Source organism: Eulemur rufifrons, chromosome 20 (assembly GCF_041146395.1).
Source record: "Eulemur rufifrons isolate Redbay chromosome 20, OSU_ERuf_1, whole genome shotgun sequence".
NCBI lineage: Eukaryota > Metazoa > Chordata > Mammalia > Primates > Lemuridae > Eulemur > Eulemur rufifrons.
In genome coordinates, this window is record NC_091002.1 from 42008382 (window position 1) to 42149721 (window position 141340).

Here is a 141340-nt window from a genome sequence, read left to right on the forward strand (position 1 = left end):
CACGTAAACTACCAGTGCAGAGCCTGGCACCCAGTGACTCGTGGTAGGTCTTCTCCCTAGCGGGGGAGGCTGGGTCCACACTTTTGGGCCATTCAGGGGAGGAAGGGCCCTGGCTGGGGAGGGCCAAGAGTCCAGCTGGGGTTGCTGAGAGCCAGGAGCATGGCTGACCCACAGCTCCGTGTGAACACGCCCCGGTGCGTCTGCATATTTTGTTTTCTGTTGACTGATTGAATGAATGAATGAATGAAGCAGAGTAAATTCCGGGTTGCTGGAGTGGGCTGGAGGTTGGGGCTTCCCCTCCCTGCCCTGGGCCATCCAGAGTAAAAAGGCCACGACACTGACCCCAGACCCCTCATTCTTGCAGTGATTTATTGCGCAGCTCCAGGTCCCCCAGATGAGAACTCTGTCCAATCCCTACATCCCATCTCCCCCAGGCACCCCTCCTCCCCACTCAGCAGTCCTGGGTTTTCAACTCTGAGTTCTGGAGCCAGATTTTTGTGAAGGTGGCTCTGTTTCTCCTCATGGTCCTTCCAGGCGGGAATGGGAACAAAAATAATACAAGATGACACAGGACCAAACATATCATTTAAACAATAAATGTAATAAATGTAAATGAGTTAAATAGGTCTATTAAAAAACAAAGACTCGTATTGGATCAAAAATCAAAATTCATTCATTTATTGATTGGGCAAATATTTATTAAGTACATAACCCATTCTAAGTTCTGTTTTAGATTCCAGTGAATAAAAAATAAAAATAAAACAGAGGGCTGGGCACGGCGGCTGGTGGTGAGGCCCCGACTTACCTCTCTGAGTCTTGGTTTCCTCACTTGTGACATGGGGCTATGCTGACAGCTTCCTACGATGACTGCCGAAAGGGTTACCCGGAACAACGTGGGTCAAAGGGCTCAGCCCAGCGCCTGGCGTGGAGCAGGCACTCAGTAAGGGACGGATTTTGTTATTGTTGTTGTTAACGTACCTCAGTTTCCTTCCATTGTCAATGAAGCTGATTGTCATTTCCTTCCGGGCACCTCGGGATCCCCGGCCTCAGAACCCGGAGCTGGGGGATCTGTCCAGCCCACCCGCTCACTCCTTCCCCACCCGCCGGGGACTCTCGGGGGTCCACAGCGGCCTGACCTGCCAGCGGGAGGTGGGGAGAGCAGACAGCAGCTTTTTCATCCCTGCACTGCGGCCACCTCCACGTTGTCCCCACCACACAGACAACGGAACTGGGATGTCCTTGCGCATTCAATTCCACAGACACCTACTGGGCGCCGGGCGTGCCGGGCCCTGGGAGGAGCCAAGGGCCAGACGGACCGGGCCCCCCACCCGCAGGACTCACAGCCTCCCGGGAGAGACAAGGAGAAGGAGGTCAGCCCTGGAGGACTTCCACGAAGTGCCGTGCCCAGCCCCTACAAGGCTCCTGGAGAATTTTCCAGTGTCCTGGCCTGGCAGGCAGCACCGCTCCCTTCTTACAAAGGAGAAAGCTGAGGCCAGACAGGGGCGTTCCCGGGCGGGAGTCACAGCTTCTGAGGGGTGGTGACAGTCTTCCTGCCTTGGCACCCACCGGTGCCCCTCCGGGAATACTCTTCCTCCCGGAGCGTCGCCGTGGCACTGGGGCGTCACTTCCTCAGGGCCCTTCTGGGCCGGGAGGGCGAGGCCAGCCCCGCTGCTCCTGCTCGGAACGAGCGTTTGCTCTTTCATAACGCGCTGCCTTCTCGCTGGAAACTCCGCGCCCCGCAGACTCTGAGCTTCGTGAGGGATGCGGGCTCTGCCATCGTGCCTGGCACGTCCTACCTGCCCAGTCAAGCCGTGAATGAGCCGCTGCAGGGGCCCCTCCTCGGGGAGACACCCCCACCTCTGCTCCAGGCGTGGACACACCGAGGCCTCCCCCTGCGTCGTCTCCGGCTGCAATTCTGCACGTGGTGCGTGGGGCCATTTCGTTGTCGAGCTCCCTCTCTAGAACGTCGGCTCCCTGGGGACAGGGAGTTTGTCTGTTTTGTTCATTGCTGTGTCCCCAGTGCCTAGCACAGTGCCTGGCACATCATAGGTGTTTGATAACCATCCCTGGAAGGCGGGAAGGAAGGAAGGAAAGGGAAGGAGAGAGGGAGGGAGGGGTTGCAATTCATTTGTCCAGTTTTTCGTTTGTTCCTTCCACCAATACTGAGCACCAACTGCGCGCTGGGTCTGGGGAGAGGATGGTGACAAACAGACACGATCCTGCCCGCAGGGCGCTGACTTTCTGGGCAGTGAAAAAACACTTGTAATGTCTGGTGGTGCAAAGCGCTGTGAAGCAAGGTGAGGCGGGCAAGGGGCTGGAGAGAGGGTGTCCGGGCATCTCGGCCAGGCTGCCGGCAGGAGGGGCCGGCTGGCAGAGGCAGGGCCAGGCCCCGGGCTCCCCCGCCCCAGCTGGCAGATGTGCGGGGCTGTCGCAACTGCGGGCGGCCTGGGTTGCCAAACGCCACCACAGCTGCGTCAGTGAGAGCCAGGAGGGCCCCAAGGCCAAGGGGGACTGGGAGGGGCCCCACACCCAGACTGGCCTCCGCCCTGACGCAGGCAGAGCTGGTCAAAGGCCTGCCCTGTGCCCAGTTTGCCACTCTACGTGATGGGCCCCATGGCTACTTGCTGTTAGGGACCATTTTTGACTTGCAGAAAGAAATGCTGCCTGTCAGGCTCCCTCTTAGAAAGAAGTGGCAGTGACCATGGAGACCACCGAGCATCCTCTGGATCGCAGCCCTTCCCCCACCTCCCCCTCATCCTGAATTTGGCATCCATGACCCTGTGTGTGATTTCATAGTGTTACCTTCCCGGGTCTACGTTTGTGTGTCCCTGGGCAAGTCACTTACCCGTTCTGAGCCTGTTTCCTCATCTGTAAAATGGGGACAATCAGAGTCCTCACGTCGGAGGATTGTGTTGAGAATTAAATAAGAGCCTCTGTGTGAAGCACTTAGATGAGGGCCTGGCACACAGTAAGCACTACATGAATGTTCGCCATTGCCATGATTATTATTGAACACCCAGAACAGGAAGCAGACAGACACCACTTGTGTCAAGAATACCACCCTGGGCCGGGCGCGGTGGCTCACGCCTGTAATCCTAGCACTCTGGGAGGCCGAGGTGGGCGGATCGTTTGAGCTCAGGAGTTCGAGACCAGCCTGAGCAAGAGCGAGACCCCATCTCTACTAAAAATAGAAAGAAATTATATGGACAGCTAAAAATATATATAGAAAAAATTAGCCGGGCATGGTGGTGCATGCCTGTAGTCCCAGCTACTCGGGAGGCTGAGACAGGAGGATCGCTCAAGCTCAGGAGTTTGAGGTTGCTGTGAGCTAGGCTGATGCCACGGCACTCACCCTAGCCTGGGCAACAGAGTGAGACTCTGTCTCAAAAAAAAAAAAAAAAAAAAGAAAAAAGAAAAAAAAAAAGAATACCACCCTGGCCGGGCGCGGTGGCTCATGCCTGTAACCCTAGCACTCTGGGAGGCCAAGGCGGGAAGATCACTTGAGCTCAGGAGTTCGAGACCAGCCTGAGCAAGAGTGAGACCCGTCTCTACTAAAAATAGAAGGAAATTATATGGACAACTAAAATATATATATACAAAAAAAATTAGCCGGGCATGGTGGCGCATGCCTGTAGTCCCAGCTACTCGGGAGGCTGAGGCAGAAGGACCGCTTGAGCCCAGGAGTTTGAGGTTGCTGTGAGCTAGGCTGACACCACGGCATTCTAGCCTGGGCAACAAAGTGAGACTCTGTCTCAAAAAAAAACCCGTGAAATGCACGTTTGCAGGAACAAATGCACAAGCGCCTGTGTGTATGAATGGATGAGTGAGTGTGGGGGCAACCCAGCCTGACTCCTCCGAGGGCTCTGTCAGCACAACGGCTGCCCCGGGGGCAGGGGGTCCAGGCCTGGCCCTGGGGGACAGGAAGAAACCAAGAAGGGCTGTGCAGGCCGCGTGCATCAGATGCTTTCTCCTCCCGGCAGCCTGCGAGACCCCTCACACAGACGGGAAACTGAGCCCCTTTCGTTAGCTCCACTGACCCAGCCTTGGAGTCTCCAGGACTGGGGACAGGGGTGACAGCAGAGAACAAGGCAGGCACCGACCTGGAAGTTTGGATTTTTGGAGCAGATCCGGGAGGCAACCCGACAAGAAGTTATCAGCCGGCACCTCCGCAGCTGCGGGCCTGCATCCACGCACAGGCTTGTTTCGGGGTGGTACTCTTTTTTTCTTTTGAGACAGAGTCTCGCTCTGTTGCCCAGGTTAGAGTGCCGAGGCGTCAGCCTCACTCACAGCAACCTCAAACTCCTGGGCTCAAACGATCCTCCTGCCTCAGCCTCCCAAGTAGCTGGGACCACAGGTGTGCACCACCACACCTGCCTAATTTTTAAATTTTTCTGTAGTGACAAGGTCTTGCTTTGTTGCCCAGGTTGATCTTGTTTATTTTTATTTTATTTATTTTTTTTGAGACAGAGTCTGGCTCTTTTTGCCCTGGCTAGAGTGCCATGGCATCAGCCTAGCTCACAGCAACCTCAAACTCCTGGGCTCAAGTGATCCTCCTGCCTCAGCCTCCCGAGTAGCTGGGACTACAGCCATGCACCACCATGCCTGGCTAACTTTTTTCTATATATATACTTTTAGTTGTCCAGATAATTTCTTTCTATTTTTAGTAAAGACAGGGCCTCGCTCTTGCTCAGGCTGGTCTCGAACTCCTGACCTTGAGCGATCCACCCGCCTCGGCCTCCCAGAGTGCTAGGATTACAGGTGTGAGCCACCATGCCCGGCCGCCAGGTTGATCTTGAACTCCTGGCCTCAAGTAATCCTCCCACCTCAGCTCCCAAAGTGCAGGGATTATAGACAGGTGTGAGCCATGGTGCCTGGCCCCATTTAGGCTTTCTGAGGTTTGCTCTGGCTGCAGCGGGAGCAGGGACTGGAGGGGCAAGGCTGGGAGTGGGAAGATCAGAGGGGACACTGGAGTCCTGTCCACCCACCAGATGGAGGGAGCTGCAAACCCTGACGTGCTGGGCCAGGCCTGAGTTCCCTGGCAACAGGCCCAGGATGTGGTAGCTGAGGCTTCCTCCCTCCTCGTGGGGGCCTGGGTCAGGCGTCAGCAGCACCTCCCCGAGGACAGCAGTTGGGCAAAAGTCCGCGGCCCAAGGGCTGCTCAGTCCTGTGACCAGCCAGGACCCTTCTGGGAACGGAGCCCCACCCCCACCCCCACGATGACGTCCCACCCTGGTGTTCTCGCACAGTTCCCACCAGCCCAAGATGGAAACAACCCACCATGCATCACCCGAGGCCTCGTCAGACCCACCAGGATCTGTCCAGGCAGCAGAATATTCTGGAGTCTCAGGAGAGGCAAAATGTTGCTGAGTTTCAGAACACAGAGCAGGAGCCGGTCAGCCTGGGCCTGAATCTCAGTTCAGCCAGTCGCTGCTGTGTGGCACTGGGCAGGTGCCTTGTGTCTCTGTGCTTCCATTTCCTCAGCTACAGAATGGGGATGATGACAATAATAGAACCCTCTGACAGGATCACGTCACCCTGTGATTAATGAGTGACTCTGTGTAGAGCATGCAGAGCTGTGTCCCACGCAGAGTAAGCCCAATAGAAATCTTTGCTGTTGCTATATTATTATTGCTGACATCGTCGTTATTGGCGGCAGCAGTAGGAGTCATAGAGGACGTGTGGATCCCCCACGGGAGAGAAGAGGAAGGAGCAGAAGGTAAAGTGAGCCGCTGCTTGTAGAAAAAGGTTGAAAGAATAACGACATAGATTCGTGCGCAGATGCTCACTCCATCTCCCGAGACCCAAGAAGCTGGCGACAGTGGCTCTGCCAGGTGGAGGGAGTGGGAGACGGTTGGGGGGGGCGGGAGGAGGAGGGACACGACTTTTCACTCCCTAACCATCATCTCCTTCTCTGCTGTTTGAGTTGCTCTTTTTTCTACGCACTTAGATGCATATTCAAAACCAAACCCTCCAGAAAGAGATTCTGCAAGAGGTTTCCTTCCTTAGGGGAGGCCCTGGATGGGCCCCACCCCTCCCCGCCCCCGCGGCCTGGCCTGTGTGTGGCCCAGTCTCGCTGATGCTGCTGGTGTTCTGCGCTCCCGGCCTTGGAGCAGGTCCGAGCTGGAGTGCCCTGCAAGAAAGGGGGCTCCTTGGAGACCCCCAGAGCGGCCTTGGCTCCAGGCTGCAAGGGGTGTGGGGGCGGGGGGGGGGTCCCGGCCGACTGATGAGAACTCCAAATGCTCCCCAGCCCCAGCCGCTAATCGCTTCCAGATTGGCCGGGTCAGGGCCAGGGCCGCCGCCGCCTGGCTCCATAAACAGCCCGTCGCTCCAGATGGCGGCTGGCTCCAGCCTGGCGAGCAGGTTCACGAGGGACTGGGGGGTGGCAGCAGGTGGAGGACCCCCACCCCGCCCGCCGGCCTCGGCTGCCTAACTCCACATTGCCCTGAGTTAGGAACGCTGGGCCAGAAGGGGTGGGAGAGGTTGAACCCATTGCTCAGAGAGGGGAAACTGAGGCCCAGAAGGGGGAAGGGGTGGGTCAGGGTGGGTGGTGGACAGATGTGAGGAGGGGCTCTTCCAGGGTCGACGCGGAGATTGCTTCATCTCTGTGAATCCAGCACACAGCGCAGACACCATGAAGACCCGAGGAAGGAAGGGAAGGAGGAATCATTGCCTGCTGGGTTCAAACTCTGACTCTAGCTTTCACCCCCTGAGTGAATAAACTCTGCTCACTGGGCCTCAGTTTCCTCATCTATAAAATGGGGATGGCTAGAAGAGTCAATGATGTGGCTCCGGAGAACCGCTTGCCCGGTGCCAGCTACCACCAGCGCAGGCGCTCAGCACACCCTCTGTCTCCCTATTCCTCAATCTCCTCCCATTCCTGCTCCTCCTCCCAGCTGGGAGCATAATCGCTTCCTCCAGGAAGCAGCCCCGATTTCTACTCAGACCTCTCCCTTCGTGCCAGGCACTGCGCTCTGTCCATGGCCTCTCTCGCAGAGTCTCCCCAACACCTGATACAACTGATACCTGACTCTGTTGTCCCCTCCACAAGGGCGCACATGGAGGGTCAGGGAGGTAACTGTACCCAGGGCTATCAGTCCCCCGCCCCCTGCCGATAAGGAAACCAGAGGGCCAAGGAAGCGGCAGGATGTGTTGAGGGTCCCACCGCCAGGAAAAGACAGAGCCGGTGCGCCCCTGGAGCTGCCTCCCACGGTCACACAGCACCTGGCCTGGAGACGGAGACCTGGCCACTTCTCCTGCCCCGGCCCACCGGCCCCAGAGCCCACGTCCTGGCACCGGAGGAAGGACCCCCCCCCCCATGTCAACAGGAGGCAGAGTAGCCTCAGCGAGGCTTTGCTGAGCGAGGTACTGAGCGGTCACGGTGTGGAGCACTAAGGCCTTGGTGTCTTCCAAGCAATTTACTTATATTAATAGTAACTTCTTTAATATTCTCCTAACCATCTGGGAGTGGGGCCATTACTATTCGAATTTTACAGAGAAGGAAACTGAGGCTCAGAGAGGTCTCACAGCTGGAGCTGGGATTGGAACCCAGGGCTCTAGCTCCAGAGCACACTCTCTTCCCCCGTGTCCCCGCTCCCCGGGCAGCAGTGAGCCTGACAAGTGGCGGGGGCCTGCTCGGCACGTAGTAGGTGCTTTCCCAAGCCCCTCTTCTTCCTCGCCCAGCCTTGAGGTCAGCAGGCGTTCTGCCCTGTGCCAGGGAGGAATGTTCGTGGCGGTCCCGGCCTGGGTCCGAGAAGAAAGGCAGCCTTGTGGGCGAAAGGTGAGCGGCTGGGTGGGCGCAGGCGTGTTTACCCAGGGCCGGCGTGTGGCTCAGGGTGGCGCCGCTGTCAGCCGCGCCGGCTGCCCCGGGCCTGTGCTGGCCTCCAGATGTGAGCTGGCTCCAGCCGGCCGGGCCCCGGCCCCATGCACAGAGGGGCTTTATCAAAAGCGGCTGTGAGGAGGCCCGGGAGGCCGCCTGGCTCCAGCCTGCTGGCTCCGAGCCCCGGGCCCGCAGAAGCCAGGCTGGCTGCGCTTGGGCTTTTGTGCTCGGGTCTTCATCTGCCCCACGGCCCTGTTCTTCGGGTCTCCGGGGGCCCAGGCGAGGGGCAGCCCCCTTGCTAGGAACCTGAGGCTGCAGGAGCAGTCTGGAGGTTGACAGTGCAAGAAATCTCCTTTCCAAATTTATTTTTCTACATCCCTGTGGGGAGAGGTAGCCCACACAGCAAGAAAGTGCAAAACTCAACAAAATTCAGGGTGCTCGGTGAGTAGGCAAAGTGACAACACCTGTGGGAGGACAAACCAGGATTCAGAATGCCAGTCCCTTCTGTGGGGAGGAAAGGAACTGGAGAGGGTTCACAGGGGCTCTGTTCTCTCCATAGAATTTAAAAAACTTTTTTTTTTTGTGGTAGAGACACTGTATCACTATGTTGCCCAGGCTGGTCTCGAACTCCTGGCCTCAAGCGATCCTCCTACCTTGGCCTCCCAAAATGCTAGGATTACAGGCATGAGCTACTGCACCTGGCCTCCAGGTATTTTTCTTTCTTAGGCTGAAGATTGGGAGATGCTATTCTTTATATTGTCTTCATTGGTCTGAACTATTTTGTAGTAATAACTGGGGAAAAAAAGCAAAAAAATGACGAGTCCCTCCTGCTCCAGACTCCAGCCGTACTCCTGTTAACAGTGGCTTCTAATACTTTCCAGAGCTTGTCTGAGAGCCTGAGCACACAGTAGGCACTTGTAAGTGGGTTGAATTGTGTTTCCCTAAAATTTATGTCCACGTAAAACCTCAGAATGTGACTGCATTTGGAAATAGGGTCTTTGCAGAGTAATTAAAGATCTTGAGATGAGACCATCCTGGAGGAAGGGTGGGCCCGGAGGCCAATGACTGGTGCCCTTATAAGAAGAGGAGAGAGGCCAGGTGCTGGTGGCTCCCAGCACTTTGGGAGGCTGAGGTGGGAGGATTGCTTGAGGCCAGGAGTTTGAGACCAGCCTGGGCAACATAGCAAGAACCCATCTCTACAAAATTTTTTTTTTTTTTTAATTAGCTGGGCATGGTGGCATGTGCCTGTAGTCCCAGCTACTCAAGAGGCTGAGGCAGGAGCATCGCTTGAGCTGAGGAGTTCAAGGCTGCGGTGAGCTACAATCGTGCCACTGCACTCCAGCCTGGGTGACAGAGTGATACTCTGTCTCTAAACAAAGAAAAAAGAAGAAGAGGAGAGGACACAGAGACACACAGGGAGGAGGCCACAGGAAGACAGGCAGAGATCGGAGAGACACAGCTATGGGTCAAGGAATGCCCAGGAACGCTGGGAGGCACCAGGACCTGGAAGAGGCCAAGCAGGACCCTTCCCAGCGCCATCAGCGGGAGCGCAGCCTCCAGAACTGGGGAAGGATGCATTTCTCTCTTCACAAGCCACCGGGTTTGTGGCAGCCCCAGAAACCCACACCGCTCTTGTGTGAATGAATACGCCAATGAACCAGTGAGCAAAGGAGTGAGCCGCGAGCCTCCGCGGGCGGTGCAGGGCCGCCGTGTGTGGTCAGGCGTTTGCCCTCATCCAGAGGGCCATGGGAGCCCTGGCAGGGCCTAGGCTGGGCCCTGGCCGGGTTGCATTTGGGCTCTTGCTCAGGCCGTGGTGGGGGAGCCAGATGTGGCCTAGCTGGTGACGGGGGTGGGTGTGAGACGCTGATGAGGGCCCCGCCTTTTGAGGTGACCAGGAAATCAGGTTCTACAGAGCTCCCCCAACCCCAGAAGCCCACGCCCACACTCAGCTTGGGCACCCCGGGGCTGAGATTTCGGGGGATCTCTCCCAATGCCTTTCTGGTAAGTTACAGCCAGTGCTCATCTCCGAATCCTGGACGCGCCTCAGTCCACCCAAGGGACTCTCATCACCTTCAGTTACAGCCCAGAGCCCAGGCAGTGGGAAGGAAGTTCTCCACCTATCTGCCCTTAGTCTCTCTTGCTGTGGCTCTGGAAGTTGGGAGGCAGCAGGGTGCAGGGAAAAGAGCCTGAATCCCGGCTCTGTGTTGAATGACTTGGGGTTTAGCAACTGTTCCTTGCTGAGCCTCAGTTTCCCCATCTGTAATTGGGGGAAAGTCACCTGGCTTTGCAGAAGCCATGTGGAGACTGGAGGTCGACACAGGCTGGCAGAGCACCTGGCACCTAGGGGGGCTTGCTAAGGGAAGTGGGCCTGGCGTCCCCTCTCCAGGACACGGCCTGGAACCCCAAGGGAGGGACTGGGCTTTCCCAGCTCAGACCCTTCCCAAGCCCTGAGCCCTGCCCCACGGCCCATCCGGTGGCCTCGAAGGCCCCCCAGCCCCCGAGCAGCTCGACCCTCAAAGGAACCAAGGCTTGGATTTCATGCCATAAAATGACTGGAACCACAGCAGGGCTTAGGACACGGGGGTTCTGAAGTCAGCTCGGGGCAGGAGGGGGCGTGAAATTCGGGGCCGTCTTGGCCCCTCTCTGGGGAGCCCGCCATAAACGGGGGCTCTCGGCAGGGTGTCCAGGCCCTGGGCAGGAGGGTAGTGACTGGGACAGGGGGCACCTGTCACTTTTGCAGCAATCTGAATGCCAAAAAGGACTTTAGGAAAAAAATGTCCGAGTTTGAGAGAAGACAAGTGGGAAAAACATGCTGAAACCCCCTTTACCTGGTGTTAGAGGCCGTGAGGCACCCAGCGGTGGGAGTGTGGGGACTCGGGCCCTGAAGCCAGGTTGCCACCCCTGCTTTGCCACTTCCTGTGTGACATTGGGCAAGTTGCCTAACCTCTCTGTGCCTCCGTTTCCTTGTCTGTCAAGCGGGGATAACAGTCATTCCCTCAAAGGGCTGTGGTGAGGTGACCAGAGTGACTTCACCTGACGTGCTGGCCCGTCCCTGGGCATTGCCGTGCTCAGTCCGACACTGTCACTACTGTTCTTCCTGTCCACACGAAACTCAGCTTCTCCTGCGGTGAGGGCCTGGTCTGAGCACACCCTTGCAGGCCCGTCTCACTGAATCTCCCCACAGCGCCCCCCAGGCTGCAGTCATGAAAGCCATGATCAGAGACGTCAGGACACTTGCCCAGGGCACACAGCCGGTGAGAGCAGGGCAGTCCCCGCTCCACTTCCCTGCCGGACACACGAACAGGCCAGGGGAAGGGAAGCCCCCCCCCCCCCACTCGCACAGGGAGAGCCGGGTTCCCAACCTCGGCCCCTGCTGGACCCACCAACTCCGCGGGGGCGCTGTCCCGCACACTGCAGGGTGTTCCGCAGCACCCTTGGCTCCTGCCACCAGATGCCAGCAGCAGCTCCACAGTGAGACAGCCAGAAATGTCACCAAGTAACCTGCGGAGGGGGCAGGAGTATTGGGGTTGAAATGCTGGAGTGTTTTCTGCTGGGGCTTTTCCCTGACTACACACACACACACACACACACACACTCTCTCTCTCTCTCTCTCTCTTCAAAAGTAGACACGCATTTCATTTGTGTTTTGCATTTTCCCATAAAATATACAGCCGGATGACATCACACATGCATTTAACTTAGGCATGTTCATCTTCTTGGGTTGGGTGTTCAGAAGAGAGAGGAAGATCATGAGTGAGTAACAGGGTGATTCCAGTACCCATGACTTAAGCCGGGAGCTGTCTGAACCTCTGGGACCCAGGTGTGGCTCCACATCTGGGGTTGCAGGTGTCACCCCAGGGGTGGGGTCAGGCATCCCCTGCCTGGACCACCTGGGACCCCAGGGCCTCCAGAGAGCAGGAGGAGGAGCCCAGAGGTTCCGGGTGAGGAGGAACGAGGGGAGAAGGAGAGGAAGGTGGGAAGAGGCCCTGCACCCACCTCGGTCCCCTAGGCCACCAGAGCCCCTGCTGTAGGAGACCCTGAGCTGCACGCTGAGCGAGGCGCGAGGGCCACCTGGCCAGGGCCAGAGCCGACAGCTCCCTCATGGGCACAGAGAAGCCACCTGGAGGGGCCTTTATCATCCCCCTTTCACAGAGGACATGCAGGCCCCAGAGGTGCTTGCCCAAAGTTCACAGCAGCAAGTCAGGGGCTGGGGTCTGAACCGGGCTGCCTGTCCCAGAGTCCCCGTTTTACCCACTCAGTATCTTGTTCAGCTTATAGACACACACACACACACACACACACACACACGCACACGCACAACTACACATGCACGCGCAGCGGCAGCTGCTCCCCTAGACGCAAGGACCCCCACACCTGTCTCCGGGACCCTCCAGGGCCAGGACTGCAGCAGCTGTGTCTGGCTGGCTGCCCCTCTGGGAGCAGATAATCCCGAGTCCCTCAGCCCCACAATGCCCCACGGATCACTCGCCAGCTGTGTGTCTTTGGGCAAATGGCGTCCTCTCTGGACCTCAGGGGCACCCAGCATCACCTGGCCTGTTCCACCGCTTCGTCAGGGCCTTTGGGAAGGTGGGGTCAGTGCAGGGACCAGCAGACCTCCTCTGGCAAGTCCTTTAGGCCTCAGTTTCCTCTTTTGGACAGGGTGCATGCGCTGTGGAGAGAGTCGGTGAATTATCTCGTATTGTGCTCAGCACAGAGAGGACGCCGGCTGGGTCGCAGCTGGCGTTCTCAGCTGGCCTCACACCACCTGCCCCGGGCCAGAGCTCTAGATGCAGACGGTACTGTGTGCTGGACCCTGGCAGTCCTGGGCTCAGGTCCCAGCTCTGGCAGGTCACCCTGAGCTGGTGATGGAAACTCTCGGAGCCTCACTGTCCTTATCTGTGAAATGGGGGCACTGACACCACCATAGGATGGTTGGGAGAAAAGTGAGACGGTGGGTGTGAAGCACATCAGGCACCTCATTAGGGTGAGTAACTTGTAACTTGACCTCAGTTGACCTCACCAGGCTGGAAGTAGCTGATTAGTCATCGTGGTGCATAGGGGCGGGCAATTGAGGCCACTGGTTCGATGTCACGATGATCAGAGTTGAATGTTTGTGGTTCCAAGCTGTGTGATCTTGGGCAAGTCACTCAGCCTCTCTGGGCCTCGGTTTCATCCTGCTGGCATCAGAAGACTCTAGGGCCGTGCAGCAGAGGGCTGAGTGGGGCCTGGGGTCCGGTCCTTGCTGTGCTCTCTGCCACTGCCCACAGGGGAGGTGGGAGAGTGATGGCTCCCAGGTCCTCGCCCAGGTGGGCCATGCTAGCGGGAGGGGAGAGCTTTTCCTAATTTGAATGCAGGCCTCCCTTTCGCTTTCTTTCTTTCTTTTTTTTTTTTGAGACAAGGTCTCTCACTCTGTTGCCCAGGCTGCAGTGCAGTGGCGTCATCACAGCTCACTGCAGCCTCCAAGTCCTGGGGTCAAGCGATCCTCCTGCCTCAGCCTCCCAAGTAGCTGGGGCTAACAGGCTCGCCCCACCACACCCGGATAATTTTTCTATTTTTGTGGAGACAGGGTCTTGCTCTTGCTCAGGCTGGTCTCGAACTCCTGAGCTCAAGCGATCCTCCCACTTCCCTCCCTTTCTCTTTCCACCCGTACCCTCCTACAAGGGCTCAGACTCCAGGGCTACTCTGGTGCCTGTTGCCAGGTCACTCCGGACTGGCCGGCCTCTTTGGTCCCTCCATCTGGGGCTCTTACATGCATCACAGTTTAACACACTCCCACCCAGCACCAGATGGCCCCCCCAAAAGTGGCTCTACCTGAGCTCCACCTGGCTCAGGCCAGACCAGGGGGTCCCCTAACTCCTCCCCCCTTCACCCCACACATCCACCCCACTAGTGAGTTCTTGTAGGTTCAACTGACTGCATGTCATTGCATCTCAGAGGTCATGAGAAAAACGTGCATCCCAGAATCAAGGAAATATGGTCTCCATCTGACCACTTCTTCCCATCTCTCTTGGGAACACCTGGGCCAGCCCCATCCTCTGCCCCCTGGTCTACCGCAGTCACCTCCCTGGTCCCCTGCTTCCACCCTCACCCCATGGTCTGTTCTCTGCATGAAGCTAGAGGGACTCTGTGAAAACCTGAGTCACATCTGTCCTGCAAGGTCCCCCCCCCCACCCTGGTCCAAATCCTCTTCCCCCTCCTGCTCTGCTCCAGCCCCACTGGCCTCCTGGCTGTTTCTCGAACAAATCAGGCATGCTCCTGCCTTGGGGCCTTTGCATTGGCCTTTCCTCTGTCTGAGACATTCTTCCCCCAGGTGTCTGCACGACTTGCTCCCTTGCCTCCTCCAGGGCTTTGTTCAAATGCCCCCTTCTCAAGCATCAGGGCTCCCTGACCCCGCTCCATTTTCAGGGGCACCCCTGCCCCACCCCCCACACCCCTTCCTGTTTTATTTTCCTTTATAGTATTTATCACCATCCTGGAATTTAGTTTTTCATTTGTTTATTATCTCTCCCTACCCCTCCTCCCCTGCCCACACCACCCCAGAATGCCCACTTCACAATGGCAGGTTTCTGCCTGTTTCGTTCCTGGCTGTGTCCCCTGGGCCTAGAACAGTACCTGGCACACAGTAGCTGCTCATTAAATCTTTGTGGACCGTGAGACTCTGAAGGTGTGGATGCCGACATGTTCCCGGGTTAAATGGGAAGCTCTATGATTTGGAATCACCTTGTAAACTGTAGAGTGCAGTGCCCTTTGGATCCCACAGCTGGGTCAGCATGTTCTGAGCAGGAGTTTGTGGGAAAGGGGCAGCTGAGGGTCCTGCTGTTTACAGTCAGATTCCCAGAGCAGGGTGTCAATCAGTGGGACAGGGCAGGAGGGGGCAGCCAGGGGGCTTCCGGGTCTGGCTTTAGGCCTCTGACCACAGTGTCAAGTTTGTGAAGCAAAGGGCCAGGGGAGGGGGAGGGCAGCAAAGTCAGCATGGCCGGAAGTGGCTGGCCCAGTCTTCTGGCCTGAGTTATCTGGGAAGAAAAATAATTACATTCCGAGGAAACCTTGGCTTAGATGCCAGCGCCGCTAGGGGATGAGAGGGGCAGGACCTGTCTAGGGAGATGGTGGCCCCATCTGAGGCTCAGAGAAGTCAGGGTGACCCAGGAGAACCTGGGACTTGGACTGGGCCAGGGGAGGTGTCCCTTATGTTGCAAATGGCTGGGGCACGGCTGCCAGGCCTCAGCTCCTGCTTGGTGGGGAGGGAAGACCCCTTTCTGGGCAGTGTGCAGCTCAGGGGACCCTGGAGCTGGCTGAGCCACTGCCTTGGGCTAGGCAGTGTCCTGTCCCTTCATCCTGGCCCTGGTGGGGACAACTGAGCCAAGAGAGGGGGATGCCAGTGCCACAGGCTCATCCGTGTGTCCATTTCTCCATCCATTCACAGAGTGCCTATTGCTCAGCATGTGCTGTGGACCTGTAATGTGACAATGTGACACGCATTTGGCCACCCAGGGCATTTGCTCCTGCTGGGCCCTTCACCTGGAACTGTCTACCCGCCAAGCTCTGGGCCCCAGGGCTCCTCCTCACACTTGGGGGTCACCCCCTCAGAGAGGCTCCCTCCCCAGAGCTGCCCTCCGCCCTCCGTCCCTTTGCCTGGGCACGTGCTGAGTGCCTTGACCAGGACGTTGTGCATCCACTTCCGTACAGTCTCCCCCATTCCAACATCAGCTCCAGGAAGGCAGGGGTTTATCTTTTGTTCACTGCGATGTCCCTAGCATGGGACTTGGCACACAGTAAGCACTCAATAAATGCTTGATGAACGAATCAATGGAGGAAAGAAAGCTCCACGGGGGCAGCTCACTGGACCTCCACCCCAGACGGAGAAGGTGATCTGGAAACTGAAGCCGGATCAGGGCCTGGGTGGGCAGGTGAAGAGACCAGGGAGACGGTGCTGTTTCAAAACACCTTCCTCGAAGAGGATTAAAAGGTAGTTTAGTTCAGAGGTGGCAACTCGTGATTACAAATAAAAAAGCCTTTCATGCGTTGCCACCATAAAAACGGAGACGTTGCACCAAGTCCTGATGTCCCGCTTCTCTCTAGAAAAACTGGAAGATGTGGCCAGCTGCGCCGGCGTTCCAGGGGCAAATGCAACCTCGGAGGTGTTTGAGTCTGCGACCCCGGCAACCGGCCGCCGCGCGCCCCGGCCGCGGGATCTTGGGCACCGCCTTTCCGAGCCTCGCTGGTCCTCGGTAGAAAACGGGCGGGGAGCGCAGGGATGGGGGGAGTTTGCGCACTGCCCTCTCGGGGGTCTCCAGCGGTCTCCCCCACTGCCCCAAGCACGCGCCCGGATGTCTGGGGGTCCCCGCCCCGCCCCGCGGCCGTCCCTCCTCCAGCCCGGCCCTGGGCGCTGGCTGGACGCTGACGCGTGGCGGGGCCGGGCCGGCGCGTGGTCCCGCAGCGCGCGCGCGCCCTCTGCCGGCCCAGCACAGGCGCGCAGGCCCGGGCGCCGGGAGACGGGGAGTTTCCTCTCCTCTTCCGGGAACTGCCGGGGGAACGATGGCTAAGTAACAGTTACCGAGGGGTCGCTCCGTGCCCAGGGCTGTGAGGAGCCCGCTCCACGTAAAACCGCACGTAATACTTAGAATAACCCCGTGAAGTGGATACCAAAAGGCACAGAGAGGTTAATGAACCTGCCCAGGGGTACACAGCTGTCAGGCAGAAGAGGCTGATTACGGGGCCTGAACTAGAGATGATGGGACAGACCATCTCACCTCCACTCACTCACCTGAGTGCTTGTCTTTCCGTCTACTCACCCATTCACAAGTATTTATTGAGCACCTACTGTATGCCACTGTGTGAGGCAGCAGAACACACCCATGAACACAACTCGTCCTGTCCCTGCCCTCTTGAAGCTGACATTTTAGTGGAGTAGGAAGGGCGTAGATAATAAATATCAATATATTAATATCATTCCCAGTTGTGACAAACACCAGATGACGAGCCTGTGTATGTTCCCCAGTGTCACCCAGCCCAACGTGATTTTTTTGCCACGTCTGAGTCCCACCTGTGCTATTATTTACTCCGCATTTGCTTCTAGACAAATGGTTTTTAATTTAAATGTATTTTTTAAAAATATAAAGGCTGGGCACGGTGGGTCACACCTGTAATCCCAGCACTTTAGGAGGCTGAGGTGGGAGGATCACTTGACGCCAGGAGTTCAAGACCAGCCTGGGCAATATATTGAGACCTCGTCTCTACAATCAATCAATCAATCAATCAGATAAAATATATACAGGAATTTCACATCGCCGCACCGAGCAGTATCGATTGCCATCTATTAGCATCTTGGGCCGAGGAGGGTGGTGGTAGTGGTGGCTTCACCCTTACGTTACTCAACGTCCTTGGCAAGCCACCTCAGTCCCCCGGAACAGACAGTGGTGCTGGAATCTGCCCCTGGAAGCCCGAGGTGGAGCCAGCCCCAAGGCCAGGCCCAGGGGATGGAGGTGCCCTTAGCTTCTGGAGGTGGGTGGCCTGCAGGCCTCCCTGCCACTGTGGCCTGTGCCTTTGCTGGTGACCCTCAACAACCCGAGGTGCAGGCCTTCCTGGCCAATCTGAAAGCAGTGGCTTCCATCTAACCCCACCCCATGGACGGTACTAGAATGGGGACTGTCTGGCCCCACTCTGTTCTAAGGGGCTTGCCCAGGCCTGACCCTCAGCATTCCTGCTGGGGAAGGAAGGCCTGACTTCCAGCCTGTCCATATGCTTGTCCCTTCACCCAGCCACCCGGCTTCCCTTCCACCCACCCATCATTTAGTGAGTACATGGCAGAGGCAGCAGGAGGGCCCACAAGACCATTGGGACCCTTCCCTTGTCACTGCCTGACAAGCCCAAGTGACCCGCCCAGAAGGTAAGGCCAGGCCCAGCCTTGGGATTAATTCATCCATTCAACTAACACCTCCTGACTTTGTGCTGGGCACTGTTAGCACTGGGCACCGCCATGAATAAGCCAGACCAGGCACCCGCTGGCACCAGGCCCGAGTGGAAGAAGGAATAATGAAACTAATCAATCAGGTAGCAGATATTAATACTTGCCACGAATAAAACATGACCAAGTGATGTGGACAGAGAAGGACTGGGGATGGCTACTTTAGATGGGGCTTGGAGGAGACACATGAGCAAAAATTGGGGCCCGGGGAGCCTGCCGTGCAGAGATAGAGGGCACAGGAAGAGCATTCTGGGTAGAGGGAACAGCAAGTGCAAAGGCTGAGATGAGGGAGAGGCTGTGAGCTGAGCAGGGTCCCAGCTGTGTGCGGAATGGCCTGTGAGGGACCAGGGCGAAGCTGAGAGCCCAGAGCAATGACAGTGACTTGGGCTAGGAAGGAAGCGTTGGGCTGAGGACCAGATATTGAAAGCAAGAGGTTTCCACAGCATGAACTTAGAGCACCAGCTTGTTGGCATGAGATCTGCGCTTCTCAAAGCACCGGCCCGGGGCAGGAGGTGAGGAAGACTCACCCCAGTCACCCAAGCCACGGGTGGTGTGGGGGGTCAGGTTACCCTGCCGGCCACATCGCTCTTACTCATCTGCACACAGCAGACGACCCTGCGCAGGCCTCCCAAGGACGTCTTGGAGGTAGATCTGTTATCATCCCCGTAGCTCAGAGCTATGTACATGTAAACGTGACTCAGTTCAACACCTCTTCATCCGGGGACTCGGAGGGGGTAGAGGTTACTTTCCAGCCTCTTGAGGGAGGGTCTGAAAATGTCCCCGATTGGTCACAAGGGCAGAGTGTCCGATCTAACTGCACATGTGCACATACCCACCTGTGCCCACAGGGCCCACAGGGCCACTAGGTGGCTGGCGAAGGTGGCCACCGGTTGGCCGGCCCCACCAAGCCACACCGGAGCCACTTGTTTATGCTTCCAATGACAGTTTCAGACAGCGAGAACCCATTTATACTTATAAGGCACTCGTACAGATCAGTCGGGTGCATACCTACATGATGAGTGCGATGCGCACTGTCTGGGGAATGGACACGCTTGAAGCTCTGACTCGGGGGGATGGGGGGCACATGGGAAATATATATAACCTGAACTTTTGTACCCCCATAATAAGCTGAAATAAATAAAAAAATATATAATAAAAACTATTGAATTGTAAACTAAAAAAAAAAAAAAATACATATCGGTGAGAAAAAGTAACCAAGATGAGCAAAGGACTCAGTTGGCTTTTCACCGTGAGGAAGGACACACAGCCTCGTCCATGTGAAACAGTCACAGCCAAGTTCAGCTCAAAGATGGGCAGGCACGCAGCATGCTCAAGAGGGAGGACGGCAAACCCATGGGCCTGCGTCGCTGCTGGGAGGGGGAGTTGTGATTTGAGAATGCCCATGTGCTTGCATGGAGAAATTGCCGTCTAGGATTTTATTCCACAGACGGATGCGCACACATGTGCCCCAAGGCTGGCAAACAGCAGTGCGACGTTGGAGACCACCTGAGGCCCAGCAGTAAAGGCCTGGCCACCAAGTGGTGGCATGTCATGTCCTGGGTGCTCCGCAGCCGTTCAGCTGCAGGGCAGATCTCTAGGTGCTGCTCTGCACCCGGGAAAACATCCAGCGGGGGAGGAGAGTGGAGGCCTCACTCCCACCCATGTAAAAAGGGGAAAAACTGTACAGGAGGGAGGGGGTGGGTGGGGGACGCCGGCCTGCGAGTGGGCTCAGTCTTGGAGGGGCTTCACCCTGCACTCCACCCTGTCTGCTGTTTGAAGTACTTTCTAGGTTCATGTAGTCTATTTAATAACAACTAAAAATGGGGTCTCCAGCCCAGATTTGTCCTGGTAGTGTAAGGGGCATATTCACTTTCCTGCCTTCACCCCCAACTCCCTGTCACACTGACAAATATACCCTGGCTTCCACCAACTCTAAAACTGACACTCTTGGCCAGGCATGGTGGCTCACGCCTATAATCTCAGCACTCTGGGAGGCCGAGGTGGGTGGATCATTTGGGCTCAGGAGTTCGAGACCAGCCTGAGCAAGAGCGAGACCCCCGTCTCTACTAAAAAAAATAGAAAGAAATTAGCTGGACAACTAAAAAATATACAGAAAAAATTAGCCTGGCATGGTGGCGCATGCCTGTAGTCCCAGCTACTCGGGAGGCTGAGGCAGGAGGATTGCATAAGCGAGTATGAGGTTGTTGAGCTAGGCTGACACCACGGCACTCTAGTCTGGGCGACAGAGCGAGACTCTGTCTTAAAAAACATAAAAAAATAAAAATAAATAAATAAAATGGACATTCTCACATTGTAACATCTCTGGTATTGGGACATTTCTTACAATTAATAGTATCTTACACTTGTAACCGGAAGCGTTTTTTCTTCATGGTATAGAAACTACCGGTGGGTGTGTCCCCCATGGGTCTCACAGTCAGGTTCTAAGGGCCCAAACACGCCCCTGGGCAGAGCTGCCAGGACCACAGGCCTCCTGGAGGTCAAGGGGACGCTACATTGACAATCTTGGGAGGGCCAGGGCAGGGGGTGACAGAGGGCCACATGCAGCTGTCTCAACTGTGGCCTGGAAGCTGGGTGCGGCCCAGGGATGAGTTTACTTTTTTCCACATGGGGTGTGAAAATTTTGTTAATTGACACATAAATGTTGGGAGATTTCACAAAAAATCTGCATTTACAGCTTCTCATGGAAAATCAGAACGATCAGGCATTCACTAAGCCCACGTGCCTAGTACTGAGTGACACCTTCACACTTACCTGTCCCCACCCACCTGCATGGCATCAGACACACACTGGAACCCCGAAGATGTGGCCTTCTCAACCATGGTGACAGGACCAGCAGCAGCAATGAGACGCTGTAGCACCGACATCTGCCGAGGTCCCCTCAGCCTGACAGCTGACTGCACACGGGTGGCCTTGCGCAGGCCTCACAAGAAAGTCTTCGGGGCAGATCTGTTATCATCCCATAGCTCAGAGCTGGGTACGGCTAGCCCACGCCAGCAGCTTCTTTCTTGCAAGCTGGAAAGAACAAAGATGTTTCGCAAACTGTCCCTCCTTGAGTTTCTTCCCCTGCTGAGTAAGCAAACCCCTAACGCTGCATCCTGAACTTCCTTCCTGGGCTTCCATGATGAGGGAGTGACGTGAAGCAGGGACGGGCCAAGAGAAGGAAGGTGACTGTGCCCATTCGCCCCCAAGGGGCTCCTGAGGGAAAGGGCAAGAGGCCAAGCAGGGATCCGTTGGCAGGATGGCAAGAGAACACAGAATCTGCAGGGGCTGGTCCATTTATGTGACACCGTCTACACTGCTGTACAACATCACAACTAAAGGCGACAGAGCAGCCAATGGGGCCCTACCCAAAGGGCCTAAGAACTTTCTTAGTCAGAGATGCAGCTCAAGGGACTGGCCTCACCCCAAGACCAGGGAGCTGGTCAGAGGTCACGGGGAAGCAGACCCATGGCCGGCTGGCTTGCTGCTGGTCAACCAGAGGGGGTGCCTTCTATACCCACCAACTCCCCCAATTTTGTCGGGTCACTATGGAGACCTCCCTATACCTCAAAGTTCCACACAGTGAAAATTAACAGTTGGACAGACCCCCTCTCTGGGGCAGAAAACCTGGCAGGGGCTGGGGATTGGAGGAGTGTGAACCAGGGAAATCACCTGGCAGAAGTGGCGCCCTTTGAACCTGATGAGCACTTCTCGCGTGCCCTAAGTTTAGGGTTAAACTTCATCCATAAAATTTTGACAGCAACAATGAAGGGCAAATTACACAACTGTGGGACACAATGGCCACAAGATCACAGATTCAAACAGCTGTCAAAGAGGGCTCTATTTAAGTTTCAGAGGCCCTCAGCCCAGTTCCACCTAGCCCACTAATAAGGTTCAAAGCGCACACTCTAGGATTTGAGATAGGACTGTTTCCCTCACTGGGGGTCACTCGGTACAGAAGAGATGCTGCTTTTAGATTTGGCCCTGAATTTGCTTTGGGGTTTTCTAGCAACATTTTGAAATCATTTTAGAACCTCTCATTCTCCTCCTCCCTGCTGGGGAGGGTTGACTGAGTGAAGAACACACCAAGTGTCTGCCCAATCCACTTTGAGAACTGAAAGCAGCAATTCACTCCAGAGGACTGTAAAGACCATTTGGCAGAGACTCAGGCATGGCTTTCTGGAGGGTGACCTATTGGGAAGAACCTGGCCCTTTCCTTGCAGCCAGTTCCTCTGACCCCTGAGCTGGCCCCAACAGCCAGAAGGGAATGGCCTGTTCCTGCCGCGAGATACCAAGGTAGTGCCTGTGGGCGGGTGGGACCACAGCAGCAAGTTCAAACCTGGGTAAAAACAACTAGGCACGTCCCTACTCCTTACACAGTAGATGGTAGACAAATTGTCAATCATCAGATCAAAACTTTTGTTTCAAACACCAAAAATACATGTGAAAATCTTAAGTTGTTTTTTTCTCCCAATAGACTACTAAGTTCAGCCAATAAACGGCTTTTAGTGGAGACTTAATAGCAAAGGAAGAACCTTTGTTAAATTAAAATCTTTTAAGGACAGGAGTCGGCAAACTATGGTCCATGTGCCAAATCTAGCCCACCGCCTGACCTTGTGTGGTCTCCCAAATGAAGAATGATTTTTATTGATGAATATCTACAACTGATTGGATAGGGAACACTAACTTTTAGTCCCAATTAAGCAAAATGTTATCCCCTAAGTGAACTCCATTCTTCACATTAGGCCAGTAACATTACAAAAATATTGTACTGTATTTTGAATTTCACCAATAAAAAAATTTGGGGAAATTTGTTTTCTCTTATTATCTAAGTACTTACATAATACCCTTGATTTTGCCTCTTGGCCTGCACAGCCTAAATATTTACAAATTTAGGCCCTTTGTAGGAAAAGTTTGCCAATCCCTGCTTTAAGATGTCTATTAAATCCTAGACATCTAAAAACATCAAATTCTGTCCCTAAATTAATATGCCAAGAGGAAGAAGAGCACAGCCTGTTAAATATTAATGCACACTTTTTTTTATTATATTAAAATCAGGCAATGGTCTGACAATAAAAAGGCTGCTTATGGAATACTGTTATGTTAAACTTTGCTTACAGGATGTTAAATCCTTAGAACTAACGTTTTCCCCAGAAGAAGATGAATGGAAATCGCTTTTCAGACTTTTGACAGTTGCTGCTCAAACGGTGGCTTTACACAAATACTAAATTAAAAAAAAAAAAAAAAAAAACTTTAGTACACAATGAATTGCTTTTATTTCGGTATGCATCCACATTTCAGCGTTTAGTGGTCCTGAACAGAAAGTGGAAAAACGCAGCAATTTGCCAGGAAGTCAAGCCTGCCAATTTCGGGGATCTGCTGTGCACACCCAGTTCTTTCTGGATCCCTGCTGAGGACCGTGAGGAGCAGCAGCACCAAAACCAAAGTATGCACTGAATTCAAGGTTCTTTTTGTTCCAGTTGTCAGACTCCAAACTAGACCCCAATGGATTGCAAGGATGACCAAATGGGAGCCCTGTTCAAAACTTCTTCAATGTTTAAAAGCAAAAGCAATTACAGGAAAATAAAACAATTCAGAGGGATCGTGTGTGCTTAGGAGTGTCTTCATGTGGGCTTTCTCCAAGTTTAACCACCAAGGACTCTGAGAGCTGGCAGGTCTGAGTAACCCTGGTGACTGTTCTTTTCACCTTATCAAAACCTGAGCTAAAAAACGCATCGGCTGATGATGACAGCAGAGGGTGGCAGGGCTGAGGACCCCATATTCATTTCCCAGGCTGGTGGAGTGAATAAATGCGGTTCCAGAACTAAACGAGGGAGGTCAGAGACTCTGTCCAACCTTACCTGATGGCTTCTGGCCAAAGCAAGGAGTGTCATGGAAAGTGTTGGGTGATGACAGTGCAAAGAGGGACTTGAGGAGGAGGGAGGAGAAAGCAGCACCCCTCGATAAAGGTGGGGGAGAGAAGATATGGGGAAAGCCCTGAATTCCTCACCGAAGGCCAATCTCAGAGGGGAGCAGAGGGGTTACAATCTATGCTTTGGCCAAGGGCGGGAGTGGAGGGGAGTGGAGGAGAGTGGGAGGGGGCGGGGGACAATGGCTTGGAAGGGGGCATCATTTAAGACTTAAAGAAAGAAACCAGGGGTGCAGGCAAAGCACCCCACACACCCAGCAGTAGTCCCACAGGCTGCGACCTGAAACCTTCACATCTCATCTACTCTAACAAGCCCCCAAGCTGGAGGGCTGTTGCAGGGAGGGACGGAGGCAGGAAGGGAAGGGAGAGAAGGCAGAGACCCCAGGCCATGTAATCAGCAGCAAGGTGATTGTGTGATGTGTCTTTTCACAGTTGAGTTAGATGTGCCCCACCAGTTATGATGGGAACCAATTTAAATATACTTTCTTGATCCCAGAAGTTCAACTACGTGGACAGTGGTTACACTTGACAGGATGATTTGTTATAGCACAACTTATATATTTCAAATGGACAAAAAATTAGTATCATTTACAGTATCTTAAGATAAATTGCCTTTGAATGGGAGCTTCCTTTCCAGTACTTTGAGGTCTACAAGACGTATCTAGAAAATTTACTACTGTGGAAAATGAAGACTGCTTAAATCGAATGGGGGGAAGGGGAAGGGCCTGTGGTTTTTCTTTTTGATTAATTGCTGTAACACTGTCCTTCAGGTGGCTGAGGGAGTTTCATATTTTCTTTAGACATCATTAGGCGCCGAAGCTCTTGCAGGACAACTTTGATGCTATATGAATTCTGCCATTTTGCTAGCACTGATATGGCTCTTGGATCCACCTAAAAAAGGCAAACAAAAATAAATTACTCTCAGGCTCCCAAACAGAATAGCTGTATGCTGGGGATAAGCTACAGTACAAACTTGAGTCAAGGGCATCTTTCCAGTTGAACATGCTGTCCACAGAATGATACTTGACATGCAGAATACCTATGTGATTCCCTCCCTCCAGTCAGTTTTTCCCTTTTTGTGCCCCATCAATTCCACTATTTGGCAGAAGGCAATAATGACACTGACAGCTGGCAGGACTTGACCCAGCCCAACTCAGCTCTACAACAATGACCTGCTGAGGGGGCCCAGGGCTGTCCTTGCTCGACTCTACCCTCAGGTGGTGGGTAACAAAGCCGTGCAGGTCAGGAAAGAGAGCAAAGGCAGAGGGCAGCCTGGGCCCGTGCTCTAGTGACATCGGCCTACACAGAGACAAAACTTAGGTTAATGCAACGTTTCCAAAGTCAATTCCCCAAAGCATGGGTTGGATTCTGGGTTCAGGACTTTAGGTAGAACTCAGATACAACACTAAACACTGCACACACAGTGACAAAGCTCATCTCTTTTCAATTTTCTTTCAAGTCTTCTGAAGATTTCAAAGACAAAGGCTTGGCATGATTTTAATATGACTAACACCTTTAGCACTTGGTGATCTCCCCTGTGAACAAGACAGCAGGCCTCAAAGGCTCAAAGCCTTTGGCAGATAACATGGAGTAAGAATTTGTTAGCCCTGTTCTGTTCTGGTAATATTTATTGTTGCCAGTACTGCTTTCTTATGACGAGTGGGACTGGTTTCCATTTATGGTAGTGAAAATCATAGTAAAAACAAATTTAAAAAGCAAAGCCACTCAAGGAAAAGAATATTATGTACCAGTGGTTCACAATTAAGGCCCACGAGGTAAAGGTGTTGCCCTGGGCAAGATCTTGTGCCTCAGTTTCCTCATCTCTACCTCAAAAGGGTATCATGAGGACTGAACGAGCTCGTATCTCAAAGTGACCAGCACAGAGCTGGCTCAGGGAAGTGCTGTGTGAGCGATAGTCAGACACAACTGTGAAACAGGTCCCCCCCAAATCTGCACTCACATGCACCGTGATATATTTTATCATCAAATAACCAAGGAACATACGGAACTGGGCCCAGTCCCAATGTCCCTGATGTTAAGTACAAAGCAATTCTCAACCCCCAGAACAGTGGGGGCAGAAAGAACAACTTACCACTCCATTAGAACTATTAACTCCATTCATATTAATTTTTGTTACAAATCTTACAAAGGGGGGTGCTTCTGGGTATTTAGGTCCACATTCTATTTTAAGGCTGTATATTCGGTTTTCATAAATCGTCTGGAAAAAAAAGGGTACAAAGATGTCAGGCAATTACAAACAAAGAATTTGAAAAGGCAGAACTTGTGAAACCCCATTTATTCCTGACTGTAGAACTGGTGCATCTGCTTGTAGCACAGAGTCTATTTGTCATGTGGTAAGTCAGTAGTAACTAGTTTCCACACTAGTTTATATGAATTCTGGGCCTTGAGAAATTAAAAAAAGAGAACATTTAAGCTAGCATCACTGAAGTTCTTAGTATTATTAAGTCCAATCAGAGGGACCAGTTTTTATGCTAATTTCCCTACTGTGCAGCCCTGTCCTGCTCTCTGGGAAATGGTGCGCAAGAGGCATTCTTTATTCTAGGAAACCACACTGAAAGTTCACTCACACCAGCTCATCAGCCAATGTATTAAATACCACTGTGTGCAAAGCACTCAACAGGCAACTGCTTCGGAGAGCTCCAAAATTAAGACCAGGAGGGGCCAGGGTATATAGACCCAGAGCTGCTGCCCCTTCTCCTCTGCTCTGGGCTGGGCACTGGGTCAGGGATCCCAGCCTGTGCTCTGCCCTCCCTGCAGGCTTTTGCTTTGTTTTGTTTTGTAGTCACGATAACCAGAGAGATTACTGGCATTTAGTGGGTGGGGACCCCAGGCCTGCATAGGAAACAAGAGTCCTCCTTAAAAGGCCAACTATGCCTTTGTTGAGAATCATTGAAAAAGTCCAATCCCCCAGGCCTATAACCTTTAACATCCACCTGATGAGCAGCAAGACACACTGCTGTGGCCGGGCTGGTCCTTCTGCGTGGAGCGCCCCACGCCCTGAACTACCTCACACCCCGAAGACCTAGTTCAACACCACCTGCTCCCTAACTTTCTGTCCTACATGAAGCCACGCTGTTATCGTGTATGTCTGAAGACCACACCGAAAGGTGACAGCTCTCCATCAGGGTAGCCCCCTTGAGGGCAAGGGCCACCCCTCCTGTGGGCTCCGCTCTCAGGCATCAGTGCCCCTTCCTCAGGAACTGTTCCGGTGTAAATAGCGACACCTATCAGTCGTTGAGGGGGGAATATATCATAGAAGATGTGATTTAAACCTTGAAAAAGTGCATCTAAACAATCCCTGAGAAAAAGCTGCAACATATTTGAGATTCAGAAAGCATTTATAACAAACCCACAGAAACTCTCTCGTCCACAGGGATCCCAAACTACAACCACACCAAACTCAGACCTGGATCTCCACCCACACTCAACCTGCTCCTCTCCTCTCTTCCCTAGTAAGTGGCACTGGCTACTCAGTTAAAGCAAAATCCTAGCAGCTGGCCTCAGTCCCACTCCCCTTACCTCGCACCTTCCAGCTGTCAGAAGGTCCCATTGCTTCCACCTCCAAGAGACCCACGTCCACCCATGTCCCTCCACCACTACCACCTCCTCTGAACTCCAAGTCTCTGCTTTCTCTCTCGCTCCCCAACTGACCTCCTAAAACCAGAGGAAGCTGCCTTTGCTGGCTTAACCCTCCAATGGCTTCCTAGTGACGTGAGGAGGAAGCCCAAGTTCCCCACTGACCTGTGCAGTCCTGACCTCCTCTCCTTTTACTCTTCTCCCTCTGTGCCCGGCCCCTCTGGCCTGCTCACTCCTCTTCAAACATGTCTTGGGGTCCTGCACCAGCTGCTCCCCTCTCACAAGTCCTCCTAACCCCCCACCTGAAGACTGGCACTCAGCCACACATCAGCCTCCCTCACTACATGCAGGGCAGGGGCCTCGACAGGACCCTCAGCAGAACTGGCCCTCAAATGTCTGTTGAATGCATGAATATTGCTCTTCACACTTTTACAAAATGAATACCTCCTTGCAATTAATGTGTTTCCTCAAAGAAAGAAAATTGCCTCAGTAAACAGAACAAGTAGGAAGCAAACAAGGGCATGACTTACATACAGATTTACGGAAAATATTATAAAAGGTCTATCCTCAGCACCTAGCACAGTCTCCATCAACAACTACATACTCAGTGTCTGTTGACTGACTAGATCCCAAATCCATCTCTAAGTGTGCCCAGCATTCGTGCGCCCATGGTTTTACCGCACAACTCAAAGACAGAAGATCTTATAAAAAAAAGTCTTTTTGGGGGCATGGGCTCATATTACTAAAATCATAGTCTTAAAAATCTTTGGTAACATAATTTTGGAGGCTTCGATGCACCAATTCAGTCATCTGGCAGCAAGTTTTGTGGCTTATCAGTGCTCATAAGATTTCACTAATCATTCTACTGATAATAGCATCAAAATGGCTAAGAAGGTGGGCAGGTTAGTAATGGGATTCTGATTATCAGATAGAGTAAATCTTAACATTATTACTGATATTATGAAGTCAAATTTAAAAACAACCATGCTATGACTAATTTCTTTTTCTTTCTTTTTTTTTTTGAGACAGAGTCTCACTCTGTTGCCCGGGCTAGAGTGCCGTGGCGTCAGCCTAGCTCACAGCAACCTCAAACTCCTGGGCTCAAGCGATCCTCCTGCCTCAGCCTCCTGAGTAGCTGGGACTACAGGCATGCGCCACCATGCCTGGCTAATTATTTCTATATATATTTTTTAGTTGCCCATATAATTTCTTTCTATTTTTAGTAGAGATGAGGTCTCGTTCTTGCTCAGGCTGGTCTCAAACTCCTGACCTAAAGCGATCCTCCTGCCTCGTCCTCCCAGAGTGCTAGGATTACAGGCATGAGCCACCTCACCTGGCCAAACTGTTGAACTTCTCACCACTGATATTCAACTGGAAATTTTACTGGAACACAGTTTAAAAAAAAAAAAAAAAAGCCCCAAGTCAAGTGATCACAGAGACACACCTAAAGGGTCATTTAAAAGTCCCAAGCTAGACTTTAATAGAAAACAGGGTTTCTGGTTTCCTTCTTTTATTTTGTTCATTGATACTCCAGGGACCTGCTATAAAAACGGTTCATCAAAATGTGCCTGAAGGAGAATTGCTGGAACATTCTGTCTCTGTGAGGAATACTACTCTTTAAGATTCATTATTTGATCATGAAACAAACATTTTCCACTTTGTTGATACATTCTTACGGTTTAAGCTTCAGGCGGCAACTTGGCAATGCCTGTAACAGACGTGCTCAGACCAGTGAGGCCATTTCTAGGAATTACAGATGGACTCATGCTTGTGCACAGCAGTGGAAGCCCTGCCTGCAACAGCAAAATAAATACTGCATATTCATATAACTGGATACTACACAGCCTTTTCAAAGGCACACTCTCCCCCCACAGAAACACTGCCAAGACACAGCACTTGGTAAACACAGCAGGATGCAGATTATGTACCACCGATAAAAGCAGACATATACCTTCTTCCTACACTGGGTATATTTGTGTGCACACAGGCTATTTCATCCATTGGGCAATACAGGCCCAGAGCAAACTTTTCCTGGGCCTTAAAATATATGTATGTGTGTATATATAAGCCCAGTCTGTTCATAATAAAGACACCAAATTCCAATAGAGAGACATTCTACAAAATACTTGATCAGTACTCCTCAAAATGGTCACAGGCACCAAAACCAAGAAAAACCTGAGAAATTGTCATAGCCACAAGAAGCTCAAGATATGACTACTAAATGTAATGTGGTATCTTGGATGGGATTCTGGAACAAAAAACAGACATAAGGTGAAAAGCAAGAACACTTGAATAAAGTATGGACTTTAGTTAATAATAACGTTATCAATCAATATTGGTCCATTGGTTATGACAAATGTACCATACCAATATAAGATGCTAACAATAGGGGAGACAAGGGTGGGGAGGGTATATGGGAACTTTCTGTACTACCTTTGAAACTTTTCTGTAAATCTCAAAGTATCATAAAATAAGATTTATTTTAAAAATATATAGGACGAGAAAAGGAATAAGGTATTACCTATAAAAATATGCAAAGAAAATTACAAGATCTAAATATATAAAAAGGCAACATTAGGTCAACTAGTCAACTGCTACTCAGTCCAAATCTTAGTTACATATAAAATACATTTAATGCACAATGTGGGCACATGCTACGTTAGAATGCTGATCACAGTTACTCTGGGGAGAAGAATGGAGAAATGGAAGTTAGAGATAATTCAGGAAAAAAGACACCACACACACCATGAATTATAACATAGAATTTAATATGGGGAATGGTTAAACAGGTGTCAGCGGACTAAAAGAGCAAAAGGCAACCTAGGCTAACACAGAGGTAAAAGCTACAGGAAGCAGGATGGAAACCTTTAAGGCCGAGGGAATGAAGGGAATGGCTGGACTTTATCAGACTAAGGAAGAGGTCCCAAGAGTTGACTTAGACCTTTGAGGAGACGGTGCTGCCTGGTTGCTGCTAGTACCTCCTGGGGGTGGTGGTGTGATGAGGCCGGTTCTGTGAATGCCCCAAAAAAGCTAGAGGCTGGAACCCACTGCTGATGCCAGGACAAAGGGCTGTTACCAGAGTGGCGCGGACAGAACAACAGGCAAACAAGATGGAGGAAATCCCTTCTCTTCCCCCTGCCTTTCAGGAGCTCTCTTGTGTCCCTGACTGGTGGAACCTTAACAGGAAGCCAGCTGAGCAAGGAAAAACATAGTGTGCAGAGTCCCAGCCCCAGTTTCCAAAGCAGAGCAAGAAAGGTGGGTTTGGAGCGTGCTAACCAGCACCTGCACACACCCCTCTGCAGTGGCAAGACACAATTATCGCTTGTACAGACTCTCCCTCTTCCTACCACTCACAGTATCCATCTAAGTGAGCACGAGATCCATCTCTAGGCAATGTTAATTACTCATTTCTCTGATTAAGTCCTAGTGCCACCCAAATATTCTACAACCTAAGGACTGAATTGTCAAATTAACCACAAGCTCCTAACATAAAATAAAAAGGAGGCAGCACATGCTCCTTCCTATGTGCTTGCTATTCGTGTCAATGTCACCCTAGCATTTGCTCACCCCAGCATGAGCGTCTCACCTTGGCAGCTGGTTCTGGGCTCCAGCACTCCCAGCACCCCCCACCCCCACCAGCCTCACCCCTAGGTAGGTGCGGGGACCACCAGCAGCAGAGGGCACCTCTCCTCCAAGCGCTGGTGTTCCGACGGCCCTGCTTCCTCCCTAGCTCCCCAGCCCCAGGGGCAGTTACTGTGTTCTGCAACATTATCTCTGTGTTTCCAGAATGTGCCATTTTCGCCTTTTCAGTCCAACACCTACTTGATCAACTTCCTATACTAAATTGTCTCTGTTGCCTAGTATTGGATATATTAATAAACCAAAGGAAATAAAATCAGTATCTTGAAGAGCTATCTGCACTTCCATGCTCACCGCAGCATTATTCACAATAGTTAAGATACGGAAACAACCTGTCTGTCAACAGATGGATGGATAAAGAAAATATGGTATATACACACACACAATAGAATACGACTCAGCCATAAATCAGAAAGAAATCTTGCCATTCATGACAACATGGGTGAACCTGGAGGACATTACACTAAGTGAAATAAGCCAGACACAGAAAGAACAGACTGTATGATCTCATTTAGATGTGGAATCTAAAAGTCAAACTCATAGAAGCAGAGAGAAGAATGTGGTTGCCAGGGGCTGAGCTGTGGGCGAAATGGGGAGATGCTGGTCAAAGGACACAAACTTTCCGTTATAAGTTCTGGGAATCTAATGTACAGCATGGTGACTACAGTTAATAATCCTGGATTGTTTACTTGAAACTTACTAAAAGAGTAGATCTTAAATGTCTTCACCAGATAGACAGACACACATGAGCGGCGATGAATGTGTTGATTAATTTGATTGTGGTAATTATTACACAGTGTGTACATATATCAAATCACATCACATTGTAGACTTTGATTTTTGTCAATTATACTAAATAAACCGGGGGGAAAACAGAAACACCTGGTAGGATTTCTCTTTTCCTGACTGACACAGAGTAAGAGGAACTAAATTAACTTCTTATTCTACATAATCTCTAATGTTTAAAAAAAAAATCTTTTTTTTTTTTTGAGACAGAGTCTCACTCTGTTGTCCCACCTAGAGTGCAGTGCAGTCATCATAGCTCACTGTAACCTCACACTCCTGGGCTCAAGCGATCCTTCTGCCTCAGCCTCCCAAGTAGCTGGGACTACAGGCATGTGCTACCACGCCCAGCTCATTTTTCTGTACAGACAGGTCTTGCTCTTGCTCAGGCTGCTCTTGAACTCCTGAGCTCAAGTGATCCTCCTGCCTCGGCCTCCCAGAGTGCTAGGATTACAGGCGTGAGCCACCACACCTGGCCTATTGTTGAAAAACTTTAAGAGAATACCTATTTATCAGTCATATAACTGAAAGCTTTTTAAAAAGGGGTCAACAGGTACTGATACAGAAAGATGTCCACCATCTGTTAAGTGAAAGAAATGAAGTTGCAAAACGTTATGCATAGTAAGATCCCATTTTTCTTAAGAAAAACATGTATTTATGTTTACGTTCCCACAGCAAATGCAGGTAGAAACATATTACACAGCAACTTAACAGTTTTCATTCTATGGGAAGCATAATGAATTGGAGAGAGGATTACTTTCCTTTTACTTCTTCATTCACTCCTGTGATTATGTTTTGTCCTTTTTAAGCATGGGTACAGAGCTTTTGGGTATGTGTATAAACACACACCGAGGCTATAACCCACACATAAAAACATTAACTTAGAGAAACCCAGAGGCATAACACTGCATCTCAACCAAGGCAATTTTTGCCCTCCCATACTGGGGAGAGGGAGGATTAAACATTGTCTGAAGACATTCATGGTCATGACTGGGGCAGGGGTGCTACTGGAATCCAGTGTATAGAGGCCAGGGATGCGGCTGAACACCCTATAATGTACAGGACAGCCCCCTCACAACAAAGAAAAGATCCAGCCCAACTGGGGTCAATCATGCTGAGAAACTCTGCTTTATAACCTGACTACTGAGCACTTCTGTGGTTAAAATAGAAATACTCCATGTAGGCTGGGTGTGGTGGCTCATGCCTGTAACCCTAGCACTCTGAGAGGCCGAGGCAGGAGGATTGCTTGAGGTCAGGAGTTTGAGACCAGCCTGAGCAAGAACGAGACCCTGTCTCTACTAAAAATAGAAAAAATTAGCTGGGTGTGGTAGTGTGTGCCTGTAGTTCCAGCTACTTGGGAGGCTGAAGCAGTAGATTCCTTGAGCCCAGGAGTTTGAGGTTGCTGTGAGCTAGGCTGACACCACAGCACTCTAGTCCAGGTGTCAGGGTGAGACTCTGTCTCAAAAAAAAAACAAAACACAACAGAAATACTCCATGTGTGATGCTATGGACAGTCAGGCATTTGCCAGAAATAATTGCACAAGGAGTACTTGGGTAGGAAGCTTTGCTTTTAGGTTTGGAGGACTTCTTTTTTTTTTTTTTTTTTTTATTAAAAAAAGGTGGGGAGTATTGAAATAGCTAACACACACAGGATTAAAACACACTCAAAGAGTACAAATGGATGTAGGGTAAAAACTAAGTTTCTTTTCTACCCTGGCCCCAGCCAACCAGTTCTCTTCTGAAGAAGGCAACCACTGTCACCAGCTTCTTTTATGATCTTCCAAAGGTATTCAAAGCACACAAAAGCACAAGTGTATGTATGACCTCTTCCTCTCCCCCATTTCCCCACCCCAAATGGCAGCGTACTCTGTGTATTGCTTTGTAACTTACTTCTTCACTTAAGTGTCATGGAGATCATTCCATTTTAGCACATGTAAATTTCTCTCATTTTTTTCAACAGCTAAACAGTACATAATAAAGTCTATTGAAAGACACTGAGGTTGTTTCCAATATTTTGCTAATACCAACAACACCGCATGAAATAATTCTGTACACTGCCTTTGGCCAATATATTCAAGAAAAACTGGATAGTAAATTCCTAGCAGAACTGCTGGATCAGACGGTATGTATCTTTAAAATTTTGATGCAAGATTTTCTTTTGAGTAAAACATAACAAAAATATAATAGGGAAATGAGTTACTCAAGCGCTCTATTTAGATGCTTTAATAATTTTTTTTTTTTTTGAGACAGAGTCTCACTCTGTTGCCCAGGCTAGAGTGAGTGCCGTGGCGTCAGCCTAGCTCACAGCAACCTCAAACTCCTGGGCTCAAGCAATCCTCCTGCCTCAGCCTCCCGAGTAGCTGGGACTACAGGCATGCACCACCATGCCCGGCTAATTTTTTCTATATATATATTTTAGCTGTCCATATAATTTCTTTTATATTTTTAGTAGAGATGGGGTCTCGCTCTTGCTCAGGCTGGTCTCGAACTCCTGAGCTCAAACGATCCGCCCACCTCGGCCTCCCAGAGTGCTAGGATTACAGGCGTGAGCCACCGCGCCCGGCCTAGATGCTTTAATAATTATGTGGATATTACAGTTGCACAGCATATATCTTATATGCTAATCATAAAATAGATTGGTCACAGGAAGCACCTAGAAGCAGATAGTTCCTTTTACGACTTTGTTTTTAACCTTGGAGAACGAGGATAATCAAAACTAGAGGGGTAAACAGATATAGCAAGTGTTGGTGAGGATATGGAGAAACTGGAACCCTCATGCATTGCTAGTGGAATGTAAAATGCTACATACAGCCACTTTGAAAAACAGTTTGGCAGTCAGTCAAAATGTTAAAACACAGAGGTACCATATGATCCAGCAATTCCACTCCTAGAATATACATCCACACAAAAACCTCTACACAAATGTTCCTAGCAGTATTATTCATAGTAGCCAAAAGGTAGAAACAACCCAAATGTCCATCAACTAATGAATGTATAAACACAATATGGTTTATCCACACAATGAATATTTTTCAGCCACAAAGTACTGACACATGCTATAACATGGATGAACCTTGAAAAAATTATGCTATGTAAAGGAAGCCAGTCACAAAAGACGACATATTGTATAATTCCACTTATATGCAATGCCCAGAAGGGGCAAATTCACTGAGCTAGATAGAAAGTAGATTAGTCATTGTCACGGATGGGAAATGGGGGTGGGGGTGGTAGGCAGGATAGGAAGGGACTCCAATGGGTAAGAGGTTTCTTTTGGGGGTGATAAAAATGTTCTGAAATTAGTGATGGTTGTACATTTCTGAATATGACAAAAACCACTGAACTGTACACTTTAAAAGGATAAATTCTGGCCAGGCACGGTGGCTCACACCTGTTATCCTAGCACTCTGGGAGGCCGAGGCGGGCGGATTGTTTGAGCTCAGGAGTTTGAGACCAGCCTGAGCAAGAGCGAGATCCTGTCTCTACTAAAAATAGAAAGAAATTAGCTGGACAGCTAAAAATATATATAGAAAAAAATTAGCTGGGCATGGTGGCGCATGCCTGTAGTTCCAGCTACTTGAGAGGCTGTGGCAGAAGGATTGCTTAAGGCAGGAGTTTGAGGTTGCTGTGAGCTTGACGCCACGGCACTCTAGCCCGGGCAACAGAGCAAGACTGTGTCTCAAAAAAAAAAAAAAAGAAAGAAAGAAAGAAAGAAAGTTAAAAATAAAGTAAAATAAAAAATTAAAGGGTGAATTCTATCTCAATAAAGTTGTTACTAAAAAACAGAATGTATGGAAAGCACCCAGCATACTATAGCTACTCATTAAAAATTAGTACCATTTGTAAAGAGATAAACTGAAATTCAGGGTAGCCCAAGCTGTTTTAGGTGAAATAGAACATTTTCAACAGAACTTACTGATGCAATGTTTTATGTTTTTTCTTTAAGTGCACAATTCAGTGGCATTTAGTGTGTTCACAATGCTGTACATTGGTTCAATTCTTAATATGTCAGCTACCGTAAATCAGTTGATTAACAAATCTACAGAATAACCATCCCATTCTAAGTCATTTCCAGATACTCTGGTGAATAAGGAGGAGGGAAGAATAGTTCACATCCTCAAGAAACCTAAACGATTCTTAGGAAGAAAAGAAATGCAGGAAGAAGACATGAGCATATAATGGACTTTCAGAGAGAGCAAAGAAATTTATTTTCATGGAGAAATAGGATTTCTAGACTGAGTTTTCCCAAGTATTTAACAGATACAGAAAATTCTGGTTTTCGTAGGAAAAAACGGATAAATGAACAAAAACAGATTGAATGGATACATTTTTAAAAACCCTACAAAACTATATGGCTACAAAATGACTCAAGAAGCAACATTAAATGGCAAAGCAAGTCATTCACCATGAGTGCTGATGAACATCTAAGATGAACATTATGGTGTCCCAATACTTAATGAACACATTGCTCTTCCCTGTTCCAGCCGGGCCACACCCTACATGTCTTTCTTTTCCCACAGCGCTAGTGCAGAGCCTTGCACGCAGCCAAAAGAATGAATGAATGTCGTCATCTTTAAGCACAGGCAGACACAGGACAGGTCCTGCTACACTCAGGCAGAATCTCCTACTGCTTGTCTAAGTGTGTCACATTATGGGAATCTATTTCTTGACTCTTACATCAAGTTACTACTTAATGCTCTGGATAATTCTATAATGGTAACAAATGAAACTCAAAATGTAAACGAGAAGGAGATAATGTGGTATAGAGGTTAAGAGCACAGGCTCTGTGGTCAGATTGACCTGGTTTGGGAGTTATCAGCTATGTGACTTTGGACAAAGGACTTCACTCTTGTGAGTCTGTTTCCTCATCTGTAAAATGAACTGCAATTAAACAATAGGAGCACCTGAAGATAGGGAATCGTGAAAATTAAATGACATTTCTTGAGGGTTTACTCCATACCCTCAAAAAAAGGTTAGCTGACATTAGCAAGACTGGGAACTCTCACCAAATCATGAAACTCCAGGTGAGGTCACTTCTCCCACTCCTATTGTCTTGGTCTTCGCAAAGGCCTCTGGGCCTAACAGTAGCTGGAACAGAGCTGACAGGCTGGCAATAAACTATGCTGAGTGGCCCAATGAATTAGGATACAGGTACTGGGCAGACCTGGGAAGCAGTGAATAAAAACCACGACTGCGAAGACTTTCCAAAGTTCTTTGGGAGACTGGCTTCAGGAATGCTAGCTATACCTGGAGCTTGGTTATTTGATAAACCCAGAGTTTGGTGTAAACCACACCTGAGGGTGTAATGACCTCAAACCTCATTGTCTACATTGTCGTGTAAATTCACACTAGAGTCTAAACAGGTTTTTGCTTACCATTTAGAGGGATTAAACAGCATCAGAGGAGGTTCAAATATATAAACTGAAACTGGTCAAAAAAGAATAGCCACATTTCAGAAAATATACCATTCGTGAGCTTTTTTCCGTGATAAGGCTAATATTTTTTTAAAAGGAGGCACAGTGAATTTAAGACATTGACATTTATAGTCGTAGCTCGACGCTTACTCTTGGAGGCCCAATTATCATCCCTGTCCATCTTGTAAGTGTCATGTCTTCGTCATCTTCTAGACCCCAGCTAACTGTGCCATCTCCTACTCCTTTCTGGCCTTCTTCGAGTTCTTCCAACAGTCGGAAATTGCGAGGGACTTTTACTCCTAAAATAAATGGAAAGAAATTCAAGATACTAGCAACTCCAGGGGAACTTGTAAGCCTAGAGCTAGCTGCTCATTATCACTCCCTGGGAATAAAGATGCTAACATGCAAAAAAAAAAAAAAAAAAAAAATCACTGCAAATTGTCACACCTCAGACTTGCCACTTACAAAGCTATCGGCATGCCAACACAACCAGAGGGAAAGGGGACACGGTTCTGTGAAGGTGAAATGACCAGGGCTAGATAACCAAACTCAAAGACACCAACCCCCACCCCTTTGACAAACCTCATAAAGAGTTTATATGTCTAAATGTTGATGAGTTTGGGTCAACTTGTGAGAAGAAAACTATCAAGTGCTAACAAAAGTATCTTGGAAGAGAAGAGGCTAAGAGTATGTTCATTTGTTGGACTGACTCTCAAACATTAGGAGGAATAGTTACCATGGATATGTCACATAAAAATGGTGTTCTCTTAACCTAAGGGTCAACTGAAGGTGCCAAGGCTACAATCTTTAATTATTTTTCAATTATTTAAGCTATAGTTTCTCTCTTAACTTGTGAAAAAGCTAGAAGAGGGTAGCTGGTTTGCTGATGTGTTCTCAAAAAACCCAAAGCCTGGCAAGTAGCTCATGAAAGCGACACACAAACACATCTCAAACAGTCTAGGTAATGGGGCCAGACAAGGGATGGGGCTGTGGGAGGGAAGGGGGACTGACTACTCCTGAGCTTGGGCACAGAGCATCTCTCCTAGGGTTGCTCTCCCAACCAGCCCTGACTGCTTCTCCTTCCTCCCTGACTTCCCCTGGCATTTACATTATTTTCTCTGGAAAGAACTCAGGATCCAGAGTTTTCAAGTTTTCTTTGTCTTGAATGCTGGGCCCCCCAACTGGCGAGACTCTGAGAGGCAAGTAGGACTTACCATGTAACTGAAGAGAAGCCCACTGGACGGACCTAAGACTGTGGGAAGTGTTCCCAGTATGTGTCAGCATTTCCCAAAGCACAGGACATATGCCATTATTAATCCAATCAGACAATTGTTCTGATTGAGTTAACTGAATTGAGTGAATGTTATGTCAGGCACTTTTTTTTTTTTTTTTGAGACAGAGTCTCACTCTGTTGCCTGGGCTAGAGCGCCATGGCATCAGCCTCGTTCACAGCAACCTCAAACTCCTGGGCTCAAGCAATTCTCCTGCCTCAGCCTCCCGAGTAGCTGGGACTACAGGCATGCGCTACCATGCCCGGCTAATTTTTTCTCTATATATTTTTAGTTGTCCAGATAATTTCTTTCTATTTTTAGTAGAGACGGGGGTCTCGCTCTTGCTCAGGCTGGTCTCGAACTGCTGAGCTCAAACAATCCACCCGCCTCGGCCTCCCAGAGTGCTAGGATTACAGGTGTGAGCTACCGCGCCCAGCCATATGTCAGGCACTTTTTGAGGCACTGTGGAAAAAGCAGTAAACAAAACAAAAATGCCTGCCCTTGTGGAGCTCACATTCCCGTGAGAGACATATAATCGACAAAATAAATATGTAAATTATATGACAGACTATGGTGTTCTGGAGCAGGGAGTAATAGGGAAGGGGCTACGATTTTAAATAGAGTGACCAAGTAAGTGTTACTGTGATCAGGTGTCATGACTAGAGACCTGAAGGTAAGGAAGCTTGACTTATGGATAGCTGAAGGGAGTCTTTGAGGCAGAGGGAACAGCAAGTGCAAAGGCCCGACGTTAGAGCCTTGCTTAGAGGGAGAAACAACAGCAAGATGCCAAGTTAGCTGAAATCAAATGAAGATTAGAGAGTAGTAGGAGATTAAGGATGCCAACAGTTACTGAATGACAGGCTCTGACTTGTGGTTTTGTTTTTTTTAGTTTTTTTGAGACAGTGTCTCACTCTGTTACCCAGGCTAGAGTGCAATGGCTTCATCATAGCTCACTGCAACCTCAAACTCCTCGGCTCAAGCGATCCTCCTGCCTCAGCCACCTGAGCAGCAGGGGCTACAGGCACTCCACCACACCCGGCTAATTTTTCTATTTTTTTGTAAAGATGGGGTCTCATTCTTGCTCAGACTGGCTGACTTGTTTTTAACAGGATCCCTTTGACTGTTGCGTGAGGGACAGCGTGAAGGAAGCAAGGGCAGAGTGGCTAAGAGGCTACTGCAATAATCCTGGCGAAAGAGAATGCTGGCTTGGACCAGGGTGAGAGCAGCAAAGGTGGTGAGAGGTGGCACAATTTTAGGTATTTGAGAGGTATGAGCTGTCAAGATTTGCTGTCAGGTTGACTGGGGAGATGTGAGAGAAAGGAGTCAACTACAACTCCCAGGGTTTTGGTCTGAGTAACTGGAAGGATAGAATTGTTAGTGGTACATTAGATGGCTTTAAGAAGGTATGTGGTTAACACTTCATTTTACTGTCACATATTTATTTTTAAGAATGACCTATTTAGGGCAAGTAATATCACACTAACTTCCCATTTGCAATGATGGCAAAAGTTTCCTTTTAAAATATTGTAAGCTAAAGAGTCAGCTGATTGAAGAAAAATGTTAAATAGTAGTACATGTGGTACTTGAAATAGCAAAAACCTGAAAGCATATGTGAATTGCTCTTTTGGAAAACACTGGCGTTTTTCATTCACAGAACAGCCAACTGTATTATTCAGCTATAGTGGATTATCTCCTCTAGAAAACAAAACTGAAAGATGTTTGTGATATTATAGGCATGATACTTTTGTTCAGAAAGAATTAAATATTAGGTTATTAAGTATGAAATGTCTGATTTCCTTAAGTACTAAGTTTGACAGTTGACATCTCTGACATTTCACTCTGACACTTATTTTATTTTTATTGTGAAGGTATATCCTCATACTTTCAAACGCATAGTTTGGCTTCTGATTATCTTTCAAAATTTTTTTTAGAGCAAATTTTGTGAAACCATGGATAAGTCAAAAATTTATGTTATTTTTGAACACAAGTTCCATCGTGGAACCAATGCTGTGCAGATAGCTCCAATCATCGACGAAGTGTTTGGGAAGGATGTGGCTAATGAACGCATAGTACATCCATGGTTTGAGAAGTTCCAGTGATTTTAATCTTGAAAATAAGCCATGTGGGCGACCAGAGACCAACATGGATAATGGTGAGCTGAAAGCTGTAGTGGAAGCGAATCCATCTCAACCTAGTGAATTAGCAGCAAGGTTTGATGTTACTGTTTCAACAATATTGGACTATTTGAGACAAATTGGCAAGGTAAAGAAGCTGGATAGATGGGTTCCATGTGAATTAAAGAAGAGTTAGAAGAAAAATCCTCTCAAAGTTTGCCTTTCTTTGCTGTAATGACATAAAGGCAAATCATCTCTACAGTGAACCATTTTTATACCGTATTGTTACGTGTGATGAAAAATGGATCATTTTTGACAACTGCAACTGTTCGGCACAAGGGCTGGATAAAGATGAAGTGCCAAGACACAGGCCAAAACTGAATACTCATCAAAAAAAGCTAACGGTGTCTGTTTGGTGGGCCAGCGCTGGTATTATCCACTGCAGCTTCATGAAACCTGGTCAATCCTTTACAGCGATGTCTACTGCAACCAATTAGACGAAATGATGAGGATGCTTGTGATTAGACAGCTGAGACTGATCAATAGAGACAGGCCAATCCTCTTGCAAGACAACGCTTGACCACATGTTGCCCAAACAATGCTGCTCAAACTGCAGAGGCTGGACTTGGAAACTCTGTCATCCACCGTATTCAGCAGACCTTGCAAGAACTGACTAGTACTTCTTCCAGGCCTTGGACCACTTCTTGCAAGGGGAAGTATTCAATTCTCAACAAGCTGTGGAAAATGCCTTTCGAGATTTCATCACCACTTGCCTTCCAGGCTTCTTTGCTGCTGGCATAAACAAGCTATCGGTAAGATGGCAAAACTGTGTTGATAGTTTAGGCACATACTTTGATTAATTGTACTGCTTCTTGTTTGAGATATAATAAACTACACCTTTGATTGAAAATCGGACACCTCATATTGAATACCCTAATATAAACCTTTAATAATTCAAACTAATTTGGCTAGGGAAAAGAAGTCACTGTGGATTACTATTGGTTAACTATAATGTAGGCTTATAAAGCCTACATTAATAAAAATGAAGGCCAAAAGAGCACAGAATCATAATGATAGAAAGGTTGATGAATATCCAAGGTACTTGGATTTAGGTTCCAAATACTAACCTAAAATAACTTGAACTAACTTCCTTATTTCTTTGGTTCAATTGTATATGTGGGCTTTGCATGCTTTGTTTTTAAGAAACTGAATATCTAGGCCAGGCGTGGTGGCTCACGCCTGTAATCCTAGCACTCTGGGAGGCCGAGGTGGGAGGATGGCTTGAGGTCAGGAGTTTGAGACCAGCCTGAGCAAGACCTTGTCTCTACTAAAAATAGAAAAATTAGCCAGGAGCAGTGGACACACCTATAGTTCCAGCTATTCCTAGCTACTCAGGAGGCTAAGACAGGAGGATCACTTGAGCCCTGGAGTTTTAGGTTGCGGTGAACTATGATGATGCCACTGTACTCTAGCCTGGGCAACAGAGTGAGACTCTGTCTCAAAAAACAAAAAAACTTGAATTTACTACCTGTTTTGAAACTAACAGCAATGAGCAATGATATTAGAACATTGAATCTGATTGTTAAATGAAAAAGTAATATTTCAACCACAAGGAAGTTCTTTGCTTAAGTTTACAAGAGGAACAGTCCTGCTAGAAATAGTCTAGCCTGACATTTAAATACCTAACGCAAGAAAGTAACACATTTTTTTTTTATCTTGCTAAAAAGAACAATGTAAAATAAAGGTCACATGTGCAATTTCCATTCAGTAATGAAGGGCTTAGCTATGGAAATTGTTATATTTTGCCACTGTTCATTTGACAGTCTGAACACATTTTAGTAACATTAAAAACACAGACCATTTAAAATTAGTCACTCAGGGAATGCCATTAAGTGAGATTCCCACTCATAGAATCTTTGACCCCTATTGAGATGAGGTGCCATATAACTGAACCTCTGAAGAAGGTGAGAGAGCATGGCTTATGGACATCTAGGGGAAGAGTCTTCTAAATAGAGGAAATGGGAAACACAAAGGCCCTGAGGTAGGACCTTGCCTAGAGGGTGGCTGAAGCAGTTCCTAAATTGTTTTGTTCTACAAATAGCATGGGATCATAGTAAAAGAGACTAGAAAATATAGAAAGGGGGAAAATTACCCATAATTCTTATACCCAGAGATAACAGCTGTTAACATCTTGGTCTACAGCCTTACCAACTTTAGTAAGCTTCTTAAGATGTCTCACTTAGCATCTGTATGAGTTTGCTAGGGCTGCCATAACACAATACCACAGACTGGGTAGCCTAAACAACAGAAATTTATTTCTCACAGCTCTGGGACTACAAGTCCAAGATCAAGGTGTCAGCAGGTTTAGTTTCTTCTGAGGCATCTCCCCTTCGCTTGCAGATGGCCACCTTCTCGCTGGGTCCTCATACTGCCTCATACTGCCATACTGCCTCATACTGCCTTTTTTCTGTATATATACATCTCTGGTGTCTTTTTATGTGTGCCCAGATTTCCCTCCCATCTTTTTTTTTTTTTAAAGCAGGGTCTCACTCTGTTGCCCAGGCTAGAGTGCAGTGGCATTGACCATAGCTCACAGCAACCTCAAACTGTGATTTGCTCAAAGCAAATTGCTCAAGCAATCCTCCTGCCTCAGCCTCCAGAGTAGCTGGGACTATAGGTATATCCCACCACACTCAGGTAATTTTTCTATTTTTGTGGTTGGTGGGGGTGTGTCTCACTATGTTGCCCAGGCTGGTCCCCAACACCCAGCCTCAAGTGATCCTCCCACCTCAGCCTCTCAAAGTGCTGGGATTACCTGCGTGAACCACCCTGCCTGGCCCAGACTTCCCCTTCTTTAAGGAAACCAGTCAGATTGGATTAGGACCCACCCTAACAGCTTCATTTTAACTTGACAACCCCTGTAAAGGCCCTGACTATACACTACTCTACATACTTGCCAGGGAATAAAAACATAGAAAAAATAATAAAGGCCCTATATAGTCACATTCTGAGATACTGGGAATTAGGGCTTCAATATATGAATTTGGGGGGAAAACAATTTAGCCCATAACACCATCTATTAAACCAGAAACAGTTTAATAAATGAAAAACTTTGGATTGGTCAATATCTATTATGCAGTCTAGAAATATTCCCAGTAGAAGTTGGAATATATATAAATATCATAACTATACCATATACTAAATAATTACAATAAGCATTTATTCCATTTGAACAGTAGTTTTCAGACTTTTTTGGTCTCAAAATCCTTTTATATTCTTAAAAATGACCGAAGACCTCAAAGAGCCTTTGTTTATGTGAGTTATAGCTATTAATATTTGCTAAATTAGAAATTTAAACTGAGAAATTAAAAAATATATTTAACATTTAAAACTAACCACAACAAACCATTATGTGTTGAGATAAATAATACATAATATAGCTTAAGAAACAAAGTACAAAATAAAATTAGTGAGAAGATGACATGAGTTTGCAAATTTCTTTAATGACTGGCTTAAAACAATAGGGAGCATGAAGAACTGAGGTGAGCTGGAGGACATATGTCTGTCCAATCTAAAGGGGACGGTCACTTCTTTCCTCTGGTCAAATGTCTGTGGGCCACGTTCTGCACATGGACCACCGCTCTGCAACATCTAAAGTCACCTAATCGCTCCCCAAATCCCTTTGAGCTCTAACATCCTAGGTTTAGCTCAGAAAGTATTTTAAACCCTTTGTCAGAAGGGAAAGCAAAGATTGGTAAATGGTGTACTAATCTGGCATAGGGCAGTTAAGTACTGCTAACATTTATTTAGCTAAATCTTGAAGAATTTAAGTCCATAATCTAGAAAGTTCCTAAAGTACACTGTTAACTTTTAATTCATTTTTTCTAACCCATAAATTTTAATTTGCACTCTAAAACTGATTAAAAACAAAGCTTGGAGAATAGTAACAGCTAGTAGAAATCAGGAATTACAAAAATTTACAAATTATAGAGTGGTTCATTTAATCTTTCCTGATATTTAAATGTAAGTGGCTAACTGCCACCTGGTTAGCTGGTCTACTGAACTCTACTGTGCTAAGAACATAATGTTCTTGATAAGGGACCATCCCGGGGCTCACCATGTTCACTGTGTGTAAAACTGGATTCACTACACATTTGTAAGCAAAAAAATCTACACATTTCAGGGCTGCAATGAAAAAAAGTTTGCTAGGCTTTTTACCTGCTTGTCAGAATTCCCCTATACATGACTATTAGAAACATTTATGCACATACACCTTCTTTCAGTGTGATAATTAGCCAATACTTATCCAGCACTTTGCAAGACAATATAGCCGGGGTGGGGGTGGGGGTGGGGGATAGGAATGAAACAAAACCAGAGGCTTTCCCATTAGAGTCTAAAGTCTCAGCATGGAAACAGGAGATATCCATAAACAATCAATGGAAAAAAACATTATCAAAACGTATGAGAGGAATAGAACCTACCAGAGCACGGTGTTTAACCCCAGTTGAAATATGAGGACAGCTAAAGAGGTTGGGGCCCTGTTACTAAGACGACTGCACTTTACCTTAAGGGTGACCAGAGGGAGCTGCAAAAGGTTCTTGAGTGGACAAGAGATAAGGCAAACACAAGTCTCCTGGGTAATGTTTAGGATGGACTGGAAGGGCTAGAGGCCAATTTAGGGATGCCCTACCACTAATCTCAGGATATAAAGCTACAAGCATTTGCTTAGAGCAAATACCATGACAGAACATTTGTTACCAAACTTCTTACAGGCATGGATAACAAAAGCAGAAGGAATTAATAGGGTGGCAAGTATTCATTTGCATGACTAAGGTAGTAGTTCCTGGTTTTGCAAAGTGACCAAAAAACAACAAAGAACTGGCCTGTACACAGCAGGCTTCAGATAACTATTTGTTGAAAAATAAAAAATTTGAGCAAAAAAAAAGATAAAAAGGTCTGCAAACTCCACTTTATATATTAAAAAACAGAAACCCCACAAAGTCAACTCATTCTTCCCTGTATGTGTATACTCACATCAATGATCTCTGGATGCCACACAGAGTCACAATGTAAGGAGGCCTGGGTCTACCACTATTTTTAAAAGGCAGGTCAGAGTAAGGGCTATGTTATCTCCCACAATCAGAATCAGAATGTACTTTAGAGTAAATTCTATAATCTTTCAGCAGAAGATTAAGAGCACAGACTTGGGATCACATTCTGGCTCTGCAACTTTCCAGCAATCTAGCTGGATGCCTGAGCAAGTGACCTTGCGCCCCAGTGAAGCAGGGACCACATTGCCTGCAAGGGGGAATAAATGAGGTAAGATGGGAAAGCACTTTGTATAATACCTGGCGCATACTAAGCTTGCCACTGAACCCCTGCATCAGCACACTGCATTATCCATCATAAAATAAAAAACAAACCCCCCTCACTTGACCCACTATCTCCTTTTAGCTACCATCTCATATCTTTGTTCCTTATTAGCAAAAAAACCTCAAAAGGGCCGTCTAGACTCCTTGTCTGTGATTCTTCATCTCACCTACACCTATTCCAACTGGGCTTTTTCACCTAACACTCACGTCAGGGGTACCCAGCAGGACCATCTAAATCCCAAAGCCAAATCCCTCCGTCAATTCTCAGCCCCTCCCCAGTTACTGGAGCTCTGGGCAGCACTCGATTCCTCTCTTTTTTAACTGTCTTCCCTCAGCCTCATGCTCTCTTTCCCTCCCGCTGCCAGGCCTCAGGGCACAGGAGCTCTTCCGTTTGCCCCTACCTCCTGAGTGACTTTACCCAGAGCAAGGCTCCAAGTAAGCTGATGACTCTCCAATTTATATTTCCAATTAACTGCGTCCTAGACATCTCCATGTGGATGCCTGATAGGCCTCTCACACTTCAAATTCTTCCGAAACGGAACTCCCTTGCACGCCTCTAAAAACAAAAACTAGCCATTCCTCAAGCTCAGGATATGGAATAAATATTGCTCTGGCCAAAAATCTTAGAGACATGACAAGAAATCTTTCCTTTATACTCCACATCCAACCCATTTCCAAATCTATCCCAAATCTAGTCCTTTTTTTAGCCATCTCCACCATGACTGCTGGCATCCACACCACCTCAGCTTCCTAACTGGTTTCTTCATCTACCTGGCTCTACCTACAGTCTATTCTCCACCCCGGCCTACCGCTGCAACTGGAACACACCCTGCCTCCTCGCCTCACCTACAGAGCCCTGCATGCTTTGCCAACATCATTTCCTGCCACTCTTCCCCTTGCTACCTCTCCCTCTTTCAGCCACAACAGTCCTTCCTGAAGTTTCTGAAGAGGCATCCCTATTTCCTGCCTCTAGCACTTGCTACTCTCTCAGCTTGGAATCCCATGTCCCAGTGCTGTGAATGGCTGACTGGTTCTCTTGTTTCTCAACCTAAGGTCTAACTTCCCATTCCCTTACCTTGCTTTATTTTTCTTCATAGCACTTGTTGTCACTTGACATTTTAAATATATTCATTTCCACTTCATTGGGTGTTTATTGTCTGTCTCTCCCATCTGAATGTAAGTTCTACGAGAGTAAAACTTTGTCTGTTTTATTCACTGTTGAATCTCGAACACCTCAGAGTGTTTTATCCTCCAGAGTAAGCCCTCAAATGCTTGTTGAAAGAATGAATGGACGGCTGGGTGTTAGCTAGGGATAGTATTTCAGAATGAATACACCTCAGTGTCACAAAATTCTAACTCTGGTTTATTTCTGAAAATACAAGAGAAAAACATTCATAGCACCATTAAAAGGGAGTTTAATATTATAAGGACTATCAAAGAGGAGGCTTAGTATAAATTTTAAAGCCCAGGGAAAGTTATATTAAATCTTGAATATAATGATCTTAAAAACTGTAAATCTTCTTCAGAAACCAGTCTGCAGAGGCCCTCTCAGAGCCCTCTGCCAAGTACACCTTCACCCCCAAGGCCTGTGCTGTATTCTCCCTTTTTCTTTACATTTTTTTTCTTCTTTATTGTCTGACTCATTCTCTGAGCTTCTCAAGTTAGAGGTGTGACTCATTCAATCCTGCCTCCCAGAATTTGGTATTCTGTCTGGCATATAATGGTACTCAAATGTTTCCTGGTTGAAGAAACGACATTATCTCTTCCTTTCCTATTGTAAATTCTAATATGGCCCACTGGGACCAAAATACTGGACATTGATACCATACAATTGAGATACCCAAGGTTTTTTATTTTGAGATAAGTACATTTTTATAACTAGTTTTATTTTATTTTATTTTATTTTTGTTGTTTTTTTTTTTACTTACCTCAAGGAGCAGCAGTTCAGTATAGTTTTATTTTTTAATGATTGAGAATTTTAGGTAAACTTATACTTTTAAATGAGGGAAAACTGGTTTCTCACTCAAACCACTCAAGTAGAAGAATTCTTCTCTATAAAATGAACTTTGTTTCTTAAAATATAGATGAAAGCATGTTATTAATATTCCAAACCATTTAGAAACTGCATACAAAGTTAACACATCAACATTTTCTACAAAGTAACAGAGCATTTAATTCCAATGGCCTAACCACACTTGGAAGCTCTAGACCTTCAAGGGCTACTCCAGGGACATAAATCTAAATACTAGTGGAACTCAGAGATCCTGCAGACTTATGGATGTATCAGTCACAAGCAAGGACCTCATCCTATCTCAAATGGAGAGCATAAGTTCAAAATCATGATACATTAACAATTTAGTGACTGTATTAAACAATTAAATCCACATGTGCCAAAGAACAGAAACAAGTCAGAAAACCCAAGAATACTCTAACATGTTTTATTCCTATGGCACTTTAATCAATTGAATCAACAAATTTTAAGATTTCCAATATTTCTTTGAGAAGCTGACTACCTAAAAGCAGCTGGAGAAACAGTATCTAGTTGACAATAGAGAGGATACAAAATAGACTCTTATAATCTTCCTAAACCAAGAGAACTACAGGTTCTACAATAGCTACAAAGTGTACTGTGAAAATCTAAAGCTAATAGTAAGTATAATTGAATAGACTGTAACTATTAAAAAGTTAACTATGAAAATGTTAAGACAACTTCACCAAGGTGCTAAAATATCACAGTAATCCAAGACTTTTTGAAAGAAAATATTTGTTCCTATTCAGAATTCTTCTTTCCAGAAGGATTTTTCCTGGATCTGTGTCAGTATCAAAAGCCAGCCAGTTATTCTCTTGGCTAAATATAAACTGAAAGTCAGCAGCTGCAGGATATTACAAAGAAAATATGACAACCAGGTTGAAAAAGCATGAATATTTGATAGAGTTTTATACCACGTCACAGTAAAACATTTAATGCAATAATTTGAAACACAGCAACATGTTAAGATATTTGTGGCACAAAAAGGATTTTTGAAGTCCTTTAAAACATCTTTTGGGAAAATCATGGCCACAAAGCAGCAGCTTTCAAAGCATGTCAATCTTGGAAAACCCTGCCCTAGGTCGTGATTTTAAATGGTAGAGCCTCACAGGTTTTGCCTGAAAAGAAAGCTGCTAGTTAAAATTGGTTTGGTTGCCCATTCAGGAAGACAGTGAACTAAGCTAGGAATCTTTTTTTAAATTTTTCACTTTTTTTCTTTCTTTTTATTTTTAATTTTTCCCCTAACCCCCTGAGCTAGGAATCTGATGCTGCTCCAACTTCAGAAAATGAGGAGGCCTGGAAGGTGATACGCTGGGATTCCATGTACCTGAAAGATCGATATAAAGTCAAAGGCTGGCAACTTTTATTCCTGAGCAACCAGCAAGTGTAGTCTGGCCTAGTTAGCCTGCCCAGATACGCATGCAGACTTTTTCTCTCCTCTAGAGCAATAGTTCACCAAGTGTAGTCCCCAAATCTACAGTCTGGATCTCATCTGGGAACTAGCTAGAAATGTAAATTCTCAGAACTCCTGAATCTGAAGCTCCAAGGGTGAGCCCAGCAATCTGGCAAGCCCTCCTCGTGATTCTGATGCTCACTAGTTTGTGACCCATTGCTCTAGAAGAAACAGTGGCAACCTGTCATTCTTTACAGTCCAGACAATGTGACAACAAACAGCTGGTAACAAAATAAAAGACCCTGTGTTCCTGCTGTGACGGTCAGTGACCAAGGCCAGACAGAGATCAGATTTTCTCTGACAGAAGTGGAGATGAAGAGTAGGATTGGGAAATGAGTCAGGACAGCTGGAGAAGGGGAGGACACAGTTGATTCTATGACAAAGTGCTTCCACAAATGCCAACTAATCAGGATTTTTCCTTTTTGAAAGGCTGAACAAAAACTTTTGTTTCTGTTCTATCTGATAATTTTTTTCTCCATATATGTCAAATTTGTACATTTGGCTACATCAAAAGTGAGACCTTAGATTAATTCATTGAGACATTCAATAATTTTTTTTAATTAATTTTTTCAGAGATGGGTCTCACTATGTTGCTTAGGCTGGTCTTGAACTCCTTGCCTCAAGCAATTTTCTTGCCTCAGCCTCCTAAGTAGCTGGGAGCCGCACCACTGCACCCAGCTTTCACCAAGTATTTATTGAGCACCCAGTATTATGTCAGGGACTGGGCTGGGTGCTAGGAACATAGCAGAGAACAAGAGAGAATCCTGCCCTAGTGAAAAGGCACAGAAAATATGCAAGACAGCATGAAAACTTCAGGTAAAGTAACTTAGAAGAGAAAAAACAGAGAACCATGACAGTGACAGAAAAAATGTCATGGAATGGGGTGGTCAAGGATGGCTTCTCTGAGTAGCTGTGATCTGGAGAAGCAGTCAGGCTCGTGAAGATCCAGGGACAGAGCAAGAATAGAGGTGTGTGCGATACCACGTGAGGTCGGGGTGGCAGGGCCTTGTGGGCCCCGGAACAGAGCTGGATTTTATTCTAAGCGCAGTGGGAAGGGCTTTCTGAAGGGGAGTGGCAGTTTCTGTCTTATGTCTATAAAAGATCATTCTGCCTCCTGTATAGAAAATGGATTGGAAAAGGGCAAGATTGGAAGCAGGAGGCTTTTTCAGTCTTCCAGGCAAGAGAAAGATGGTTCTGGTTAGACTAGGATGACAACAGTGAAGACGATGGAGAGGAGGAGGATTTGACATTTATTTTGGGGCTGTACCTACTGGACTTGCGATGGGGTGGATGTGAAGATGAGAAAAGACTCCTACCTGAGGGTCATTACCATCTACCCACTAACGAACTAATTGGCGGACACAGAAACATGGCCTCGACAGAGAGGCCAGTGGTTGAAGGCACCCGAGATGCCTAGCTCAGACAGCAGGCAATGTGGGCTGGAAGAATAATGACTGGCCAAGAGCACTGGTCCCGGAGCAAAGCTGTCCCAGTTCTGCACCCTGGCTCTGCAAGTCACCCACTCTGAGCCTCAGGCTACTTACTTCCTCATCTTCCCAATAGTCATTTGCCTCAAAGGGTTGCTGTGAGAAGTGAGATAATGTAGTTAATACAGTGTCTAGCACACAGTAAACCCTAGAAGTACAACTGAAAAGACGCCTGAGGGCTTGCATATAATTGAGGATGAGGACTTTGTACACGACATGAGGGGCCCAAGCCCAAGACTGTGAGTTATTCAATATAAAGCATAAGCAAGAGCTTCCTTAAAAATAGACCTAACCCTCGCTGGACAGCACCATTACCCAGAAGGGGATGAACAGTGGCCAGGGATGCTATAAAAAGGGCTCCCGAAATGGGAGGCAGCAAACACTTCTCATGAAAGCCCTTTCACCAAGACTAAACGCTCCAAGACCTAGGAAGAGCATGTCAAAATCCATGCCTTTTCCATTTTCCTCCTAAGATGCTGGTGCATGTCGGGGAGGGAACTAGAGTCAAAATGCCCGGGCTCTAGTCTGAGCATCACCAATTTCCCTCAGCTTTTGGCCCTTCCCACAGTAACACTGTGGGGTGGATACTTCCCCTGGTTCATCACTGGGTTGTAGAGAGTTGGATGAGACAACCTAACAGCTAAGCCACAGTATGTAGAACACTCTAAAGCACTATACATGATGTAAAAATAGTATTAAAATATTTATTTCACCAAATGCGGCTCTGTACTTCACAGTGAGTGGCCTTTCATATTTTGTATTCCATTTTTATCAAATTACTGTAGAGCCACAATCCAGGTGGAGGTGGGGAGGGAGGAGGAATATAGATACAGAGAGAAAGAGAATGGGTGGGGGGAATAGGGTGGTTTTCAAATTAATGTGCAGGGGAAAATCATCATCATCAAAATGAACCCTGGCAATCCCTCAAGAGAACAATAGCTTGCACTAGCCCAGCAAAGCCAAGTCCCCCTCCATCATTTGAGCAGACTGCTGTTTCTTTGGCTGAGAACAGTATGAAGAAGTTAGTTGTCTTGACTGTAGAGCCTATGTTACACAAAGGGCACTTAACTATAATTGGCACAAGATGCTCACACAGTGAGACACACAAGACTGAGACCAACTAAGGGACTATGGGTTCTCACCTCCCATCTCCAGCTCTCTCTGGGGAACATCCTTGAATGTAAAGGACAACTACCTAATCTCTACTGCCCACATGACTAAATCTTCATAAGCTGAATGTGGGTATGAGGCCACTCCCATGTATACAAATTTAAAATCGTGTCCAGCTGCTGCTTACCTCTCTGGCACTTGGTTTCTGGTTAACTATCAGGGAAACCTGTGGGATGCTGGGTGAGAGGAAAGCCACTGTTTTATGTCCTGCAATCCTGGCCAAGGCAGGAGGAAGTCACCTGCACAGCACAGGCATCCTGAGGGACGGTGGTGGACTTTTCACAGTTCCACCCTCTAGGGTCCCTGCAGAAACCACACACTGCAGAACCAAGGGAAGTGGGAAGGTGGTGTAGCCAAATGCTGAACCATAAAAATCTAAGTTCAGCCCTTAGAGGACTCAAAGGCTTCACAGCTGTTTCCTGGCAACCAGAGGCACAGATTAATCAAGAGGCTCACTCTAAACCCAACTAACGAAGGCCTCGGGGCCCCTGACCACACCTGAGAGACTTCTCAGGGTTAGAAAGTAGAGAGACCTGTGCACTTACTTTAGTTTAACCCAACTGAGGTCTTTCTGCTTCCACTCTTAGCACTGTGTACTACTTTCACTGCCTAAGGACGCCAGATCTCCCCATCCTCCTCTTTGTAGGACTCTCGTTCATTCAGTCAACAAATATTTGCTGAATACCTACTTCATACTAGACATTTGTTCAATGGCTTCCTCTGACATTTATTAAAATCCAAAGCCATATCTCTCCATCACGTCTCCTTAACAGGCCTCCCTATCACACCAAGGCCTTTTATGCTGTTCTTTCAACATGCCAAGCTCGGTCCCGCCACAGGGCCTTTGCGCTCCGTCCATTCTCTCTCCTGTCTGTGACACATGCTGTAGGGTTGGCTCTTTCCACCATTTGTCTCAGTTCAAATGCCACCTTCTCAGAGAAGCTTTCCCTGACAACCTCTGCACTCTCTATCACATAATCTCCTTTAAAGCACTCACTGCTATCTGAAATTGTCTTATTTACTCCTTTAAGGCTCTCTCCCTGATTTGAATGGAAGCTCTACAAGGACAGGGGCTATGTCCATCTTGTTTGCTATCACAATGGGACATAACAGACCCTCAGTAAATGTCTGTCGAATAAACAGACAAAAGAATTTTGGGAAGCCCATTTTGGGGCACCTCAAAGCCTGTTCTATGTTATCTAAACCATGCCAAGTGCTACTGTATTAGTATTTCAGTAGACAGCAGCTGATGATGCTCTATCTGACCCCCATAGCATTTATGAAGCACTCTTCAATTGGCAGGGTCTCAGGAAGTCAGAATCAAGCAGCTATCAAACCAGATTGTAGGGAGCCAATCTCAGGTGACTGCAAACAGGACTGAGTTGCAATACCACCAAAACGCCGGCCGCCCCAGGGCACACTGTACTCCCGATTCATAGCAACCCAGCGAGGGTTATTCCGATGAGAAGTTTCCCCCCACAGTCTGGCCTGACTCAGCCTCTCTCTTCTGGGAGTGCCTGTGGCGGTGTCTGGGTGAATGAATTGACTCAGCACTGTTCCAGCTGAAACCAAAATCTGGTAAAAGGATATATGGTCTCCTCTATGCTCCAAAAGACCCCACTGCTTTAAGTGTAAAAGGCAGCTTGTAGTGAGTCACTTCACTACATCCAATTTCTTTTATCCGTGCCCCTTCCCCAACAATCAGACAAGTATGGCTCCTTGGGGTACTAGAGGAGTAACAGCCTAGAAAGATAGATTCCCCTCACCCTGTCTCCCTTAGATCACCAACCCTTTCCCAACGCTGCTGCTGCTGCTGTGGCCTTAAATGGCCCGAGGATTACAGTACTCAGGCTGCTGTCCCGCAGGCCCATTGTGGGGAACACCGTGGCCCTGTTTGCGTCCTCCACCAGAGGTAACCCGCCTCACCCCATTTGGGAGAACCTCTTTGGCTCTACTCTGACCCCAGTGGAAACTGCACTGCCGGCCAGGCGAGGTGGCTCACGCCTGCGATCCTACACTCTGGGAGGCCGAGGCGGGAGGATCGCTCGAGGTCAGGAGTTCGAGACCAGCCTGAGCCAGAGCGAGACCCCCGTCTCTACTAAAAATAGAAAGAAATGATCTGGACAGCTAAAAAATATATAATTAAAAAAAAAAGAAAGAAAAGAAAAAGAAACTTCACTGCCAGGCACCTAACGGTGCATCCTCACCCAGAAGTTCCCATCTCATCTGTTTGTCTCCTCACTCCCAGCCGGCCAGTGGGGGACTTCTGAGCTGAACCCACACATCTGTCCCAATTACTGAAAGGAGTGACAGTCTCCGCAAAAGAGACACTCACCCGTCTAGGGTGTGCTTCCCTCCCTTAATACAGGAAGAGGAAATAATTCTTCTTCAAAAGGAACGTCTTAAAACCGGACCTGCTCCCACTCTCACCTACTGCAAGGGACTCCCTCGGTTGACATCCAGCCCCCAACAGGCACCCCCGGGCTCCCACTTCGCCTGTTCTTCCTCGTCCCATGTCGGCGGTCACACCGACTGCCCCACTGGGAGCTTGGAGGAATCCACCTGTCCCCTCGAAGAGGAGCCTGGTAATGATGGGGCCATTTCCCCACCGCCCCGATCAGATCCGTCGGGCATCTGACTCGTCTCCCCTCTCACTCACCCAGCGGAGATGCCCCTAGTTCCCACCAAAAGCGGCCACCCCAAGGCTCCGCCTTTCCAATCAGCACGGGTGTTTCCTCTGCTAACCCCATCCCCAAAACCAACGCCGAGCCGTCCCCGAGCCAATGGGGATCCTCTCAGCATCCCGCAGGATCCTCCTCCCATCCGGCCCGAGGGGCTTCTCTGATGGCCCTCCCAGCAGACATCCCAAGCCCTCCCCCTCATCGGGAACCCCGGCGCCCAGCAAGGGACTTCCATCCGCTTTGGGGCGCCTCCTCATCCTCTGGGGAGCCCCTCGATCTTCCCCAGAGTCGCCGATCCGGGTCTCCTCAGGAGCCCCTCCGGGCTCGCCCCTCGCCCACTCCGTCCCCTAGCAGTGGCGCGGGGCCCTCATGCCGCCCACGGGGAGCCTCTGGGCCTCTCTGCCCGCCCACAGGCCCCTCAGGCCCCCGCCCGAGCTTCTGGCCACCGCCTGCTCCTCCTCCCGCGTCAGGCCGCGCCGGTAGCCGCCGCGGAGTCCCGCGGACAGAGGCGGCGCGGGGACCCCGGCCCCGCTGCAGGGGCCTCTACAAGTCCCCGGCTCCCGGCCCGAGCCCGCGCCCCCTCGGCTGACCGAGCCCGGCACCCTCGCTCACCCGAGCCTGTGGTGGCTGCCATCTTGCGTCGCTGTCGCTCGAAGGCCGGCCCCTTCTTCACCCCCCCACCCGTCCCCTGGCCCTGGTGCGCAGGCGTGCGCGCAAGCGCAGATGCTGTCACTGACGCCCGCTCCGGGGACCGCCGCGACCCGGGGCCGGGAAGGCTTTTTTTTTCCCCTTTCCTTTTAGAGGGATGAAATATTTGCGTGCGCGAGGGCCCAGCAACCTGCAAGTCCCTCCGGGCCCCGGTGCGAGGGAGGTGTTGAAGTGCGGTGAGAAGGGCAGGGGTGATTAGGCTTGGGAAGGCGCGATTGTGAAAGAAAAAGGAGAAAAGAATGCTTCCAAGCAAAAAGCCCCTATTTCGCTTCAGGCACTTTTCTTTTGTAGCTGAATCCTCACAACATCTCTACCACTTCAGGGTTAATGTGAAAAATAAAGCAAAAAGAGATGAAGCCATTTATCTAAACTTTGCTGTTAAGTGGCTGAGTCTAAATTTGAACCCAGGTCTTGCTTCCAGGGTCATGCTCCCTGCCCAGACACGGCCTGTATTGGGTGCAGCTAAATGACTTGGGAGGATTAAAGTGGCAGGGAACACATTCACTCATCCATCCATTCATTAATCCAAACAAATATTTATTAAGCACGTACTATGAGTCAGGCATTGTGCTAGGTGCTGGGGATGGATATATCTCCCTAAGGAAGCAAGTCCCTGCTTACATTCTAGTCTGAGACAGAGGAGAGCAAGTAAACAAATAAATAGGCAACTATAACTATGATAGAAAAGAGAATAAAACCAGGGAAAAGGGCAACAGAGGATGATCAGAAAGGGCCTCCTAAGGTGGTCATATTTCAGCGGAGACCGGAATGATGAGGAGATAGAGGGAAAAGCCTGTGCAAGGGCCCTGGGGAGATATATTTGCAAATTAGTAAGTCCAAGAAGTAACGCCTCCTTTATCACAAATGGTCTGAGAAGCCCTTATATGCATGCAGAAACAGGCTCAGAGAAGTGAAGGGACTGGCTTAATGTCACAGAGCAAAACACAGCCAGAGGAACCACCAGGACTTTCAATCCAGACAGACAAGGAAGCTGGGATCCAATCCATCACCTTTTTCTGACAGCAATGCCTACTATCCATCTCTCCACTGCATTCACTTCTCCCACTCAGGGCAAGCTGTCCTTCCCTCCCACTTGGAGGACCCCAGTGGCCTCCCTTCTCGTGCCTGTGGTCCATTCTCCGTATGGCAGTCAGAGTGTCCTCAAAATACCCTCCAGCTAAAGCCTTCAGTGGCTCCCCCTTCACTCTGGATAAAATACAAACTCTGCAAGTTGAGTGACCATAGAATTATCACCCAATGAGTTCAAAGGGGACCTCTTAGAATCTCACCAGGACTCTGTAGGACAAACCAGGATGAATGGACACCCTACCCCCAAGGTCCTGCACCTAGGGCTGGGACTAGGATGGGGCAGTGAGGTGTCTAGGGCATCACACTTAAGGAGGCTTTCACTCAAGTCCTGACTCTGCACTTGCACAACCTACAGGCATCTCCTTAAAATTTGCACCCTAGTTGCCTCACTTGCCTTACCCTAGCCTTAGAGCACTGTCTGCACCTCAGACTTTCTGGACCTCTGCAGCTACACTGGCCCTTTTCAAGGAACATGACATGCCCTCTCCCTACTCAAGGCCTTTGCCTGTGCTGTTCCCACTCTTCAATTCTCAGATGCAGCACCACTTCCTCAGGGAAGACTTCCCTGATTTCTCCAGTATAATTGGCTCTCAAAGTTGCCCCGTTCCAGCACTGGCCACACGTGAAGCGACTTGACATTATTTCGTGTATCATATGATACAAGTTTCCCCTGGGGAGCACAGAAAATATTTGCTCTGGACTTTAGTCACTGCAAAGCATCAGCAGCAAGTGGAAACATTTGGCCTCCTAAGGTGGACTCACCTCTGGAGTGAAATTTTCTGGGTTCAAGTCCTTCTTCGTCCCTCACTTTGCTGTGTGACTTCAGGTAAGAGATTTGAACCTCTCCTGCCATCAGTTTTCCTTTCTAAAAAGGAGGTTGCTAGTATCGACCTCCTAGAATTTCTGTGGAGATAAAATGCTTCGATAAAATTCCTTGGCACAGAGAAGAGGAAGGGACACTGAAAGAGCTGACATTTACCAAGGCGTTAATCCAGCTTTTAATTCTCACAACTCGATGCAGCAACTCCTAGGACTGTGCCCATTTTTGAGACGAAAAAACCGAGACTTAGAGCTAACGGGTGGAAGAGTGAGGATTAAAACACAAGCCTCTTATCCACGATGCTCATAAATGTTTACTCGCATAGATTCCTTGGTTCTTGCAGGGACTTTGTTGCAAGCAACATTGACAATAATCCGAATCCCTGTGCAGACCGCAGCGCGGGAGGAAAAGGTTAAGCGGTGCAGCCCGGAGCATGCTGGTTATTGTAGTCTAGTGATGCCGCGGAGCCTGCTGGGAGTTGTAGTACTCTCCTCGCACACGCGCCTTAGGAGAGGCTCTGCCCCCTTCCTGGAAGACACAGCCAGTTCCCAGAGAGGTCTCTCTCCCCCTGCCCCTCCTCCCGGCTCTGCACTTGAGCTGATGAACTCAGCTGTCGGGTGTAAGAGAGTCCTGTTTTATCGGATTGTTGGAAAGATTAAAATAGTTAATAGAACCAGAGTATTTAGAAGAGGGCTCAGCACTAAGTGCTATGTAAGTATCAGATGGTATTATTATTTAATCTTCAATGACCCTTGCAAAGTAGCTGTTACCATCTCCATTTCTCAGATAAGGAGACTGAGGCTTGGAGGAGTTCGATGGCTTGTCCAGGGTCACACAAGGAAGGAGAAATAGTTTTGGAATCCAGTTCTCTTAACCCTGGGAAACCTGCTGGTTCTTCTGTGGTGAGGGAGGGGGAGCCTGGGAGGTTTCAAGCAAAATATGGGTAGGTTTGTTTTCTCTAAGTGCATTCTGGCTACCTGGAGGGAACTGGACAAGGAGACCCAATCAGGCAGCAACAATATTGGAGGCAGGAAGTCCAGAGAGGAGGAGTGTTGGACACTTGTTTACTGCCAATCCAGTCACCATGTCCCTACATGGGGTGAAAGTGGGTGTTTGGAAAGTTTCCCTCCCCTGGTAAAAGCTGGGGAGAAAGCCTTTTTGTCCCCTTTCTTCCTTCCTACAATATGAGGTTGTGGTGGCTGGAGCTGTGGCAAGCACATTGAGACTATGAGGCACAAGCCAGAGACCATAAAGCCAACACATCAAAGATGTCAGCTCAGAAAGATGGCAAGAACCAGGTCCTGGATGATGTGGTTGAGCTGCTGGAGGACTCCTGGGGCTGTCTACCTACAGACTTCTTAAGACACGAGATAAGTATTTATTGCTTAAGATGGTACATTTCATTTACACCATCAGTGGACATCTGGGGTATTTCCATTGGCATCTTCCTATATAATTTTTTTTGGTAACATCTGAATTTTGTACCATATGCTACTTTCGTGGTTAGGGAAAAAGGAATGAAAACCTAGGGTCTAGGGCAGGGGGTGGGGGTGCATGACAAAAAGGATGAGTTTCTTTAATTTATAAAGAAAAAAGATAATCCAAAAGAAAGATATAATCATAGCAAGCATTTGTTGAGCATTTACTATGTTCCAGGAACATAATGTTTTGCATATACTAATCTTCACAACTATCCTATGAGGTAGGTACCATTATTATCTCAATTTTGCAGATGAGGAACTTGAGACACAGAAAGGTTAAGTCATTGCCCCAAGTCTCAAGCTTGTAAGTGGCAGAGCTGGGATTTGAAGACCAAGCTCTTAACCACTACTGCCCTGCCTTCCAAGAAAAGGAAATGTTGCAAACAGATACGGAAATGCAAATGCCTTTTAAACTAACAATACGATAACCCAGTAGCACTGAACAGATTGTATTTCAGTGATTCTAAGATGCAAAGTTTTACATTCAAACATCTCTGAAATCAGGATGCATCTTAGAATCAATGACATCTTAGATTCAAGGAGATATAGTAAGAGAAATGCAAATTAAAACCACCTATCAGATTGGCAAAGAACAAAACATTTGATAACTCACTGTGTTGGCAAGGGTGTGGGGAACAGGTACTCTCAAAAGCTGTGAGAGTTTAAATAGGCACAGCCTCTGTGGAAAACAATTTGGTGTGGGCTGTTAAAATTTAAAACACAAACACCCTATGACCTAGCAATTTCTAGGAATTGATTTCTAGGAATTGATCCTTTGGATCTACTGGCCCTTCAGAACAAAGACTTAAATTCTCTGTTGAACATAACATGCAGTGGAAACCGCAAGGGGGGTTTGGTTTACGTCCATTTGCTTGTTGCACAAAAATCCAATTATTGAGACAACAAAGATTGCCAAAGAAGAAAAGAATTTTTAATACATCTTCCTGGGAGAATGGTAGAAGCTTCCACAAATCCAGCTCCCTGACTAAGGGAGGTCATGGGCTTTTAAAGGAAGGACCATGTGCCTTGGGGCAGGTCATGGTGTATCTCACTAGGGGCTACATGCATTGGGGGCAGATTGTGGGGGATGGTGAATCTTGGCATCATGAAGTCTGCCCTGGAGCTTTCAGAATCTCACCTCCTTTGGTAGAAAATTCATCATTTCTGGCCAGTCGGTGGCTCACACCTATAATCCCTGCATTTTGGGAGGATCACTTGAGGCCAGGAGTCTATCATTTCTGGGAAACAACTCAAAGGCTCAAGCAGTTAGTTAAGGGAGAGGATTATAAAAATACATATAGGGGTTCATGGAGCCAGTTACAGTAATGCCCACAACTGTTACTGGGTTAATGACCTCAACATCCAATGAGGTTAGGCCGGGCGTGGTGGCTCACGCCTGTAATCCTAGCACTCTGGGAGGCCGAGGTGGGCGGATCGTTTGAGCTCAGGAGTTCGAGACCAGCCTGAGCAAGAGCGAGACCCCATCTCTACTAAAAATAGAAAGAAATTATATGGACAGCTAAAACTATATATAGAAAAAATTAGCCGGGCATGGTGGTGCATGCCTGTAGTCCCAGCTACTCGGGAGGCTGAGACAGGAGGATTGCTTGAGCTCAGGAGTTTGAGGTTGCTGTGAGCTAGGCTGACGCCACGGCACTCACTCTAGCCTGGGCAACAGAGTGAGACTCTGTCTCAAAAAAAAAAAACAAAAAAAAAAACATCCAATGAGGTTAAAAAAAAATGCAGGTCGGGTCCATCCCAAAGTTGGAAGGCTCTGCAGCTGTAAAAAGGAATAAGGAAGTTTTCTGAGCATAGTGTCAATAATAACACTATCTCCAAAATATGTTGTGGGCGAGAAGGAAAACTTCTCCTTTGTCCCCAGAAAGTTTGATGGAAGAACAACTCACAATAAGGCAGATTACTAAGAGAAAGAGATTACAAATTTATTTACCAGGTGCAGGGGGAGAATCACAGAATGATTACCTAATATTCCAGTGGGGTCCAGAAATTTATATACCCTCACTTTAGAGGGGAGGAGGAGATGAGGGATACAAGTAATTCTGTTTAGGGACAATAAATGGTTACTAGGGAGGATGAATGGATACTTCGGACAAGGAATGGATGGTGGGAAACAGATTGACTTCTAAATGATTCTGTTTGGAAATGAAATTAGCCTGAGAGACAGGTATTATCTTTTTTTTTTTTTTTTTTTTTTGAGACAGAGTCTCACTCTGTTGCCCGGGCTAGAGTGAGTGCCGTGGCGTCAGTCTAGCTCACAGCAACCTCAAACTCCTGGGCTTAAGCGATCCTACTGCCTCAGCCTCCCGAGTAGCTGGGACTACAGGCATGCACCACCATGCCCGGCTAATTTTTTGTATATATATATATTTTAGTTGTCCATATAATTTCTTTCTATTTTTAGTAGAGACGGGGTCTCGCTCTTGCTGGTCTCGAACTCCTGACCTCGAGCGATCCACCCGCCTCGGCCTCCCAGAGTGCTAGGATTACAGGCGTGAGCCACCGCGCCCGGCCGAGACAGGTATTATCTTTTAAATGGGTTGGGCAAGGTCTGGTTGCATTTTTGATCTTTTTTCCTGCAGTATATTGAGGTAACTGGGAGGGGAAGGAAAGACAATTGTTTTTTGATGGTTTGTGCGGATAGAGGCAAAGCCCCTTCCAACGCCTGTTGATTTCTAAGAGCCTTTAATTCAAAATATTCTTTATACCAGGGAGCCATATTTTGGGGTGAAATTCCCTGCGGTCCTTCAGTGTTAAAGGAAAAAAGGCAAGGTGCAGGGCTGTGTGCATAAAATCCTATTGTGTGAAAAAGGTGGGGGCAGACATGCCTCTGTGCCCATATAAGGGACTTGCAAGGGTCCGTGGAAGCGATGGCCTCTAAGGAGGGGAACTGAGGGCTTGGGGACACATGAATCGGGGAGCAATTTACTCTTCACTTGAGACCAGGGAGGGGTTGGTAACTTTTTTTGAAAAGGGCCAGATAGTAAATATTTTAGGCTTTGTTGGGCCATTTGGTCTCTGAGGCAGCCATTCAAATCTGCTGCTGCAGTGCAAAAGCAGCCTGGGACACTATGTAAATGAGTGGGCATGGCCATGTGCCAATTAAACTTTACAAACACCACCGAAATGAAATTTGACTTCCCGTGTTGGGAAATATGCCCCTCCTAATCATTTAAAAAAGTATAGGAACTATAGGAAAACAGGTAGGCTGGCCAGGCGCGGTGGCTCATGCCTGTAATCCTAGCACTTGGGCGGCCGAGGCAGGAGAATCGATTAAGCTCAGGAGTTCGAGACCAGCGTGAGCAAGAGTGAGACCCCCGTCTCTACTGAAAAAATTAGCTGGACAACTAAAAATATATAGAAAGAATTAGCTGGGCATAGTGGCGCATTCCTGTAGTCCCAGCTACCCAGGAGGCTGAGGCAGGAGGATTGCTTGAGCCCAGGAGTTTGAGGTTGGTGTGAGCTAGGCTAACGCCACGGCACTCTAGCCAGGGTGACAGAGTGGGACTCTGCCTCAAAAAAAAAAAAAAAGAAAGAAAACAGGTAGGCTGGATTTGGCCCACTGGCCGGAGCCAGCTGACCCCTGCTCTAGCCCCTTTTGTATTGTTTGATACTTACTCTTTACCTTATGCATGCATTACCTGTTGCAAAATAATATTGAAAAGGGTAGCTTGAAAATTTTTGGTTTATCAAAAGGGGTAGGGTTAACGTTGGGGCAGGTGACTGGAGGCGTGTGCCCAGATCCCTCTAAAAAGAAATGAGCACAGAGAGGGATATGTGACATTCCCAGGTCCAGCTGGAACCCCATCTGTTTGCCCTGCATGCCACCTACCCTGCTCCGCCACCAGATAGCAGCACATGCCCACCTAAAACCAAGCCATCCCTCACCAGCTGGGAGGCTATGCACAGAAGTTGACCCATGCACCTATTTTATTTTGCCCATAGTATGTTTTAAACGTGGAGTCTGCGTTTTTAAAATCTGGCTTTCTGGCTCCTCTTTAACCAACTGGTGTGAGTAGCAGCTGCCCTTTCAGGCCCAAGGTCTCCAGGTCATCCCAGTCCCCAGCGTCAGCTGCCGTTTCTCACACGTCTCCTAGTGGACACATTTCCCCCTTGCCACCTGCCTCACCTCCCTCTCTCAGTAAGAGTGTTAAAGCACAAGGGCTCTGGTTCAGGCCTGGGCTCAAGTCCTGGTTCTGCCACCTACCAGCTCTGTGACCTTGGGCATGTCACATTACTTATGTGTCAGTTTCCTCATCTGCAAATGGTGCTAAGAGCACTCACTTTTCAGAGCTACACAAACTGCTGATGGGACCTGGGCCAGAGCTCTCTGCACAGTCTGGCATGGGATAAGTGTTCAGTAAATATGAAGTGGCATTTTTCCATCTGGCCCTCATGACACTTGTTCACAAGCCCCTGATTTCACAAGTGGCCCCAGCACTCAGACCCAATGCATACCTTCTTCTGGTTTTAAAAAGAATTTTTTTCCAGCCCCCTGGATTCAGAAGTGAAATGGTCTTAGTTTGACGCCTGGCTCTGCCATTACTAGCTGTGGAACCTTCGGGAAGTCACTTTGCCTCTCTGGACTCAGGCTGGGTTTTTTTGTTGGCTCCAGCAGAATTGACAGACTGGTAGGGCCTGGAAGCCAACCTTATCCCGCTGAGGCTGCTCATCTGGTCTCCCTGAAGAAGAGTTTGGCTGTCTGCTCCATCCACCAGCCTTCTTTTATTTTATAACAACACCTTAATTTTTTCCTGGGACCCTCCCTCCCTCCTCTGGCTTGGAAAGGGTTGATCCCACTTCTGCAACTCCAGGTGGACTTCAGACCTGGCCAATAGAACATTTCTCTCACATACCCCTCACCCTTTGGCCAAGGTGATTGGGTCAGGGAGAGGCACATGACCCAACCCAGGCCAACTGGAGTCTGGGACTTTCACTGCAACAGCTGGAAAGGCTCTTGCCACTGAGCTTGCTGAGCTGGTTCAGTGAGTCTCAAGTCAGAGAACAGAGCTAAGAGAGAAACCAAGTTCTGATGAATCAGGTGAGCCCCTGGGTCCTGCCAAACCTCAGGTCAGAACCATGTGTGGACTTCTCAGTTTTATGAGCTTATGTAATTATTTTAGTGATTCATTTTTGGTTTAGTTTTCTGTCATTTCTATCATTCTAATGCCCTTCCTTTTGTGGTCCCCCAGACAGTCACAAATCCAAAGTGGCAGGCAAATTTTAAGGAAAATAAAGTTATGGCTCACATTTTTAAAAATAAATGCCATGGCCGGGCGCGGTGGCTCACGCCTGTAATCCTAGCACTCTGGGAGGCCGAGGTGGGCGGATCGTTTGAGCTCAGGAGTTCGAGACCAGCCTGAGCAAGAGCGAGACCCCATCTCTACTAAAAATAGAAAGAAATTATATGGACAGCTAAAAATATATATAGAAAAAATTAGCCGGGCATGGTGGTGCATGCCTGTAGTCCCAGCTACTCGGGAGGCTGAGACAGGAGGATCGCTTGAGCTCAGGAGTTTGAGGTTGCTGTGAGCTAGGCTGACGCCACGGCACTCACTCTAGCCTGGGCAACAGAGTGAGACTCTGTCTCAAAAAAAATAAAATAAAATAAAATAAAATAAACACCATGTTTGCAACTGCACCGAAGAATCTTTTATCATTTCCTGGTTCCAACAGGTTTTCTTTTCTCTGGCTAAACTATCTAGCCTAGACTAGGTATTCATTGTAATGTCTGTGGTGTTCGCCACAAAGCCCAGTGCCTGGCACACAGGAGGCGTCTTGCAATTACTTGCTCAGTGAGTGAACAAGTTACTTACTCATCCAAGATGTCCAGAGGCCCCTCACGCAGCCTGTGAGAGGCCCTGAGTCCCTGTTTCCCAACCCCACCATCCACTTTCCCCTGCTCACTGTAGTCCAGCCACACTGACCACCTCACTGTCCTTAAAAATCCCAGGCTTCTCCCTGATGGTCTAGTGGCTAGGAAATCAGACTGAAAACAAACAAACAAACAAAGCCCAAGCTGCTTCTCGTCTCAGGGCCTTTGCACTTGCTGGCCCATCAAGAGCCCAAGTCTCAGCTCAGTGTCACCTCTTCAGAGGCCCTCCCAGACCACCCTGCTTCTCCGCTTCTTTGATTTTCTTCACAAATCACCACCTGAATTTCCATGTGCATTTATTTATGTTTATTGTCTCTCTCTCCCCAGGAGGGCAGCTCCACCAGGGCAGGTCCTTGTCAGACTGTTCACCACTGTACCCCAGTGTCCAGGACAGAGCCTGGCACACACCGGGTGTCAATAAACATCTGCTGAAGGAATTCACAAATAGGGCTCAGCCATCATTACTTTATCATCATGAAGACATGGAAGGCCACTCTGCACCAAATGGGGGTCCCCTCCAAAAGAGCTTGGAGCAGATGTCAACATTGTTTCACTATCAGATGACAAACCCTCATCCTGAGGCCCGGGTTGGGGGGAGCTAGGAATCGGGAGGGAGCGAGGCCTGGCTCCCTCTGGCTCCTTAACACCGCGCCCACCCCAGCCCAGCCAACCAGGAAACATCATGAGGCAGCTAAGGTTAAGTAAGACTCTTGCTGCTTTGTTATAAATATATTATGTGCATCCAAAACATGACATTAAAATATTACTCCGTGTTACAGAAAAGATATTAAGGCTTTCTATTATTTACATTAAACAAGCAAGCACCTTTAAAAAAAAAAAAAAAAACAAAAAAGCCCCACTCTTCCTTCTCTGACATAACCTGGCCAGAGGGGATACTGCGTCCTCTTCCAAATGACCAAGACCCTTTGCAGGGACTGTGCCCTGTGAAGACATCCTTGTATTGGAAATATCAGCTCTGGCTAGAATCATGTGGGCAGATGGGGGTGGGGGCAGCGGAGAAGGGGTCCGGACTTGGGCCGGAGATTCCGGCCTCTTCTGGCAGGCGGCCTTCCGGCCCTTGCTGAGCTTTGCCATTCATTTTGGGGTGGACAGGCTAGGCTGGAGGCGGTGGTTGGGGCTGTCCACTGACTCAGGCCTCCAGGATCAGTTTGCCATGGCGGGACAGTGCTCCAGGGACACCTAGGTGTGCCTGGCGGCTCCCTGACCACTGGGGCCAGACAAGGAGAGACAGACAGAGGCAACTTAGTGGCCCCAAACCCAGCCACACCGAAGGGCTGCCCAGCAGGGCACGGGGCAGAGTATAGGGAGTTCGTGAGCCACCTCTCTACCCAAGGGACGGCTGGCAGGGCGGGGCTCCCTTTTCTGCAGAGTCAGGCTTGGCAGACAGAGCAGCTCAGGTGGCTAGGGAGGGGCCAAGGAAAAAAACGAAAAAAGAAAATGATAAATCAGTGGCTCAAGTATTCTGTGTCACGAAGGGTGGGCTGGGGTTGCCTGGGCCCAGCCCAGGAGACGTCCTCTCCACCTGGAGGGGCCAGCTCGAAGAGACTGGAATTTGGCAGATGGCTTCGGTTTGGGGGCTAGGGAAGGTTGGCAACCAGGTGGCAGGCTTGGAGAAGCTATTTGATCTTCTGGGCCCATTTCATGTCATCTGCCCGAGGCTTCTCGCCCGTCAGGGCCTGGATGATGTCCTCCAGGCGTCGCCAGAAGCCTATCTTCTCCAGAGGGTAGTTGAGCCAGCCTGCAGTAGAAAGAGCACCGGGAGACTGAATGGGGAGCAGGAGTCGAGGGGATGTTGGATATTGGGAGAAAGCTGGCCCTAACTGGGGCAGGGGGCCTAACAAGGGGTGATTCTGCAGAGGGCAGGGAGCAGGGACCAACCAAGGAGTCTGGGAATGGAGGCCTCCCACTAATGGTCTTAGGGCCACATGGAATGACTCCATTTTCCCATTCATTCACTTCTTTTTTTTGTTCCTTTTTTTTTTTTTTTGAGACAGAGTCTCACTCTGTTGCCCCGGCTAGAGTGAGTGCCGTGGCGTTAGCCTAGCTCACAGCAACCTCAAACTCCTGAGCTCAAGCGATCCTCCTGTCTCAGCCTCCCGAGTAGCTGGGACTACAGGCATGTGCCACCATGCCCGGCTAATTTTTTCTATATATATTTTTAGCTGTCCATATAATTTCTTTCTATTTTTAGTAGAGATGGGGTCTCGCTCTTGCTCAGGCTGGTCTCGAACTCCTGAGCTCAAACGATCCGCCCACCTCGGCCTCCCAGAGTGCTAGGATTACAGGCGTGAGCCACCACGCCCGGCCTTTTGTTCCTTTTTAAGAAATGGGGTCCCGCTCTGTCGCCCAGGCTGGACTGCAGTGCTGCAATCATAGCTTACTGCAACCTCAAACTCCTGGGCTCAAGTGATCCTCCTGCCTCAGCCTCCAGAGTAGGTGGGACTAGAGACACGTGCCATCACACCTGGCTAATTTTTAAAAAAATCATTTCTTGTAGAGACACGTTGCCCAGGCTGGTCTCGAACTCTTGGCCTCAAGCAATCCTCCCACCTTGGCCTCCCAAAGTCCAGTGATTACAGGTATTGAGAGTCACTGTGTCTGGCTAAAGTAGCCTAAATTCTTTTTTTTTTTTTTTTTTTTTTTTGAGACAGAGTCTCACTCTGTTGCCCAGGCTAGAGTGAGTGCCGTGGCGTCAGCCTAGCTCACAGCAACCTCAAACTCCTGAGCTCAAGTGATCCTCCTGTCTCAGCCTCCCGAGTAGCTGGGACTACAGGCATGCACCACCATGCCCGGCTAATTTTTTCTATATATATTTTTAGCTGTCTATATAATTTCTTTCTATTTTTAGTAGAGATGGGGTCTCGCTCTTGCTCAGGCTGGTCTCGAACTCCTGAGCTCAAACGATCCGCCCACCTCGGCCTCCCAGAGTGCTAGGATTACAGGCGTGAGCCACCGCGCCCGGCCTAAAGTAGCCTAAATTCTAATCCTTCCACCTGCCTAAATTCTTACATAGCCTAAATTCTAGTCCTTCCAAGAGTGTGAGTTTAGGACATGCAAACATTTTTTGTGGCTCTCAGTTCTGCTTCCAGAAAGACTTAAAAAGAAAAAAAAAGTAGCTGTAATTGATCAAGTACCCACTACACACCAAGTACTTTGTGCCCCGTTTCCGTTCTCACCAGGGCCCCGAGAAGGTGGTGTGTGAAGGAGGGGACCACAGCCCCATTTTGTGGATGAGCAAAGTGATACTCAGGGAGGTTTGTGAGTTTCCTCAAGGCACAGACGGAGGGGCTGAGAGTTACACCTGAGGTGGGCTGACTTGACAGCACCCGACAGACTTGACCTTGAAAGCGGTCCAGTGGCCCATGACCTAGCGTGGCACATGACCTCTTTACTGTTCCTCAACACTGCAGGTGTGTTCCTGCTTCTGGCCTTTATGCTTGCTGCTTCCTTTGCTTGGATCTGTCCCTATTTATCTGCAGGGCCGTTCCCATGCTTCTCCCCTCCCTCTCCCACCGTGCTGTCCCCCAGACCCCGTTCCAGTCACGGGCCTGCTTGCTGTTCCTCAAACACACCAAGCAAGCACATTCCGGCCTCAGGGCCTTTGCACCTACTGTTCTTGCCGGAGTGCCCTTCCTGCAGGGATCTGCCTGGCTTCCTCCCTCAGCCCTGCAGGTCTTTGTTCATTTGTTACTTTCTCAGTGAGGGCTTCCCTGGCCACCCTGGTTAGAAGGCACAGCCCCCATCTCCTTCTCCCACTCCCTGCTCTGTTTTCCTCCACAGCAGTTGGCACCATGAGAAGTACTACATCTTTTATTTATTTTGTCTCGCCCATTAGGTGAGTGCCGCATGGGCAGGGATTTGTGCCTGTGGTGTTCACTGCTGTATCTCAAGCCCGGAGCAGTGCCTGGCACATGGCAGGTGCTCAGTAAGATCTGCTGGATGGACGGGGAGTTGGAGTCACACCACCACGCAGAGGGGGAGGGGGATCTGCTGTCTTATTTACTGCAGTGTCCTCAGCACTGAGAAGAATGTCTGGCACACAGTACGTGCTCAATAACTACACATCCTGAGAGACTGTTCTGGGAGGGCAAGGTCTGCAGGACCTCCCGCTGTGACCCCTGCCCCCCCCACCTCAACACTGGTGTGGCGGCTGGGGTGGGGAAAGCCCATTCCGCGCCACCGGTGGCCCCACCTGTGGTGATGCAGAAGTAGGTCTCATGGGGCGAGACGTGGTGGATGCGATGGTGTTTACGCGGCAGGATGACATGCCAGTCCTGCAGGAGGGTGACCCAGCGTGGCAGCCCGAAGTACGTGTGTGACCACTTGTGGATCTGGTTGGTGAAGGTGCCAAAGATCGTCAGGCAGAAGACGAAGCACTCCCAGGGGTACAGCTGCTCCAGGGCTTCTGCAGGGCAGGGGACAGCGTACCCATGGGGCTGGCACAGCCATCATGCGGGGTGGAGGCCCGCTGCCAACCTGGCCCTCGACACCCACCCCTGGGTGAGCACCCAGGACTCCTCCCGACCTCCCACAGGGCCTCAGGGTTTCCTTCCCACATAACGGAGTAACACAAGGAACAGGAGTGCAGGCTCCGGAGTCGCCAGAGCTGGTTCAGATCCCTGCGCCGACTCTCCTTGGCTGTATGGGATTGGGTTGGTGACTCTCTCTCTCTGAGTCTCAATTTCTCCATCAGTAAAATGGGAGTAAGGCCTTCGGCCAGGTCCCTAGAAGCAGAGCCTGAGACGGCTGCCCTCGTGTGTGACTTATCAAGAGAATCTCTTCAGAAAAACATTTGAGCACTGAGGGAAGTGAGACAGCGGGGGAAGGGCTGAGGGGGCGGAGTCTTATCTCAGCCTGACCCTGGGAGGAGTTCTGGGGCTTTAATGGCTCCACAGAGCTGGTCCCACTCAGAGGTGAAGGGACCGGCCTCTCCAAGGGGAGAGGCGGGACCTCCCCCAGGGAGTCTCCGGAGAAGCCGGGAGCGGTTGGCAGCCACGGGGAAGTGGGTAGGCAGGGTGCCACTGCACCTCTGCCCACAGGGAGGCTGCTCTAAGAATCAGTGGGTATCGGGTTGTTAGAACAGGATCTGGCCTGGCCTCACCTCCACCTGACAGATGAGGTGACTGAGACTCAGAGTGATGAAGTGACTTGCTTTGGGCCAAGTCCCTCCAAAAGTAGGCAGGGCCGAGATCTGAACTCAGGACTGAGTTCATAGCCTATGCTCTCTCTGCTAGACCAAGGGAGCAAAACCAAAAGCCCTCAGGGCCAGGCAGATAGTGCAAATGAACAAGGCGGGTTGGGTGGAGGACAGCAAGGAGCAGTGGGGACTGTGGTAGACTGCAGAGTGTGCATCCTGTCAACCTGTCAAAGCGGGTGGCCACAGCTCAGCTCCTGCCCAGGGAGGAGGTGGGAACAAGGACTCAGGGTGGCCAGATCAATTGTTCAAGAGAATCTGGAAACCCAGATCTTTATGTCAAATATCCCAATTTGCATGAAGACAACCAACAAAAAATATTTTAAAACACCATGAGGGGCCAAACACACAACACAAGTCTCTGTCCCTGACAGCCCCCTCCTGGCCCATCACCAGCTGGCGTGCCTCACCAGGACTCTGGGTGCAGAACTTGTAGGCCATGTTTAGCAGTGGCAGCAGAGTCACCAGGCAGTTGTCCCCATTGGTCTCGATGAAGTCGTGCCGCGTGATAGCCGTTGGGTCGATGTGGTGCTCCCGGAATGGTCGAATGAAAGCCTGGGTAGGTTGGAGATGGAGATATGGCCCAGACAGTCAGCCCCTGGTGGGCACCTGCCCTCCCCAACCCCCAGAATACCCTCGTCTTGGGCTCCCCTCCCAGCTTTGCTCCTACGGTTCACTCCACCTGGGACGCCCCAATATTCCCACCGGCCACTGACACAGACCCCACCCGGCCTTCAGGCTCTAGGTCTAGCAGCTATAGTGGAGGATGAGTTGAAATGGCTGTGGCAGGGACCTTGGGCTGGTACTGCCCCCCTCTGGGCCTCAGTCTCCCCACCTGTGCTGTGAGGGAGCTTGGGGACAACCTCTACCCTTCTTCTCCACCCTACGGCAGTTGAGGAGGCCCCTTGAGGTAAGAGGTGGGACCCTCTGTCTCCCCAGCACCTGAGCCCCTCCTTAACTTCTCTTAGCACAAGCTGTTCTGATAGGGCTGATTCCGCCCCCTGGCCAAGAGAGTGCATGTGACCTAGGCCTGGCCAATCAGAGCCTACCATCCCTCTGGGCACAACGACCTGCTGAGGGGACCCAAGCTGGGCCAATGGGAGTGAGCCATGGGACTTTCGCTGTAACTATGGGAAAGGAGAAATTCTCTTCTCCTGGAAGGAGGGAAAGGAGAAGTTTTCTTTTTCTGGGAACTGGGAGGATGGATACCTAGGCAACCAGGAGCCACCTTGGCCACCTCAGCGGGGGAAAGTAGAGACAGAGGTGGAGAGACTGAGTCTGAAGAATATGGTCTGTCTGCCCCTGGACCCAGCCATGCCTTAATTTGGCTCCAACTCTGAATTTTCAGTTACATGAATCAGTACCCTTATTTGCTATTCTAAGCCAGTTTAGAATAGATTTTCTGTCACAACGAAAAAAGTCTAATATAAGATAAAATCCAATTAAAACAAACAGTGAGGTGCAGTAGAGGCGGCAATGGAAAAACAAGACATGGCCCCCAAATTCAGTGAGTTCTGGTGAGGCAGGCACACATCGAGCTCTCTGACCATCCCAAGCCTGATACTTTTGCTTCCACAAAACCTCAAGGGATTCCTGTTCTAGTCTTGCAGGGCCGGCATGAGGGACAGGTTGGAATAATGGGGAAACTGACGCATAGAGAGGAAAGGGGACTCATCCACAGTCATGCAGCCCAACCTCCTTCTGGAGGAGTTGGGCTGGATCCACATACGCACCTTCCCCACAATGGGCAGCTCCACGGAGCCCCACGTGTCGGCACCCCAGTGCACCAGGCCAGACAAGAAGTCGGCAATGAGAGCCCCTGCAACTGTGGACAAGAAGAGGGTGAGCTGGGGGTAGGGGGACATGTGGAAGGACATCCCTGCCCCCCTCGCAATCAGGGAGTCACTCATTCATTTACTCACTTGCCTGCTCATTTACTCATTTGTTAGGGGACAAAACATTTCTACTTGGGATGTTTTCTTCCCTAAAGATGGCACCTCAGGCAGAATACTCCTGCCCCATCTGCTCCTTACTTCCTCTGCCCCGGGGGGATGCTTGGACTCCTCTGTTGGGGAATCTGGAGAGCATAAACTGGGCATGCTCAGATCAGCCCAACCTTTCCTTGTTAGGGGGTGGCTGTCCCCTTCTTTCTGCTTTGCAGACTCACTCCACATGGGGAAGTCTGCTCTGTGCTGGTGCTGCCTGTGACCTGCAGCAGTGTCCTTCTGGGCTTGGTGTTAGGAAGCACCTTACCTGCAGATAGAAGCCACACCCCAACTTAGCTTTTATCAGCAATAAACCTGATAATTTGGTCCCCAGCAGCCTTTTCCTTGCCTTTGCTATTAATCTGTTCCGAACTGGAGTGGAGTCCCCTCAGAGACTCCCAGCACTATTCACTTACGTGAGGGTTCAGCGTAACACAGGAGTTTAAGAGCTGTTAGATGTGGACTCAAATTCCAGCTCTGCCACTCACTAGCTGTGTGGCTTTGCACATATTACCTAACCTCTCTGTGCCCCAGTTTCCTCTTGTAAGACAGGAGTGATGATGACTAACAAAAACATTGTGGCCACCATTTACTGAGCAGTTTTTCAAAGCCAGGCACGAGTGCTTTACATGCTAGATCTCAGTGCATTTTCACCATCTGTTAGAAGTTGGTACCATTTTTATTCCCACTTTGTAGAGGTGGAAACTGAGGCTTGAAGAGCAGAAGTGACTGGGCTGAGGTCACACACATGACAAGTGGCACAGGATGTACCTCTTAACAGCAGGATGTACCACCACCATTGTATACATGGGGAAACTGAGGCTGAGTAGCCAGCAATCTGCCCAAGGAACCACCCCAGTGCTGCCTCCGTCACTCGCTGCAGGCCAGCACTACTGGCTCATTCCCTTTCTCTGGCAACCCCTTCCATGCCTCTGGGTCTTTGCATTTCCTGTTCCCTTTGCCTGGAACATTCTTTCTTAAGATTCAACACAGCTCACTCTCTTTCCTCCTTTAGGTCTTTATGCAAATGTCCTCCCTGGACACCTGATCTAAAATTGTAACCGCCTTATCTTCCAGCATTTCCTATCTCCTGTCTTTATTTTTCTCCAAGCACTCAGCGCCTTTGACTTCTCTTTGGCTGGTTTATCATTTCCTACCACAAGGATGTCAGCTCCACAGGGGCCAAAGCTTTATTCTCTTTTGCTGATGCCTGAATCCTGGTTCCTGGCACCTAACGGGAACTCAGTAAAGCACCCAGTGCCTGGCACACGGTAAGCCCTCTGTACATGTTACTGTTGTTATTCAGTCACTTCATTAACCAGGCAGCATTCTGTGAGGACCTACTGTGTGCCAAGCTCCAGGCCAGACACTGAGCTCTCATCTACCGGAAGGATGTCAGGGTTGGGGGGGCGGGTGTTGTAAAACCCAGCAGGGGATGAAGGCAGTGTGAGTGATGACACATGCAGCCCCCTGGCTCGTCACGTGTGGCTTCAGGCAACCCCCCCCTCCCTGCCCCTCCCCAGACTGTTTCTCTGTTGAACTGGTTGTTCAAGGCCCAGGTTCTGAGTTCTGCTGGGCCCCTCAGCCCCTGGCTGACAGGGGACCAGGGCCTTGGGGCACTGTGGAGGCTGCAGAAAAGCCCCTGGATACCTCCCTGGGGAGAGGACTTGCAACTGAGAAGAGAGTGAGCACGTGGGTCACTGTGGACAAGCAGTTCTGCTGGCCACGCCCGAGGGAAGGGGCAGCTGCTGAATGCAGACCTTCCAGAGGCCCCAGAGCATCCACCACACAAACGCCTCGCATGGGGGGTGTGGTGGGGATGACACGGCTTCATGCGGGCACCTGCGAGTTCCTGGTGGTAAGGGCGGGAGGGCAGGTGGGGGCATGTAGCAGCTGTACCTGCTGGCACGTGGAAGCCAAAGGACAGGCTAAAGGTTGTCACTGTGTGGTGGCTGGCTGGGCAGCCCTGCCCTGGAGAGGATGCAAGGAGGGTGGACCCAGGCTGAGGGCGGGGCCGGAGGGGGGCGGGCAGAACCTTCTGCATTCGCTGCTCCTCCACCCAGCTCCCCACCCTTGCCCTACAGACCCCCGAGCTGGCCCCATCTCAGCCTTCTCACTCAGAGCACAGGTCACCCAAACTCCTGGCTAAAGCCATCCTCCCAGCCAGGCTCTCTTGGTCACATCTCCCTGCTTTATTTCTTTTACTACCTGAAATGGACTCATTTATTGTCCCCACTTCTTGGATGAGATAAGAGGCCAGAGAAGTCTAATCACCATCCGCTAGTCATGTAGCTTCGAAGTGGCAGCTGTGGGATGGGAAGAGGCCTGCCTACCTGCTTCCCCAGCCAGCACCCTTTCGTGCCCTTAAACTGCACTGCAGTAGGCCCGGGGCATTAGTGCTCCTACCGCGTGCCGTGGGATGCTGCGTGTGCACTGCCTTTGTCTACCGGGAGGGACTGTGTGGAGGCTGTGTGGCCAAGAGCCATGGCAGAGCTAGATCAATTATTGGGGGCCTCGTCTCTCGATACCATATTGCTGTGTGACCCCGGGCAAGCCCCTTGCCATCTCTGAGCCTCAGCATCGTCACTCGTACAATGAGGTCAGCTGAGGTATCTGCAGCAGCCCTGTCCCACTAACTCTAATGACACCTCCAAATGCTGCCTTTATGTGAGAGAGGTGACTGGATGCCAAGGGGTATGGCCTTGCAGGGATTCACAGTGTAGGTTCCTCATTCCCCGAGTTCTGGGCTCCTGGTGAGAATGGGGCAAGCCCCTTCCCCTCCCCAAACCTTGGTTCATTTTATAAGTGAGTATAATCTGCATGCGGAAAAGGGCACAGGTCACACCTGTGTGACCATCTCTCAGGTCAAGACAGAGATTCTACACCTATATAGAACACAAGGGGTTGGCAAACTTTCTTTAAAGAGCCAGACAGAAAATATTTTGGGCTTTGGAGGTCATGCGGTCTCTGCTGCCGCTACTCAACTCTGCTGTTGTAGTACGAAAGCAGGTATCAACAACAAATGGGGGACAGGCGCGGTGGCTCAGGCCTGTAATCCCAGCACTAAGGGAGGCCGAGGCAGGAGGATCACTTGTGCCCAAGAGTTCAAGACCAACCTGGGCAACATAGTAAGACCTTATCTCTACAAAAAATTTTAAAAATTAGCCAAGCGTGGTGGTGGTGGTGGTGGTGGTGCATGCCTATGGTCCTAGTTATTTGGGAGACTGAGGAGGGAGGATCCCTTGAGCCCAGGAGTTCAAGGCCGCAGTGAGCTATTATCATGCCGCTGCACTCTGCACTCCAGCATCCTGGGCAACATAGTAAGACCCTGTCTCTAAAACAAACAAACAAACAAAAAAAAACAAAACCAAAAAACCAACAAATGGGACTGGTAGCATTCCCATTATACTTTGTTCACAAGTATTTTTGGTTCTCAGTCCCTAGTGGGCTGATGCCTGATATGGAATATTTCTGGCCCCCAGCAGGCTCCCCTGTACGCCCTTCTCACTCCCCTCCCCTGTTCCATGCAACCACGGACCTGCTGGCCATCAGTACAGATTGGTTTTGCCTATTCTAGAACTTCAAATAAATGGATTCATATGTTATGTGCTCTTTGGGGTCTGGCTTCCTTTGCTAGTGGAATGCTTCTGGAGTCATCCATGGAGTCATGTGTATCAGTTTATCCTTTTGATTGCTGAGTAGTATTTCATCGCCGGGATGTACCATGACGCGTTTATCCATCTGGCTGTTGTTGGACATTAGGGTTGTTTCCCGCCTGGGGCTGTTCTGAATGAAGCTGCAGTGAACATCCAGGTACAAGCCTGTTGTAGACATTTGTCCTCATTTCCTTTGGGTCAAGATGTCAGCTACTTTTTTTTTTTTAACCTGACATTTATTGAGTATTTACAGGAACCAGGCCCTGTGCCAGCATCTTAAATGTTTTATCTCCTTTAATCCCTTGCCTAAACTGCAGCAAGACCAGGCCTGGGCCACATCTTATCTCCTTAATCATCTTAAGCACATAATCCTCACAGGTAACGGGAAGGATGATGATAATAAAAACAATATTGCATTAGAAAAAATATGGCTAACACTGTGTACCTAGTGCTTCATCAGGAGCGTTAAAAGCACATTCCGTCCTGTTCCTGAGTGTGGACTGTGCACAGGCACTTCCTTCCAAAGACAGTTCAGCAGGGGACGGGGAGGAGTCACTCTACAGTGAGAAACCTGTGGTGTGCTAGCTCAGCCAGGTGATCAAAGTCAACAGCACAGTGACCAGTCATGTTGACACGGCGTACTTCCCCTACGGTGTGATGAAATGGCACCGCACCTCTGAGCTCCTCCTCCTCCAAATCCACGAACCCAGTCCACTCACAGGAAAAACATCGGAAGAATCCTAATAGAGGGGCAGCCCACGGAACACCTGACCAGCACTTCTCGCTCGAACCGTCGAGGTCATCGCAAACAAGGAAAGTCTAACAGACAGGAGGTGCTAAAGAGACAGGACACCTAAGTGTGACGTGATATCCTGGATGGGTCTTGGAACACAAGGACATTAGGTAAAAATTGAGGAAATCTGAATCAACTCTGGACTTTGGTTCATACAGATGTATCCACATCTGTGCAAGCCTTGTAACAAATGTACCAAACTAAGGAGAGATGTAAGATGTTAATAAAAGAGGAAGCTGGGTGCCGGGGGTATGTGGGAACTCTCTGGCCTATAATCTTTCTGTAAATTTAAAACTGTTCTAAAAAAATGAAGCCAAAAAATAAAAAAATAAAGCCTATCTTTATAAAGTGCATTATCTCACTTCAAGCCATGGTGACAGGCTCCAACCCATCCCGACTTTCCAGAGAAGGGTCAGGCCTGCCCGGGATCACACGGTGACAGGTGCCAATCAGGACTGCTGGTGAGTAGCCAGAGACCATTGCTAGGGCCAGTCAGGCAGATGTGACCTTAGGTGGCTGAGCCTTCACGGCCAGGTCTGGGGAGGGGAATAGTAACAGGACGTACCTCGCTTAATGGGAGAAGTTAATAAAATGGGCTGCTGTGGGTGAAGTGCTTAGCAGCCCCACCCCCGGGGCTCAGTGAGGACGCCCCAGTCGTCGAAGGCTCCGAGCCTTAGTCTTGCCATTTGTCAAATGACCAGCAGCTGCCCTTTGCAGGCTGCCGAGCAAGTGGGGAGGGATGTGTGCTCTGGACAGATGTCAGGGAGTATTTTGGGGGAGGAGCCCTCCCCTGGCTCCGTGATCCCTAGGCCCCTGCAGGTGGCTGTTCCTAGAGTACCAACCCCAGGCCGGCTGCCTGAGGCCCCTTTAATGGGGGCAGGGGTGGCAGACAGGCACACAGAAGCCTCTTTGTCCCAGCTCTAGGGGTGGCTGGCAGCTGGCTCTCCCTGGGGGCAGCTTCGGCCTGGTTACCGCCCCTCCCAGCACAGCACTGGGCTGAGGAAAGGGCTGGGGGGTGACTCACTCCAGGCTACCCTGCCTCACCAGTGACCTTGAGGCAGTCCCTGGGCCCCTTGGGACAGGTCACCCACCCCTGCCCCCTCAAAGGCCTGGCGTGGAGATGGAGAGAGCGGCTGGGAGATGCAGTGAAGCGGCTGCGGGTGAGTCCGTGGGATGCTTTTGCTCACAGACTGCCCTGGGTCCAAATCCTTGTCAAATCCAGACTCTCCACTTCCACCTACCAGGCCGGCCGTGACCGGAGGCCGCATGACTTCTCTGACCTCGCCACGGACCTTTGCACTCTCTGTGCCCTCTGCCAGGGGACACACTCCTTCCGGGACCAATCACAGCCCCTCACTCTTCCTCCAGTCGCCCAAGTGGAACACACAGCTCAGGCCGCCATGGCTGCTCATCTGTTCACCCATTCATTCACGACACTGTCCTTGTCAAGGTCACCAGCGACCTCCAGGTGGCCAAATCAGGCAGTTCCTTTGTCTTGCTAGTCTGCTCAATGGCTGGTCCCGGGCCTCCTGGAACACATCCTCCTCTTGTCCCCAGCAGCCCTCCCCGGCTCTGGAGAGGTTCTCCTCCCACCTCTCCTCTTCTCTCCTTGCGCTCAGCCCCTGGGGGCGCTACTCCAGCCTCTGGGCTTCAAGCGCCATCTCTAACAGATGACCCCTGGACTTCCGACTTCCTGCTGGCCCCGTTCTGGCAGGCACCTCAGGCTTCTCCCCAGGGTAGCTCTGCTACCCTCTCCCCAGCCGTCCAGGGCTGCCTCATCCCTCCCGTCTCGCAGGCCAAAAACCTGGGAGTTTTGCTGACTCTTCCCTCTCTCGCCTCCACAGCGAACCCGGAGCACATCCTGGCAGCTCACTCTTCCTGGCTCATCCGGATTTGGACAACTCATCACCACCCCTACTGCCCCACCTGGGTCTGGGCCACCATCTCCGTGTAGCTGGATCCCTGTGGGCGCCTCCTTCCTGGCCTCTCCACCCCCGGCCACCCATCTTGCAGCATCAGATGACGTCAGCTCCCTGTGGGGAACTCACCAATGGCTTCTCAGAGCCTGTAGAATAAAACCCCGTACCCAGCTCACAGCCCTCAGGCCCTACAGCGTCTGCCCGCGCTGCCTCTCAGCTGCCGCCAACCCCTTTTACTGTGATCAGTTTTCTCCAGCCATGCTGACCTCCTCTATTCCCCAAACAAAAGGGGCACACACCAGCCTCAGGGCCTTTGCACTTGCTGTTTTCTCTTCCTGGAATACCTCTCCCCAAGATATCTCCACAGTCCCTTGGCCCATCTCCTTTGGGTCTCCACACAAATGTCAGCTTTTCGGAGAGGCCTTCCCTGCCTATTCCTTTATCTTGATTTTGCTTCCCAGGGGTGAGTCATGTGTGTCTGTGTTTATTAACTTGACACCCTTTCATGCTTCTGCCTTCCCTGATTTCCAGGGCTTGCCTGCAACACTGGAACCTCTGGGAAGACAGTGAGGAGTAGGGGGCAGGCTCTGCAGGCTGGCATGGTGCCCTCACTGGGGCATGTTAACACCCAAATCAGAGCTACTATTTAAATCGATCAGAGACTGTGCAAACACCACTCTCCGGGGATTGTCTACTGTTATCAGCCCAGGGGCAAGGGTGTGTGACGGGGGAGCTGGCACCACATTTGATGACTTTGCAGCCAGAGATGTACCGGGTCCCTGGCTGGAAGCTCAGGTCCCAACCAGAGAAGGAAGGTGGTGACCCACCCGGGATGCCCACCCTCCTAGCTTGCACAGCTCACACCGGGGCTCTGATCTTGCCGATCCTTTGCCCAGGCTGGGCCTGCTGCCTGGAACACCCTCTCCTCCTGAGGTTAACTGGAGGCTGGACAGCCCTGGTGGTGGAGTGTGTGATCGGAGAGACGGGCAGGTCTGCATTTTTGATTCTAGACTCTGCCGTTGCCTGGGTGTGGGCCAATGGGCAGGTCACTTGGTGTCTCAGAGGATGGTGATCAGAACCTCCTCACTAGGTCGTCACAAAGAGTGAAGAGTGCCCAGTATGGGGCTGGGAGCACAGCAGGTGCTCATAAAACATCCACTGTTAAATGACCAGTGAGGCTGAGGTGCGGTCTTGGCCAGTGGTCTGGCGGGCAGCGCCTTGCCCCACCTCCATGCAGTCACTGGCCTTCTCAGCACCTGTGCACACCTGCATTTTGCCCTCACGACAGCCCCAGGAGGCAGGTACTGCCAGCAGGCTTGTTTTAAACATGTGGAAAATGAGGCTCAGAGATGCAGTGACACTTGCCCAAGGCCACAGAGCCAGGAGGTAGTGGAGCGGGACTTGAATCCAAATCAGGGCAGCTATTTAAATCGATTAGGGGCCTGCTCATAACCATCCTCAGACGAGGCCTTGAGGCTCAGACTGTCCACATTCCTGCCCTTGAATGTGGTACTCTAAGGCAGAGGGGCTGGGGGTGCAGGTCCCTCTTGTGCCTGGGTGGGGCTATGCCTGGCTCCTGTAGGCAGGGCCCAGGCTTCCCGCACTGGACAGGCTAAACTCTCTCCCCTCCAGCTGGGCCGGCCCCCCAGCGCATGCCCACCCCCACCAGGCCCAGATGGCTCAATTGGCCAGCCTGAGCACTATTGGCTTAGGCAGCCAGAATGCTTATAATGAGATTGTGGGAGCTGAATCTTTAGGAAGGACCACGAGGGACCAAGGGCACAGCTGCCCCCTTGGCCTGGGAGCCCAGGACAGGGAGGGGATGGGTGCCCAAGTCACAGGGAAGAGGGGAGCGGTGGCGGGTAGAGGGGAAGGAAACTGAGTCATCTGGGGCCTGGGGTGGAGACACTATCTCAAGAATTACGTTGTGCCTCTGGCTTGAGGTGTGACTCTGAGCTGGTCCCTTCTCTGGCCCTCAGTTTCATCTGGAAAACGATGACAACCTTAGCATCTACCTCCCAGGCTGTGGATGGGTAAGGACTGACTGATGGAAAACACCCAGGAGATAGTAATAAACTGCAGTTTGCTTATTCATTCATTCATTTATTCACTGACTCAATAAATACTGAGTACTGGCTATGTGAATGAAACAGACAAAAATCTCTGCCCTCAGGGAGCTGACATTTGAGTGACAGGAGACAGATGATAAACAAATAAAGAAATACAATTGTATAAGTGTGGGGTGCGGGGATAGTGTGTGACAGGGCTGCTATTTTTTTTTTATTTTTTTGAGACAGAGTCTCGCTCTGTTGCCCGGGCTAGAGTGCCGTGGCGTCAGCCTCGCTCACAGCAACCTCAAACTCCTGGGCTCAGGCAATCCTCCTGCCTCAACCTCCCGAGTAGCTGGGACTACAGGTGCATGCTATGACGCCCGGCTAATTTTTCTGTTTTTAGCAGAGACGGGGTCTCGCTCTGGCTCAGGCTGGTCTCTAACTCCTGAGCGCAAGCGATCCTCCCGCCTTGGCCTCCCAGAGTGCTAGGAACACCGACAGGAGCCACCGCGCCCGGCCAAGGCTGCTATTTCTGGAGGGCAATCAGGAAGGGCCTCCCTGAGCAGAGACCGGGGTGAGGGAGTAAACCGTGTAGATGTCTGTGAGAAGCGAGTTCCTGGCCCAGGGAAGAGCCCATGCAAAGGCCCTGAGGTAGGCGTGTATCAGTGCGTGGTGGCACAGCCAGGCCAGCGTGGCAGGAGCACAGTGGAGTGAGGGCTGACAGGAAGCCTGCGGAGTGGCTGTTTCATCTAAGTGGGCAGCTAAGAGCAGGGGAGTAGTGAGATCTGACAGGATCCCTCTGGCCGTGTGTGGAGGCAGGATGGTAGGCACACAGGTGGAGGCAGGCAGACCAGGGAGCAGGTCCCTGAAACAGTCAAGCAGGAGAGGCTGGTGGCTGAACCAAGGCGGGGACAGTGGAGGCAGGAGTAGTGGCTGGATCCTGCGTGCATTTTGAAAGTAGAGCCAACAGCATTTGCTGATGTCTGGATGTGGAAGGTGAGGAAAAGAGAGGAACCGGGCATGATATCCAGGTTTGGGGCCCAAGTGACAGGACGTAGGGAGGTGCCACTGACTGAGATGGGGACGGGAGGCGGGGCCCCCACAGCATGTACCCGTACACAGGAGAGCACCCCCCACCACACGCACTCGGGTGAGTCATTGGGTAGGTCCCTGCCCCCCTGGGGAAACTGAGGCAGGCAGCGAAGCCTCAGGCACTCACCAACACCCAGTATGACGAGGGGCGTGTGCTCCCAGCGGGCCAGCAGCAGGAGGTGGACCGAGTTGTGGGCAATGAGGCTGAAGCACAGGACCACACAGCACCACTCCTGGAAGCGCTTGCCTGCAGGGAGCAGAGGTGAGAGGTGAGTGTGGACAGGTGGCAAAGGCTGGGGGACCAAAACCAGGTAGAGCTGCGACCCCATGGGGGCTCTCAACTGTGTTCAACATGTCTACCTACAGGGCCAACCACAACCTACCCATTTCACAGATCATACTGCTGAGGCCCAGAGAAGGGGAAAGGCCTGCCCAAGGTCACACGCTCAACACTGGATGCATTAAACCGAGTATGGGACCCTTCAGAGAGCAGGCCCCTGCGCACGGGTCACATGCCCATGAAGCTGGCCCTGTGTATACCAGGTCTTTGGCAGACAGGACCAGAACTCTGGTCTCCCAGGCCCATTCAGCTTCTCTCTGGAGACACCTGAGGCAACTTTAATAAGCTTCTTTTTTAAAAAACCGGAATCTTCATGGCATCACCAATGCCCTTTTGCAGGTAATTATTTGGAGGTAGAGACCTATAAACGGCTGTTAATCCCGGAGGCGCAGACCCTGCCCGACCTCCGTCAAGCAGACTCCAGGCAACGAGCAGGACAAACAGGGCCCTGGGGACAGCGGGGCTCCTAGAAGCATGGCTGTTGTCGGGCTGACTGTGCCAAGCGGGAGTGTGGGCCAGCGAGGCCAGAGCTTCTGACTCTCAAGGCGAGCCAGACATCAGGCAAACTCTCCTATTTAAATGTTGCCACATATTTTTTCCCAGGTAACAAAGCTAAGAGCGGCACGTATTTTTAACAGGCACGTGCGCACGGACAAGCCGATTACCTCACTGCAGCCCTGAGCTGTCAAAACTCAGACTGATTCACGTGGAAGTAACCGGAGTGTCCATCACCTGGGGACTGGCCAAATTAACTCAGTCCAGGGCAACTCTGCAGCCGTCTGCGTGTGGACACGGAGGGATGCCCACGATATACAGGTACGTGCAGAAAGCAAAGTTTCATACAGTAACCATTTATGCAAGAAAAAATTTTTTAAAAATCTGTATAGTTGGCCGGGCGCAGTGGCTCACGCCTGTAATCCTAGCACTCTGGGAGGCCGAGGTGGGCGGATCGTTTGAGCTCAGGAGTTCGAGACCAGCCTGAGCAAGAGCGAGACCCCATCTCTACTAAAAATAGAAAGAAATTATATGGACAGCTAAAAAATATATATAGAAAAAATTAGCCGGGCATGGTGGCGCATGCCTGTAGTCCCAGCTACTCGGGAGGCTGAGACAGGAGGATCGCCTGAGCTCAGGAGTTTGAGGTTGCTGTGAGCTAGGCTGACGCCACGGCACTCACTCTAGCCTGGGCAACAGAGTGAGACTCTGTCTCAAAAAAAAAAAAAAAAAAAAAAAAAAAAAAAAAAAAAATCTGTATAGTTGAGACTGGCCTTTCACTTACTCCTTTTGCATGCACTATCACATCAAAACTTTTTCTTTTAATTGTAAATTAAAATTAAAAAAAAAAAGGGTATAAAAACATGTGAGTGACACAGAACGTGTGACTACACCCCTGGGTATGCCCCAGGCAGCTGCTCCCAAAGGCACAAAAGACCTTTAATAACAATTTTATCATTAGTGTTTAACATCTATGGAGCAGCTACTATGTGTTAGGCACCTTCCAAGGTGACGCCCTATTGCAGATGAGAAAACTGAGGGTCAGAGTGGTCTAGCAAGTAGTGCAAGGGCACCCAGCCAGTCCGCTATGGATCAGGATTCTGTGGCCAGAGGGTCTGGCTCCTAAGACCCTGCTCTCACCCTACTCTGTTCTCTCCTGCTGCCCCTGGTCCCTTGCTCTACCAGCCACCACTGTATTGCCCTGGCAACATCTGTGTTAGGAGCCCAGGCCTGCTAAGCAATGGGACCAAATGGGACCCAGTGAGTGACTAGCCAAGGAGTCAGGGCCAGGGCAGATAAGGAGGGCTCCTCCTGCATCTGTCTTCTCTTCTCTTCAGGGCTTCAAGCCTGAAGAGGCTTCTCCCCCTCTGCACCTGGCTGATCTGACGTGGCTCCTACAGAGCTCAACCTGGAAACCTCCGCCTCCAAAAAGCCATCCATGATGGCTCCTCTGACCCCTGTGCGCCCCCAGCATGGGGCCCATCACTCAGGACTGTGGCCTGTATCTGTTTGTCTTCCCCTACCCGAATGCGAACTCAGGAGGCCAGAACTGTGTCTGGCTCACTCACCAGGGCCCTGGCACTCAGTTGGTACTCAATAAATGCTTCTGGAATGAGCAAATTCCCGGCCACAATCCTAAAGCAAAACTCCAAGGCTTTGTCTCCCTTACCGACGCACTTTGGGAAGGAAGTAAAGGGCTCCCCATTTGTCCCGGCAGGGAAACTGAGGCTCAGAGAGGGGCAGGGCCTTGTCGAGGTCACACAACAGCACGAGGCTCCCAACCCACCCTGAACCAGAACCAGGACAGCTGCCTTCCTCTCGCCCCGTGAAAAGACCAAGCTCAGAAGCAGGAAGGGACATGCCAGAGCCATGTCCCCTTGGTCCCTCTTTACAGAAAAGGACACTGAGGCCCAGAAGGGACAAGGACCCCAAGAGAGGTCACACTGCAGCCGGCCTAGCGCTCCTCTTCCTTGCCCTTAGGCAAGGGCCCCTCTGACCCAGCAGCCCCTGAGAGGGATCCCCATGCCAGACCCAGCAGGGCGCCCACCTCTGCAATTCCTGTTTGTGGCCAGCCTCGGGCTCAGAAGTAGAGAGCCCCAGGGGGGCGGTCTGGGGGGGACAAGAAGCAGAGGAAGTAAAGGACAGGCGAATCCTCCCTGTCAGCATGCAGGACAGAAAATGGGCAGAGCTGACAGCAACATGATCAAATAACAGTTCCAGCAACAATGGCTGACACCCTGGAGGCCTATCCCGTGCTGGGGTACAGGGCATGGCCCACATCACAGATGTCGCAAACCGCTCACTCCGCATGTTTTGCTCAGTTTAAAAAAAAAACAAGCTACATTTTAAAATCATGTAAAATTCCTAGTTTCCTGCTTCCTTTGAGAACACGGGGCTCTGGCCACGCTGGGCCTGGCAGTAGCGGCCGCGCCGATCCGATGGGGCATGAGCTCCAGGGTCACCCTGGTCCTCCCCCTCCCCAGGGCCTCACACTGGGGAGCTTCCCTTGGTGGCAGCCCTGGCCAGGCCCCTGCAGTCCTCTGAGTTTTTGTGCTCAAGGCAGTCTCTCATTCGAGTCTCAGTCCCTCAAGGAAGGAAATGTGTGATCCCATTTTCCAGATAAGGACACTGAGGTGCAGAGCTGGGCTTGGATCCTGGACTCATAAATGGGATGTGCCAGACTGGATGTGCGGGGCTGTCCTGATCCCAAAGATGGCCCAGCTCTCTCCCCACAGCATGGAGAATGTCCCTGAAATCTAAGTATTTTTCCTTCTAAATTCCATCTCTCTTTGGCCTCTGGAACCTGGATCTTTCTGCAGACCAAGTGCCTCAATTCTAATCCATAAAAATTACACAAACAATAATGAGTGGCCTTCACTGAGCACCAAGTATGTGCCAGGCACAGTGCTTACGGGTCCCAGTGATCCCCACACGCACCCCCTGTGAGCTGGGAACCATTTGTCCCATCCTTGAAGGGAAAAACTAGGCCCAGAGAGATGAAGTGACTTGTACAAAGTCACCTGAGGGTCACCAAAGTCACAGCATGGACCATCAGCCTGGCAGGGCCTGTGGAGTCAGACTTTGCAGATGGGCAGACTGAGGCCAGAGGTGGGAGTGTGCTCAAGACACAAGCTGTCCTCTGGCTGGAGGCCCCTGGCTTGGCAAAGGTTGACGATCTGGGCTGAGTTACAGTAGTGACCGCTTGTTGGCTCGGGGAGGGGGCTGTGCTCGAGCAGTGGGCGTGCAGGGCTGGGAGGAGCAGGGAGGCCAAGGGCCAGGCCCCTGCCATCCTGCTTTCTGGCCAAAGACTTGGCCTCCGGCCCGACTCTTCCAGTTCCAGTCAAGCCCCAAATAACCTGCACTTCTGACAGCCTCTGGCCACTAGGACACCCTCAGCCTCAGGGAGATGGGGGGACAAGATGTCGAGAGAGAATGGAGATGAGAGGACGACAGACAGAGGGACAAAGAGAGACAAGAGGGCAGCGATCAAAGAAAGATGAGAAACAGGGACAGGGAGAGAGAGGGAGACAAAGACAAGCGAAAGGGGTGACCAGGGAGGACAGGCACAGAGACAGACAGAAAGCTCGGCCCAGAGTATGGCAGGGACGAGGCCTGGCCAGGGAGGGGCCCCAAGCCTCTGTCCTCGGTTCCTTGGGGGACTGAACCTCCAGGCTGCTTTGGGACTACAGCCCAGGACTCCCACCCACGCCTGACACCTCCACCCTGCCCCTCACCCCACACTGAGTCCCTGTGTCCCTCAAGGCAGGGGACATACATAGTTGTCTAGAGTGGGGGGATGGCTGGATGCAGGACCCTTCGGGAACAGCCGAGAGTGGCACACATGGCCAGGTTTCGGCTGGCACCTCTTGGCAAGCTAGACACCTCGCGGCGTGTCTGTGCAGCTGGGACAGGCCTTGCAAGCTCGCCAGGCCCTGCACGAACCCTGGCGCCTGGCACAAGGTGGGCCGCTGCTGCGAAACTCAAACCCGGAGTAGGCCCTTTATGGCTCCTGAGTCCCACAGGACCAGGCCCCCACTCCTGGGCTGGACACTCAGGACCCCCAGGATCAGGCCGAGGTCACCTCTCTGCCTCACCCCTCTCCATTCCCTCCGCCCCACGCTGCCCTCTGCATACAGCGGGCCCACGCCCTGCACCCGGCAGGCCCTGCATACATGCTGTTCCGCTGACACGGAACGTTTGCCGCCCCCCCAGCCCCCCAGCCCGCATGGCCACCCCTGCTGGCTCACTCCCATAGCGAGGAGTAAGACGCGGAACCCAGGACGCCTCTGCCCTGTGTTCCAGTTCTGGTCCTGCTGCTGACCCACCATGTCACCACGGCAGGTCACTGCGACTCCAAAGGTGGCTGGGTGCTCATGAAGTGCCAGGCACTTCAGGCAGACCAAAGAGACGCAGTCCCTGTCCTCGCCGACCTTCCCATGTGGTGGCGCAGATGTGAGCCTAATCCCAACCAGGACACGCTTCAGGAAGAACACGCGTGTGGTGGGGTGAGGAGCCGTCTTGGCTTCCTGCTCTGTAGAATGGGGTTCCTGTCGGGGGCACCTCAGACAGCTGTGGTGAGGAGGAAATGAGGGCATGTGAGGAAAATGCCCAGCACACAGTCAGTGCTCAATAAATGTCAACTGTGTTAACTGCCATTATTATCCCTGTCAACTGTTACGGTGCCAAACCACCTCTGGCCCCAGGAATCTCAAAAATTCAGCTCCTGGAACCCAGGAATCTCTCCCACTCTTCCCTTGCTCCCTCTGCTCCAGCCCACAGACCTTCAAGATGCTTCCAGAATATGCCAGGGATGCTCCTACCTCAGGGCCCTTGCACCTGCTGCTTCCCTCGTTCCTCAATATCCTCGCAGCTCCCTCCCTCCTGCCCCTCCTCCCTTCAGGTCTCAGTTCAAATGTCACTTGTTCAGTGAGAGCTGAATTGTCCCTCTCTAAAATGTCACCCTTTCCCCAACATTTCACTTCCTCCTTTCCTGCTGCATATTTGCTCCATAGTGCTTGCCACTGTTGGGCGTATGAGATATTTTCCTTATTTATTGAGTTTATTGCCTGGCTCCCTACTAAAATGTCAGCTCCATTTTTTTCTGTCTTGTTCATGGCTGTGCCCCCAGGGCCTAGAAGAGGGACTGGAACTTAAGTGCTCAATATGTATTTGGCGTGATCCCTCATTTTACGGGTCAGGCCCAGAGAGGTCAAGGTACTTCCCCAAGGCCACACAGCCCGGCCAGAGAGAGGCAGAGAGAGGCCTCCTGAAACAAATTTGGAGAAACCAGTTTGGTAAGTGTCCCCCCCTTCCTACCCACCTCCAGGTCAGGAGGAGGTAAGGAGCCTTGACTGCAGGTTTGGGGCACCAGGAGGCTGTCTGCAGCCTCAGATTCCCACACGGCTGTTCTACAGAGAGTGAGGGGCACTCGTGGGGGCCAGAAATGGACAGATATGCAGTCGTGATAGAGCGGGGAGACAGTGGTCCCTCGGGGAGGCTCAGAATGCCTGGGGATGATGGGGGAGCTGGTTGAAAGCAGGTAGAGTTTACTCGAGCAGCAGAGCTGGACACCAAAGGCCTTTGACTCCTTCCCCTCAATTCCCAGGTGGGGAGCCTGGGGACCAGACAGGCGAGGTGGCTCACCTCACAGCAAGGTCAGAATATGGGGAGGCCTCTCTCTGGCCAGGCTGTGTGGCCTCGGGGAATTACCTTGACCTCTCTCTGGGCCTGACCCTTAAAATGAGGGATCACACCTACCGAATGCCAGGTACTGCACCAAGTAGATGACCTCATTTCCTCTTCCTAACAACACTAAGGGGCAAATAAACTTCACCTTGTGCCCATTTCAGAGGTGAGGAAACTTGGGACTCAGAGAGGGAAAACGGCTTGGCCCAGGTCACACAGCTAAGTAGCAGAGTCAGGATGCCAACCCTGGCCTGCCCCAGGGACAGCAGGCAGTATCTGGGGTACGGGCTGAAGAAACCATGGCAGCATGGACCAGGTGCCCAAGTCAGGTGTGAAAAGTCACACACAGAAACCAGAGGATCGAGGGAAAGGAAATGGCTCAAGGTCATGCAGCCACTTAAGGTAGAGACTCATCAAACCCAGGCCAGCCAGGGCAGGAAGCCAAGTGGGGATGGTCCTAGGCACACCCCAGGCAAGGGCTGTGCATGGTGGCTGTCCCAAGGCAAAAGGAAAGATGTCAGAATGTTTCACAAACAAAGCTTGATGTGATATTGACACCCAGGCAGAAGGGCCTCCCAGTCACCTGACTCTGCATTCTCAAAGGCACTTCCTTAACCCCTGAGGACACTAGGCCACCCAGTGACCAGGCAAGGAAATTCCTGGGGCTCACATGGAGGGGTGGTGGCTGGTGCTTGCAGGAGAGTGACTGGTGAGCAAAACAGGAGGAAGCTAGGCAGAGACTTTGGCCTGTGGGAAAGGGGCAGAGAGGGACCAAGGGTCTCCAAGTTGTGGTGTGGTCTGGAGAATCTGGGGGCTCCGCCCCCCAAGTCCTAATGAAGGGGGCCGATATGTAGATGTGGGGGAGGGGCAAGGGCTGGAGTTGGGGCTTATGCATGGCCGGGAGCTTAAACTGGGACATTTGCAGTCCCCTCACCACCGAGGATCCAGGAGTAGGGGGTGAGGGCTGATGCTCTCACTGGAGGGTCCCAGGACGGGTAAAGGAGAGGAGAGGAGAGGATCCCGGTCTGTAGCCACTGAAACTATCACCAGGATGCGGCTTTGGGGGAAGGGTGTCTGGGGCACTCTGCAGCGGGGAGTCCCTGAGTTAGAGTTCCCTGAGCAGATGGACTGATGTTCCAGGTTAGGGGGCTGAAGTTACTGTTTGCAGCCCAGGGCCCTGGCTGAGGCGCAGAGGAGGCACAAGGATGTGGATTGCCTATCTGGGGAACCCGGGATGGGGTGTGACTTTTAGGAGGCCCGGGGCAGTGATTATAGTTGTGGGGCTGTCTTGGGCTTGGACCTGGTCCTGGAGTGGGGGTTCCTAAGTCTAGGGGTGCTTTCTGCAGTCGAGGGTATCCTGGAGCTGGGATTTCGGATCTGGGAATACGACGGGAGCTCTGTCGCCCATAGAGCTGATATGGTAGTTTCCTGAGCTGGGGAGTCTCTCTGCAGCCAGGAAACCTCGCGGCTGGGGTTCTGATTTGGGTTTGGAACGGACACTGGAGGCGTTATTTGCAAGTTAGAAACCAGGGCTGAAGTTCCGCATCTGAGCCCGAGGCTGGGTTTCCGATCTAGGGACCGGGGGTCGCTGTCCGCAGCCTGGGCTGCAGACTGCAGGCCTGGAAGGGGGGCCCGGAGGTCCTACCTGGCGAGTAGAGCGCAGCCAGCTCGCGGGCCCCGGCGTGCTGCGCGCCCCAGCGCCGGCAATACGCCGCCTCGTCCTCGTCGAGCTCCGGCTGCTGGCCCGGCCCGTCCTCGGCGCCCGCCATGGCCACTCGCCCGGCCAGCCCCGTGCGCTCCGCTGGCGGCGGCGGCGGCGGCGGCGGCAGGGCCGCGGAATCGCGGCGAGATCACAACGCCCAATGACCGCCCAGCGCCGGGCGCGGCAGCGGCGCGGGCGGGGACCTCGCCCGGCCGCGCGTCACAGCCAATCAGAGCCGCGCCGGCCAATCGGCGGCCGCCGAGCCGCAGCCAACCGCGGCGCGCCGGGGGCCGGGCCGCAGCTGGGCGCAGCTGGGCGCGGAAGCGTGCGCTGGGGGCGCGTCCCCGCCTACCGCGCCCGCTCCTGCCGGTGCCCGCCGCGTCCCCTCGGGAACACGCGGCGCGGCCGGCCTCGGCCTGCGCTTGCGGGCCTGTGCGGCGGGCCGAGAACGGGCCCAGAAACGGGCACTCCGGGCCGTAGCGTTAAGCGCCTGCTGTGTGCAAGGAACGCGAGGGGAGGGCGCGGGGCCCGACAGGGCCAGGGCCGCGGCCAGGGACCATTGGTGGGCTCTTTATACAGTGCTCCCTAGCGGGCCTGATTTACAATGGACTAGTTCATCAAGTCCTGCCGCGTGCGGAGGTTCTATCCGAGCACATCGTCACCCAGGTGCCAGCTTTGTGCTGTGCGCCCAGGGAGGAGAAACCTGAGCCTCCCCTGGCCCCCCAGGAGCTCATGCTCTCCGCAGGAAGAAGACAGTAAACTGCTGGAAATGACAATGAGAGTCGCTGTAAGATTTGCTGAGCACTTAATATCTGTCAGGCGCTGGGCCGAGAGCTCGCAGAAGAACATTTCATTTACTCTCCCTAACCAATGATGTTGCCTCCTCAGAGGGGCGTCTCCCGACCACCCTGCTCAAAGTTGTCCCCGCTCCAGTCACTGTGACATCACCCGGTTTTGTCTTCACAGCTTTGTCATGGGCAATGAACTTGCAGTTTCTGTTTCTCCTACCACAAAACAAGCTCCTAAGGACAGAGATTCGCTTTGTTCACCGCTCCGCGGCTGCTGGCCCGTGGTAGAAGCTCGACGAATGCTTGTGGGATGAATTAAGGCTCAGATGCCTTTAATACTTCAGCAGGTAAATACAGCAGCAGGATTTTACCCCAGGTCTAGCTGACTACAAAGTACACGATAATTGTTCACATTAATTCCATGTAGTGTGATCACACAGGAGCTGTGGAAGGACCCAAGAGGTGCCTGGGGGGAGCAGGAAGGGAGGTAAAATCTCCTTCCAGAATTTCTTTCTGAGGCTCCATCCTGCCCTGGTTCTCTGAGGGTTTAAGTCCTGGGTTCCTCAGCTACCAGTCACCCCAGGGCTGTTTCCTGGGCGGTCCTGCCCTGGGCAGCCACTGTCCCCAGCCAGTCCCATGCTGTCTCCCCTTTTCCTTCTCACACTTCCTCACAGGAGGGAAAAGCCACCTTTGAATGTCAGGGACAGGCTTCGGCCCAAGTCCTGGTAAATTCTGGTGAAGCTGGCTGGCCTCGCATCATTTAACTACATGGTTGGATTCTTTTTTTTTTTTTTTTTCCCCGAGACAGAGTCTCACTCTGTTGCCCAGGCTAGAGTGAGTGCCGTGGCGTCAGCCTAGCTCACAGCAACCTCAAACTCCTGGGCTTAAGCGATCCTACTGCCTCAGCCTCCCGAGTAGCTGGGACTACAGGCATGTGCCACCATGCCCGGCTAATTTTTTCTATATATATATTTAGCTGTCTATATAATTTCTTTCTATTTTTAGTAGAGATGGGGTCTCGCTCTTGCTCAGGCTGGTCTCGAACTCCTGAGCTCAAACGATCCACCCACCTCGGCCTCCCAGGGTGCTAGGATTACAGGCGTGAGCCACCGCGCCCGGCCATGGTTGGATTCTTAAGCCAGGAGCTTAAGGCAGGAGGGTGGTTGCTTTGGTGGAGGCTGGATCTCAGATTTCAGGAAAACACCCTCCGAAACTCCAACCCCCCTGCCTGTGTCCCAGAGCCTCCAAGTTGGATGGGGTGGCTGGTTATTCCTAGCCCGCCCCAGATGGGCGGTGGAAAGACCACCTGAGATAACTCATTCCTTCATTCATATGCTCCACAGATGTTTATTAAGCACCAACCTGGCCCAGGCACTGGTCTAGGGAAACAGCAGGGAGCATGACAGAAGCCCTGCTCTCCTGGAAGGTGGAGGGGGAAAGTCAGGGAAGGCCTGTTCAAGGAGATATCGTTGGAGCCAAGACCTAAAGGAGATGAGGGAGCCAGTTGCACAAATATCTGGGCAAATAGCTCCAAGCGAGGTAGTAACAGGCTCAAAAGTTCTGAGGCAGGAATATGTTTCTGGTATTCTAGGAACCGATCAAGGGTAGTGAGAGGGGGTGAGGTCAGGGAAGAAGGGAGAGGGGCAGATGGGGCAGGGCCTTGAAAGGGAATATAGGGTCTTTGGTTTTTGCTTAAACCGAGCTGGGAAGTCCTTTCCCTGTAGAGTTTTAAGTAGACGAATGACATGATCTGACTTACATTTTTAAAAGTAATTTTATTTTTACTGGTAAGACATTCACATGCTTTGAAAATCAAAATGATATGAAAGGTGCACACTGAGCAATGTTGCTCCCAGCCCTGGCCCTGTCCACCCCTTTCCACTCTAACCCCAAGTAGCTACTTACTAGTTTCTTATGTATCCTTTCAGTATTTTTATACAAATACAGGCAAAATGAATATATATTCTTATTGTCCTCCCCTTTTTACACAAAGGATACATACACTATTCTGCTATTGGATTTTTTGTTGTTAAATCTTGCCCTAGCAGTACAGAGTTTTTTAATCCTTGTTTTTTAGATATAGATTACATGCATACCTTTTAAAGTATGGTGTACCCTATTAAAGTGTACAATTCAGTGGTTTTTAGTATATTCATAAAGTTGTGTAATGATCACCATTATCTATTTCTAGAACATTTCATTACCTCCCCAAAAGAAACCCCTTATCCATTAGCAGATACTTTCTGTTTCCCTCTTCCCCCAGCCTCTGGTAACCATTCATCTACTTTCTGTCTATGGATTTGCATCTTCTGGACATTTCAATGTCATGGAATCATATAATATGTGGCCTTTTTTTCTGGCTTCTTTCACTTAGCATAATGTTTTCAAGGTTCATCCATGCTGCAGCATGTGTCAAGACTTTATTCTTTTTTTTTTTTTTTGAGACAGAGTCTTGCTCGGTTGCCCCAGTTAGAGTGCAGTATTGTCATTGTACCTCACTGCAGCCTCCTCCTGGGCTCAAGCAATTCTCGTGCCTCAGCCTCCCATGTTGCTGGGACTACAGACATGCACCACCATACCAAGCTAATTTTTCTATTTTTTGTGGAGATGGAATCTTGCTATGTTGCCCAGGCTGGTCTTGAACTCCTGACCTTGAGCGATGCACCCGCCTCGGCCTCCCAGAGTGCTAGGATTACAGGCGTGAGCCACTGTGCCCGGCTGAGCCCAGTAGTTTGAGGTTGCAGTGAGCTATGATGACGCCACAGCACTCTAGCCCAGACAACAGAGTGAGACCCTGACTCAAAAAAAAAAAAAAAAATGTGGGGGGCTCATGCCAGCAGACCTCCTCCCCACTCCCACCTCTGCATCGGCCTGACCATATGTGTGTCCAGGAAACATTTTCAACACCTGCTCTGTGCCAGGCCCCCTGCTGGGAAGGAAGGGACCTGTGGTGAATCAAGCCTCATTCCTGACAGATGTTCCTTCATGAACATGCAGCGCCCTGTGTCTAGGGGAATGTGTAAGATCCCTCCTCTACATATTTATTAAGGCTCCAAAGTACAAAAATTGAATGCAAAAATGAGCATCACTATAATCTCAAATCCTTTCCCATCCATTTATTCATTCATTCAACAATTATTTATTGAGCATATACTGCATGCCAGGACCCGTTTGAGGTACTAGAAACATAGCAGTGAGCAAAAAAAGACAAAATCTCCACCTCATGGAGCTGATACTTGGGTGGGGCTGGGAGATGGACAGTAAACAATAGGAAATAAACTGCAACATGCTACAAGGTTCATGCCTGCTTTTGGGAAAACAGAGCAGAGCAAGTTAGGAGGCTTGGAAGTTGGAGGGATGGAGGGCAGGTCGAGTTGTTAACGAGGGTGGCCAGGGAAGGCCTCATTGAGAAAGTAACGTGTCAGCAAAGACTGGAAGGGGAAGGAGGAAGCCCTGTGGGGTTGTAGGTGAATAGAGTTCCAAACAGAGCAAACAGCCAGTGCAAAGGCCCTGAGGTGGGAAGGAGCCTTATTGGCTGCAGGCCAATAGACTTTGTTTTTTAGAGCATCTGTAGCTTCACAGCAAAATTGAGAGAAAGGCAGATGTTTCCCATACACCTCCTGCCCCAGATGCACAGCCTGCCGGTTACCTTCTCCCAGCAGAGTGGTGCATTTGTTGCAATTGCTGAATCTACATTGACACATTGTTATCACCCACGTTGATAGTTTACATTGGGGTTCACTCTTGGTGTTATACATTCTGTGGGTTTGGACAAACCTATAATGACATGTATCTACCATTATATCAGACTGAGTAGTTTCACTGCTCTAAAAATCTTCTGTTGCAGATGCATTTTAATGATTCGACTGGACGTGTAGGCTTGTTAAGAAGTGGGCTTGGAGCCCAGAGGGATCTTAAAGGACCCAGGCCATAGCCTGGCAGAAGGACAGATGGGGAGGGGGTATGGTGAGGGAGGAGGCTCAGTCAGAGTTTCCCAGGCTGCAAGAAAAGCCTCAGAGGCAAGCAGGGGCCACTGTGTGGTCAGGATGTCAGGGGGCTACCAAGAGGCTGTGTGTCCAGCCAGGGCGCTTGCTCCCTGAGCCAGTCCCTGGGCACAGCTCTCCTGTCCCCAGCAGGGCCTCCTACCCAGCAGGAAGTGCCCCAGATATGCTCTGGTCCTGGGGCAGGCTCTCCGCCGACACCCTGAGTGTGCCCACCTTCTGACCCTGCCACCAACTCGGGGTGAGGGTGCAGACAGCAAGGCCTCTTTCCTTGGGGGTCATGGAAGGGCTGGCTAGATGCTGCTTGCCTGGGCTATGGCACAGGTGTCCCCAAACCAAGCCTCCTTTTTCCCAAATGATCATTTCAGAATGTTTTATTGTACATGTGAGTCGTGGGCCGGTAGATATGTGTTTCTGGCTGCCCACAGCCATTCCCCCTTCTTCATAGAACTAATACCATGAAATTTTTGGAGGAATCTGTCTTGTCCTTATTCTTAGCCTGTGGTTTGTATGGGACTGACAACCCTCATCCCTTTAGCATAAGCCAAGCAACACTGACCAGTCCCTTGGGACATAGTGGATTGGTTGGTGCAGAGATGGGCATGTGACTTTAGATGGTCCAATCACAGTGAATTTCAGGATCCTGGCATGGAATTGGGATGTGAAGGAGGAAGCAAGTCTCATCAGACTCTGCTGGCAGCCAAAATGGGGTGATCCTTAGGGTGATTTCAGCATTGGAGGAAGCAAAGAGGAGAGACCAAGAGAAACCAGGTTCCTGCTGAGATCTTTGAATGGCTGGATCAAGCCTCACCTCAAAGCCACCCTATCTTTCCAGCCAGACAGACTTAGGTTTAAGTCTCAGCCCCACCACTGTGTGTCATGTGACCATGGGCAAAATATTTACTCTCTCAGGATGTTAGTTTCCTCATGTTGAAAATGGGGATCATAATAGTATTCCTGTTTCTTCGGGTTGTTGTGAAGATGAACAAGTTAATAAATATATAGTGGTTAGAAGAGTGCCTGGCACGTTGTAAGCACTCCATAAATTTTAGCTATTGTTATTTTTTTTTTTATATGGAACGCTTCGCGAATTTGCGTGTCATCCTTGAGCAGGGGCCATGCTAATCTTCTCTGTATCTTTCCAATTTTAGTATATGTGCTGCCGAAGCGAGCACTTAGCTATTGTTATTAACACTGAGCCCTTAGAACAAACCTTACTTGAACTGTAACTTCCCTCTGGATTTCATAGTTCTAGAAATCCAATAAATTCTCTGCTTTTATTCTGCTATCTTTTTACTTGCAGAGTGTGGGGTTGAGATCAGGGGAAGACCAGGGCGAAAGGTGTGGGGAACTATTGTCTGAAGGTGGCTATTACCGCGTGCCAGGCATTGTGCACACACTTGCTATTTGCCCAGTTTGTAGAAGAGAAAGCAGCCTCAGAGAAGTTAACTTGCTGAATGATGAGTAAGATTTCTCCAAGGAGAAAGGGTAAGGCAGGGAAGCCTAAGGCAGTGGGCGGTGAGTAGGACAAGAGCAAAGGCCGGGAGGCGCGGGTGTACTTAGTGCGCTGCTCAGGCAATGAGAGTCATCTGGAGTCCAGGACAATTTGTGAGTAATGAAAGGTCAGGTGACCAGGAAGGGCGGGGCCCCGCTCAATCAGTGTTGGTAGTTGTTGAAATTATTCTCGTGTCATGTCCACAACTGTTGTCCCCTCGTGTCAATTTTCTCATCTGTGCATTTGTTTGGTTGAGATTTGACTCTGAGTGACAGATTTCCCAAAGTTATAGTGGCTTAAACGTGGCAGACTTTTCTTTCTCTCTCATGCAGATACAGGAGACCTAAGGTGGTGTGACAGCTCCACCATCACCAGGCCCCTTCTCTCTGGTCACTCCACCATCTGTAGCAGGTGGCTTCCACCTCAGGGTCCAAGAAGGTTGCCCATGCTCTAGCCATTTAGTCATATTCCAGCCAGCGGGCAACACTTCCCTGCTTCTGTCCCACTGGTTAGAACATAGTCACACGGCACTCTTTGCTGTAGGCTGGGGAATGTAGTTTTTCTCTCAGGAGACCAACTAAAAAGCTGGGGTTCCATCCGTGGCAGGCATTAGTCCTTCCTTTTGGCCTCCAGTATCTGAACTGCTTTCTTAGACTCTCCAGCTCTCCTGGGGTTCCCGGGAGTTCCCCAATATCCTCCTAATAAATTCCTGTGTGTCCCCGAGAGTTGGTTTCTTGCCTCTCATCATGGGCCCAGATTGTGCTGCTCTGGCAGCGGGAGTGAATGGCACAGGGAACGGGAACAGAAATGCATGATCAATAGTAACGGCGAGCATTTATTGAATGCTTACTGCATGCCAGGCCATGTCATAACCTCACTGAACCTTCACGTTCATCCCAAATCTTAGTTGCTAAAACAACACTGATTTATTGTAACACTTCTCGAGATCCTGTGAGTTGGCCGGTGGCTTCTGCTGGCTTCACCTGGGCTCATTCGTGCAGCCTCCTTGGGCTTCTAGCTGTGCTGGCGGGGCCAAGCTGGACTCGTTCATGGGGATATTTGATTCAGAGAGCGGCTGATGATTGGCTGTGGCATCTTACTTCTGTTACCTTCCGGAAGGCCAGACTGGCTTCTGTACCTGGTGTTCTCAGGGCAGTATCTGAAAGCCCTAGGCTCAGATATCTCATAAAGTAATTTCTTCCTGTTTAGTCTCTATGAAAGCCGTTCAAACACCTGCCCAGGGCTTCCAGTAAACTGTTCCTTGTTCCTTATTGGCCCACGTGCAACGTATGCACACGCTAGCAGGGGATAAGATTGCCCTTTGACCCATCATGCCCTCCAAGCAGCTGGGGATGGGGTCACTTTCCTGAGGCACCTGGGCTGCCTGGGGCAGGGGTGGACACTTGAACAAAACTGGGGAGGGGCCAGTACAGGGAGGGGATGGTTACTGGAGGCCACGGACAACAGGAACTCTTGAGACCCACCGTTAATGTTCAGTGGAATTTCCGTCCAGGCATTTTGCAGACCTGGATAAATGCAAAGGATCCTCCTGCTTGCTATGCGTGCACTGAGAACCCTTTTCTGGAGGCTCCTGCACTGGGCCCTAATGGGGCCTGGGGCCTGGGCACAATCATGTTATGATTTTTCCTTTTCCTGGGAGCAGGTGGGAATGACAGATTGAAACCATATTTTTAAAACTAAAACATAGGTGATTTTTTAAAAAAAGAATTTTAAATTTACGGAAAAGTTGTAAGAATGGTACAATAAACTCCCAAATGCCCCCCATTGTCAGCGTTTTGCTGCACTGGATTCGTCCTTCCTTCTCTCTGTGTGTGGGGTCTCTCTGAACCATTTGAAAGTTGGTTACAGACACGATGCCCTTTTACCCCTAAATATTTCAGGTGCATGTCCTAAGGACATTCTCTTATATGACCACTGTATAGTTCTCAAAGTCAGAACATTGATACAAAGTTTTAATTTAATTTCTATTGCCCATATTCAGATCTCGATAATTGTCCCAATACTGGTCTGAAACCCTCATCCTTAGACTAGAGACCACCAATGTCACTGTGAAACCATCCTGTGTAAAATTAATAAAGGGGCATCAGATGGGAACGGTGGTAGAGGCCTGCACTCTGCAAAGGTATAGGCATAGTTAAAACATATAGGCCGGGCGCGGTGGCTCACGCCTGTAATCCTAGCACTCTGGGAGGCCGAGGTAGGAGGATCGCTTGAGCTCAGGAGTTCAAGACCAGCCTGAGCAAGAGCCAGGCCCCATCTCTACTAAAAATAGAAAGAAATTAGCTGGACAACTAAAAATATGTAGAACAAATTAGCCGGGCATGGTGGTGCATGCCTGTAGTCCCAGCTATTCGGGAGGCTGAGGCAGAAGGATTGTTTAAACCCAGGAGTTTGAGGTTGCTGTGAGCTAGGCTGATGCCACGGCATTCTAGCCCGGGCAACAGAGCGAGACTCTGTCTCCAAAAAAAAAACAAAATCGATATCTATATCTATATTTCTAAAACCAGCTATTGTTCCCTAGCTTGCTTTATGGTCATAAGATTTGTAGGTTTCCTAATTGCTCCCATAGATAACATCACAGTTGTGAAACCTAAGACTGGTCTTTGAGATATTTTTCACACTCTGTGTTCCAGTGGACCAACTGATGGCAACTGGACCAGGGGCCATACTTAGGAAGGACTCAACAGGTCCTGTAACCCTCTACTTGGGAACTGATTTAGTGCAATTTCTGTTTCCCAACCCTGTGAGTTCATCCCCCGCCGATCAGCAGAACCTAATTCCCCAGTCCTTTGCCCACCAAACTATCTTTAAAAACCCTGGCTCTCAAATTCTTAGGGAAGTAGATTTGAGAAATTTCTCCCATCTCTTCGCTAGGTACCCTGTGATATTAAACTCTCTCTCCATTGTAACCCCTGTTGTCTCGGTGTATTGGCTTCCTCTTGAGCAGCCGGCAATGAACCTGGTTGGGCGGTAACAACTGTACCCCTTCTAAAAAGGTAAAACATGCGCCTGCCCAAAGAGAAGAAAATCAGTAACATGCAGGAATCTGTTTAAAGAATCTGTGCTTAGAAATCCTACTCACAGGCTTAGGACAATTAGAGCAATGGTTCTCAACTGGGGGTGATTTTGACTCCCACGGGACATTTGTGGTTGTCACAACTGGGGGTGGTGGCATGCTACTGGCATCTAGTGGATGGAGGCCAGGAACACTGCTAAACATCCTACAGTGCACAGGACAGTCCCTACAAGGAAGAATTACCCAGTCCAGGATGTCAGTAGGGTCGAGGTTCAGGAATCCTGATCTGGAAGTCCCCCTCCTGCTGTCGTAATGGGAGCACAGTTGACCCTCGCAATCCCACTTCTCCCCAGCTATGCTGCAAAACCCACCTCTGTGGGCACAGGGAGTTCCGGCCAGGTTTGTTTACAATCGCTGGAAAATGGAAGCAACCTACATGCCAATTAGGAGGAGACAGATAAAATAAAGCAATGACGTCGTGCGGTGCTATGTTTGCTTCCCTCAGCTTGGGGAAAACGGGGCTGGGGAGGTGGGATTGGAAGAACACCAAAAATGTTGGGCCCAGCTGCTACTTTGTGACTTAGGGACACAACTGCTTCTGACTCACGCGTGATTGGCTTCTTGGATTACGTGCTGACGCATCAGGGGGAGGCTGTCCTGGAATGTCTCCCCATTTCAATCAAGGGTGGGCCCTCTGCTGAGTCACCTCTGGCCCTGGGAGCCCAGCTCAGGGGCTGGCTCATTTTGAAAGCAAATGCCCTTTCCTTCCTTCCTTCCTCTTTCTTTCTTTCTTTCTTTTTCTCTCTCTCTTTCTTTCTTTCTTTCTTCCCCCCCCCAATTTTTTAATTGTGATAAAATACACATAACACAAAATTTGCCATCTTAACCATTTTAAGTGTGCAGTTTAGTGGTATTAAGTACATTCGTAATGGTGTGCAACCATCACCACCGTCCATCTCCAGAACGCTTTTCATCTTGTGGAACGGAAACTCTGTCCCCATTAAACAATAACTTCCCATCCCCTGGCAACCACCATCCTCCTTTCTGTCCCTATGAATCTGAGTACTCTGGGTACCTCATGTAAGTGGAATATCCTCCAGATTTATCTGCAATGTTGCATGAGTCAGAATTCCCTTCCTTTTTACGGCTGAATGTGCACGTAGAGAGCATTATGTGTATGGACCACACTTTGCTTATTCATTCATCCAGTGATGGGCCCTGGGGCTGCCTCCACTTTTCAGTTATGGTGAATAGTGTCGCTGTGAATGTGGGTGTACAGAGAGCTCCTCAAGGTCTTACTCTCAATTCTTTCGGGTACATATCTAGAAGTGGAATTGCTGGATCATATGGTAATTCTATGTCTAATTTTTTGAGGAACTGCCATACTGTTCTCTATACTGGCTGTACCATTTTACATTCCCACCAGCAGTGCACGAGGGTTCCAATTTGTCTACATCCTGACCAACATCCTCCTGGTGTCTTGGATACCAAGTGGAGTAAAATCTCTCTTATCAGGTGTCCTCCTCCTCGCCTTGCCAGGCCTCTCGGGTGTGGTTGTTGCTGATGCCCTTTTCACCTGGCAGTCTGTTGTTGTGAATCCACTGCCAAAGCTTTGTAATGACATAAATAAGTATAAACCTTCCATCCAAAACATAGCCCCAGTTCAGCAGGAAGTAGCTTGACGACTATGTCTCCCCTTGTCCCATAGATATGGAAGGGTAAAAATCGCCAGTGGGGATATATAACAGGGAAAATGGCCCAAAAAAGGGTAAACATGGGTTTTCTGTCTCTTCAAGCCCCCTTTCCCCTTTTGAGAACTAAAACCTACATCTCTGCCTCGGCCAGTGGTCGGGAGGGGCAGGAGAGTGTCCTTTGTTCTTTGTGCCACAGCAGATGGCTCAGGGGAATTGCCCCCGGGGGGAGAGGGAGGGAGTCACTTAGCCAGAGATGGGATGAGTTGGGGCAGAGGTCATGAGATTGTCTTAGCCTAAAATGGGATTATAGGGTTAATCAGAACCTCTAAAAGCTCTGCACTCCTGCTCAGAGGCAGGATGTTTGTACTTTGAGATGGGAGTCTGCCAACCTCCTCATCTGCCAGAAAATTCATAAACTCTTCTTTCCTTCTAAAAAACAAACCCCATATATATTTTTTTCTATTTACATAAATTGTTTTATGAAGAAGATATTTTCTGCTCTTTGCAATTCCGTTTGTAGAGAAATTCTCACTTCCTATCCTATGAGCACAGGTGTAAGGATGCGTCATCTGTGGGGCAAAAACTTGGAAACATCCTGACAGGTGATTAAATAAACCGCGGTTCGTGCTCTGCAGCCTGAGACGGTGAGCCACGGCCATCCGGAATTCCCCGGTGACACCTGCTGGCGCAAAATGATACCACAGCTCAGACTGGCTGAGTGCTGGGACTTTCCAGAATAAGAGAAGTTAGGGGCAGCCAGATGAGGGCGTAGTTTGGGAAGCCACAGAGATTTGCGAGGAAGGTCAAGGCAAAGCGGTGGCCTGGGTGTGGGGGTTGGACGCACCTACTCCTTATTACCTACCCAAGCTGGGTGAACTTGGGCAGATTTGGGACTTAATCTGAGCCTCAGTTTCTTCCATAGAATGAGGATCCTGGGGTCTACCTTGCAGATGCCTGGTGAGGGTTAGATGAAAGAATTCATTCATTTAACCATTTATGGAGGCAACGTTGAGCACCTGTAATGTCCGTGATGGACGGAGAATCTCATCCAGGTGCCGGGGAAACAGCAGTGGCCAAGACGCGGGTCCGACCCTCCTGGAAATCACAGTCTATGGGAAGGAGATGGCAAACCAACAAACACGCCTGTGAGATAATTCCAGGTATTGTCAACACTGCAAAGGAGAATAGACCAGGAGGGGGTTGCTACACACAGGGTGTGTGCGAGGGCGTCTCTGAGGACGTTGAGCAGAGGCCCCAAGGAGCTGGGTTTCCTGTGTGTGTGGAACGCACAGGAAACACCACGGGAAGAGCCCCACACGCAGTGTTATCAGACAAATCCGCAGATCCGAGGGAAAGGAATGGAAGGAGGGGTCGGAATGCATTTCCCAGGGTTGGGGGCAGCTACAGAGAGTGACAGAAGATTCCCTGGGTCCCCCCCTAGGCCAGAGGGACAGCAGGAGGCAGTGGTGTCACTGGATCCCAGAAGCCAGGGCTAGAGCTATAGTGGGGCTGCCTGGTAGGAGCTGAGACCAGGAGGGAGGGCCTGTCGTGCAGGGACGGGTCCCCTTTGCCCAGGGAGCCAAGCCCTGCCTGCCAGCTCTGCCCTGCGGCCCAGAGGGCTGACGCCTGCCGCTGCCCCCAGGCTCTGGTCCACTCACTTCCCACTGGCCATGGGAGGCCCTGGAGGGAGCTCAGAGGCAGGGGGGCAAAGCCAGAGTATTTCCCCCTCTCCCCACTCCTTGGGCTGCAACTCTGTCAGCGTCGGAGTCTCCTGCCTGGCTCCAGCGCCCACGGGACAGGCCCGCTGTGCTTCTAGCTTTGCGGGTGACCGCAGGCCCTGGGTTGCTTTAAACCTACCTCCTTCCTCGGTTCCTCCAGCTTGGAGGTGGCAGTGACCTGCAGCTCCTGTGAATTTCTTTCTCTGAGCTTCTTCACAGTCCCGTTTGGCCTCTGGGCTCCTCCAGACTTTCCCTGCGGGAAAGTCCCTCTGCTTCAAGGCTCAGAGGTTTCTGTGTGTCCCGGCTTCGCAGCAACTGATGCAAGGAAAGGAGCTGAGAGCGCCGGGGTGACCAGCCCAGAAGATGGAAACACGGGGCACTGAGGGGAGGGGCACCGCGTGCTGGAGGTCCGGGGCGCCGGGTCAGACAGGCCTTTTTGTCCCAGGAAGGAAATCCTGACGATGCTGAAACACGGATTTACGCTAAGTGAAGACGCCAGGCACAGAGGGTCGGACTGTGTGATCCCACTGGTACGAGGTACCTAGAATGGGCAAATTCATAGGGACAGGAGGTGGAGTAGCGGTTACCAGGGGCTGGGGGAGGGGAGAGAGTTTATACTGGGGATGGTGAAGAAGTTCGAGTATAGATAGTGAAGATGGGTACAAGGTACCATGCATGTATTTAACGCCATTGAATTGTACACTTAAAACTGGTGAAAATGATAAATATTGTGTTGTATATATTTTATCAGCATAAAAATAAAACCAAAAAAGCTACCTACCCCTCAAAGAAGAAAAGTCAGAAAGTATCTTTGTGACTAGAGTTGAGAAATGACTTCTTAAAGTACACTTTAAAAGCACAGGTGTAAACAACCCAATGAAAAATGGGCAAAGGACGTGAACAGACATTTCTTCAAAGATGGTATATTATACGAATGGTAACTAAAAACATGGGAAGATGCTCAGCGTGACTAGTCACTAAGGAAATGCAAATCCAAACCACAGTGAGTTACCACATTGCACTTCCTAGGATGGCCGTTATGCAAACAAAATGGAAAATATTAATGATGAGTGGTGGCGAGGACGTGGAGAAACCGGAACGCTTGTGCATTGCTGGGGAGAATGTAAAATGCTGCAGCCGGGGTAGAAAACAGTTTGGAAGTTCCTCAGAAAGTTACAAATAGAATTACCGTAGGGTCCGGCGACACCGCTTCTGGCTATCTACATACCGGAAGCAGGGACTCGAACAGATGCTGGTGCACCCGCGCTCACAGCAGCGCGGTTCACAATAGCTACAAGGGGAAAATAGCCCGCAAGTCCACTGATGGATGAACGGATGAATGGAGTGAGAGCGTGGCGTATACACACAGTGGAATGTTAGCCTTAAAAGGGAAGGAGGCCGGGCGCGGTGGCTCACGCCTGTAATCCTAGCACTCTGGGAGGCCGAGGCGGGTGGATCGCTCGAGGTCAGGAGTTCGAGACCAGCCTGAGCAAGAGCGAGACCCTGTCTCTACTAAAAATAGAAAGAAATTATCTGGCCAACTAAAAATATATATAGAAAAAATTAGCCGGGCATGGTGGCGCATGCCTGTAGTCCCAGCTACTCGGGAGGCTGAGGCAGTAGGATTGCTTAAGCCCAGGAGTTTGAGGTTGCTGTGAGCTAGGCTGACGCCATGGCACTCACTCTAGCCAGGGCAACAAAGCGACACTCTGTCTCAAAAAAAAAAAAAAAAAAAAAGGGAAGGAAATGCTGACACGTGCTGCAACATGGATGAAAATATTATGCTACGGGAAATAAGCCAGATATAAAAGGACAGGTATTGTATCTTTCCATTTATAGGAAGTGCCTAAATTAGTAAAATTCACAGGGACAGAAAGTAGATTCCAGGTTACCTGGGCCTGGGCGGGGAAGGAGGATAGAGGTTATTGTTTAATGGGTACAGCGTTTCCATTTGGGATGATGAAAAAGTTCTGGAAACAGATAGTGGCGATTGTTGTATAACGTTGTGAATATACTTAATGCCACTGAACTATACACTTAGAAGTGGTAACTTTTATGATATCTATATTTTACCATAATAAAAAGAGCACAAGCCTGGTACGGTGGGACATGCCTCTAGTTCCAGCTACTCGGGAGGTTGAGGCAGGAGGATCCCTTGAGACCAGGGGTTCAAGTTCAGCCTGGGCAACATAGTGAGACCCCGTCTCAAAACACACACACCCACACACACCCACATACCCACAAACCCAAGCAAACAAAAAAAGCATAAGTATATAAAAGGCAAAACATATTTTTTTTTTTTTTTTTTTTTTGAGACAGAGTCTCTCTCTGTTGCCCAGACTAGAGTGAGTGCCGTGGCGTCAGCCTAGCTCACAGCAACCTCAGACTCCTGAGCTCAAGGGATCCTCCTGTCTCAGCCTCCCGAGTAGCTGGGACTACAGGCATGCGCCACCATGCCCGGCTAATTTTTTCTATATATAGTTTTAGCTGTCCATATAATTTCTTTCTATTTTTAGTAGAGATGGGGTCTCGCTCTTGCTCAGGCTGGTCTCGAACTCCTGAGCTCAAACGATCCGCCCACCTCGGCCTCCCAGAGTGCTAGGATTACAGGCGTGAGCCACCGCGCCCGGCCGGCAAAACATATTTTTAAGAATTATTTCGATTGTACCAAAATGAAGGAATTATGGCCAAAGAAGAATACCAGGGACAAAGTTGATAGACAGATGTTAGAGGGAGAAGATGTTACAGTGTTTAAAACTGCAGTGCTTAAAATATACAAGAAACTTCTACAAATAAACAACAGAAAAGACAGCAGCCCCAGTGGAAAATGGGCAATGAATGTGAGAAGCAATTCACAGAGGAGGAAAACCACAAGCCTAGGAAGAAAGCTCAAACTCATTAGAAATAGGAAATGCAAACTAAAACAACAATGAGATATCACTTTCCACCTATTAGATTAGTAAAAATGAAAGAGTTGGAGAGCACCCAGATTTTGGTTTCAAAATGCCATTCTTCACTAAAAGGAACCAGGGCTGGGGTAGGAAAAGTAGACACTGACCTTGGAACATCTTGTTCTGAAATAAGGAAATGCTCAAAGATGATGGGGACACGTTGAAAGGACCCGGGAGCCAGCCCAAAGGGGCTCCCACTGGCCAAATCTGGGTCAATTTGAGCACCAGTATAAATTCTGCTACAAATGAATTTATAACACGTGGAATAAAGTAAAATCCCTGAGTCCATACTGATATAAATGAAGAAGCAAATAAAGGGGAGTGGGACTTAAAAGTATGTCCACAGCTTCTTTGACACCCTCCTCTTCAACAGGTGGAGTCTCATTCACCTCCCCCAGGGTGGGGACTGGACTTAGTGACCTGATTCTACTGAATCGAATATGGTAGAAGTGACGCTGGGTCTGCAAAACATACATCTCATGAAATGCACAAATCTTAGGCGTATATTTAATTACTTTTGACAAGTGCATCTACCTGTTACCCAAACTCCTTCCAAGATATAGAACATGTCGTGGGTTGAACCGTGTCCCCCCAAAAGACATGCTGAAGTTCTAACCCCTGGTCCCTATGAATGTGATCTTATCTGGAAATAGGGGCTTGCAATGTAACCCAACTTGAGATCATACTGGATTAGGGTGGGCCCTAAATCCAATGGCCGGTGTCTATACAAGAGAAAGGAGAGGGAGATTTGGACACAGACTCACACAGGGGAAAGAAGGCCATCTGAAGACAGAGGCAGAGATTAGAGGGCCACAGCTACAAGCAAGCAATGCCAGGGGCTGCCAGCAACCACCAGCGACTGGAAGGGCAAGGAAGGTCTCTTCCCTGAAGGCTGCACAGGCAGCATGGCCCTGATTTCAGACTTCTGGCCCCCAGACCTGTCTGTCGGAGAATAAAGTTCTGTTGTTTTAAGCCATCTGGTGTGCGGTGTTTTATTATGGCTGCCCCAGGAAACTCACAGGAAACCTCCCCATCGCCCCCCATGCCCCTCCCTGACTGTGCTCGCCCCTGACTCGAGGGGCTCTGCTATTTTCCATCGTGGATGAGTTCTGCTTATCCTAGAGCCTTACATAAATGCAAGCACGCGGGAGGTTCTTTTGTGTCTGGTATCTTTCACTCCGCACAAGATTCTGGAGATTTAATGTTGCATCTCTGAGTGGTTGGCACACCTATAATTAAAGTCAATTTACTTGAGGAGGCAGCGCATTTTGAAGTTGAGGAGGAGGGGAGTGGGCAATAAGGATGGGAACTTTCTCTTTAAATCGGGGCTTGGAGCCCGGGCCCTGGAGGTTGGCCCTGGGGTCTCTGACCCCGCACCAACCCAAAGGCCGTTCCCAGCTCGGACAGAGGTGTTGGGGCGAAGGCAGGGCTCCAGCGCCCCCTGGTGACTCTTCTGGGTAGCGCAACCCCCGCTGCAGGCGGGTGGGTGGGTGAGTTAAGCAAGTGTGTGTTTTCCAGGCTTGGCCCTCAAATTATGGAGCGCTCACTCAGCACCCGCATGATTGCACTGTGCGTGCGTGTGCGCACGTGCAGCTGTACAGAGATGACCTAGATTGGGCTGACCCTGAGGGGCTTCTAGGAGCGAGAGATCACACAAAAGTAACTCTGGTAGGGGTGGAGTGAGACCCAGGGGCGCAAAGTCTAGCAGGAGCCCAGAGGAAGGGGAGAGTAATTTGACTTGGGTATTCAGGGAACATTTCCCTGCGAATCTCTACAGCTGGAGGTGGAGAGGAAAGGTGTCAGAGGCAGGGGGAATGGCGTGAGCAAAGGTGTGGAGGCAGGACCGTGCCATGCATAGCTTTCTGACTCAAACAAATGACAAAGTAATATATGCCCCTGGTGAACATTTTATTTTTTAATTTAATTGTTTTTCAGAGATGGGGTCTCTCTCTGTCGTCCAGGTTGGAGTGCAGGGCATGATCATAGCTCACTGTAACTTCAAACTCCTGGACTCAAGCGATGGCCTCCCAAAGGATTACAGGCATGAGCCACCACACCTGGCCACAGTGAACACTTTAAAGTCACAAAAGGATATATGTCTTCCTCCCCCACTCTCCACTCAGCCCCGCCCCCTCCTTGTGGTAGAGTCACTTTAGTGGCTCCCGGTGACCAGCCTCCTGATACAAATGCCCTTGTGCAGTCTTCCCCCTGGGATCTGGGCTGGCCAACAGGGTGCAACAGACGTGGTCTGTGCCAGTCTTGGGCTCCAGCCTTCAGAAGACCCAGCAGCTTCCACTGCTGTGCTTTCGAAAAGCCAGTGGCCGTGTGCTGGGGAGACCACATGGAAAGGCCACATGGAGAGGCCATGATGTGAGGCTACGTGCAGGGACAACTTGGACCACGTGCAGAGGCCATGTGAAGTGACCATGTGGGGAGGAAGAAACTGCCTGGGGGAGAATCAAGGAACCAGGAACTAAGACCGCAGACATATGACCCAGCCAACCATCAGCCACTCGGGCCATCCTAGCTGGTGTGCCACAGATGTGGGTGAAGGCACCACCTTGTACGTTCCAGCCACCACTGGAGCAGAGACAAGCCGTCCTCTGATCCCCTTTCCAAATTTGTGACCCACAGGATTGGGAGCAAATTGGTGGTTGTTTAAAGCCAACTAAGTTTTGGGGTGCATTGTTACACCATATCCAGACCCCGCCTCCACCAAGGCCGCTGTTGTTGCCAGTTTCTTACGTTCCTTCTAGCAGAAGTCTACACCCTCAAACAAATAACATGAGGCCAGCCGTGGTGGCACGCTCCTGTAGTCCCAGCTACTCCGGAGCCTAAGGCGGGAGGATCGCTTGAGCCCTTGAGTTCAAGGCTATAGTGCACTATGACCGGCCTGTGAATAGCCACTGCACTTCAGCTTGGACAACATAGTCAGATCCTGCCTCTAGAAAAACAATAAGAACAAAACCATGAATAGATTCCCACATCTCCCCTCATTTATGTGGGGGTTGCACCCTATACATCCTGGCCTGCACTTGGCTTTTTTTTCATTAATGAGAGATCTTGGACATCATTCTAGATGTGTGCTGTTCAATAGAGTTGTCACTAGTCATGGGAGGTGATTTAAACTAAAACTCAATAAAATAAAAAATTCAGTTTCTCAGTTGCACTAGCCACATTGCTTGCTGTTCTCCCTGCAGACAGATACCTGCATGGCCAGCTCCGTCACTGTGTTCAGGTTTCACTCAAATGTCACCTCAATGCAGCCTCCCTGACCACTCTCACCTGAAGTAAAGAGCAAGTCCCCCAGCACGCCCGGCACCCCCCTCGCTGAATGTTTCTCCATAGCCATTACCGGACCTAACACCATATAGTCTCCACTCACTGGTCTCGTTTATTGTTTGTCTTCCTGCAGGAGAATTTCGGCTCCTCCAGAACAGGAATCTTCCATCTTGTTCAAGAATGTGTCTCTGGGGCTTGAACCACAGCAAGTGCCACAACACATTTGATGAATGACTCCGTGAAGGTTGAGCACCTTTTTTTTCTGTTTGTTGGACATTTTTGTTCCTTTTGTGGCCTGCTCGAGTCCCATGGGCATCTGTCACATGCCCAGCGCTGGCCCCGCCTGTCCCACAGCCAGGTACCAGTCGCGCCTCATTCAGAGCGTTCCTTTAAATCCTTCCCGAAGTTCCGGAGTCTGCCACGTGGTGGCAGCATATACCCAGGCAAGTTTCACCAGCCCGCCTGCGCGACCCAGGGCTCCAAAGTCCTGGATCTCTTAAACTTCCCGCCTTGGCCCTTGGGGTTCTAATCTCCGCTGTCCCCATTTGGCAGATGGGAAAACTGAGGCCTCAGAGAATAGGCGAGGTGGGGAAAATCTTAAACATTGGAATCAGGAGATCTGGCTTTTAAGCCTTGCCCTTTTTACCAATTTATTGTGATCGGTGGGAAGTCCTGAACCTCTTTTGGCCTCAGTTTCCCCAACTGCCTGCCTGCTTTGTGATGTTTTCATGGCTTGCCACAGTCAAGCCCTTTGTGGGGTAAAGGGACGTCTGACCCATCCCCATGTGTCGGGGAGGGCCAGCAGTGAGGGGAACAGCAGGCCCGGAACCCCCAAAAGACAGGGGATATTATCGGCCCATTTTATAGATCAGGGACAGAGGCCCAGAGGGGACACCAGACGTGTCCAGAGTGTCACAGCTAGGAGGGTACAGAGCAGGAACAGGAATCTTCCAACTTGTTCACGAATGAGTCTTTGGGGCCTTTACCACAGCAAGTGCCACAAAACACTTGATGAATGACTCCGTGAAGGTTGAGCACCTTTTTTCTGTTTATTGGACATTTTGTCCAACTCCAGCAACCTCCCGCCCCACATCCACTGGAGACACCCCCGTCGCGGTCTGATGGTGCCTCCCAGCCTTACCCGCAGGATTCTCAGGCCTCTGCAAACGCCCTTCATCGCTCTCCGTCCAAGCAGCAACCGTGGGGCCCCCTTGGGCACGCTGCCCGTTTGCTCCTGAAAACGGGCTAAGGAAAGCTGCGGAGACCACAGAGTCTGGGGGCCCAGGAGGACGCGGGGGCCAGGTAGGAAAGTGCCTGTCCCCTCTCAGTCCCTACCTGGCTCTGCCCACCACCGTGTGGCCACGTGGGCCCAGCCCACAGCTTTGAGTTTTCAAAGAAAAGCCAGAAATTTGCATTTTGATGTGTAGTCTTCTCATTTTTAAATGTTGGCAATACATCCCCCACCCTACCCCCCCACACACAGAATAAGGAAAACACTGTGGGGTCAAACTGAGCACATCCGTGGGTTGGATGTGGCCACTGGCTGCCAGTTTGAGACCCTTCCCAGCCCCAGTTTGCGAGGGCCGGTAACTGGAAGAGGTGACGCCAGGTGGATCCTGTTTCCCGGGCCCTTGCTGCCTGCAGGGCTGAGGTGGCCGGGCCCACACAGCCACTCAGGCATGCTCTGGGCCTCAGGGCCATGGTGGTTCAACCCCCCTCCTTGGGGAATGGCTGAGTGTCGGTGGCGGTGCAGCAGGCAGGGCCTGTCAAGCAAAGAGCCTTGTAAAGACAGGGGCTGACGTCACCCGAGTTTGCAGACTCCCTGCGGGACACCTGGGTTGGCAATGGGGCGGGAACTGCCACCGATTTCCCTGCAGGGGTGGAGAATGGCTGGCAGGGGGCTGGAAGGGTGGCAGCGAGTTCCATCCTGGAAGCCAGAGGGCCAAGACCCTGATGTGGCAGAGTCTGGTCCTCAAGGGCTGGTCCTTGGGGTCTGAGTTACTCCTTGACTCACTGTGTGACCCCAGGTCACCCTCTCTGGGCCTCAGTTTTTCCATCCGGAACATGGGGGCTCACATTGCCAGACCTGTTACAATTTATGACAAACCCAAAGGGGAAGGTCAGGCTGAGAAGAGTTTATTCCTTCCCGTCCCTTTCATGTGACCTTGTGCAGGCACACTTAGCTCTCCTGGGCCTCAGTTTCCTCGTCCGTAAAGTGGAGATAACAACGGGACTTTCTCCCTTAAAATCATCAGGGGGATCAGATGAGTTAATACGTGCAGTGAGCTTACCGTGGTTCAGAGAGGGTGGGAGGTTGGCCTGAGGACACGCAGCAAATCTCCCAACTACCTTCAGACCCCCAGGTCCCACTGCATCTCCACAGAACCCTGCCAGGGTGTGTGTGTGGGGTGTGCTGTGGCTCAGTGAGGGGAGCCGTTCTGCCTGAGGTCACACAGCCCAATAGTGGGGAACCTCTCCTTCTTCTCAGCCTCCTCCATTCATTCATTCTCCACTCACTGAGCGTCTGCTGTGTGCCAGGCGCTGCTCTAGGCAATGGGGCCACAGCAAGGAACAAAATAAAGAAAAACCTCTGTCCTGGGGTGGGGGGCTAACATGCAGAGGGGGCAGTGGGGACAGACAGCAAGATGGCTGGGTGAGATAATTCTGATCATAATGAGAATGGTGAAGGAAATGAAGCAGGGGGTGTGAAAGGCATGACTGTGGGCTTGGGACTTTCAGTGGGGAGGTCAGGGAGGGCTTCTTGGAGGAGGTAACCTTTGGGCTGAGACCCGAGGAGCTGCACTGGGCAGAGCTGGGGGGACGGTGCTCTTGGTGCAGAGGCAACAGCAATGCATTCATTCACTGGTAGACTTTGAGCATGTTAGGCCCAGGAGTTCCAATACTCGAGGGCCCGTCCTCATGGAGTGGCAGTCTAGGGGGAGCCTGGGAAGGAAGTTTGCCAACTGGAGGGACAGGGAGAGCTTCTCAGAGGCCATGGCCCTCCAGCTCAGCCCTGAGTATCCCGCTGTGCAGCTCACAAGGCTTGGCTGGGTGGCTCTGGGGAAGCTGCCGCACCCCTCTGGGCCTTCATTCTCCCCAGCCCAGAGGCTGCTGGGAAGGCCCAGAAAGTCAGCAGGCTGGGCCAGTGCTTCATCCTGTCCCTCCCTGCCCCCCACCCCCAAGGGCACACAGAGATGTCATTTCTCCAGCTCTTGGGGGCAGAGGTCACCCCAGCTCAGCAGATAACGTGGAAAGTTGAGCAATGCCCTCTTGCCCGCTGGGGCCAGGGCTAGGGTCAGTGGGCTGGGGGTCAGCCCCAGGAGGCTGGGAGCTCCTGCCTGGGCTGGGAGTGGCAGAGGGGTGGGCCCAGGGAGCTGCCCCAATGGGATAGGAATGGGGCTGGGGAGGGCACAGGGCCCTCTGGTCCTACGCCACTCAGCAGAGAAGGGCAGGTGGTCAGAGGCCTGTGCTCAGGTCCAGGATAGGCTGTCGGTCTTAGGGGGCCCAGACAGTGGCTTTTCTGTTGGGCTGACTGGGGAGACACGGGGCCATGTGACTTTGGTATGCCGCACCCCCTCTGGGCCTCCTTTGGTACCTCTGTGGGGGTCCCTTTCTCTCTGCTGTACAGCCCACAATGGTCTTAAAACTTGGGAGTCTGTGGTGGGGACAGTAACTCTACTAATAACAGTAATCACACCCTGCATGGACTGAAGCTCGGAGAAGTGAAGTGACTCACCCAAGGTCACACAGGGTGGCAGAGCCGAGCAGCCCCCGCCCCTTCCACCATCCCAGGGGCCCGGGTGGGGTGGCGCAGGGCTGGAGAAGACCCAGGTGTGGGCGAAGCCGGCGGCAGGTGCGGTGGGCGGGGCTAAGGGAGGCGCGCTGTCGACCTGGGCCACGGTCGCAGTGGCGCGCACCCCTGCCCCATCCCCGTCCCCACGGAGTCCTCCTGTTGGCGGTGGCTTTAAGAGGGGAGTCAACACAGGCGTGGAGTCTCTTCCTTCCAAGAGCTGGGGACCCGGGCTTGGGGGGGTTGTTCAGGGGCGGGGCCGCGCCCAAGGAAGGGCTTGGAGATAGGTCACTTCCCCAAGAGCCAGAGCTGGGGACTGGGGTCCCCGGGGTCCGCCGGGGGAGCGCCGCGTCTGCAGGACGTCGGGGCTGGGCTCCGCCATCCTGAAACCGCCGTCTCCTCCAGCAGGGGGCGGGCCCCGGCAGTGTTTGGGGTGGGGGAACGCGATCAGGTTCGCCCCCTCCTCGGATTCCCCCGCCTTCCAGGGCAGCCTCCAGCCCGGAGGGGGCGGGCCGGGGGCGGGGTCGCACCGCCCCTTCTCGCTCCCAATCCCGGGGCCGCCGGGCGGGGGTGGGTAGGGGGTGTCAGGCCGCCCCCCGCAGCCGGGAGACCCTCGCCAGCCCAGGACGCGCTCCTGGTCCTGGGTGCCGAGGCTGCGCCCTGCGGCCGCCCTCCCGGGGGTCTCGGGCGGCCGCAGTCGTGTCCTCCGCGTCCCGGCAGCGGCGGGAGGGGCTGGGGCGGCCCCAGGCGTGACGCAGCCGTTGCCATGGGTCGCCTTATAAATAACCGGGCTCAGGAGAAACTTTAGCGAGTCAGAGCCGCGCACGGGACCGGGAAGGGGACCCACCCGAGGGGTCCAGCCGCCAGCCCCCGCACTGATAGCGGCCACCCCGGCAGCGGCAGCGGCAGCGACACAGCGGCAACAGCTCGGAGCAGGGAGGCCGCGCCACCTGCGGGCCGGCCGGAGCGGGCAGCCCCAGGCCCCCTCCCCGGGCACCCGCGTTCATGCAACGCCTGGTGGCCTGGGACCCAGCATGTCTCCCCCTGCCGCCGCCGCCGCCTGCCTTTAAATCCATGGAAGTGGCTAACTTCTACTACGAGGCGGACTGCTTGGCTGCTGCGTACGGCGGCAAGGCGGCCCCCGCGGCGCCCCCCGCGGCCAGACCCGGGCCGCGCCCCCCCGCCGGCGAGCTGGGTAGCATCGGCGACCACGAGCGCGCCATCGACTTCAGCCCGTACCTGGAGCCGCTGGGCGCGCCGCAGGCCCCGGCGCCGGCCACGGCCACGGCCACGGACACCTTCGAGGCGGCTCCGCCCGCGCCCGCCCCCGCGCCCGCCTCCTCCGGGCAGCACCACGACTTCCTCTCCGACCTCTTCTCCGACGACTACGGGGGCAAGAACTGCAAGAAGGCGGCCGAGTACGGCTACGTGAGCCTGGGGCGCCTGGGGGCCGCCAAGGGCGCGCTGCACCCCGGCTGCTTCGCGCCCCTGCACCCGCCGCCCCCGCCGCCGCCGCCGCCCGCCGAGCTCAAGGCGGAGCCGGGCTTCGAGCCCGCGGACTGCAAGCGGAAGGAGGAGGCCGGAGCGCCGGGCGGCGGCGCCGCAGGCATGGCGGCCAGCTTCCCGTACGCGCTGCGCGCCTACCTCGGCTACCAGGCGGTGCCGAGCGGCAGCAGCGGGAGCCTCTCCACGTCCTCGTCGTCCAGCCCGCCCGGCACGCCGAGCCCCGCCGACGCCAAGGCGCCCCCGGCCGCCTGCTACGGGGGGGCCGCGCCGGCGCCCTCGCAGGTCAAGAGCAAGGCCAAGAAGACCGTGGACAAGCACAGCGACGAGTACAAGATCCGGCGCGAGCGCAACAACATCGCCGTGCGCAAGAGCCGCGACAAGGCCAAGATGCGCAACCTGGAGACGCAGCACAAGGTCCTGGAGCTCACGGCCGAGAACGAGCGGCTGCAGAAGAAGGTGGAGCAGCTGTCGCGCGAGCTCAGCACCCTGCGGAACTTGTTCAAGCAGCTGCCCGAGCCCCTGCTCGCTTCCTCCGGCCACTGCTAGCGCGGCCCCCGCGCGCGGCCCCCTGCCCGCCGGCCTCTGCGCTGCCGGGACTCCGGGGAGCGCCCGCCCCCGCCCCGGTGGCGCCGGCAAAACTTTGGCACTGGGGCACTTGGCAGCGCGGGGAGCCCGTCGGTAATTTTAATATTTTATTATATATATATCTATATTTTTGTCCACACCAGCCGCACATGCAGATGGGGCGCCCGCCCGTGGTGTTATTTAAAGAAGAAACGTCTATGTGTACAGATGAATGATAAACTCTCCGCCTCTCCTCTGCCCCCTCTCCGGGCGCCGGCGGGCGGGCTGGTTTCGAAGTTGATGCAATCGGTTTGAACATGGCTGAACGCGTGTGTACACGGGACTGACGCAACCCACGTGTAACTGTCAGCCGGGCCCTGAGTAATCGCTTAAAGATGTTCCTACGGGGTTGTTGCTGTTGATGTTTTTTTTTTTTTTTTTTTTTTTTGTCTTTTTTTTTGTATTATAAAAAAATCTATTTCTATGAGTAAAGAGGCGTCTGTATATTTTGGGAATCTTTTCCGTTTCAAGCATTAAGTAAAGAACACTTTTAATAAACTTTTTTTTTTGAGAATGGTTAAAAAGCCTTTTGGGGGCAGTAGTTGGCTTTTGTTTTTTTCCTTTATTTTGGATTTATAGGGTTTTGTTTTTGCGTTTCTGGTGTGTAGGGGGTTGTTGAGTGTGGGGGCACTGCTATTATTTTTGGAGTTTTGGTGGTTGGATGGGGGTGTTGCAGCTGGTTTTTCTCCTGTTCTTCCCCCCACCCCCAGGGTCTGCTTGGAGATGGGGTGCTGGCCCTGGGAGTAAGGGGGAGAAGAGTGCTGGGACAGGCTTTCAGGGTGACTCAGCACCCCTGGGTGCTGGTGATGGGTGGCTGGGAGCCCTGCTTGGGAAGGGAATCCAGGACCTCTGGCCAGTTCCCAGTGTCAGGCTTGAGTTTGGAGGGACTGAGAGGTCTGTGACCCCTGCCCTGTGTTTGGGGACAGTGCAGGCAGGCCTGTAACTCTATAGGAGGAGGGGGTTCAGGTCTTGGTCTTGCTGAGCCTGAGTCTGGGCAGATTCTTTTGTGTAGTCGGGTGGGTTGTTTAAAAAATACTTTGTGTATATGTGTATATATATTTTTAAGAGAGGAGCCTGAGTGTGTGGGTGAAACTGTTTGTGTGACCCTGGCTGGTTTGTGTGTCCCCTGGCCAGTAGCAGGAGGGGAGAAGCCAGGCCAAGTGGAAAGAGGTGGGGGAAGGGTTTCTACGCTTTTCCTCCCTTTCCTTGGGATGGGAACTTATCACTTGCCCTCTGCCCAGATGTGGACACTGAGGCCCACCGTCTCCTGCTTGCCCAAGATAGCTGAGCCAGGCATGGACCTGGGGCTGCCGTCCCTGATTCCCCGGAACAGCTCCTCTTCCCAGCCCCCTGATCCCTCTGCCCTCTCTGGCCTCTCCTCACTGCAACCCCCACCCCCATTCCAGCGCTGGACGGCATTCCTGAGAGTTGAGGATGTGGATGGAGGGGTTGGTGGATACATGCACAGCGTCCCACGGTGCCTGGCACGAAAGAGGTGTTATATAAGCGTTTGCTCGTGTTATTATTTTTTGCTGGGAGGTTCCTGGCATTTGGCACCCCAGTCTGCAGTGCAGCGTGAGTGCGGCCAGCACTTGCCAGGGGCCAGCGTCTGGTAAACCCTGACCTGCCCCACCTCATTTAAACCTCACAACCACCTTTGGAAAGGTGGGGTACATTATGACGTCTGTTTTAGGGCCGGGGAGCAGCTTTTGGCTTTCAGATCCCTGTGGGCAAGAAACTGGTTCGGGGTTGCCCTGCCCTGAGGAGTTCTGGGGTGGTGGGCTTGCTAAGGGCCTGGGGCAGCCTGGGACCGTGGGAGCAGCTGCTGATACTGTGGTTTGAGAATGGGGAATGCTTTTCTCCTCCCTTTCCCTGTGGGGGCCTAGATGGACTTTCCCTGTGGGAGCCCAGTGTGTAGGGAACAGAGACAGTGACACTCGGCCCCCACCGCTGTGGAACTGAGGATCCAGCAAACTGCACTGTTGGTGGCACTAGGGCTATGCAGACCACTGGACACAGATAACCTCCCTTCAGCCTGGGGCCTGCAGCATGGCCCTGACCACGTCTCCTCCTAGCCCCGGGTGATGGGGCGACTGGACAGCTGGCCAAGTGGGCCCTTGGATCCTGGAAAGTGGTCTCCATCAGTACCAGCTACGGGACGTCGGCTCAACCTCTAGGATTGACTTGCCCAAGGCAAAGGCTGGGGGACTGGCGTAGGGAAGGTTCAGTCTTTCTGGGGTGGTGGGGAGGGTTGCAATTTAGAAATGAATCTCTCCAATTCCTGCTCTCCCTTTTGTCACCAAGAGTTGGCAGGTGGTGGCTGCTCACCTGGTGAGGTGAGAGGCAGCCGCCTGGCCCAACAGTGACGCCCCCACCCGCCCCCCCGCCCCGGCTCCTGTTTGCCGAGTGCCAGCATCAAGGGCAGCTCTTCACACGCGCTCACATCTCGCTTTAATCTACACAAACACTCCATGGAGGTGTTACGTCCATTTCTAAAAAAGCAAATTGAGGCCCACAGAAGTGAGGTTAGTGCTCGAGGTGGAACAGGTGGAGCAGGTTACAGAACTGCATCCGACGCCCAAGTCTCCAGGGAAAGTTTGGGGCTGAGAGACTGGTTTGTAATCCCACCCCTTGCCCCAATCCTAGGCTTTTTGGAGGGCTTTTTGCCTGGCCTCAAGTTCAGCAAACCCCAGAATTAAGTGACTTGCAAACGGGAGTTTCACAGTTTGGATGCAATGGAAAGGGAATTTGAACCTGAGCCCCTCCGACTGCCTCTGCAGAGGGCTAGGAGCTTTGACAGTGGCCTGGGTGACCTGGCGTGGGTGCACTGTGGACGGAGCTGTACCTGAAGGACTCGTAGAGATGTCATAGGTGGGGTGACACCCATCCCATGGATCACCAGGCTGCAAGGGCTAAGGGGTTGCAGGGAGGAACCAGTTCCTTCCAAAGTTCAGAAACGAGAGTGGGAAGGGGCGAGGGGAGCCCAGGAGGGCAGGGCCAAGCTTCACGGAATAATGATAATAATAATCATAGTGATAGTGGATGTGAGTCAAGTGCTTGAAATGTACAAAGCAGCACTCCAAGCTCTTGGCACAGCTGGCTAACTGGATCCTTCCGTCTGGCAGAGAAAGGCGGTCACGTTAACCACAGATCCATTTAATGGGTTTGACACTGAGGCTAGCTGCGAGTTGGGGAACCTGGAACCCCAACCAATGTTTGCTCAGGACAAGAGAGTTAATAAAACATGTTGACACCTCATAATCCTACGCAGTCCTCCTACAGCCAAGGAGAAAAGTGGGTGTCAGAAACAAAGATCGAAACGCTGCTGGGTGCCAGGCTGGGTGCTGAGGCTGTACTCACCGTTCAATCAGCTCATTGGCCTCCGAAGGCTGCAGCTTTCGTTATCGGCATTTTCCTGCCCCCAAATAGGCTCAGAGAGGTGAAGTGACCTGTTTGTGCAGCTAAGAATGGCGGAAGTTGGGGTAGGAACCGGAAGGGACTGCTGCTGCTTTCTAAACACCTAGAGAATGTTCCCCGGCCCTCCGAGTCCTGTCCAGGCCTCTCGGAGGCTCTTTTCTCGTCTCTGAGATGTTTATTTGCCCCATATTTTTTCATTTATTAGACAAGCATTTATTGAGCACCTGCTGTGTGCCAGGCCCTTTGCTGGGTGCTGGGGACATGGGATGGCCAGGATGGAGGTGGCCATTTACAAGGAGAGACAGACACTTCAGTATCCAGTAACTGGAACAAGACAACGGCAGGTGCGGAGCAAGGGCTCCGAAGGAAGGTGAGGCAGAGCGGGAGGGGAGGGCCCTCAAGGCCTCTCCTAGGAGGTGGCATCTGAGCAGAGGCCAGAGCCAGGTGAGGCAGGAGTGGGGCCCAGTCACGGTTTCTGAAGCACTCATTCTGTACCAGCTGCCACCCTGCATGCTTTATCCTTAGAAAGGTCCAGGGATGTGGGTGCTATTTATTACTCCTTTTCCCTGCATGGGGAAACTGAGGCACAGAGAGGCAAAGTCACTGGCCCGAGGGCTGGTGAGTGGCTACCGTGAGATTGGAATCCCACCTTCCCCTGCACCTGAGGCCTTCCCTGCCCGCCTCCCCCCACAGCCCCAAACCTCTCGTTTGCTGAGTCCCAGCTCTGCCCTCCTGCCTCACTTCGAGCTCTTTCTTGGCTTGGCTGATCTGCAGTGGTGTTTCAGGGGCACCCGCTGGCCAGCAGGCCACTGTCCTCGTGGGTTTTTGACAGTGTGTTGGTCAGTGCAGGGTAGGAGGGAGGCCTGGGCTGGGTAAAACTGGGGAAGCCGGGTGCTTTCTGGGGCCCTGGCCTGTGGGTGCTTGAGCCCCTCCCAGGTGTCCTCCGAGGCAAGAGGGTAAGAGTTCCATTTTATAGAAGGGAGATGCGAGGCTCTGAGAGGGACATGTCCTATCCAAAGGGCAGCAAAGTTGGGGTTCAAATCTGGGTCTGTCTGCACCCCAAACTTAGCCCCTTTCCTGCCTGCCTGACTGCTGCGGGGCAGAAGATGTGCAAACCACGGAGGGTACGATGCTGGGGCAAAAAATAGCTCTGGGCTTTGTCCTTTGCTTACAGAGTGACCTTGGACAAGGCACTTGGCCTCTCTGGGCCTGGGCCTCCTCACCTGTGGACACAGAGTACATGCATTCAGCCAGTATCGAGGGACATCCGCTGTGGCCTCGAGGTGGTCCCGCCCCTGAGCTGCCGCTGTGGCGGGTGAGACAGACAGCGTGGGGCTGGCAGAGCGGCAGCTCGTGTTTGATTGTGACAAAGGCCTTGAGGAAAATAAAGTGGGGGCCGTGGTGGAGGGTGACTGGGAGCAGTGAGGAGAGAGCGTCCCAGGCGGGCTGGGCAGCCTGGGCAAAGGCCCCGAGGCAGGACTGAGGTCCGCGGGGGAGGAAGAGCCCGCAGCCAGCGTGGCTGGCGCAGAGGCAGCGGCGGGTGGAGTGAGCGAGAGGACGGGGTGGCAGGGTCCCTCACACCGTGCCTTGGAGGCTGCGGGGAGGCTGAGAGAGGTTGTTCTGAGGGGGAGTGAGTGGGTGTCCCTGCCAGTCCTGGCACCCGGGAAGCCCTTGATGAGTCTGTCGGTGGAATGAAGCAGCCCCTGGCCCCCGGGAAGAGGCAAAGTGCAGTGGGTGAAGGGGACAGGGAGGCCACCTGCCTGGGCCCAGGAGACCTCATGGGCGAGGAGCCTCTGACCCAGGGCCTGGAGCCACGGGAGCTCTCGGCAGGCAGGAATGAGGGGAAGGGCTGGCCAGGAGTGGGTAGCGGAGCCAAGAGAGGGAGAGTTCTTTGGGAAGCCGTGAGTGCAGGGGAGAGGGCACCAGCCCAGCGCAGGGAGGGCGCAGGGCTGAGGAGGGAGGTGAGGGATTGGGGGACAGGCAGCAGGAGACTGGACCCCTGGAGGGACGTTTTCTTTTTATTTCATTTCCCAAGCAATGCATGACGGTGGTGGGAAGGTCACAGAATGTAGAGTATTAATAAGAGAAGGAAACAGAAAGCACTCAGCAATACCACCGCCCAGAAATAAACCTGTTAACACTGTGTGGCCTTGGGCAAATGACTTCACCTCTCTGTGCCTCAGTTTCCTTGGTTATTCAATGGGATAATTATAGTATCTACCTTATAAGGTAGCTGAGGATTAAGTGAGTTAACCACATAACACATTTAGAGCGGGCGCCAGCACACCTCAGGTACTAGCTGTCATTGTTGTTATGAACATCATTACCATTCTGGGGGGTTAAGAGCTCAGATGCTGGAATCAGGATGCCTGCGTTCTAGTTCTCAACCCACATTTCCTGGCTGCGTAATTGGGGGCATGTGAATGTGTCTTGTTCGGACTCAGTTCTCCCATTTGTAACAAGAAGATAATAAAATTCCTCACAGTGTTTTGCAGAGATTTGATGGGTTTATTTATGCGGGGTGATTGTAGACAGACCTCTGTATGTAGCAGTTGTTAATTTCCTTCCAGACTTTTTTCATTCTATGTGTATTTTTTCTTCTCATTTTAGCTACAGTTGCTGATTTGATATTCACTCCCTCCCTTCCTTAGCAATGGGACTCTTCTATTGTTGGGAGCAAGTGCCTTTTCCAGCTTCTTTTGCAGCTAGGGGTGACCGCTGAGATACAAGTAGAAGTTGTCGGAGGGGTTTTGAGGCAAGCTCTTTAAAGGGGCTGACTCACCTGTGAGGCACATTCCCTTTTGCTTCCCTTCTCTGCAGCTCCCCATTCCCGGCCTCTTCCTGTGTCCTGCCTGGAATTCAGACGTGATGGCCAGAGCTTCAGGGGCCATCTTGAACTATGAGGCAAACACTAGGGCATGGAAGCCACATGCTGAGGGTGGTGAAACCAAAAGACAAAAGACACTTGAGCTCTTTATGGCGGCAGAACAGCCACACCCGTCCTTACCTGCCTTGCTCTGGGCTTGTTTACATGAGAGAGAAAGAAATCTGTGCTTATTGAGGTCTCTGTCATTTTGGCTTCCTGTTACTGGCAGCCGAATCTATTTCTAACTGATATATTTGCCAAAACGGAATCAACCTGTTTTGTGACCTGCATTTTTTTAGTGATGCCCCAGTGCTTCCTTGTCTGAGAATGTTCTACTGACACTATTGTACATGAGTGCAGAAATAAATTCTTTGCCTAGGAAAAATAATTTCCATCGGATGTGGTAGAAGAATTTCTTTTTATTCATTTTGATTACAGAAGTAATGCACAAAGACATTCTGTCGTGAAAACATTCTGCCTGTCCTCAGGTGTCTCCCTAGTGACTCTGAAATCTTAGTGTGCATCAGGTCAGGCTTGATCTAGGCCCTTGGAATGTATATAAATTTCCCGCCTGTGTATGTGACCCACAAAGGGGCCTTCAGTTTGGAAACAGAGAGGGCAAGGCCCTGTTGCAGCTCACAGAGTGTGTTGGCAGCTGCGCTGGGACCAGATGCCCTGGGCAGCCCTGAATAACCCCTCTGTCCCATGCTGTCACCACCACCTGCTCCACCAAGGCCTTGGCCTGCCAGGGCTCCAAGCTACCTTTGCCAGCCTGCCTGGGGCCAGCCCAGTGGAGATCTCTGAGAGGTGAGTCTGGAGGCCAGGTTGCTGAGCCGGGTGAGCTTTTATTTTTATAGCTGTCACCAGATCCCTGTCCCAGCCCTGGAGCCCTGGCAGGGACCGAGGTGGCCAGGCAGGAGGAAGACTCTTCAGAGAGACTGGTGGGCGGGGGTTAGCGGGCTGTGGAGGAGAGAGAACTGGGGCGGGGGTCAGGGCAGCCAGGGTCACCTGACTGCAGCCAGGGCCTCAGTCCTCTCATGCCCAAATGGGGCCGGTCATCAAGCTCACGCTGCTGACCCTCTGGGGGGTGGGGAGGGACAGCAGACAATGGAGTCCCTTTCATGCCTTTACTCTTGACTGTCAGATGCAGAGCTCATCATACTCCGATTGTCAGCGGCCCTTACAAGGCCTGCATTGCACTTGGTTTTACTTCCTGCTTCACCCCAGCTCCCCCATCCATTTCTCCCACTTCCCGTAGCCCCCACCCCAGTGAGATTGGTATCTGTCCTTAACACATGTGTCGCGTGTTTTCTGCCTTCCTTTCTCAGTGAAATGTACGCACTCAGGGGAAGGTGCATACAACATAGGTGTACAGCTCTGTGAATTTTCCTGGCATGGACCCACCAATGCCCAGATCAAGTAATGGATCATTCCAGTGCCCCAGAAACCCCTTTCTCACCACCTCCCCCCACCAAGAGTAATAATTATCCCGATTTCTAAGACCAAACATTAATTTGCCTGTTTCTACACTTTATAGAAATGGAATCACATAACAGGCACTCTTTGTGTCTGGCTTCTGTTATTCAATATTGTAACTGTAACGTTCATCCAGTGTTTGTCCCTTTTTATTACTGAGTAGAATTCCATTGCATGGACATACCACAATTCATTCATCCATTTGATTGCTCATGGACATTGACATTGTTTCCAGTTTTTAGCTCTTTAAAATTGAGCTGAACTTTGGGAGGCCAAGGTGGGAGGATCACTTGGGGCCAGGAGTTCAAGATCAGCCTGGACAACATAGCGAGACCACATCTCTAAAAAAATAAAAAGAGACATTTTAGATGAGATAATTTAAAAAAATTAAAATAGAATTTTTCTGAGCTGAGCATTCCATGGGAAGTGTGTTTTCATGAACATAAGCACATATTTCAGTTGGGTAGACACCTAGGAGTGTCTTGCTGAGCTGTAAGAAATGCTAAGAGTATGTGTTTTAATGCATGTTAATAGTATTCAACCCTAGTTCTCATTCTGTTCCTTACTTTTTTTATGTATCTGTTTTTAAAAACTTTTTATTTTGAGAAAGATCTCAAATTGATACAAATACAGTACAAAGAACTTTTTTTTCAGAATTATTTGAGAATAAATTGCTGACCTCTTGCCGTATCACCCCTTAATGTTTTGATACATAGTTCCTACAAACATGAACATTTTCCTACGTAACCAAAATGTAACCATCAAAATCAGGAAATTAACAAGATAAATTGAGATTGTCTACTCAGACCTGTTCAAGTTTCAATTGCCCTAATAACGTCTAGTAAGAGGATCCAGTTTGGAATCACGTGTTGCATTTAGTTGCCACTTATTTACAGGAGAACTGTTCCTCAGTCTTTCCTTGACTTCGGAAAAGTCATTACCTTGACACTTTTGAGGATATAGGCCAGCTATTTCGTAGCACATCTTTCCCTGTGGGTTTGTCTGACATTTTCTTGTGGTCAGATTCAGGTTCTACGTCTCTGGCAGGAAAGTCACAGAAGAGAGGCTGTGTTCTTTTTGTCTCACTGCTCATGGTGTACATTTTGATCACTTGATTGAAGAAGGGATCTGCCGGGCTTCACATCTGGAAAGTTATTTCTTCCCCCTTTGCAGTTAATAAGTGTTTGAGGGGAGGTTCTTTGAAACCATGTAAATATCTTGAATGTCATCAAACTTTCAATTAGTCATTTATTTTTATCGGTATGGATTCATGGTTTTCTATTTATTCAGTGGGTTGTAGTATATCATCATTGTCGTCAACATAATTGTTAGGTTATTTATATGCTCAAACCATCCCAGATTTGGCCACTGGGAGCCCCTTTCAGCTAGTTCCATGCCCTATTGACATGTTACCATCATTCTTTGAATACTTCCTTACCTTCTGGCACAATGAGGTGCTCTGGTCTCATCTAGTATTTTCCCTGCTCCAACCCGGGAATCAGCCATTTCTCCCAGGAGCCCTGGCTCGCTTTAGTGAAGAATGGTATTTAGAAACCAAGATCTCAGGACAAAGTGGGCGCACTGCTGCCGGGGTGTCTCTGTTCCCTGGCGCTCTGAGTGGACAGAGCTAAGGACTCTATGTATATACGTAGACACACATTTATATCTGTATTGTTTCTGTGTCTAACAATAATCTATCTCTCTAACATCTATCATCTATTTAGAGAACTATGAGTCTGCATTGATAACTCTAGGTCCAACTCAGCACTACAGGAGTTTATTCTAATTTTCTTTCTTTCCGTATTTGGAACTTTCTTTTCCATCAGGGAAAAAATTGCTTCCGTTATCCTCAATATATTTACTTATTTGGCCAATCCCAGCACGTATCCAGTTTGCTATTGCTGCCCCTCCCCACTTCTGCCCCCTGATTGGACACCTGCTTTCCCACTCAGGCTCTGGCCCCACGCAATGCCCCGCTTCCTGTGCATGACCTCACATTAACTCTGCCATGGCCTCTATATAATTTTCTTTTTAAGTCGAATGCTTAATATATGCTCATTGTTCCAAATTTGAAAGGTGTGAATGGGTTTGCAATGAAAAGTCAATCTCCCTCCCACTCCTGCTCTCAGATTCCCGGGTCCCCTCCCCAGAGCTCACTGCAGTTTTCAGCAGTTTTTTCTTGTTTCAGCTGGCCTATGTGAGCACACACACACACACACACACACACGCACACACAGACACACACGCACAGACATATGAAGTTTATGCACATATGAAGTTAGTAGCACACTTTTCACACTGGTCTGTGCTTTGTTTTTCTCACTCAACAGTGTATCTTGGAGCTTGTTCATATAAATACTATAGAGCTGCCACATTTCTTTTAATAATCATATAATATTCCATTGCATGGATAAACCATAATTATTTAATCAGTCTCTTTTCGATGGACATATATGTTATTTTCAATTTTTTTTTTTGGTGACAATTTTTTTGTTGTTGCCCAGGCTGGAGTGCAGTGGTGTTATCACAGCTCACAGCAACCTCAAACTCCTGGGCTCAAGTGATCCTCCTGCCTCAGCCTCCTGGGTAGCTGGGTCTACAGGTGTGTGCTACCATGCCCGGCTAATTTTTCTATTTTTTTTTGTAAGGATGGGATCTTGATCTTGCTCAGGCTGGTCTCGAACTCCTGGCCTCAAGCAATCCTCCCATCTTGGCCTCCCAGAGTGCTAGGATTACAGGCGTGAGCCACTGCACCTGGCCTTTAATCTTTTTCTATTTCACACAATGCTGCAATGGACAACCATATCAAATGGGTCACATTTTGCATGAGTGCGTCATACATGCCCGGAATGCTGTGCTTTAGAGATGTCTCCACGTTGCTCTGTGTCCCTCTAAGTCATTGCTTTTTACACTGATGCTTAATGTTCCTCAGCATGTATCTGCCACGTTTTAATGAACTACTTACTCTCCTTGTGAAGGACACACTGCCTCCAAGGCCCCACAGCCACAAACACTGTTCTGTTGAATGTTGTTGAATGTGCCTCCGTCACAGGTCAGGTTGTCTGGACACTGAGATGGAGCTTGGGGTGCAAGATGTTTATTAGGGGCAATGCCTGGGAATGGAGGGGAAGGAAGCAGGGATGGGCAGATGGAGACGTCTAACTGCGATGCAGGCCTGTAGAGCCGTGGGTAGTCTGGGAAAATGCTGTCAATGTGTCCCATGCTGGGCCGAGTAGCCAGACTAATCCCCCGCCTTGCTCTGTCTGGTACTGCCCTGGGAAGAGTGGCTGTGGCAAGGTAGGTCTCTGTAGCCGAGGCAACTGTGACAAGTGGAGGCTGTCAGCTGATCATACTCCCTGCAGCTGGTTTTCCCCTGAAGGAGACCTGGGTGGCACATCTACGAGCTTACCAGCCACTTAATGGACTTCATAGAGTTTCTTTGGGGTATTCACCCAGGAGTGGGATTGCAGAGTGTTAATGTCATTGATAGAGCCAGATATCCTTGATCTCAGCCACCTGATAAGGATCAGAGATCTGCACTTTTGAGATGAAGAGATTGTGATCAAGGGGTGAAGTGAGGCTGACTGACTGCCCAAGGTCCACCTGCCTATGAGGACAATTCCTTCTCATTGCCCTCATTCCTTCACTATCTGTTTATAGGGCTCAAGAGTTGGATCGGTGTGGGTTCAAATCCCAGTTTTGTCACTTAGACATTTGACCTGGAGTAAATTACCCCCTCTTCCTGAGCCTCAGTTTCCTTATCTGTGTAATGGGTCTTGCAATATACCTGACTGTTGTGCATTGTGGGGCTTGGTGGAAAGTAAGCCCTTGATAAATGGAAGGGTCCCATCACATGAGTGTCCCCAGGCCTTCATGTCATAAGGCTCTATTTCAGGCTCACATTTGGGAACTGTCCCCTTTTGGCAGTGAGAGGGAGAAGGGCTGACTTGGAGAGAACCAAGGAGTCAGGGGGCTTGGGCTGGGGTTGTTATCCTCCAAGAAGAGTTGTACCTGGACTTTGATTTGGTAACATCTGAAGGAAAAATACTAACCTAGATGGGAACTTGTATTCATTCATTCACTTGTGTTTCTCTTAACAGCTTATGATTCTGGGTAAGTGACAACTTCTCTGTGCCTCAGTTTCCTGTTCTGCAAAATGGGGAGATGGTAATAATAGTATCTACTTCATAGGGTGTGGCAAGGATTAAATGAAATGATACATGCACAGTTCTTAAAACAGTGCCTGGCACATAGTAAATGCTGAATAAATATTAATTATCACAACTCATTTATTCAACAAATCCTTATGAGAATCTGCCCTATGCCAGGGTTAGTTACCTCTCTCCACCTGGAATTAGAACCACCTGGAACCTCAGATTCTATAAAATCAGAGTCTAGAAAAGACAGGATCTTGGGGTGTAACTGCCTCACCCTGCAGGCTGTCTGCCAAGGATGGTTTAAGATCCCAGGTCCCCTGCAGACACCCCTCCAAGTGCCCCACCCCTCAGTTCCCCAGATGTTGTGACAACCTCAGACCCTCTCCAATGGCGCTGATCTGAACGCTTGTGAACTCAGAAAAAAACAGACTTGGGTGGCAAAACCCCATTTGGGCAACGTGGACTCCCTTCCTCAAGTCCTAGACGCTACTGAAGGGCCGCAACCTGCCTTTCTTTGCAGCCAGCTGGGCCTTGGTAGAAGGGTGGAGCGGAAGCTGGCCAGGGGTTCACCCTGCTGCCTGCAGCTCTCATCCAGCGTGGACCAGGGATTCTCCACCGCAGCACTCCTGGCATTTGAAGTGGGATCTCTGTTTGCTGTGTGGCTGTGCTGTGCATTGTAGGATATTTAGCAGCATCCCTGGTCTCCACCCACTAGATGCCAGTAGCCAGTCCCTCTCCTCGAAGTTGTAACAACCAAAAATGTTGTCAGCCATTGCTAAGTGTTCCCTGGGTGTTCTTGGTTGAAAATTATTGGTGTGGAGGATGCAGCAGCCTGGGCTGAGACTCCACAGGCTGAGTGACTGGCTGTGTGGCCTTGGGGAAGCCCCTTGCCCTCTCTGGGCCTCAGTTCCCCATCACTCAGTTAGAGGGTCAGGCTAAGACAACATCAGTGGGCCTCCATCCTGGCCCGACTAGAATTCCAGGCTCCTAGTGTCTGTGTCTCTCTTTACATCCTGGGTCTAACTAAGTTCTAGGACATGAGGTGAGGATGGGCCCAGGAGACAGACCTGGGCAGGGGCAGCTCTGTGTTTATTTTTCTGCACTGTGCCTGGCCCTCCCTCCAAGTGCAGGGGAGATACTAATCACAAAAGCAAGCCTTGGGCTGTGCCTCATTTAATTCCTTCTGACAGCTCTGTGAAGTGGAATCTTTTATTATCCCCATTTTCAAGCAACGGGACAAATCACAGTTGTGTGCCACCTGGTAGGACACGCAAGGAGAACACAGTGTCACCTCCATTGTATCCGTGCAAAGATCTGTCGGATGCAGAGCCCGCGTCTAATCACGAGGAGACGTCAGACACACCCAAAGTGAGGAGCATGCTCCGGAATAGCTGGCCCAGGACCCTCAGAGTGTCAAGGTCATGGGAGTCGAGCAGAGACGGAAGAAGGAGCCGTTTCAGGCTTACGGAGCCTAAACACGACCGAAGGAACCTGTGTGTGGTCCTGGCACAGGAAAAAACCATAAAGAACTTCCTGGGGACAGTTTGTGGAATGTTGACTCTGCGTGTGGATTTGATAATAGTACCATGTCCCGACTTTGATAACGGCGCTGCACATGTGTAACGGAGGGCCAGGAGGGACACACTGAGGGGCTTAGGGGTGAACTGACATCATGCCTGCAGCCGACTCTCAAATAATTCAAGCAAAAGAAGGAAACACCAGTAGAGGGAAAATGAGGAAGTACGTGGGGCAAAATATCATCTAAACAGCCCGGCTGAAGATGTCCTGGAGTTCCTTGTAATTTTTCTGTAAGTTCAATATCATCTCAAAACAGATACTTGACCTTCAGTATACCCCAGAGAAATAAACACGTATGTCAACAGAAGGACCTATGCGCATATTCACAGCAGTTTTGTTTATTACAGGCTCAGACTGAAACAACCCGAATATCTTTCTTTTTTTTTTTTTTTTCCTGGAGACAGAGTGTCGCTTTGTTGCCCTGGCTAGAGTGAGTGCTGTGGCGTCAGCCTAGCTCACAGCAACCTCAAACTCCTGGGCTTAAGCGATCCTACTGCCTCAGCCTCCCGAGTAGCTGGGACTACAGGCATGCGCCACCATGCCCGGCTAATTTTTTCTATATATATTTTAGTTGGCCAGATAATTTCTTTCTATTTTTAGTAGAGATGGGGTCTCGCTCTTGCTCAGGCTGGTCTCGAACTCCTGACCTCGAGCGATCCACCCGCCTCGGCCTCCCAGAGTGCTAGGATTACAGACGTGAGCCACCGCGCCCGGCCCGAATATCTTTCACTTTCACCCAGGGGGAGCATGAACCCCGAGGGTGCACCCACGCCGCGGACACCGCTCAGCGCTGACGGGCAGTGGCCGTTGGTGCGTGCACGCCAGGATGTGTCTTCAACGCGTTACACAGAGGGGTAGGAGCCAGACAGAAAGGCCACTTTCTGTGTGATTCCTCTGATCATTACGTTCGGGAACAGTCAGGACGAATCTGGACATCCCAATAGTGGCTTCTGCTCTGGGGTGGTGGAGTTGTCGCCTGTGAAGGGGCAAGAGGAGCCCTTCTGGGCCACTCCCACACCTCCATGTCTTGATCTGGGAAGTGGCCCCGTGGATTTGACCAGATATAAAAGTTCTTTGAGCTGCGTGCTTCACACACGCCCCACTCATGCACTTTACTGTATATAATTACACCTCAATATCAAAGAAGAAACATAAAACATTATCTAAAGATACACATCAAACAGGAGAATGAGGCGGGCAGGGAGCAGGGAGCGGGGTTAGAGGGAATAAACAGGTAACACCAGAGAGGAGCTTGTGCAGGCAATCCTGGGAACATGCTGCCAACGGAGCAGGCAACTCCACCCTGGCACCCACTGGCACCCGAAGTTCAGAAAGAAAAACCAGAAAGGACCTAGGGGCTCAGAAAGGGGGAGCACCTTGCCTGAGGTCACACAGCGGCTGGGCAGCAGAGGCAAGATTTGAACCTGGGTCTGAGGAGCCCCAGACTGTGCTCCTTACCCGCTGCCATGCCTGGACTCCCTGGGCTGGACAGCCCTGCTGTGCTCCCAGAGGCTCCCCAGGGCCTGGCAGGGGATGGCGAAACCACCGCTTGACAAAGACCATTCCAGCCCTGGGCTCGCAGCTCCAAGTGAGGAGGGGAGTGAGTGGGGCAGAGGGCAGCTCCCATCCCCAGAGCTTCGCTCCCTGGCCTGGGTGGCTCTGCCAACCTCCGCCCGCCTCCTGCGGCCTTTGCCTTCCTTCCTGGGCCAGCGTGTGGGCTCCGGAGCCCGGCAGGCTTTGGTGTGGATCCCAGCTCTGCCTCCATCTGGCCGTGCAGCCTGGGGTGAGTGGCCCACTCTGTGCCTCAGTTTCCACGTCCAGAGCCTGCCCACGGGAGTATTTACCTAATGGCGGTGGTGAGCATAGAGGAGTCGTCAAATGTGTGCAAAACTTGCCATGATGCCTGCATCTGCTAAGCGCCAACAGTGGCAGCTGGTACTGTCGTTGTTGATATCATTGCTACTTGTGAGATATTGTGGGAAGGGGGGCCCTGGTGCCCCAAGACCTCATAAACACCAACATGTGAAAACAGCCAGCGTGGAATGGAAAGTGCTGGAGAAAGGAGCTTTCTGACTGCCTGAGGGTTAGCAGAAAACTCTTACTTTCTACCCTGGTTTTTATGAGCGTCCTTGGTGAGCTAAAGTGGAGCCAGGGTGGGCTTCATGGGGGTACGCCCTGGGCGGTCCCATGGGCCCCTTGCTCAGGATGGCCCCCGCTTGGTTTAATGGGCTCCTGTTGTCATTTTGCAATTTTTAATGAGTCGAGAACGAGGAACCCCGTATCGTCACGTAGCCGGTCCTGGGCAGGACTGTGGCATCCAGAACGGTCACCTAGCACTTTCACCTGAGTTGTGTCCTTTGATGTTCAGGAACAGTCTCTGAGAGTAGGTGTCCCCATCACTAACCTCACTCACCTCAGTTTCCTCACCTGGGAAGTGGGAGGAAGTGCTTTGCGCCAGGCCGCAGGGAAACAAGGGGCAAGTCCCGATTCTGGCCCTCCGATTCCATCGGTGGGAAACTTGGGACACTAAGGACTTGTCGGGCCTGGCCTGTGCCCCAGGAGCACACAGTAGGTGCTCAACAGAGAGTACAAGTTGCTCTTTGATTCCCTGTCTTTTCACTATTAAATTTTGATTTAAATTGATGTTATTAATACACACGTCTGTTCTCTTAACATACGAAAACATTTCTATCAGGCTGAAGTTGATCTTGGACCACCTACCCCAGGGCTGGCTCCTTCCCTGCCCTGCCAGCGTGGTGTTGTAATTTTGGGGTTTGAACTTCCAGATCTTTGTCTATGCAATCCTTTCATCTCTGGGTAAATGTGTCTTTTCCTTCCTTCCTTTCTTTTTTTCTGTTATACCTTTTAAACTGTGAACTTTATACAGACATACAATCTGGGTATAGAAGAGCTGATACATTTTCACCAATCAAGTTCGCCCACATAACCAGCACTTGGATCTAGAAACAGAACATTTCTCATCACTCAAAAATCTCTCTCCGGACTTCTAACAGATTAGATTGTGTTGCCTGTTCTACAACTTCACATCAATGGAATCATTCAGGATATCTGCTTTTGTGCTGGGCTTCTTCTGCTCAGCTAAACTTTTGAGGTTCAAAAAGAAAACCAAAAATACACAGCTTCATTTTTACTATTAACACTACGCTGTGTTCCATTGCGTGAATATATTACAATCTGGTCTACTGTTGGTGGACACTTGATTCGTTTCTGGGTTTTGGTTGCTGTGCGTAGAGCTGCCACGGACATTCTTGTTTGTGTCTGTTGGTGGACACCCCCTCTCCTCTCTGCTGGGCTTACGTCGGGGGAGGGCGGCATCGCTGGGCACAACATTCGTGTCTTGTTAGGCTTCCGTAGACGCTGCCAGTTTCCGAAGCACCTGCACACCTGGAGCGGTCCATCCTTTCAATTGGAGCTACTCGGGCACTTGCGCGGTGGCGTCTCATTGTGGTTTTCATTTGCATTTCTGGACGTGTGTTCTTTTTAATGCCTCGGTGGCCTCACACCAGCCATCTCACTGGGGCTTGTTCCTGTCCTTCCTGTGATCTTCTAGAGAGCCGTCCACGTGGTGCATTCACCGGTTCACTCCTTTGGAAGGTCGCGTGGTGTGCCCACTCAACGAGCACGTCTTCTTGTGACGTCACCGCCCCCAGCCCCCATTTCCGGCCCATCTCTCCTTGATTCTGAGTCCCTGGCTATCAGTGGGGACTCTGTGATATCCACATGCGTGGTGCCCATTTAATGGCTGGTAAATGAGCTAATAGAAGAAAAAGGGGGAAAAAAAAAAAACAAACCAAAAAATCTCCCCCAAGCCCCAGTTCTGGTTAATCGAGGGGTTCCATTGAGGTAAATTTCAGTCAGTTGGAGTTTTCCTGTGAAACGTGTAAAAGCACGGACCATGGGCCTTACGGCATCGGCAGTCACTGAGCCCAGCACTTTCTGGAGAGGAGTCATACACTGTGGATGCCACAGGGCTTGGGAGGAGCCGGTGGGATGGCAGCGGGAGAGTGCCGTCGGTGGGACCGGTTACCCCCCGGACCTCTGGGATTTCGCTGAGGTTCCATACCCAGGAAGTAGCTGAGCGAAGTCCTAGACCCAGGACTTCTGATGCCGCTTGCCGTGATGTTTCCATTTTGTTCTCTGCTGTGTCTGTCTGCAACCGGAGCCGGGCACACAGAAGACTGTCAGAGAACTGACTTCATTGAGCACCTGCCCTGCGCCAGGCACCGTGCTAAGCCCGGGACACAGCAGAAAACAAGGCAGCCCCAAACCCCCGTCTTCACGGCACTTGCACTATCAGGGTGGGGGACACAGTCAGGTGACGAGTGCTGTGGAGAAAAATAAGGAAGGGAGGAGAGAAGGGGCTCGAGGGTGTGTGTGCATGCGTGTGAGTGCTGAGAGAGAGGGAGGGATGTTGCATTTAACCACAGAGGTCAGGGAAAGCCTCGCTGAGAGAAGGTGATACCAAGCAAAACCCCGAGGGAGGTAAGGCGAGAGCCATGAGGACATCTGGGGAAAGCAGGCGTAGCGAGTGCAAAGGCCCTGAGGTGGGACGCCGCTTCCTACGTTCAAGGCACAGCAAGGAGGCCAGCGTGGGGGGCTGCTGCGGGTGATGGGAGAGAAGTAGAGCAGGGAGCTGGAAGGTGGTGCGTGGATGTGGGTGGGCGGGGTTCTGAGCAGGGGAGGGATATGATGCGACTTCTTCCTCCCAGGGTTAGGGCGTGGCTGGTGTCAGCTGGCAGGCGGGAGGAGGAGAGAACACAATGAAAGAACTGATAGAAAGTAGTCAGCCTGTGGCCTGGTACACAGCAGACACTCAATAAACAGCAGAGGGTATCTGGGGACTTTGGATGGAGTGACCTGCTAAGCTTTAATGGGGTTCCTAGTGGGCTGAGTGATGCCTGAGGGCACCTGTCTAGCCAGGACTCCGCCCATGGCGGGCTTGCTGTCCCCAGATAGGCTGGGAGCAGGAAGGGCAGGTGAGTGGGAGGAGGAGCTGGTGGGGGACCCGGAGACAGCGTCCCGACTGGGAGAGCAGGCCTTCCCCGCTCCCCACCGGCTCCTCTCCACGCCGTGCGCGTTCTGCAGCCAGGAGCCTCGTGTGTGGTCTGTATGTGTGTGATCGTCAGCCCGTGGTCAGTCTCTCCCACAGGTGCTGAGCTCCTGGCATGGGAACTGATCTGTTACGTGGACGGCTGTGTCCCCAGCACTTAGAATGGCACTGGGCACAGAGTAGGTGCTCAGTGAAAACTAGATGGAGGATGGGTGATAGTGTCTGTGGACAGAGATGGACAGATAGACAGATGGATGCTCAGGTGTCTGGGTGACGGTGTGCTCAGTGACCAGATGGAGGAGGGACAAGTGGGTGGATAATTGGGTGGGTGGTGGATGAATGGACCAGGGTGGGGTGCAATGCCATAGAAAATTCCTGGCTCAAGAGTTAGGAGACCCGGGTTCAAGTCCAGTCTTGCCACCTGCTAATGCCAATGTCTTTGGAGCCTTGGGCGTGTCCTGTTGCCTCTCTTTGACTCCGTTTCCCCATCTATTGGTTTTTCAACTTCATTATTGCTTTTATTTTATTGGATAGATCCATTTTCATTCCCCCCAATTTTCCTGGAGCCTCATGACATGAACGGGGCGAGAGGAGCTGCGGAGAACATGGGGCAGGGGCCCCGTGCTGGGCAGCCCCCAGACCCCACGAGCTGGCAAGGCACCTCGAGAACCCGGCCCCACCATTCCCTGCTTTCCCATAGCTCCCTGCTCTGAGACCCTCCTCCCCGGGGTATTGGCCAAAAATGCAGATTCCAGGGTTCCTCCAGGGAAGCTTTCGGTGGTCTGGAGCAGGCCAAGAAATCTGTAATTTTAACAAGTCTACCCCGTGATTCTGAGCTCATCCCTGGTTAAGACTCACTGCCACTTTCCAGAACTACAAGATCCTACAGTCCAGCGGCCCTGTGTGTGTGTGTGTGTGTGTGTGTGCGTGTGTGTGTGTGCACATGAGCGTGTGTGTTGGGGGCATCGGGATTACGTGACATTTTCTGTATTAAAAAAAAAGAGCCAGGCACGGCAGGGTGCCTGAAGTCCTAGCTGTCCTGGGGGCTGAGGCGGGAGGATCGCCTGAGCCCCGGAGTTCTGGGCTGTAGCACACTATGCTACACCAGTCGGGTGTCTGCACTAAGTTTGGCATCAAAACGGTGACCTCCCAGGGGCAGCGGACCATCAGGTTGCCTAAGGAGGGGTAAACCAGCCTAGGTCGGAAACAGAGCAGGTCAAAACTCCGGTGCTGATCAGTGGCGGGATCGCGCTTGTGAATAGCCCCTGCACTCCAGCCTGGGCAACACAGCGAGACCCCGTATCTTATTTAAAAAAAAAAAAAAAAAAAAAGACTGGAAACAACTGTGATGTTCGTGAGTGGGGCTGGGGAAGGACATGGAGGCCGGTCCCTCCCTGGAGCACCCAGCAGGTATTAAAGATAAGGGAGAAGGTTCTGATAAGATCTTCAAGACACTGTTAAGTGAAAATGCAGGTGCAGAACAATGCCTGCGGTTTTACGGCTTGTGTTAAGACATACAGACAAGAGAAATGCGGGGACAGTTCTGGAAGAACACACAAGAAACTGAGGCCAGATGGCCCTGGGGAAGGAACCCAGCAGGCTAGGAGTGGGAGGGAGACTGACCGCACTGAGGCCTGTGGTTATGTCTGGATTCCTGCCCTGGTCCTGGGTTCAAATTCTGCCTGTGATTAGCTGTGTGACCCTAAAGCCAGTGATGGGCAGTCTCTGAGCCTCGGTTTCCCCATGTGTAAATGGGCCATATGTTTCCAGCTCGGGGCCCAGGCAACTGGCTCCTGCCTGGGCTTCAGTTTCCCAGGAGGCTCCTGGTCAGGCCGCACCTTCCAGCAGCCCCGCTCGAACCAGGGAAGGTGGGTCCCCAGGGAGGGGGCGGCCGGTCCAGGGCGAGGCTGAGCTGGAAAAACCGGCAGGTTCAGAGCAGTCTGTGCAGGCACCATCCTCACTCCCCCGCCTGGAGGCTGCTGGGGACACTCACCCCACCCTATGCCCCTGGGGGTTGGGACCAGAGAGAGAGACAGAGACAAGGAAAGAGAGATACGGAGGAAGAGAGACACACAGAGACAAAGGATTAGGCCGTGGAGCTGGGTGTGGGTGTGGGCTGGGCTGCCTCTGGCCAGGTGCCTGGGGCCGGCTGAGGTGCAGGGGTGCTGGGGAGAGGGTGGGGGTGTTTGTGTGCCCACTGGCAATGGCGTGGGGGCACACGGCGCTGGAGGCAGCCCTGGCAGGGCATTTTCCACACCTCTGGCTCCGGTGGCAGGTCTGAGGCATCCTGGGAGCACAGGGCCCCTCACTTCTTGCCCCTGCCTTCCTCACTGGGGATGTGTACCTGGTGGCTGCCTCCCCAGGGGGCCTTCTCAGAGCAGAGCTGGGAAGGCCTGAGGTGAAACTGAGCTAATTAGTGTTCAGAACTGAGATAATGGCAGCCTGGAATGTTCCCTAGGAGGTCCTGGTGGGGGCAGGCAGCCAAGGGGCGGTGAGGGTGCCTGGGATTGGCTCTACTGCCTCCTAAACCCGGACACCAGAACGGGGGAGACCCGGGAGGCCTGGCCCTCAGGGCTTAGGATCTGCAGCTGCTCAGGCCCCTCCAGCCACTGTGTGTAGCAGCCAAAGTGAGCAGCCGGACCCCATTCTGATCATGTCCACCCCAGCCCCTGCATAAAGCCTTCCATGGCTCCCCATGGCCCTTCAACTAAAATCCAAGCTCATCACTTCAGCCCAGGGGAGCCTGTGAACTGCTCTTGCTCCTGCCTCATCACTCTGGCTTATTTCTATTTCTAGAACATGCCACACTTGCCCCACCTCGGGACCTTTGCATATGCTGCTTCTGCTACTGGAATGCTTTACTTTCTGCTCCCCACCTAGTTAGTGCCCAGATCTCAGACCAGGGCACCCTCCTGCAGTGGGCATCGCGGTGACCCATGCAGGTCTCTTCTCTGGACTCTGCTCCCATCTCCCAGCTGCTACACGATGCTGCTGCTATGGGCTCCTGGAGGGCTCCTCAGAGCCCCTTTCGGGAGAGCTGCTTCACTGAACGGGAGCTGCCTTTTCTGGGAGGTTCTCCCATCCCCAGGCAGAGGTGGACACAGCCAATGACTGATGAAATCAGGGGGTGAAAGCTCAGCCCTCTCACTTCAAGGTGGGACCAACTGTGGTGCGACTCATGAGCCAGAGCTCCCCATGGGAACAGGCCGAGGCCAGACTTCAGCTGAGACCACATCCTGGTGTAGCTCCTTCCCTGCCTGGCCTGCTTCCCCTCTCCCCTTCCCCTCAAAGCATGTCCTCGGTGAATCATGTGCATTCCAGGCCCGTTTCAGGATCTGCTTCTGGGCAACCCGACCTAAGACACGTCCCCAGGGAAGCCCTTCCCTCCCCCCCCTCCCCCTTCTGGTCTCATCTCTGCGGGTCTCTCCTTGCGGCCCTCCTTATGGCCATGTTTTGACATTTGTTCAGATAATTATTTGGTTGAAGTCTGTCCCCCACCCCAGAATGTAAGGCAGGGAGCACGTCGACCCTGTGCCCATCACAGGGCTTGGTACACAGTAGGTGCTCAGTGAGTATTTGTTGAATGATGGAATAGAATGCTAGCTGGGTGAGTTGGAGGATGGGGGCTGGGCCTCATCAAGCCCCAGGTTCTTTCCATCTCATGGTTCTGCCATCTTCACCCAGACCAGCTCCTCATAGTTCCAGAACAGCTGCCAAAGCTCCTGCCATCGATCGCTACCTTATACAGCCAAGGCAGGAAAAGGCCCTCATGTGTCTTCTTACGGATGAAGAAACCATTTCCAGAAGTACCTTGGCAGACTTCCCCATCTCACCGGCCGCAGATGCATTTCCGGCTGCAGATGCATTCCATGTCCAGTCACCGCGAGGGAAGGAGGGAGCCCGTTGGCATTTGCCCTCCCGCCCAGGGTGCTGTGGGCAGAGTCTGCCTCACACACCGAGGGGGAAGCCAGCTGTCCATGAGCTGCAGACCCCTGAAAGGGGGAGCATTTCAAGTGTCCCCCACCTGCCATCCCTCCCTGGGGAGCCTTGGGGGAGGCTGTGGGAGGGAGGTGGGGCTGGGTGAGGGTTTCAGGCAAATTAGGAGGCCAGACACCTTCACCTCAGTAAATATTTACAGAGCCAGGAATGGAGGGAGGCGGGCGGCCTGAGGGTGAGTGCAGGAGGAGACACTGGGCCAGAGATACTGACAGTGAGACAGAGAGACCGGAGGAGAGAAGGAGACACAAAGGGAAAGAGAGAGGCTGAGAGATAAGGGTGGAGAGAGAGAGAGAGAGACTGACTTTGCCCGCCAAGCGTCTGTCCCTCTCCTGGTGGGAATGGCATCCTCCCCTTCTCTGTGGCTGCAGGTGCCGGGCGAGTCGCTTTCCAGCCCGCGCCTTGGTTTCCCCTTCTGTCAAGTGGGGGTTAATGACCCTTACACAGGACCATCTCAACACACTGGGACTGTCATGGCCCCGGTGGCCCCCTGTGACCTGTAAACAGCCTTGCCTGGTGGGCGGGGATGGTCACCCCCGGAGGACAGGGGAGGCACATGCCCAGGTCACAGCAGGAAGGTGGAGGAGGGATCTGGGCCCTGGAGTGGGTGGTTCCAAAGCCCGTGTGCTGTCGGTGCCCCACAGGGCCGCGGTGGGGCTGGGGGGAGGGGGGGTGCCCCCGGGGGTGGCGCTGGCCACCAGCTCTGTGTGCCAGTAATGACAGTTCTGGTAATAATGGCCGCTGGGTTCTGGGTGCCCCCCAGGTGCCGGGCACCAACCCCGCGAGGGAGGCCCTGCTTCGTCCCACTTAGCTTGTACTTCCCACTTTACAGATGCAGAAACCTCAGCTCAGAGAGCGGCGGTGACTCCCTAACACCAGAGTTCAGGGTTTGGGGTCGGAAAGTTCCGGGTTCGAGTCCCTGCTCCGCCCGACAGGCTGGGTGACCTGGGCGGACACTTCCTCTTCCTGAGCCCCAGTCCTTCCATCTGTAAAATGGGAAAATAACAGTTTAAGGGGTGACATGAAGAGTGAATGAGATGACGCGTGCACAGAAGGTGCTTGGCACAGGGCCGGGTACACAGTAAGCACTCAATAAACGTTAACTGGGATGTTGGGCACCAGTTTTTAAATAATTTAAAAGAATTCCTTTAATAGCTCCCCATTTTGCAGAGAAGGAGCTGAGGTCCAAGAAACGGAAGTGACTTGCCCAAGGTCGCTGGCAAGTGGGGGAGCTGAGATTTGAGCCCCGTGGGCTCTGAGGCCCTCGTGCAACCCGTGATGGCTCAGCCCTGGCTGGCCCGTGTGGGACTCATTCCTCGTGGATCGAGAAGATGTGAGTGGCCTGGCCTGGTATCCCTCTGGCCTGGATCGGCCGCAGTCACCAGTTGGGGTGGTTGCAAAATCGCTCTCCCTTTGCCTGTCGATAAAGGGTGCCCGTTGCAAAACTCAGTGGAGAAATTATTAAGTGTTGTGTCATCCTGCGGCCAGGCCCTGGGTGCCCCTTTCCTGCCCGGAGGCCTGGGTGGGGCCGACTCCTCGCTCTCTCGCTCCGTGGCCCTGGCTGGGGTGGCAGTCCGCCGGGGCTTTCGGGGAGTGGGCAGAGGAGAGGTCCCCAAAGCCCTCCGCTCCGAGGAAACGGCAGCTCCGTCCTTCCGGTGCTCAGGCCCAAACCCTGGGTTGCACCTTGATTTGTCTCTTGCCCACATCCAATAACTGGTCAGGAAATCCTGTCAGCTCCACCTCTAAAATCTATCCAGAATCCGCCAGGTTTCCCCTCCACTGCCACATCTGGATTCTACGCCACAGTCCTCTCCCGCCTGGACTACTGCAGTAGCCTCCCTGCTGGTCTCTCGGCTCCCACCTTCCTTCTCCACTCTCCACGTACAGCCAGAGGGGTCCTGTTAGAACCGAAGTCAGATCCTATCCCTCCTCTGTATAGAACCTTCCATAGCTCCCACCCTGGAGCAAAACCCAGTCTTTTCAAGGGCCACAGGACCCTGCTGGCTCTGGTCCCCAAGGCCTTTCTAACCCCATCCACCTTTCTCTCTCCCTCACTCCCTTTGCTCCAGCCACACTAGGCTCCATGCCATTCCTCCAACACGCCAAGCATGATCTAACCCCAGGGCCTTTGCACTTGCTGTTCCTGCTGCCTGGAACGCTCTTCCCCCAGCCCTTTCACTTAGATTTGCCTCTTTATTCAGATCTCATCTCAGTGCCACCTCCTCAGGTGGGTCCCTGCTCGATGGTCACCTCCGCTGTCACCCCAGCTTTTTCATCTTCCTTCCCTACTCACCATCACTTTATACATTGTTTGTTTTTTTAATGTCTGTCTCCCTCCTTAGAGTGTCAGCTTCCTCAGTGCAGGGACTGTGTGTGTTGTTGACGATGGTCCCTGGGCACTCAGCCTGGGGCCTGGCACGCAGCAGGTGCTCCACAAAGATCTGTGGAATCAGCAAATGGGTGGGCAGGAGGGGTGGCCGTCGGCTAGATCGGGCCTTGGCAAACATCGCAAGTCCCCCTGAGAGCGTGAGGATGGTGCCCGCCTTCACGCGGCTGCTGGGGGCGGCTTCCCCCACCACCCGGTCAAGTGGCCCCAGTGCCAGCCCCTCCCTCGCCCTCCCCTCACTTCCGCACTCTCACTCGTGTTGTCTGTTTCCGCCTTCATCGCTGGCCCCTTATCCCCCAGACTGTGAGCTCTCTGAGGACAAGGCCACCCCTGCCTGGGCCCCACTGCTGTCCCCGGTCCCCTGCCCAGGGCCTGGCACCCCGTGGGATGTGTTCCATGGCAGCCTGCGATCCAGGTCTGCGTCGGGCGCCCCACTTGCGGGGCCCGTGCTGGCCAGGAGGGAGTCAGGACAGACGCTGTGCCCGGACCTGCAAACTCAGGGCGAGGAGGGGGCCCGCTCAGGCCTTAATTATAACACATCCCATAATGACACGCTGTTATAATAGGCACACAAAGTGTACTAATCTGATATTATATCTGGGCTTTTTATAATAGATACAATCAGCGGCTGCAGTTTGCTAACTCATTCTCGACCTATCTCCAGGTTCCGCCTAGATCATTATCAGCTTCCCTAATTAAGTGGAAAGCAGAGCTCTGCAGGCGACGCTCACAGCCCAGCTCCAGCCCAGCTCCGACGAGTCCGGCCTGGCCCTCCCGTAAGCTGGGATAATAGCTACTCCCACACGGGGTGAGGCTTGCGCTGCCTTCCCCATCCCAGCCCCGTCCCAGGCTAGGGCGGGACAGGCCTGCTCCGAGGCCCGGAGAACCACAAACACTAGCCACCGAGGGCTCGGGCTGGTGGGCCGTGGGCCGGGCCGGCCTCGAGATGCGCTGGGTTTGGCCTGTAGGGTGCATTTGCAGAAAGTTAAAACCAGCTGCCAACACTGAAAAATTACGACATTGTGTGCAAACATCCAGATCTCTGGCTTCTCCTGACAAATGGGAAGATGCAGGAGCTCGGGGCTCACGGGCCTGGGTGCTGGGGCTCAGGAGCGGCGGTCCCCACCAGACAGGACATAACCACAGTCGCCTCCCACTTGTTTCACTCTTGTGTCCCTACAGAGCCGGTTTGCAACCCCGGCCCTGGGGTGGAGAGATCAGTTACCCCTTTGCAAGATGGGACATGGAGGCTCAGCAGAGGCAAGTGACTTGACCGATGCCGAGTAGCACGCCTGGAGCCAGGTCACCCTCATCCAACACGTCTTTATTGAGCTCCCCTGTATGCCAAGCAGGGGGGACACAGAAAGACCTTGCCCTCTGGGGGTGACAGTCTCTCACTCCACAGCCATACGGTCATCCTTCTTGCTGGGCAACAGTATCTGTTAGAGACAGGTCCTTTCTGAGCCCCTCAAGGTGGCTGGCAGCAGGTTCCCCATAGCTGCGGGGCCCCTCCGGGACAGAGAAAGGGTTCTGAAAGGCCCACGGGGACTGGAAGCAGCCGTCTTGGAGGGAGCCCCCGGCTTCCCACCGCAAGGGTGCCGCTAATCCCCAGCCCGGGCTCCCAGGGAGAAGAAGGGTGAGCGAGGTGGGGATGGTGGGAGGTGAGCGGAGAGGACACAGTGGCATCAGCTAGACAGAGCACGAGGACTTTCCCATCCTGGTTGAAGGAAAGGTGAGTCCATTAGGCCCTTCTGAAGACAGGAAGTGGAGGCTCACGACACTGACAGCTGCCCACTTGCTGGTCCAGGGAAAAGGCCCACCTGGGAGAGACTGCTCCTCCTTTGCCCTCCCCACTGCCCTTGGCCTG

The 141340-nt window shown here is 51.2% G+C and overlaps 3 protein-coding genes, 1 long non-coding RNA gene and 1 other non-coding gene across 7 annotated transcripts; 2 read left to right on the plus strand and 3 right to left on the minus strand.

Annotated features, from left to right (window-relative positions):
* Nucleotides 1-20786: 20786 nt before the first annotated feature.
* Nucleotides 20787-57366, minus strand: UBE2V1 (ubiquitin conjugating enzyme E2 V1). Of its 2 annotated transcripts, XM_069496382.1 has the most exons (5): nucleotides 55329-55370; nucleotides 37290-37438; nucleotides 25802-25927; nucleotides 22899-24600; nucleotides 20787-20813 (listed from the first exon to the last, which is right to left on the minus strand). In XM_069496382.1, exons 1-4 carry the CDS (start codon nucleotides 55348-55350, stop codon nucleotides 24454-24456), a joined length of 444 nt encoding a protein of 147 aa, XP_069352483.1. In that variant the 5' UTR covers nucleotides 55351-55370; the 3' UTR covers nucleotides 20787-20813; nucleotides 22899-24453. The 2 variants fall into 2 exon arrangements, with proteins under 2 accessions (XP_069352483.1, XP_069352482.1); XM_069496381.1 differs by lacking the exons at nucleotides 20787-20813; nucleotides 55329-55370 and adding an exon at nucleotides 57276-57366 and having other exon boundaries at nucleotides 22892-24600.
* Nucleotides 57367-60549: 3183 nt separating this feature from the next.
* On the plus strand, nucleotides 60550-65091 carry LOC138401105 (uncharacterized). Its single transcript, XR_011236416.1, has 3 exons — nucleotides 60550-60999; nucleotides 61354-63902; nucleotides 65035-65091. It is a non-coding gene; the product is annotated as an uncharacterized lncRNA (long non-coding RNA).
* On the minus strand, nucleotides 64520-89776 carry PEDS1 (plasmanylethanolamine desaturase 1). Of its 2 annotated transcripts, none has more exons than XM_069496380.1 (6): nucleotides 89584-89776; nucleotides 81546-81665; nucleotides 71665-71747; nucleotides 70333-70477; nucleotides 68921-69133; nucleotides 64520-66466 (listed from the first exon to the last, which is right to left on the minus strand). In XM_069496380.1, the coding sequence occupies exons 1-6, from the start codon at nucleotides 89705-89707 to the stop codon at nucleotides 66345-66347; spliced, it is 807 nt and encodes a 268-aa protein (XP_069352481.1). In that variant the 5' UTR covers nucleotides 89708-89776; the 3' UTR covers nucleotides 64520-66344. The 2 variants fall into 2 exon arrangements, with proteins under 2 accessions (XP_069352481.1, XP_069352479.1); XM_069496378.1 differs by having other exon boundaries at nucleotides 71656-71747.
* Nucleotides 89777-95497: 5721 nt separating this feature from the next.
* On the minus strand, nucleotides 95498-95604 carry LOC138401271 (U6 spliceosomal RNA). The gene has a single exon (XR_011236435.1). It is a non-coding gene; the product is annotated as a U6 spliceosomal RNA (small nuclear RNA).
* Nucleotides 95605-112939: 17335 nt separating this feature from the next.
* CEBPB (CCAAT enhancer binding protein beta) lies at nucleotides 112940-115067 on the plus strand. Its single transcript, XM_069495535.1, has one exon. The coding sequence runs from the start codon at nucleotides 113402-113404 to the stop codon at nucleotides 114446-114448; it is 1047 nt and encodes a 348-aa protein (XP_069351636.1). The 5' UTR covers nucleotides 112940-113401; the 3' UTR covers nucleotides 114449-115067.
* The last annotated feature ends 26273 nt before the right edge of the window (nucleotides 115068-141340 follow it).

Bases quoted from the DNA above. Each gene is read 5' to 3' on its own strand.
- UBE2V1 (XM_069496381.1), bottom strand. From the start codon at position 57,366: ATGGCAGGAGAGGTTCAAATCTCTTACCTGAAGTCACACAGCAAAGTG. The intron at 25,928-37,289 runs GTAAGCGTCGAG...TTTTTTTTCCAG, and splicing joins TGATAATTGGGCCTCCAAGA to ACGATTTATGAAAACCGAAT. The intron at 24,601-25,801 runs GTAAGTTGTTCT...TGCCTTTTTTAG, and splicing joins TTAATAGTTCTAATGGAGTG to GTGGATCCAAGAGCCATATC.
- PEDS1 (XM_069496378.1), bottom strand. From the start codon at position 89,707: ATGGCGGGCGCCGAGGACGGGCCGGGCCAGCAGCCGGAGCTCGACGAG. The intron at 81,666-89,583 runs GTAGGACCTCCG...TGCTCCCTGCAG, and splicing joins GGCTGCGCTCTACTCGCCAG to GCAAGCGCTTCCAGGAGTGG. The intron at 70,478-71,655 runs GTGCGTATGTGG...CAACCTACCCAG, and splicing joins AGCTGCCCATTGTGGGGAAG to GCTTTCATTCGACCATTCCG.
- CEBPB (XM_069495535.1), top strand. From the start codon at position 113,402: ATGCAACGCCTGGTGGCCTGGGACCCAGCATGTCTCCCCCTGCCGCCG.